Source organism: Macrotis lagotis, chromosome 5 (assembly GCF_037893015.1).
Source record: "Macrotis lagotis isolate mMagLag1 chromosome 5, bilby.v1.9.chrom.fasta, whole genome shotgun sequence".
Lineage (NCBI taxonomy): Eukaryota > Metazoa > Chordata > Mammalia > Peramelemorphia > Peramelidae > Macrotis > Macrotis lagotis.
In genome coordinates, this window is record NC_133662.1 from 132,482,659 (window position 1) to 132,626,837 (window position 144,179).

General features: G+C 35.8%; 2 protein-coding genes, 1 long non-coding RNA gene and 1 pseudogene across 4 annotated transcripts; 2 read left to right on the forward strand and 2 right to left on the reverse strand.

The window, feature by feature from the left end:
• Positions 1-14,976: 14,976 nt before the first annotated feature.
• On the reverse strand, positions 14,977-16,158 carry LOC141489880 (glyceraldehyde-3-phosphate dehydrogenase-like). Its single transcript, XM_074190245.1, has one exon. It carries the CDS (start codon positions 16,156-16,158, stop codon positions 15,157-15,159), a length of 1,002 nt encoding a protein of 333 aa, XP_074046346.1. The 3' UTR covers positions 14,977-15,156.
• A 15,721-nt stretch (positions 16,159-31,879) lies between these two features.
• LOC141489883 (uncharacterized) lies at positions 31,880-119,472 on the reverse strand. Its single transcript, XR_012469018.1, has 3 exons — positions 118,697-119,472; positions 94,695-94,901; positions 31,880-33,301 (listed from the first exon to the last, which is right to left on the reverse strand). It is a non-coding gene; the product is annotated as an uncharacterized LOC141489883 (long non-coding RNA).
• LOC141489882 (large ribosomal subunit protein eL27-like) lies at positions 39,929-40,321 on the forward strand (annotated as a pseudogene).
• A 2,270-nt stretch (positions 119,473-121,742) lies between the features above and the next one.
• HEY2 (hes related family bHLH transcription factor with YRPW motif 2) lies at positions 121,743-139,021 on the forward strand. Of its 2 annotated transcripts, none has more exons than XM_074187508.1 (5): positions 121,743-121,967; positions 124,171-124,249; positions 124,379-124,462; positions 127,055-127,136; positions 133,412-139,021. In XM_074187508.1, exons 1-5 carry the CDS (start codon positions 121,885-121,887, stop codon positions 134,104-134,106), a joined length of 1,023 nt encoding a protein of 340 aa, XP_074043609.1. In that variant the 5' UTR covers positions 121,743-121,884; the 3' UTR covers positions 134,107-139,021. The 2 variants fall into 2 exon arrangements, with proteins under 2 accessions (XP_074043609.1, XP_074043610.1); XM_074187509.1 differs by having other exon boundaries at positions 127,055-127,130.
• The last annotated feature ends 5,158 nt before the right edge of the window (positions 139,022-144,179 follow it).

Consider the following 144,179-nt stretch of genomic DNA (forward strand, 5'->3'; position numbering starts at 1 on the left):
GCATTTTTTCATATGGCTATGGATTGCTTTGATCTCCTCCTCTGTAAATTGCCTTTGCATATCCTTTGACCATTTGTCAATTGGGGAATGGCTTTTTGTTTTAAAAATATGACTTCAGTTCTCTGTATATTTTAGAAATGAGTCCTTTGTCAGAATCTTTAGTTGTAAAGATTGTTTCCCAATTTACTACATTTCTTTTGATCTTGGTTACATTGGTTTTATCTGTGCAAAAGCTTTTTAATTTAATGTAATCAAAATCATCTAATTGGTTTTTAGTGATGTTCTCCAACTCTTCCTTAGTCATAAACTGCTCCCCGTTCCATAGATCTGACAGGTAGGTTAGTCTTTGATCTTCTAATTTGCTTATAGTATTGTTTTTTTATGTCTATGTCCTGTAACCATTTGGATCTTATCTTGGTAAAGGGTGTGAGGTGTTGATCTAATCTAAGTTTCTTCCATACTAACTTCCAATTATCCTAGCAATTTTTATCAAAGAGGGAGTTTTTATCCCAATGGCTGGACTCTTTGGGTTTATCAGACAGCAGATTACTATAATCATCTCCTGCTTTTACACCTAGTCTATTTCACTGGTCCACCACTATATTTCTTAGCCAATACCAAACAGTTTTGATGTCTGATGCTTTATAATATAATTTTATATCAGGCAGGGCTAAGCCACCTTCTTTTGCACTTTTTTTCATTAAGCTCCTGGCAATTCTTGACTTTTTATTTCTCCATATGAATTTACTTACAATTTTTTCTAACTCATTAAAGTAATTTTTTGGAATTTTGATTGGTAGGGCACTAAACAGATAGTTTAGTTTTTGTAGAATTGTCATTTTTATTATATTAGCTCTACCTATCCATGAGCAGTTGATATTTGCCCAGTTATTTAAATCTTATTTAATTTCTGTGAGAAGTGTTTTATAATTGTTTTCAAAAAGATTCTGAGTCTGTCTTGGCAAATAGACTCCCAAATATTTTATATTGTCTGAGGTTACTTTGAATGGGATTTCTCTTTCTAGCTCTTCCTGCTGTATCTTGCTAGACATATATAGAAAAGTTGAGGATTTATGAGGGTTTATTTTATAACCTGCAAATTTGCTAAAATTGCTAATTGTTTCCAGTAGTTTTTTTGGATGATTTCTTGAGATTCTCTAGGTAGACTCATGTCATCTGCAAAGAGTGAGAGTTTTGTCTCTTCCTTCCCAATTCTAATTCCTTCAATTTCTTTTTCTTCTCTAATTGGTGATGCTAACATTTCTAATACAATATTGAATAGTAGTGGTGATAATGGGCACCCTTGTTTCACCCCTGATCTTAATGGGAATGCCTCTAGCCTCTCCCCATTGAATATAATGTTTGTTGATGGTTTCAAATAGATACTGCTAATTATTTTAAGGAAAAGTCTATTTATTCCTACATTCTCTAGTGTTTTTAATAGGAATGGATGCTGTATTTTGTCAAAAGCTTTTTCAGCATCTATTGATATGATCATATGATTTCTGATCGGTTTGTTGTTGATATAATTGAGTATACTAACAGTTTTCCTAATATTGAACCAACCCTGCATTCCTGGAATAAATCCTATTTGATCATAATGTATTATCCTAGCGATGACTTGTGATCGTTTTGCTAAGATTTTATTTAGGATTTTTGCATCTATATTCATCAGGGAGATAGGTCTATAATTTTCTTTCTCTGTTTTAACTCGTCCTGGTTTAGGTAACTGCACCATATTGGTTTCATAGAAAGAGTTAGGCAGAGTTCCATCTTTCCCTATTTTTCCAAAGAGTTTATATAGAATTGGAACCAATTGTTCCTTAAATGTTTGGTAGAATTCACTTGTGAATCCATCAGGCCCTGGAGATTTTTTTTTTTAGGGAGTTCAATAATGGTTTGTTGAATTTCTTTTTTCTGAGATAGGATTGTTTAGGTATTTAATCTCTTCTTCATTAAACCTGGGCAACTTATATTTTTGTAAATATTCATCCATTTCACTTAGATTATCAAATTTAATGGCATAGAGTTGGGCAAAATAATTTACTTTAATTTCCTCCTCATTTCATTTATGATACTAGCAATTTGGTTTTCTTCTTTCTTTTTTTAATCAAATTGACCAGAGGTTTATCAATTTTATTGGTTTTTTTATAATACCAACTTTTGGTTTTATTTATTAATTCAATAGTTTTTTTGCTTTTGATTTTATTAATTTCTCCTTTAATTTTTAGAATTTCAAATTTGGTATTTAATTGGGGATTTTTGATTTGTTCTTTCTCTAATTTTTTTAGTTGCATGTTTAGTTCATTGATTTCCTCTTTCACCAATTTATTCATATAAGCATTTACAACTATAATATATCCCCTGAGAGTCGCTTTGAATGAATCCCATAGGTTTTGGTATGTTGTTTCATTTTTATCATTATCTAGGATAAAATGGTTAATTCTTTCTATAATTTGTTTTTTGGTCCAATCATTTTTTAAAATGAGGTTATTCAGTTTCCAATTTGTTCTGGGTCTAATATGACTTTTATTGCATTGTGATCTGAGAAAGATGTATTCACTATTTCTGCCTTTCTGCAGTTGATCATTAGGTTTTTATATCCTAGTACATGGTCAATTTTTGTATAAGTTCTATGTACTGCAGAGAATAAGGTATATTCCTTTCTATCCCTGTTCAGTTTCCTCCATAAGTCAACCATATTTAATTTTTCTAACAATCTATTTACCTCTTTAACTTCTTTCTTGTTTATTTTATGATTCAATTTATCTATATCTGATAGCGGGAGGTTGAGGTCTCCCACTAGTAGAGTTTTCTTGTCTATGTCTTTCTGTAGTTCTTTCAGCTTCTCCTCTAAGAATTTGGATGCTGTCCCACTGGGTGCATATATATTCAATATTGAAATGACTATTGTTTTTGGTACCTTTTAGGAGGATGAAGTTTCCTTCCTTATCTCTTTTAATGGTATCTATTTTTGCTGCTGCTTTGTCTGAGATAAGGATTGCTTTTTTTACTTCAGTTGAAGCAAAATATATTTTGCTCCAACCTTTTACCTTTACTCTATATGTATCTCTCTGCTTCAAATGAGTTTCTTGTATGCAGCATATTGTCGGATTCTGGTTTTTAATCCACTCTGCTATTTGTTTATGTTTTAAGGGAGAGTTCATCCCATTCACATTCAAAGTTATGATTACTAATTCTTTATTGCCCTCCATGCTATCTTCCCTCTGTTGGTATTTTTCCCCCTTTCCCCCCTTTATCCATATTCCCCAGTATTTTGTTTGTGAATACCACCCCCTTCAATGTGTTTGCCCTCCTATATCACACCCTCCCCTTTCTTTCCCCTTTCCCTTTTTCCCCTTCACTTCCTTTTGTTATTTCCCCCTTTTTTCCCCTCCACTCCCCTTCCCTTTCTATGTCCCCCCCATTTCCCCTTTTAATATTTGAAAGGTTAGATGTTTTATAAGTTAACTGAGTATGTGTAGGTTGACTTTAAACCAAGTCTGATGAGAAGAAGATTCAGGTGTTTCTCTTCTGCTCCCTTCTTCACCTCTATTACCATAGGGTTTTTTTTTTTTACCTCTTAGTGTAATGAGATTTACCCATTCAATCCCCCTCCCTCCTCCAGTCTCTTTCCTGTCCCCCCCCCTTTTAAGGAGGTAGTGTTTTTTAGATCATTCTATCTAAGTCATAGAAAAATCTGAGTGTCTGTCCCTTCTAGTTCAGTATATTCTATCAAATAGAGTCAAAGTTCCTGAGAGTTATTAGAGTCTTTCTCCCAAGTGGGGTTAAAGCCAGTTACTTCCCATTAGATAACAGTCTCATGGATAGGTCATGAATGTCCATCATTTCTGGCTAGGTGTATTCTCTCTGTTAGAGTTACAATTCTCAAGATTTATGAAAATCTTTTTCCCCCATGCTGGGATATAGCCAGTTTCAACTTACTGGATTGCATTTTTTTCCTTTTGCCACCCCCTCCTTTTTTTTTTTTTTACCTTTTCATGTGTCTTTTGAACCTCCTGTTTGATGTCCAGATTTTCTGTTTAACTCCGGTCTTTTCATCAGAAATTTTTGGAATTCTTCCATTTCATTAAATGTCCATCTTTTTTCCCTGGAAGAGAAGGCTCAGCTTTGTGGGAAAGTAGATTCTTGGCTGCATTCCAAGCTCCCTTGCTCTTCAAAATATCTTGTTCCAGATCCTTCAATCCCTTAATGTTGATGCAGCCAGGTCCTGCGTGATACTTACTGTGGCTCCTTGATATTTAAATTGTTTCTTTCTGGCTGTTTGCAGGATTTTTTGTTTTATCTGATAGTTCTGGAGTTTGGCCACAACATTCCTTGGTGTTTTCATTTTAGGATCTTTTTCTGGTGGGGATCAATGTACTCTTTCAATAACTACTTTGCCCTCCAATTCCATGATATCAGGGCAGTTTTCCATCACTAGATCCTGTAATACTAACTCCAGGCTTTTTTTCTCTTCAATGTTTTCAGGAAGTCCTATAATTTTCAGGTTGCCCCTCCTCGATCTATTCTCAAGGTCAGTGGTTTTGTTGATGAGGTATTTTACATTTGCTTCTATTTTTTCTATTTTTTGATTTTGTTTAACTGACTCTTGCTGTCTCATGGAGTCATTAGTTTCTGTAGACTCCATTCTTTTTTTGGGGGGGAGGAGTTTTCTTCATTAACCTTTTGCAACTCCTTTTCCAATTGGTCAGTTCTACTTTTGAAAGAGCTTTCCATTTGACCAATTGAGGTTTTGAGAGAATTAATTTCTTTTTGCATTTGCTCATTTGAGGATCTGGGAGATTTATTCTCATTTTGTATTGGTCCAGTTGATGATGTGAGAGATTTATTCTCCTTTTGCATTTGTCCAATTGTACTTTCTAAGGTTTTGTTTTCTTGTTGTAAGGTATTAATTGTCTCTCCCAAATTTTTAAGCTCCTTCCTTATTTCTTCAAGGAAGTTTTTCTGTGCTGAAGACCAGATTGTATTTTCCTCAGAGGTTCCAGGTCTCTCTGAGTTGGGGTCTTTCCCTTCCAAGAATTTTTCTATGGATCCACCTTTCTGTTGACACTTCTTCATTTTGCTAAAACCTTGAGCTGGGGAGGGGCTGGTTCACAGGAGCTTGAGATTGCTAAAGGCTTTACTCACTGAGTGCAATTTCTCTGGCTGGCCAGTAGGAGGTGTTGGTTGCTTTCTCTGGAGTGTCTGTGACCTTGATTGAGGCCTTCTCCCTTTGCTTGAAGGGAGGGGTTGGAGCTATTGAATTCTTTTGCCTTCAATCAATGGTGGGCTTTACCCTGGCCTGAGGTCATTCCTCAACTGGGCTGGTTCTTCTGCTCACACACCTGGGCCTGAGGCAGAAGTAGTTTGCATTTGTTTGTTTAGGAGGAGGTCTGAGTTGTAATGGGACCAGAGGAGCCCAAGGATGGTGTCCCCAGCTCTCCTGCTCTGGAACTCTCCCCCACAGCCCTGTCCGCAAGCTCCCGGGGGGACAGCAGCAACACCAGCGCCTCTGCTCCCTAGTTGACTCAAGCCCCTGCTGTCTAGCCCTACTGCTGATCCAGCAGGTCCTGCTCTGGGGCCCTCAGACTCCCAGTTCAAATTCAGCTGTTAATCTGGTTGATACGGGGCTGATCCTTCCTCTGAGCCCAGACTCACCCACCCAAATTTGGCCAAAGCTGCTGCAGGAGACAAATCTTGAGTTAGATGTTCTTTCTCTTGGGTTTTCTTTCTGGGTTTTGTGGGTCGGATTTCTTTTAAGAGGTTTGTTTCATATGATAGGTGGGGAAGAGATCAGGAGACTTTAGAACTGTGCCTGTCTTCTCTCCGCCATCTTGACCGGAAATCCTGAAGACTTGTCTTTTGCAAGATATCATCCTCTCATTTTATCTTGTTTCATATTGGATATCTTCCACTAGACTATTGTCTACACAATCTCCTGAAGACAAGTTTCAGCCCTGATACATCTTTTGAAATATCTTCAATACCTGGTATGCTTAGTACAAAGCACTTTTTAATAATTATTTGTTGATATACTGAGGTCTCACTGGAAGACTGATAGAGTCATCAAGAAATATTTCTCTAGGATTGAATGAGCAAAGTATTTAAAGTTAGAGGGGTCTTTGAGATCATCACATACAACCCTTCAAGTTTTAATGAGGAAAACAAAACCTTGAGAAGTTTAAGCGATTTGTCCAGTGGTAGAACTAGGATTTAAACCTAAATCTTCTGTCTCATGATTCCACTTGTTACTACATAACTTTTGGATTTAGTTTCTCAAATGAATGGGTATTCAAATCATAAAATATAATCTTGGAAGGGATTTGAAGATGTCATTTTGTTCCAGGCAAACAGGCAAAATTGAGGTTCATAATTAAAAAAAAATGGATGCTGATATGTAAATAGCTTTATTTAATGTTTTGTACTTCATTTTCAAAGAACACAATATATAGATTTGGATAAATTCCTAATCTATGAAACAGCACAAAAGTATGTAACTTATTTACTTAACAAAATAGCTCTAGTTTTTTGGTTTGGTTTGGTTTTTTTGAGTAACAGTCATTTTAGTCAGTTTGTGTTGGTACCAAAATGTAAAACCTGTCTGGGAGGAAGATCACATGGTCCTTGCTTATATCTAGGTTGTAGTTTAAAACTTCAAATGAGGCTTGGTTTTTACAAAATATTCAAATGATTGGGAAAAGTTGTTGTTTATCCTTCATTTTTGAATTCTTAGGGGTTTGTTTTTCAGCAAGGTCATGGGGTTAAGTGATTTGCCCAAGGTCACACAGCTAGGTAGTTATTAAATGTCTGAGACCAGATTTGAACTCAGGTCCTCTTGACTCCAGGGCTGGTGCTCTTTCCACTACCCCAGTAAAATAGTGGGTAATGGGTGTTTCTTGTGTATGAATTAGATTTAAGTGACAAAGTTGCACAAAGCCATCAGCCTCACTCTTTCTTCCAGAATCACTAAAATCTAGTGGTAAGGGAAAAGGCAATGGCCCAAGATGCAGTAGATGATGGTGATATTTTTGATGTCTGGCCAAGATCCAAGTTCTCCTCAATGTCTCCCTCAGGAATCTTCATGATCATTAGAGCAAATTTTTGTCATCTGGTCATTTTGCCAGGGGAAGTCTTCTTCTGCCTACAGTAGATGTCCAATTTACCAACAGGTTGGAAGTCTGTTGGTTACCCACAACCTGTTTTAACCCTTTGGCCGAGATAATTTTGCCAAGACGTGGCCATTGTACATGTTACAGCTTCTTGAAGCCACATGTGAGAGTTGGGTGACAGGTAGACACCAAAGATCATTCAACAACCCTGAAAAGGGTTCAGGAAAACCTCACCCCAAAAGTTCTAGTCCTTCCTGAACACCCCTAAACCCCTTGAGAAGAGAAATGACATTGTGGAGACAGAGTCAATTTAGATTAAATTGTGAATTCCTCGAAGGCAAGAATTTTACTTGAAAAAAATCCTACAGAGTTTGGTACAAAGTAGGCAATTAATAAATGTTTATTGACTAACATCACAAACAAGGTTCAAATCCTGCCTCAGACATAAACTAGTAACCTCTTAGTAGCTCAGGTAACTGGCTTATATTGTAAAGTGCAGGATCTGGGTAGAGAGGATGTTTCTTCACTAGGAACTTCCTTAACAAAGCAGTGAAATTATAGACTCAGACTTTTAAAAATAAAGAATGCAGTCACTAGTAATGAATTATGAAATTACAGTTAAACAACTTTGTGTCTTTTAAGATCAGAAGAGTGACATTTCATTTTAAGCTTTTTTCCATGCTCCATTGCATTTTTACATGTGTAGTGGTACAGAATTTAAATTTTACAATGTTAATAAAATACTAGAAATCAAAACTCTTTGTATTTATATACTTCTTTCCTCTACCAATGGACAAAGAAATATGATCTTTAATAGTGAGATTATCAAAAAGGAAAAAAAATCAGTCTGAAATACTATTCCTTAAAAAAAAATAGTTCTAAAAGCAGGTTAGTTTCAAAACCTATAGGATCTCTTTAAAAGTAAAATATTTGCTGATTTCATTTGCTTTCTTGAAGTTTGCTAATTGAAAAAAGATGTTTGTTGTACAATGACATTTTGCAGTTGATTAGTCCATGATGGGAGTTAATTACTTTCTTAAAGATCATGTCTTACATGCTATAGTTTAAAAAGCATGGAGAAATTGGTATATGTGGACCAACTTCTCAGAACTGACTTATTGTTCCTGGTTAATCCATGAACCCTGGACACTACTTGAACTAATTAAATATACCTTTCCCATCTAACTAATGATTATTGAACATAATTTATAATATTTAGGAGTACTTTAATTGAATTAAATATCTGTTAATATTCATAATATCCTTGATTTCCTTTTTGGAAATAAAACCAAATAGATATGTAAAATCAAAAAAGAAAGTTCATAAAAACTTAGCACAGGTGACCAAAAAAAGGAATGAGTAGCAAGACAATGTGAGGAACTGTTGTATGGTAAACTTTACTTAAATCTAGCAGTGTTCTCGTTCTCCCATTCTGACAACTCATCCAAAGTCAAGAGTTGTTCTACAGTCTTGTCTTGGAAAATGAAGTCATTCCTCTTTGATCATGTAAATGCTTGGGTTAAGTAAGTGAGCAATATGCTCCTCAAAATGGATTTAATAAATACAGAGTATTAAGCATTATTTAACATTAAACACAATCATGAGGCAGAAGCTTGCAAATCTTAATGGGAATGGAAATGGTATGAAAAGACAATCTATGTACTCCCTATTATAAGTGTGTATGTATATGTATGTATGTGCATGTATATATGTACATGCATGTATATATGAGAATGCATGTAAGTACATATAAACATATACATATATTTTTTAAAACTACACAAAGCAGTTCACAGTTTCTTATCCAATCTCTTGATCTGGTTTTCATATTGAAATGTGTCCATAATAAGTTCATAATAAAAAAATTTTAAATCCATATATGAAAAATATGAAAACTAACAATCTAAACTCTTTACTGTACAAATTTCACTTTTAAACATATTAACATATAATTTCCAACTTCTAGCTTAAAACCAAAAGACATTCTTTCTTACCTAACAGGACTAATCTAGTGAAGAATACTTTATAGTTTTGCATCAAGCACTATTCAATACATTCCATTTTATAAAAGAAAAACTCAGACCACAGAAAATAATCAAAATCACAAAGTTTAGAAGTGGGGGGGGTCAGAATTGAAATTCTTCACATTATTCAACAAATTTCATAAAAATAGTATCCCAAATTAAAAGGTTTTTTTTATCTGCTTTCAATATACCTGTCCCATATTGCCACAACTAATTTAAACCTTGGGCTACCAATGTCATTTGAGCAACACTTGACTTCCTCCTGAAATCTCTCAGGCCAGATTTGATCCTTCCTAATGGACATCAGTATTCAAGTTGCATAATATGAAAATTCTTGCTCATTTTAGAATAATAACTAACCTTTGTCTCTGAAGTTCTGTGCCAAGTTTAATATTTATAGGATGAATATACTCTAATGTGCCATAGCTGTAACTTTCCATTCTCATGATTCATCCCTGTAGAAGTGGACTTTTTACTTCTCAGTTATTAGTTATCAGAGTGCCAGAAAACACCCGGACAAGTTTGAATTGTGTTTTTTAAAATAATTTTATAGTCTGTCAGATAGATGGAAGGGATCTCAAGGATCCATCTAATTCATTTATCCCCAAACTTTTTTCTTTCCACATTTCTATCCATGTGGATAGAAAATCTTTGGGCATGCAATCTTAATATATGTAAACTTAAAAATTATATGCTTGACTCTTTTTTGTATTGGCAAAGAATTGGAAATTGAGGGGATGCTCATCAACTGGGGAATGACTATAACAAAACATGAGTGGGAGACAGCTAAGTGGCTCAGTGAACAGAATGTCGTTCTTGGAGTCAGGAGGACCTGGGTCCAAATCTGGTCTCAGATTCTTGATACTTACTAGTTATGTGAGCCTGGGCACACCGCTTAACCCCAACTATCTACCCCAAAACAAAAACAAACAAAAAAGTCATGACTTAAAAAAAGTCTAGAAGGACTTGCCTAAACTAATCCTGAGTGAAGTAAACAGAATCAAAAGAACATTGTACACATTAACAGTAACATTGTGAGATGTTCAACTATGATGGATGCAATTCTTAATAGTTTAGTGGGTCAAGGACAATCCTGAGAGATCTGTTATGGAAAATTCCATACACATCTAGAGGAATAAACTATGGAGTCTGAATGCAAAGTATACTATGTTCACTTTAAAACTTCTTTTATATTTTTCTTTTTTTTTCTCATGTTCCCCACCACTACCCCTTAGTTCTAATTCTTCTTTTACAACATGACTAATACGGAAATATGTTAAACATGATTCTACATATACAACCTATTTCAAATTGATTGCTGCCATGGGGAGGGCATGGGAAGCGAGGGTGACAGAAAAATGTGGAATTCAAAAGTTTGCACATGGAAGATTTTTTAAAAATAATACTTGTCCAATATAAATTGAATTGAATAAAATAATTTAAAACTTTCAAGATTATCTAAAAACTATTTTTGCATGTAATTAAAAAAATAAAATTGAATAAATAAAAAATAATAAAACAATTAAAAAACTAAATTATATGTCTATACTCCTATATTGGATATATTATATACATTTTAAAATGCACACCAAACTACAAAATTTAAAGAGATAACTATAAAACAAACTATTTAAAATATTCTATTTTAATTGCACAAAAGCATTTTTGTCCTGATTCAAAATAGTATCAAAAAATGCACAGCATAATCGAATATGCTTTCATTTCAGAAAATCTTGTTTTATGATACTTTCTGATACAGGACTTTGAAAATCCAGTCTTAAGTTTATTTTGTAATTGGCTTACTAGCTATTTGACATTAGATAATTCATTTAGTTTTGTGCTACATACAACTTTCTAAGAAAATAAGTTGCAGAGAATGTGCTAGCTTAAATTAGTAGAGAGTTTCTTCATCCAGAGTTTCCTATATTTGTGAAATCACAAGTCCAGTTGTTATCATTATTCCCCACACTGAATAACATACTTCACAAAGGTCCAGATGAAAGACCTCTGTCACTGTATAATTAACTATGCTTACTTTTCAAACTCTTCAGCTAATTATGCAAAGGTTTTTACTGAAATTTAGCAATAAATTTCCATCTTCCTTGATGTCATTCAGTTATTCTTGAAAATTAAGTGGAAGGTGTTGTGTTTTTTTTACATTTTTTTTTTAAGATAAGTGTACTCAAAGTCCTTGTTTGGAATATTTTTTAAAAAGTTAGAAAATTGTTTCAAATTTTCAAGTATCTTGATATGTTTCTCTTTTTTAAAATACTTTGTTTCTTGTTTTTATAATAAAAAAATTTAACTTTAAAATGATTTGCTATATAATCACTGTTCATCAGTAAACTTCTATTAACTACCTACTGTGTGCTAGGCATTGTGCTAAGTAACTGGGGATGTAAATAAAAAAAAGATCAATCAGTCACTGTCTTCAAGAAGCTTACAATCTAATAGGGGAAGACAACACACAAAAGGAAACTGAAAAGATAGGGAGTATTATAATGCCTTTATATATATATCTTTTGTATTCCTAGTCTCAAAACCTTCTGGCATGGTACTCTCCCCTTATTGGTGGGGATGAATGCCTTGCCCTGTGTAAGGGGTAAGGAGGAGTAGTCAAGAACCAGAGAGGAGATCTCTTCAGTCTCATGATTCCTCTTCAAACTTCAAGTAGCTTTGGGTGCTTCTAGCTTCCAGCTTCAAAGAAAAAGATGGAAAAAACCAACCTTACTTTAGATTACTGAGTCTGGAAAGACAGTAGAGGGCACAGCAATCTCCATCATGTCCCTATCCCCAGCTTGCCACACTAGAAACTTAAAGAAACTTCTCTTTGGATGAGATCTAGTACTCTCTGTTGACTGAACTGAGTTACCTCACTTCTTTTGGGAGAACTCCTTTACTCTATATTATCTGCTATATATTTTCTTATGTATGTTTCCTCTGATTTCTGTTTTGCTACAGATGTAGATAAATAGACTTTCTTGGCTAAGTGCTTTGTGTGTTCATTGTGGAACTGGTATTTGGAGAAGGCAGGGGTCAAGCCATGGAAATAAGGCTTAGGGTCTGCCTCCCTCTCCTCCTCCTTTCCTCCTGTCCCTTCCTTCTTATTCTCCTGAATTGAACACTGATCAGAAGTAGCTTAAACTTGATTGTATCTCCTAGAATAACAATACTGAAGGAAGAATAGATATAATTCTAGCCTGGCACCCTCTCTCTCTGAGGAGAGCAGACTGGCCTCAGGCCCCAATTTCCTGCTTCTCCTCTTGGCAGAATTAAAGTCTCCTGTGGAGAAGGGTAGGAGGAGAAGAAGCTAGGGAGGTCTATTCTGAGGTCCTTTGAACAATACTACATCTTCTATGCTACAGGCAGGGACCTAGCTAGCTCTTATTATACATAGCCCCTCAGGACATGTGTGAGTCTCATGTATTATTCTGTATTTGCCATCTAATATATACCAAGGCTAAAATTTGTCACTGACAATAGTAAATGTAAATATATATTTCAGATAATCTTGTTGAAAGTTTTGGATTGTTTTATTCAACTTCTCAGAACTATTCAAATTAACATTGCTTTTTATCTTATAATGTGGGTGGTGAAGAATTCATCAACACTGACATCTTCATGTCACTTGCTTGAGCTTGAATTATAATTTTTAATGTTAATATTATTTTGTTAACAATTTAGTAATATTAATGTATTATCTTTGATCTGCAACTTTTTTGCAGGAAGTTTTTTGAGGTCTTTTTTTCCTTTGGGGGAATAATACTAGATAATATGATACTATGATTTCCAACAATAATCTTTCAGTTATAATTCAATTTATATTGGACAATTATTATTTTTAAAAAAGTCTTCCTTGTACAAGATATTATCTCAGGTACAGGAGATAGTAAGACAAAAATAAAACAGTTTACCAGGAACCTTACATTCTACTGTAGAGTTTCAATATATACACAGATAAGCAAAAACTAAGTAATTAAAAGCTTTGTTAATCACCAAATTTGTGCCAACTTTTAGAGCTATTACAAAAGTTTCTGTTTTCAAAGAGCTTACATTTCACTTGAAGGACACCATATATTCATAGATAGGTAAATACAGAACATATACAAAATAAAAACACTGCAATGAATAAGTGATACACCAACAACTGATTAAATTAGGAAAGGCTTCTTGAAGGAGGCAGAACTTGAGATGAATCTACATCCCTAAGGGTTTCTAAGACTTAGTAGTTAAGAGGGAAAACATTTCAGACCAGGAATGTCTGTGTAAAAGGAAGAAGATATAAGATGGAATGTAGTGCCCAAAGAATAGCAAGTGGGTCAGTTTGGCTATAGTGCAGAGTATGTGAAGAGAAAGAATGAGCTTAGAAAGAAAGTTTGGAGAGATTGTTAAAGACTTTAAGTGATTGTCAAATAAGTTTGTATTTTATTCAAAAGGCAACAAGGAGATACTGAAATAAAAAGAGCAGTGGCTAGATCACAATTTCACTTTAGGAACAACAATTTAGGAGCTGTGAAGTATGGAAAAGAGGTAAAACTGAAAACAGAAATAGGCCATTATTCTAATAGTTCAGGTAGCAGACAATGAAAATCTGAACTAGATAGGTATGCAAATGAATAGAGATAAGGGCTTGGATGGGGGAAGTGTTAAGGAGGTAGAATTGATAAGACCTGGCAACTGGTTAAAGTATAAGGGATGACTAAGAAAGAAAAATTGAAAATAACTCCAAGATGATTGGAAAACTAAGGGTCCCTTTAATTATATTAGGGAATGAAGAGATGATGAAAAAGGGTAAAAACATTAATTGTACAAAAATATTTATAGCAGCCCTGTTTGTGGTGGCAAAGAATTGGAAATCAAGTAAATGTCCTTCATTTGGGGAATGGCTTAGCAAACTGTGGTATATGTATGTCATGGAACACTATTGTTCTATTAGAAACCAGGAGGGATGGGATTTCAGGGAAGCCTGGAGGGATTTGCATGAACTGATGCTGAGTGAGATGAACAGAACCAGAAAAACACTGTACACCCTAACAGCAACATGGGAGTGATGTTCAACCTTGAAGGACTTGCTCATTCCATCAGTGCAACAATTGGGAACAATTTTGGGTTGTCTGCAAAGGAGAGTGCCATCTGTATCCAGATAAGGAGCTGTGGAGTTTGAACAAAGTTCAAGGACTATTCCCTTTAATTTAGAAAAAAACAGATATCTTATTGTCTGCTCTTGTTACCTCTTAGACTTCTCTTCTCTTCTTTAAGGATATGATTTCTCTCTCATCACACCCAATTTGCATCAAGGTACAATATGGAAACAAAGTAAAGACTGACAGATTGCTTTCCGTGGGGGGGTGGGGGGAGGGAAGCAAGATTGGGGGGGAAAATTGTAAAACTCAAATAATATCTTTAATAAAAATAAATTTAAGAAAAAAGTTTTAAAAAAATAATTATTATATTAGGGAAGTTAGGAAGCATATTTAGAGGGCAAGATACTGAGTACCATTTTAGCTATGTTTAGTATGAGGTACCTATGAGACTTCTAGGTGGGAGAATATTCAGCAGACAATTGATGATTCCAGATTGGAGCTCAGGAGAGAGCTGAGAAAAGGAAATGGAGATTTTGGAATCATCTGAATTAAAATGATCATTGAACCAATAGGAGATGAGGAAGCTGCCAAAGTAGAGAAAAGAGAGAGAGAAGGCCTAGGACAGATCTCTAGAGTATAGTCAGTCTGACTTAGTGAGAAGAGCACGCCTCAACTGGAAGATCACTTGAACATGATGAATTCACTACTTCCCAAGGTAGTCCATGCCATTTTTTTTTCACTGAATATGGTGACTTTATTGATGGTACACAATAAAGGACTCTAGACTTCTCCCCCCACAGGGGTGCTTTGGGACAAGGATGTGAATGGGGCACAGGATCCCTGAGAGAGGAACTGATGTTAGGGATGTGGGCTCCCCAGTGATGTAACTTTTTTTTTTTTTGCCTGGGGATGAAGATTCATCCATGGCTTCCCATTTTATTCTTTGGAGGCCATGAAGACCATGAGGTTGACTATACGGTTGCTATAACCATACTTGTTGTCATACCATGAAATAAGCTTGAAAAAGTAGTCATTGAGGGCAATGCCAGTGCCTGCATCAAAGGTAGAAGAGAGGGTGTCGCTGTTAAAGTCACAGGATACAACCTGGTCCTCTGTGTAGCCCAGGATGCCCTTCAAGGGTCCCTCTGATGCTTGCTTCACCACTTTCTTGATGTCATCATATTTGGCAGGTTTCTCCAAGAGGCAGGTCAGATCCACAACAGATACATTGGGAGTGGGAACATGGAAAGCCATGCCTGTGAGCTTTCCATTCAGCTCAGGGATGACCTTGCCTACAGCCTTAGCAGCTCCAGTGGAAGCAGGGATGATGTTTTGGGCAGCACCACACCCATCACTCCACAGCTTGCCAGAGGGACCATCCACAGTCTTCTGGGTAGCAGTAATACCATGCACTGTGGTCATGAGTCCTTCTACAATGCCAAAGTTGTCATGAATGACCTTGGCCAAGGGGGCCAAGCAGTTGGTGGTGCAGGAGGCATTACTGACAATCTTAAGGGAATTATCACATTTCTCATGGTTCACTCCCATCACGAACATTGGGGCATCAGCAGAAGGGGCAGAGATAATGACCCATTTGGCTCCACCCTTCAAGTGAGTCCCAGCCTTCTCCATGGTGGTAAAGACACCAGTGGACTCTACAACATACTCAGCTCCAGCATCTCCCCATTTAATATTGGTGGGATTCCACTCCTGGAAGATGGTAATAGCTTTTCCATTGATCACCAGCTTTCCATTCTCAGCTTTGACAGTGCCCTTGAACTTGCCATGGGTGGAATCATATTGAAACATATAAACCATGTAGTTGAGGTCAATGAAGGGGTCATTGATGGCCACAACATCTACTCTGCCAGAGATGAGTGCAGCCCCGGTCACCAGACGCCCAATGCGGCCAAATCCATTGATTCCAACCTTCACCATCTTGGCTCAGGAATGCGACTGACCAGAGCAGCAGATCCTTGCAGGGAGCTTGGAGAAGAGCTGAGAGCAGTCCATGCAATTTTTATGCAATTCTAATTATTTGGTAGCTTTCTTTATTCTGAAGGAAAAATCTCCCCCTCTTCTTTTTTTTTTCCAGGCACTTCCATCTCTGTTCTCTAGGGCCAAGCAGAACAAATCTATTCCTTCTTTCAAATGACTACCTTTCAAATGCTCAAAGATCCTAAGTCTCTTCTCCATGCTAAACTTTGACTTGTAGAGAAGTGTACAACAATGTAGACTTCCTTCTCTACTCTATCCTGTATACATGCAACTTCATTTCTCTCTGTCTCTCTCTCTTCCTCTCTCCGTCTCTATCTCTCTGTCTCTGTCTCTCTCCATCTCTGTCTCTTTATCTCTGTCTGTCTGTCTGTCTGTCTGTCTGCATGTGTGTGTCTCTCACGCATTATTCTCTACCTAACATCACCATGAAATGTAAGAAGAGAGGAACCACTGTCAATTCTTTGTCATCATTGACTGAATCTATACCATGTGAAATCCAAGGAACATCTTTCAAGACATTTGATTGCATTAAAGTCATCACTCTTCTGTTTTGCTATAAATTGAATTCCCTACATAAACAGCAAGCTGTTTGCCATAAATCCTTATCCTCCATCTGGCAAACTCAGCATTGTGCAAGGATCTCTACAATATAAATTAAGGGTATTATCAGCTTTGAACCTTCCCTGGAGAAATGGGAACAGTGTGTACAATTGAAGACATAAACTGCACACGCCAAACTATAGCAACATGATTGGCATTAGTTTTAAATAGATGACACATGAACTTCAAAGAACACTTTTACAATTCACTGTGTAGCAAAGCTAAAGGCAGGGCTGACTGGAAGGGATAAGAAATGAATATTTCTATTTGTTTAATAATGTTTTTGTTGTTTTTTCTTGAAGAGGACCATGCCATCAGGGAGATGAATTGGATTTGACTGAGGAGTGCTATGCTAAGTCACCAGCCTCACTTTATCCTCCAGAATCATCTGGATCTAATGACCAGATATGAATCAGGATGACTGGAGATGACTCTGGATGTGAAGTATTAAAGATTAAGTGACTTGCCCAAGGTCACACAGCTATTAAGTGTTAAGTGTCTGAGCCCAGATTTGAACTCCAATCCTTCCAGTTCCAAGGCCAGTGCTCTATCTGCTGTCCACCTAGATACCCATTCTATTTGCCAGGTAAGGAATAATTGAATTGCCTTGGCATGCACTTGTTGAGATAATGCCCAATACGTTAAGCTTATGATTGTTTCTCTTGGTAGAATGGACCCCCAAAATGCATTTCTGAGATGATTTTGTTAACATGATATATACTCTTAGAAAGGTAAAATAACTGCTCTCTAATCAGTATTTGATTAAAAGCAAATGATGGGGGCGGCTAGGTGGCACAGTGGATAAAGCACCGGCCTTGGAGTCAGGAGTACCTGGGTTCAAATCCGGTCTCAGACACTTAATAATTACCTAGCTGTATGGCCTTGGGCAAGCCACTTAACCCCATCTGCCTTGCAAAAAAACTAAAAAAATCAAATGATGAAGGATTTGGCACAACAATTTAACAATTCAAAAGCACTTTGTATTTTTAAAAATATCTTTAAAATATTTAATCTTTTACTATTTGGAAATAGGTAGTTCTATGACTCCATGGCATCTAGATGGAGCCCTGAAGGTCAGGAAGTCTCATCTTCCTAAATTCAAATCTGGCCTCAGACATTTATTAGACCCTGGGTAAGTCACTTAACCCTATCTGTCTCATCTATAAATGAAGTGGAGAAAGAAATGGCAAACTACTCCATTATCTTTGTCAAGAAAACTCTAAATGGAATTACAAAGTTAGATATGACTGAAATGACTGAACAAAAAAATTCTATTACTAAATCTATTACTAAAAAATTCTATTAGTAAATCACTGAAATTAGTTTCCAATACTGAAAAAAATCTCAGGAATGGACTTTGAGATACCAGACTCTTCCAATTACAGCTGACTAAATGAAGCAGTTAATGCAGTGGAAATTTGGAGTCAGAGAACCTGAGTTCAAGTTCTGGGTCTGCTGCTTGCTAACTGAATGAAGTTGGGCAAATTATTTAGCCTCTGTATCCCAACAAAAAAACAACATAGAATTAATGAATAAGACAAGAAACCATCCTCAGGGATGGGAAGCCCAGCATTCAAATATTACGTCTGATACATATTGGCAACGTGAGTTGTCACTTAACCTTAGTGCTCAAGGTAACTCTCTGAGACTCTAAGTTACAGAAAAAGTGCTCACCGGCATTGGTGAGAGAGTTTCCTCAATGAATTCCCTATGCCTATGAAACTGCAAGTCCAGTAGCTGACCCTCTAGACCTGATGAAATATTGGGGGGAATATAAACAATACTAGCTTCAGGAAAAAAAATGATAAACTGTCAGAAAAGAAAATTATATAGCATCCCAAAAGGCTTAGTACAACTTTAATATTAGATCTATAACTGCACTAAGAATGTTATGATACCCTGAAATATAGTAATTTTAAAAAATCAGGTCTAGAACCAGTAGTCTAGGGTCCAACAGGTCCAAATTATGGCAAACTTATGAGAGACCATGGACAAGAACCATTCAGGTTGGGTTATAAATTACTTCATTGGAAAAAACATCCATTTTGATGAGATCATGGATCCTCAGAATTATTAAATAATTGTAAATTCAATGGCATGAACTCCCTAGAGAGTAGAAGCATACAAATAAATATATACAAAGGATAAATAGAACATATCAAACATAGGTAAGGCACTAGAATTAAGAAGCATTGGGGAAGACTTCCAGTAAAAAAGTGGGATTTTTAGTTGGAACTTAAAAGAAGCAAGGTCAGTGGATGAAAAGTATTCTCTATTTGAGAAAAAGCCAGAGAAAAATGCTTGGAGCTTAGAGATAGAGTATCTTATTCACTTGAATAAAGAGAAGAGTTAGTCTTGGTAAGGTAGAAGATAATTTCAACATGTGAAACAGGGTTGAAGGAAGAGAGATCAAGACAGAAGGCATCTGAGTGACAGGGCATAAGGAAGAGAAGGAAAGAGGGATTTTTTCTGTAAAATATGAAACAAAAAAACAGAGGGGGGTTTGAGGAAGGATAAAAAATTTGGAAGAGTCAGTGTGATGAGAAGTATAGTGAGTTCTAATACATAAGGTATAATAGGATTGCCCAGCAGCATTGAGGGTCCAACGGAGGTTATTTAACATAAATTTGTATTGGATGCATAAATATGTATACACATGTATATTCACAGTCTTAGTGTAGTTATAGCATTAGTATTATATGCTTTTTGTACATTTATATCTATATATATATATATATACATACATTTATGTGTATGTATGTAACTGAATTCAGACTGTTGGGAAAATTCATTTAACTTTCTCATATGGACCTCTTAGATACAACTCCATGCTTGTTGATCTATAGCTTGATTCATGACTAGTTTTTTAATATATTTTTGAATCATTCCATATTGATTTGGGGGTAATGTGAACAATTTAGTACAATTTTGCAAAAATGTGTGTAAGGCACTGAACTAGATTCTAGGGATGCAAGAATCAATCACTTCCCCCTGACCTTATGATTCAACAAGGAGATGTGGCACATACATAAATAAGTATGGAAGAATGTAATATGAGGTCTCAAAGGGAACAAAAAAATATCATCCAAAAAAAAAAAAAAGTTGAGTCAGAGAGCCCATGAAGGATGGAGGTGGTCAGAAAATGGTTCATGGAAGATATAGTACCTAAGCAAACATTTGAAGGAATACAAAGAAGGATTTCAGTGGACAAAGAGTATAATCCCTTACAGCATAATCCAGAAAGGTGAGATTACCTGTGGGAAATGAAGCCAGGGAAAGAGTGTGGGATAAAGTTGGAAATAGTTGATACTAGTAAAGTTTGACTGGAACAAAGAAAGAGGGATTATGAGCTGAGTAGAGTAAAGCTGAAATAGTAGGTTGAAACAAGATTACGGCAGGCCTACCATGACAGGATATGAAATACTTATTTCATCCTTGGATGTGTGGGGCAAGCAGGAGAAAGCCAAAGGGACAGAGTCAATATGGCTAAATATAGACAGCAATCCAGTGAAACTCTCCCAACATTTCCTTCCAAACAACTTTAAAATAACTCCTCAAATGAAATTTTGGAGCAGCAGAGCCAGCAAAAGGTCAAATTGAGACATTTTTCCAGCCCAAGATAACCTAGGAAGTTGGCAGTCTGTGAACTAGGGTAGAGAACAGCCTGGAGCATATGCAATGTGGCAGCACCAACAGCAACAAGTTTTGTAAGTTGCTGTGACAGTGGCAACAGAAGCAGCAAAGCCTCCAAGAAAAAATGTTAATTTGACCCAAGTTCAACAGGAATTCCTGGAATAGTTAAAAAAAAGATTAGTGGTAGAGGAAAATTGGGGAAAGAAATGAAAGTGATGAAAGAAAATTATGAGAGAATTAATAGTCTGGTAAAAGAGGCAAAAAAATTATTGAAGAAAATAACACTTTAAAAAACAAAATTGGTCTAATGACAATTCACTGAAGAAAAAAATTACTTAAAAGCAGAATAAACCAAATGGAAAAGAAGGTACAAAATTGTTCCTTAAAAATTAAAATTGAACAAGAAAAAAGCTAATGATTCCACGAAACATCAAGAAATAACAAAACAAAGTCAAAAGAATGAAAAAAATAGAAGAAAAATGAAATATCTCATATGAAAAACAATTAACCTGGAAGAAAGATACTATAAGAATTATTGGTGGGGGTAGTGGACAGAAAACTGGAATCAGAAGAATCTGAGTTCAATCCATGCTCAGGCACTTACTACCTCTGTGACCCTGCAGCAATCATGACACAGCAAAAGCAAAATATAGACCTAATTAAAGGAGGTAATTAAGGAAATTACATTTAGATAAACTTCATAGATAATGAAGTAATATCAAAATTTTTATATAAAGTTTCTCTGACAAAGGCCTCATTTCTCAAATTATTGGAAATTCAAATTTTTTAAAATGAGTCATTCCTCAATTGATCAATCGTCAAAGGATATAAACAATCAAGTCAGAAGAAATCACAGCTCTCTATACTTGTATGCAAAAATGCTCTAAATTGCTACTGAAAGGTAAAATACAAATTAAAACAACTCTGAAGTACCTCCTCATACCTATCAAAAAAAGGAAAAATACTGGAAGGATGAGGGAAAATAGGTACACTAATGAACAATTGGTGAAGTTGTGAACCAGTCCAACCATTCTGGAGAAAAATTTTTGCCCAAAGGGCTAGAAAACTGTATACCTTTGGACAGAGAAATACTTCGTCTATACCTCAAAGAGATCAAATAAAATGGGAAAAGACCCATATGTAAAAAACACAGTCATAGCAAGTCTTTGAGGTTGTAAAAAATTGGAAATTGGGAAGATGTTCACAAGGTGAGAATGTCTAAACAAGTTGTGGTATATAATTATGATGGAATACTTTTATGTCTTAAGAAATGATGAGCTGGATACTCTCAGAAAACCCTGGACTTACATGATCTGATGCAAAGTTTGGAGGAAAAAGAACACTATATACAATTACATGAATATTGTAAGGAAGATAAACTGTGAAAAATATAGCTACACTGATCAATACAAAAGGACTCATGATGAAAACTCTTATGTATTTCCAGAAAGAAAACTGATAAACTCTGAGTGCAAATTGAAGTATAATTTTCTCACTTTCCTTACTTTTCTTGTGTTTTTGCTTTCTTTGTTTTTTGGTTAATACAGACATAGGTTTTCCAAGATTTCATATGCACAAATTCTATGTTATCAGTTGTTTCAGTGGGTTGGGAGGGAGAGAATTTAGAACTCAAAATTTTAAGGAATTTAAAAAAATTTAAACACAAAAAAACAGTGATTAATTGTTTTTATATAGATACCTTCTTATTCTTCTTGTTTGTATTTCATTCCCCCTTTTATGGATTTTTTTTTGGCAAAACAATGGGGTTAAGTGACTTGCCCAAGGTTTTACAACTAGGTTATTATTAAATTTGAACTCAGTTCCTCCTGATTTCAGGGCTGGTGCTCTATTCACTGTACCACCCAGCTGCCCTTACATTCTCAAAGAGGACCATGACATCAGGGTCATAATGCCATGACATGCAAGTGAATAGGACTTAAGTGAGGAGGACTGACCAAAGTTACTTTCTCATGTACAACCCAGGGGCAAAATATAGATCAGGACAACTGGAGATTGCCCTGCATATCACTTAGATACCAAATCTTCAAAGAAAATTTATACATTTTTTTTTTAATTCAACAACTTCCCTTCTTGTACTAATTTGTCTGTACAAAACCTTTTCAGTTTCATTTAATAAAGTTACTTTTTAGTTTTTTTTGGTAAATCCCTATATCTTTTGTTTTGTTAAAAAATAAATCATATGGGGTGATAGGTGGTGCAGTGGATAGAGCACTGGCCTTGGAGGCAGGAGTACCTGAGTTCAAATCCAGCCTCAGACACTTACTAATTACCTAGCTGTGTAGTCTTGGACAAGCCACTTAACTCCATTTGCCTTGCAAAAAACCTAAATAAACAAATAAATAAATAAACAAACAAACAGATAAATAAATAAATAAATCATTATTCAGAGTCATGAAAAGTATAATCTGTGTCTCTTTTAAACTTTTATACTATGATCTTTAAGGTCATAAATCCATTTAGAAGGTATTATGAAATGTGGTGTAAGGTGTAGTCTAAGCCTAATTTCTGTGAGACCATTTTTTTTTTCAGTTTCATCAGGAATTATCAGCTAGGAAGTTTTTCACTAGACAATTTATGTTTTCCATTTTACCAAACCCTGGGTTATTGAGTTCATCTCTCTATTTTCTAATCAATATTAAATGGTTTTGATGAGTGTTGCCTTATGTATTTGATTTCTTTATCTTATTGCTGTTGGTATTTCCAAAACTATATTAAATATTAGAATGGAGAGTGGGCACCTTTGATTACTCCTATATTTATTGGAAAAGGTTCTAATCCAGGGTATTCTCATTGCATATAATATTTGCTTTGGGTTTTTGAGAGAAACCTTTTATGGATTATAATATTTCCTCTATGCCTGTACATTGCAGAGTTTGTTGTTTCTTTTTTATTAATATAGAAGTGTTGTGCTTTGTCAAGGCTTTATCTGCATCTATTGAGATGATCATGTGGTTTTGAATATTTTTATTTTTAATATAGTTGATTATATTATAATTTTCCTAATGTTGAATCATCAAATAGATTTATTGAATCTTAATGAAATATTTCTTAGAAAAATAATGGAAGTCTGATTAACAAGATTTTGTTTAAAATTTCTGAGTCAATATTCATTAATGATAGTGGTCTTTGATTTTCTTTCTATATTTTTTTCCCAGATAATAGGACTGTATTTGTTTCATAAAAGAATTCTTGAGAATATTTGAGAGTAATTTGTGGAGTATGGATACTAATAGTTCTTTAAAAGTTTGATAGAATTCTCCTATGAATTCATTAGAAGCAGAATTCCCCCCCCCCTTGTTGGTTCCTTTTTAGCTAGCTTACTTCTTATTCTGAGATTAATTTATTTGAGATCTCTATCTATTTTTCTGATCATTTCAGTAGCTTATATTTTTTGAAGTTATTTCTCTATTTCTTCTGTGCTCTCAGTGCATAATATGTTCTGATTTTTTTTTTATTTCTTCTGGAAGTTTTGTTTTGATTTCTTCTTGTTCATTTTCAATTTTATTGATTTGATCAGATTAACTTAGTTTATCAATTTTCTTAGTCTTTTCAAAGAATAAGCTTCTATTTTGTTTTAATTTATTTCCTCTAATTTTTAATAGATTTTAAAATTTAATTTATATTATATTTTATTAATTTTAGTATACTAATTATTTTATTAATAATTAATTTAATTTGAGTTGCTTATTTTGGGACTTTCTAATTTTTTTAAATGTATATTCACTAATCCTCTCTTTTTTCTATTTTCTTATTGTTTAGTTGTAGGAATGTGATTTTTTACCTGAGAATTGCATTAGCTGCCTCCCAGAACTTTGGTATACTTTTTCAGTGTTATCAGTTTCTTATATATGATAATTATTTCATGATCTGTTCTTTGATCTACTTAAGTGATTCATTGTTGCTTCTATTTGGTCCTGCAACTTTCATTTTTGGTCCCTGAACCAATCATTATTTTTGAGATATGATCTTTAAAGAATATACTGAAATATGATCTGTAAGGGATAATTATTTCTGTCTTCTTACATTTGTTTGTAATAGCTCTGTGCCTTATTATATGGTCAATTTTTTAAAAGGTCCATATGGTGCTGAGAAATATATATATTCTTTTGCATTCTCCTTCAGGCTCTCCTTTTACTGAAATCAAAAATGTCATTTTTTTCCCCCTCATTGTTAGGCCTTGATTTGTCCAAAGTATTCTGTTCTCTATTCCTCTCTTCCTTTTAGGTACACTTCCTCAAAAAAGGCTAGCCCCCCTCCCCCCCAAAAAAAAGATTGATTTGTCTGTGTGCAAAATGTCTATAATGTCAAAGACCCCCCCCCTCTTTGTTGTTACTGCCCCTGGATATCCACCATCATCTCTGTCTCCTGTACCTTTAGAAAAAAAAAAATCTCTTACTGGTCTCTCTGCTATCATTTTGCTGCTATTGATGTCCTTGGCAACTGCTTTTATTCACTCCTCCTGTGTTTCTGTTTTCTGAGGTATACTAAAGTAAATAATCTCTTCAGATCTGGTTTCCTTTCTTAAAACATTTCAAATATCTCTTTATTATGAAATGTTCATCTTCATTCGTTTTTGTTAAACTCATATTTTCTGCATCCTGTGCTCCATTGCTCTTGTGAACACATATTCCATTCCCACCTATTATAGAATAATCTTAAATCATTTGAATTTCCTTTCTTTGTACATGGAGGTCTTTCTCCTGATTATTTGCAGAATTTTTTTCTCTGAATTGAATTGTTAAATTTAGCCATTACTTGTCTTGGAGTTGTTTTGTTTTGTTTTTCAAAAATGATTTATAAATTCTTTCAATTGATATTTCATGTTATGTTCAGAAGTCCAGGGAAGTTCTCTTCTATTATTTTCAGCTTGATACAGTTAAAGGGGTTTTTTTTGATCCTGTAATATTCTTCTTGAACCGCTATAATTCTTAGATTGTTTTTAGGCATCCTTTCTTTAGGATCAGTATGTTTTGATGACATAGTGACATTTTCTTGTAATGTTATTTTTTTGCTTTTCTTCTTCTAAATCATCATTTGTATATCTTCATTCACAATCTATAGTTCTCTCTTTTGCTTCTTTGATGAAGCCTGCTATTGTAGATTCTAGTTTTTCTACTCTACCCATTATTTTTGCTGGGAAGGTCATAAATTCTGCTCTTATAATTCTCATTTCTCTTTTGAATCACTCAGTAACAGCATAGCGTGGTTCCATGTTCTCCTCAAATCCCAGGGCTTTCTTTGTCATCAAGTGTTTGAGCATTTCTCTTAGTTTCGCTACATTTATTTGCAGATATCTGAACCTATTTACTTGATATGGAGGTCATATTTCTCTCCTGATAATGATTTCCTAATGGTTTATTTTGAAATTATTATTTATCTTATTATTATCTTATATTCAAGGTCTTTGAATTTCCTCCTTCCTGAGATCTTTGGTAATGTCAGTCCTCCACCTTTATTTTCTCCTATGACTTGCCCCCTGAGGCTCTGTTTCACTTCCTTGTCTTGGTGGTTTCCTTAAGGACTAAATCTCAGATTGATTTGACTTTATATTGCCTTTTACAAAATCAAACTATTTCTTTCCTAACTTCTTCAAAATGTATAGATTATATATAGTTGCTGATATGAACAAGAATGGAAATGTAGGTGCTGAAAAAAAAATTAAAGATTTTTATCTTTCTGCATTTAATTAGGCATCTATATGATGCCTATCTACATATATTTTTTAATTAAATTAAAATCTTCCCATCTTTGGCAATTCATACTATGTCTCTGCCTCAAGTGACTTTTGGGTGGATAGAACTGGTCCTAGCTGGGTACTAAGTACTTTCCCTCAGGTTTGGTGGAATGCTCCTACCCACACATACTGCGTCCTGTCCTGTTCCCTCTGAAGGTCCATTTTAAGCCCAGACTCATGTCCATCCCATTTCCCTCAGTTCCTGCCACTCTAACTATATCTTGTAGTAGAAAATACTGTCAGCCCCTGCCCTGGCTATGAGAGCCCAGTGAACTTCTATAGTCTGAAGTGTTGCAAGAATACATTGGCTATCTGGCCTGGTTGGACAGAGTTTCACATCCTGAAGCCAGGATCTATCTACCCAGCAGTGGAAGAAAGGAGGGGAGAAAAAGGTTGGGGTTGAGTTTTGTGTGAGTCCATGAGGATCTGCTAGAATGTAACCTTAATGTGCTTAGCATGGAGAGGATGGGGAGAAGTGCTCATTACCCTGAACTCAGTGTAGAAGTTAGTTTCATGGAGTTGTCTTGAGGGGTTCTGAGTCTCTTAAATCATGGAGACAACTTTGGCATATCATTTCTACTTTGGAGAGGTTTCAGAGGTCAAAGGGATCAGAGAAAATTTCTTGTCTTCCATTTTGTTTATCATGGCAGCTAGATGGTGCAGTGGATAGAGCATCACACCTGGAGTCAAGAGGACCTAAGTTCAAATTCCTCCTCAGACATATAATACTTACTAGCTGTGTGACATTGGGTGAATCACTTAACCCTGATTGCCTCTCATCCAGGGCCAAATCCAAGTTGACTTGATTCATATCTGGCCACTGGATCCAGATGACTCTAGAGGAGAAAGTGAGACTGGTGATTTAACACAATAACCCCTCACTCAAATCATGTCATCCCCTCCCTAATGTCATGATCATCTTCCAGAATAAAAGGCAGTATCATCATCATCATCATGTGATCACCAGTATCCTTTTAAAATCTGGTGATCCATACTGAGCACACTACAGATGTTACTAACCAGAACAGAGTAAAGGGAGGGGAGGGAAGAGAGTTATCATCATCTTATGACTGGAAATCATTTTTTTAACTTGCACATCACATTGCCAACTCATTGAAGGTACATAAGTCAATAAAAACCCCAGATTCTTTTTCAAACAAACTTCTACCTAACCATGCTTTACTCATGAAGTCTATTTTTTGAAGTCAACCTTAAGACAACTTTTATTACTATTGAATTCATTCTTATTATATTTAATCATGTATATACATATACATATGAGTTTGTGTTATTAAAGTACTCCCCCTTCCCCTAAGCAAGGGTTCTGAACTTGGGGTCAATTTAAAAAACATATTTTGATATCTTTATTTCAACATAATTGAATAAGACTATGTATATATTTTATACATTTAAAAACATTATTTGGGAAAGGGTTCCAAAGACTTTTCCAAACATCTACAAGAGTCTATAAAGCATAAAAAGTTTACAACTCTTGCCCTAGAGGAAGGTGGTTCATAAGATAGCCACCATTTTCTTTGGGGAGAAAAATAACTGCAAATGACTATAAAGAAATGTATGAATTGATGCAAAGTAAACAAAGTAGAACCAAGAGAACAACAGACAATATAATTCAATAATGTAAATAATAACAACATTCAAAGCAATCAAATTGTGATTTGTAGCAAACAATATCAGTCTCAGAAAAATTATAAGTAACCCTATGTTCTCTTTTCTCTGCTGAAATGTTAAGTATGAATATAGAATGCAATATACATTTTCAGATATGATTCTATGTTGTTAGGCTTGCTCATGTTCATTATTTGTTGGGGAGTGCTTTAAAGGAAAATGACTATAGTAAAAAAAGATAAAAGCTATTTTTAATTTTAAAAAGAAATAATTTTTCAAAACCTTTTATTTCTTTCTTAAATGCTCATCAAGATAATAGCTGCAGATTTGAAATGGGAATGGAAATGTAGGTGTTGATAGAAAATTATAGACTTTATCTTTTTACATTTTTAATTTGGCATCTCCTGGCATAACCCATCCACTGGCATAACCCATCCATATTTTAATTGAATTAAATTAATTCAAATTTTGAAAACTTTTCACTTTCAGTTCCAAATTTTCTCCCTCTTCCACACTTCTCCCCACTCGCTAAAAAGGCAAGTAGGATGGCCATTATAAATATGAAATTATGTAAAACATATCTCTATATCACATGATATTTTTTATCAAGAAAGGAAAACCTTATTCATACTAAATCTAGAACAAGTTTCTTCCACCCTAAAGTTCAACATAATTCTATGATTCAAGTCTAGTCAACAAGTATATAGAAAAGAATAAGGTGCAGGAACAGTTTTCAAAATATATATCAATTCCTTTCATATTTTTAAATGGCAAGGAAATACAATTCTCTACTTTTTTATAAATACAGACGTTGGGTACCAGAGAAAGGTAATTATCAATCATTCATTAAGTGGTAATTAATTTTGAATTTGAAGAACTGTTAGTGAAGTACATTGTTGGCAGAGAGGTAGAATATTACAAATATTCTCATGGTCTCAAATATTTTCAAAGCATTGTCTTATTTTGCTTAATTCTATTTCTTTTTTGTCTTTATTTTTTATTTATTTACACATTACTAAAATATTCTTCTTGTAAGAGTAAACATAATCCCCTCCCCCAAAAAATATAAAACCTCATAAGAAATAAAGTGAAAGAAAGAAAAAAAAATGTGCTTCAGTCTATGTTCTGATATCATTAGCTCTGTCTCTGGGGTGGACTGCATTATCATAAGTCTATCAGAGAAGTTACTACCATATTTTTCCACAGCTGCTGTTGCTGATTGTAATTCCCTCCATCCATTTCTCCCCAATACCATTTATTATATTTTCTCTGTCCTTTCAATCTGTCCCTCTTCAAAAAATGTGCTGTAGGGCAACTGACTGGTGCAGTGGACAGACTACTGGCCCTGGGGCCAGGAGGCCCCAAGCCTATATCCCACCCTCCAGCAACCACCCAACCCCTTGGTCCCAGACAGTTCACCCATTCCCACCATCCTACAAAAATTAAAAATTAAAATGTGTTATATCTGACTATCCTCTCTCATGATCCACCATCTCCTCTATCACCTACATCCCCCCTCCCCCATCCCCTTTCTCTCCTTTTCTTCTAGATTTCTATACCTTATTGAGTATGTATGTTGTTTCCTCTCTTGAGCCATTTACAATGAGAATGAGGGCTCCTTCATTCCCCCTCACCTTCTCCCCTTTGATACCATTGCAAAAACTTTTTCTTGACTCTTTTACATGAACTATCTTAGCCTATTCTACCTTTCTTTTCTCTTTCTACCAGTACATTTCCCTTTCACGCATTGACTCCATTTTTACAATATATTATACCTTCAAATTCATCTCTCTCCTAACTGCTCCAATAAATGAGAAGATTCTTATGATTATTATCTGTATCATCGACCCATACAGGAATAAATGTAGTTCATCATTGTTAAATCCCTCATAATTTACAATTCTCATCCACCCCTTCACCTGAAGTCTGTATTTGAAAATCAAACTTTCTGTTCAGCTCTGGTCATTTCAAAAGGAGCATTTGAAATTCTCCTATTTCACTGAAAGTCCGTCTTTTCCCCTGGAAGAAGATGTCCAGTTTTGCTGGGTAATTGATTCTCAGTTGTATTCCAAACTCTTTTGCCTTCCAGAATATTATATTCTAAGATCTATGAGCCCTTAATGTGGATGCTGCTAAGTACTGTGTGATATTGACTGTAGCTTCATGATATTTGAATTGTTTTGTTCTGACTACTTGTAATATTCTCTCTTTGAACTGGAAGTTCTGGAACTTAGCTATAATATTTCTGGGGGTTATTTTTTTGGAATCTCTTTCAGGAGGAGATAGGTGGATTCTCTGTTATATTTTACCCTCTGCTTCTAGGATATCAGGGCAATTTTTCTTTAAAAAATTCTTTAAAAATGAAGTCAAGCTTCTTTTTTTTTGACCATGACTTTCAGGTAGTCCAATCATTTTTAAAATTGTCTCTCCTGCATTTGTTTTCCAGATCATTTTTCCAATTAGATATTTCACATTTTGTTCTAGTTTTTCATTCTTTTGGTCTTGTTTTATTGTGTCTTGATTCCTCACAAAGTCATCAGCTTCCTTTAGCTCCATTCTACATTTGAAGGATTTGTTTTCCTCAGAGAGCTTTCTTATCTTCTTTTCTATCTGGCCAATTCTGCTTTTTTTAAAAACATTCTTCTCCTCATTAACTTTTTCACCTGTTTTATCCATTTGACCTAAACTAGTTTTCAGTATGGTATTTTCTTCAGAATTTTTTTGGATCTCCTTCACTAAGCTGCTGACTTGGTTTTCATGTTTTCCTGCATCTCTCTCATTTCTCTTCCCAATTTTTCCTCTACCTCCCTTACTTGATTTTCAAAATCTTTTTGAGCTCTGTCATAACCTGAGCCCAACTTCTATATTTCTTGGAGTCTTTAGATGCAGAAGCTTGGACTTTTTTCATCTTCTGGGTGTATATTTTGATCCTCCATGGGACCAAATAATTGTCTATGGTCAGGTTCTTTTTTTTCTGTTTACTTATTTCCCCAGCCTGTGTCCTGATTTTTGGTTGTTCCCTGAGTTTTTGAGTATTATTGGGATACCCCTGCAAGGACCTCAATTCCTTCAAGATCTTATGGGAGGCTCTGACTGCTCTCCTGACCTGTGCTCTAGTCTGTGGATGACCACCAGCACACACCTCTGACCTGGGGCTGTGAGGAGAGTTCTTGTTCTACGGCAATGGGGGGCCTAGATTGTGACCAGGGTCTGAATATGGACAAAGCCCCAGAGTCCTGTCCCAGAGACAGAGGAGAGATCTCAACAGTCTCCCCCATTCCCTCACCTTTTACAGGCTAAGCACTCTGGAAGCAGCTGCTGGGCAGCTTTGTGGGCCTGCTCCCATTTCCTGGGATCTGGGCTGCACCAAGGGCTGCATTCACACTGAGGAGGGTCAGGCTGGCCTGGGCTTTGCTGTCCTTGCTGTGCTTGCTCTGGCAGAAGGTTTCCCCACTGATCTTCCAAGTTGTGCTTAGTGCTCCCTGGGTTGGCAGGTCAGGGAACTGCTTCTGCTGCCAGGATCCAGTATTCCCAGGGACCCAGGTACCCTGCGGGCTATTCCCAGAAGGCTGGAACTCCTTTGCTCCAGCATTGCTGCCCCCTCAAACCATGTAGAACAGAGCCTTCCCATGATTTTCCAGGTTACCTTGGGCTGGAGAATTGCCTCACTGGATCTTTCTGTGGGTTCTGTCTCTTGAAAATTTAGTTAGTCATAATTTTATGGTTTTTGAAATATTTTGGAGAGGGCTCCTAGGAAAGGTTGCTCTCCTGCTGCCATCTTGGCTCTCCCCACCCCTCCTCACTTAATTCTATTTCTTTGGCACATTAGGAGGGTTCTATTGTTAAGAATTATCATTTGGAACTGATAATACAAAGCAAAAAATAGATGTTTAAACACACACATACACACATATGTGTATATACATATATAAATATATGCATATATACATGCATGTACATATGTATTATTTATATAATTATACTTATTGTTATCTCTCTATTGACTCTCAAGTGACCAAGCCCCCCCCTTCAAAAAAATCAGATGTTACTATCAGTTCCTTAAGAATACAGACTATATTGATTTCTATTTGTATACATAGAGTTTATCACAGTGCTTGGCACATTTTATCTATGAAATCCTTTTTTAATCATTCATTCATTTATTCATCATTCAAAGAAGTGCCTATCTAGGCACAGGAATTGAATTACACCAATTGCAAACACAATCACTTCAAATCAAGTATCTCAGGTGTGTTACTAGGTGAAGAATTTCATGAATTAAAAATAGAATCCAAAGGAAAGGGAATATGAAATTATGGCTATTTTGACTGGAGAAAAGAAAACTGAGTGGTGATTAAATAACCCACTCCTACTACATAATATATATGACAGATTGTTCTAAATCAGAGGCTGTTGCTCTAAATTCCCTGATTATAGAACAAGAAAAAGTTTTAAAAGTTAGACAAAAGAAAAGGTTTTTCTAACAGTGGACATGGTTATGAAGAAGAGTAGCAGAGTCCCAAAATTGTTACCAGAATTTCAAAGCTGAAAAGGATTCCAGAGTCATTTCCCACCTAGACAAAGAAGTTCTCAACTAGTTGTGATCAGATTGTTCTTAAAGCTCTCCAGTGGAGGGAAACCACTATACTCCCAGGGAGCTCATTCTACTTTTAGAGTATTAGCATTGCTAGGGAATTTTTTCTTCTATATAGAACTGAACTTTGCTTCTCTGCTACTTCTACCCACTGTTCCATATTTTACCACCAGAATCAAAGAGTTGAATCTCTCCTCTAGAGAACCACTTTTTAAATATTTAAAAATTATTATATTCCTTCATCACCCCCTTCTCTTTTCAAGGTTAAATGTCACCAACTCTTTCAGCTGACATTCATATGACATACTCAGTCCTCTAAACCTCCAGCATGCACTCCATTTTACCCATATACTTCTCAAAATTAGGTAACTATATCTAAAAATAATAATCAAGTCTTTTATTTCTACCTTCTGAGTATGTGGATGGTATAGGGTATAAGGATATGAAAAAGGTGTTCATGGAAAACTAGCATCCCTCATGTGATAGCTTGAAGAGTTCTTATCAGGACTGATGATCCACCTTTGGTGTCCATCTGATTCACCTAACTCTAACCTGTGACTCCAAAAAATATAGCATACTCAGCAGCCACATACCAGTAAACTTTCTCAGCAGATGGTTAAACCAGGCTGAGGATACCCAACAGACCTCAAGTCTGTCAGTGAGTTAGGGGAATATCAGTCCTAAGCATATGAAGACTTCCCTGAGCAGACTGGGTAGATGAGAACAATTTACACTAGGGCCATGAAAGTGACTAAAGCAGGTTCTGTGAAGTACTTAGAGTGTGGTCATATATCAAAGATGCCAAGGTCATCAACTACATCCCAGGTAATCACTGGTTGTCTTGATTTTTGTCTTGCCAGTGGACTTCAGTGATTCTGGAAGAGAGAATAATATTGACAACTTTGTGAAACTTTACCTCATTTAAATCCAGTTCACATGCATATCAAGACATCAACACATATTGGTCCTGGTCCCCTTTGAAAATGAGGAACAAGCAACACTAGGAAAAGTGTTAGCCATAAGGCAAAGGTGAGAAATGGCAAATGAACAAACAGAGTGCTCTGTTGGTACCCTCCTAATACCAGCAGAAGGCAAAAAAGGCCTCTAGTAAGCTGTTTGGATCCCTTGTATCCTCTGTGGTAAACCTATAGGAAGACATGGACAGGGTTGGATGACTTATGATCTCCATCACAGGAGAAAATATTCAAAAGAAGGAGGCCATAGATTTGGGGTTTCTGAGTTAAGATTTCTACTTCTACTTGTGCTTATATTACAAATACTCATCTTTAATAATGTGAGGCCATAAGTTTTATAATTTAATACTTTTCTTGAATATAATCTCCAGTTTATTTTGTCTCTTCACCATACGTATTTTTCTCCCTGTGGTCTATCTGTTTCTCTCTGTGGCAGATGTATATGGACGACTGACTTTTTTTCTTCCATTATCAAATTAAAATTTTCTCAGATTCTCAAATTTCCAGGCAATTATATTTTACCGACTCTCCTCGTACTTCATTCATATAAGGGGTCCCTCATTCTTATATTTCAAATAATGCTCCAGAAATGCAAATTCCATTCCTATTTGTTATCTTCTTACCCAGATTTCCATTTACCAATTCCTGCTGCTACTGCTGCTGCTCCTACCTTCTATCAGTAGCAGTGATTTATGAAATAAATATTCACTACCTATGCTACCATCAGCTTTATTTGTTTGCTCAAGATTTCATCTCTAGGAATGATTTCTAGGATCATTTTGTGGGAATTATTTGTCCTTGCATTAATTGCCTGTAACACAAAATAGTCCTCAAGTTAGACAAAGCACATGAAACCTGTTTTAGCTCCTATGTACACTCCAGGAGGATAATAGAGCTTGCTATAGTCATTGTCAAATAATAAGTTGGCAATAATGGTACTAATAAGCAGGAAGTGAACTACTTCACAATTTATTTCTTCTTTCTCTATCAGTACTAGATAACCTCTCTCCTGGTAACATTTATGGCTCCTTCTTATTATTCCTTTGATAATGGAATCAGTACAAGGATGACTCTTCAGAGGGTCTAGCTCTTCCTTCCATATCTATTTTAAAGCTTCCAAAAGTCAGTGAATTCTTCCTGCTTTCCTTCTTTGAATGATACTCTTTCCTTTTGTAGTTTCCTGACAATGATTTGGATTCCCTATTTACCATTTCAGTCTCCTTCCCCATTCTACATTCCCTTTGGGATATTTAATTCATTCATGGAATACTTCATTTTCCACAATAACATTAGGAAGGCAGAGAAATACCTCACTACTCAGTCCTTTTTATCTTCTTCTCTCATAGAGAGATCAACCTTGCATTTCAAGCATTGAAGCTGTGTCTTGGTATCAATAGAAAAGTAAAAGCAATAATGGTGCTTTTACAAATCCATTTTGTCCTCCACGCAGACTGGAAAGGAGTTCCTTAGCTCTTTATCACTCCAAGCTGAGACAATCTATACCAAACTTCCCCGTCTCTTTTCATGATGTATTTGACCCACAAACAGTGTTATTTGGCAAAACCTAATGCAAAACAAAATTGTCCCCAAGGACCCACAAGAAACTCTTACATAGAACTCTAGCTTGGAGTCATTTCTCACTTCTTCCTTTCTCCTATCTCCTTTCTTCTCACCAGTGATAAAATTACAAATATCTACCCAGTTTACCTTAAATCAGTGAAGATATAAAATACCTACCTCCTCTATGATTTAGAGCTATGGATTTAGATAAGGACTTCAGAAATCAGTTCAATACCTTCATATTACAGATAAGAAAATAAAAGGCCACAGGGATGAAGTAACTTATCCAGGGATAAGCAGAATTGAAACTCTAATCTAGGTTCTTTAACTGCAAACCTTGTATTCTTTTCACTCTCCTACACTTCCTCTCCAAGTGATAAACAGTCACCTCTTTCTAGTAATATCCTACTTGGAAACAGGGAAACAGGAAGGAACACAGGACTTGTTTATGGCCCTTGTAATTGCCTTGCATTAGAATTCACTGGGAAACTTTGAAACCCCATAGAAATGTAAGTTATCACACTGCCACTGCAAATAAAGACTTCAAGCTAAGTCTCAGTAGAGTGGCAGCTAGGTGGAGCAGTGGATAGAATGCCAAGCCTAGAATCAGGAAGATAACATCTTCCTGCATTCAAATCTGATCTCACACCTTTACTAGCTGGGCAAGTCAGTTAACTCTATTTGCCTCAGCTTTCTCCATCTGTAAAATGAGTTAGAGAAGGAAATGACTCCAGTATCTCTGTAAAAAAACAACCCCAAATGGGCTCTCAGAGTTGGACATAATTGCACAACAACAAGACTTAGAAGCAAGAAATTCTACCATTATTACATATGTTTTGACAGGTTGGTAGCAAACATGGAATCTGGACAATCATCTTTGCCTGTCATTCTCCTTTAATATTTGGGGAGGCTGTGTGGTCCAGGAGAATCTGAGGACTTGTGTTCAGATCCCTAGATCTACCACTAAACTGCCAATGTGGCATTGGGTCAGGCAGCTAAACACTCTGAGCTTCTGTTTTATCATATATAAAATGAGGTTGGACTAGATGACCATATAAAGTCCCTTCTAACTCTAAATCTATGATCTCGTGACCCCTAAGTATGATGACTACTTCATCTTATGTTTACCTAGTACTGCAAGATCCCAGAACCTTGTGATCCATCAAAAGCCCTCCAGATGAACTTGTGCTTCTCCACTGATAAGAAGGTAGCCTTGATTGCTTCTGTCCCACAAAATTCAAATCTGGGTCTTATAATCCTAGGCAAGTCACCCCTTCATCCTAATCATCAACAGATGACTAAAGAAATTAACATTTTTTGAGGAAGTCGTTGAAAAATAGTTATAAAAACATGCAAAATGTGGTCAACAGCAGGGACACAGCATGAGGCTTGAGCTAAACAGAGAAGCTTTTAGAAGAGTATTTAAACTCTTAAGATCAGGCTAGTGGACCCAAGGCATATTGGAGCACTTAGTCTCAGTGGGAATTTGAAATATTCATCCAGCTACCTTGGCATTGGCAAGGGAGTATAATGTTGTTAATAATAATAATAATAATAAAATTTTTAAGGGAAAAGAAATTATTTATATTAAGACATCCCAGTTGTTCATAGGGGCATATCAGTTTAGGCAGTCCAGGTATTAGAAAGTAACCCTTTGGCAAAATGAAGATGACTATTATGTCTCATCTGCAGATAAGGAGAAAAAAAGCCATCAGTACTAGTCAATACATTAAAAACTTACTATACTTGCCCCATGAAGGGCACCATGTTCCATTCTGAGAGACACAGATACGTGTCAAAGAGCTTATATGTGAAAGGCATGTGTGTGTGTGTGTGTGTGTGTGTGTGTGTGTGTAGTGGGGGGGAATATGTCACATACATAGCTATTATATCAAATAGACTTTGCTAAGTATTAGAAGTATACAAAAATTACTGTGCAAAGTTTAAGGAAGGGGAAAAATTCCAACCAAGGAAATAAGGGAAGGTCTCATGGAGAAAGAGATGGTTTCAGCAAGCAAAGATAGAGGGAGAGTGTAATTTAGGCATAAGAATCAGGGTGAACAAAATTACAGAGTTGGAAAAGTACAGTATGAAGAATAGTAAGAAATACAAGTGATTAATACAATTTGGTTGTAAAGAAGAGTACATAGCTGAACAAATAGAGAATTTGAACAAGACACAATATAGCTCTGGAAGGGTCTACCTATCATCTACCTGGAAGTTGTTATGAGTTGCCTTATCATTATTTTAAATTGTTTGGACACCCAGGTGTTGTTGGTTTGGGTCTTTTTTCCTGTCTTCTTTCTATTTGGCAGAATGCAAAGCCAAACAAGACAAAGCCTGAAAAAACACAAGAAGCAGCTTGACAACTTTTACTCATGAGAGGTAATTTGGCATCTGGTTTCACTTATAAAACCATCAGTACCTGTCAATTCTTTCACTTAAAAAGCATCTTTCATGATATGACACTGAACACAAAGCAGGAGAGTTGGATGAGGGGGCAGGGAGGGAATCCCTTTATTAAGGGCAGAAATTCCTTCTTCCTGAACTACAGATATCTTTCAATACAATCAGAAAGCACAGATCTAGAGCAGGAAGGTATCTTATGGATGATCTAATTCAAACTCCTCATTTTTTTTCATATAGAGAAATTAAGCCCCAAGAAAGTTAAATAACTTGCCTGAAGTCACACACTGACAAAAGTAGATTTGAACCCAAGTCCTCTGATTTCAAAACCAAAAGTGTTTCCTATTTGCCACACAGTAGTCTTCTTTTTTTTAATCAAACAGTAGTGATGAATTTGCTTCTCAATCTCTGCTTTCAGGTAAAAATTACAGTGACTATCTAAGTAAAGAGTAAGGCAGTATGCCATAATTTGATAGTGGGCCAGTCTTGAAATCAGGAAGACTTGGGTTCAAGTTTTGCTTTTGCCAGATGCCAACTGTGTGACTCTCACAATTTAACCTCTCTTAATTCCAGGTTAAGAAAGTTAAGTCAAAAAGATTGTAAGTCATAGATTTGTATTGGTAGGAGTTTCAACACCAGAACTTCCCTCTACACTGATAAAATCACAAATCTAAAGGGAAAAAAAAAGTATCACAACAGAGCTAGTAGACTAAAGGTAGAAAGGTAGGGAAGCATCTAATGTGTAACTTGCAGGACTGGGGTGAGATGGGGCAACAAAACTGCTAATAATATTTTTAATGACCAAAAATTCCATTTCCCAAGACACAAAGGACTGATCTTATGAGTAAATTAAGTCTCATATGCTGCAGTAATGTCACAAAGCTGCTAGAAAACACTGATACTTGGTGTGGGTTTTGTCAGCCTGGTTTTGTCAGAAAGAGAGAAGGGTGGAGGGAGGGAGATTTTATTTAAAGATAACTTCTTTAAAGAATTGTATATTCTGGAAAATACTCTAGGAAAACAAGGCTGATGATGTTACCTACTTAATTTAATTTGTGGTAGTATATTATAGCAAAACCAGGACTTTATTCCCTATTCATTAGTTTCCTAGTCCTTAGGATTCCATTCCCCCACCTCCATAAGAGGGAGGGAGAGAGAGGAAGGAAGAAGGAAGAAAGGAGGAAGGAAGAAAAAGGGAAAGAAGGAAGAAGGATGGATGGAAGGAAGGAAGGAAGGAAGGAAGGAAGGAAGGAAGGAAGGAAGGAAGGAAGGAAGGAGAAAAAGAAAGTAACAAATGAGTCATGCACTTACAATCCAGGTCACTCCTAATTATGGTCTTGTCTTGGACCTACCCTCCTACTCAGTTTCTCCATTGCAAATGAAATTTATAATTCTTCCTCCTAGCAACTTGCTATTAGTGAGATTTTATTTAAAGATAATCTCTTTAAAATATTGAATATTCTGGAAAATGTTCCAGGAAAACAAGACTGATGATGTTTCTTATTTAATTGTATTTGTGGTAGTATATTATAGCAAAGCCAGGACTTTATTCCCTATCCATTAGTTCCCTCATCCTTAAGATTCCATTCCCCACCTCCATAGTACAAAAGGGACTGAGTTTTTCTAGTACTTTCCACATCAGTTCTCTTGGGATGATTTTGTACCAAACAGACATGTCTGGAGCAACCCAAACAGGTCATGAGCCTAGAACCTGAAACTGTATGTGTGGAGCACTTCCCACAGACAAGTCACTAACCACTTAATATCCCAAGCAAATTGCTAAGGCTCTTGGGTACAGAAGGTTCCCCATCTATATTAGAAGAGGGAGTTTATAAAATTATAAGTCAAACCAAATGGTCCAGAAAGTTTCATTCTGTCATTGGATTAGAATGAAAAATATTGATGCATTTATTAAAAGGTCCCTGAACCCATTAAAAGGATTCAGTTATAGAAATCTACTCTGAGGGCATCATTTCACAATATTATTTTTCATAAAGACTTTTAGCAGTCCAATTTTGTGACAGCAGGAATTTCAGAGGGCCCTTCACTCCAGGTCTTCTAATCATTTAGTTCATTATCATCAGGTTTCTCACTAAGTCATCCTAATAGTCTTGTTACTAAGCTCACTAGGGAGTCTTAATAAGCCTTAATATTAATTTTTAAAAGATCATAAGAGTTCTGCAAATTGAGCAATAATAACATTATAAAACTGTCTGAAATATCATTAAAATCCATTCAGCATAGCAAACATTTATCAGGCACCTCCTTAGTTCAAGAACTATGTATTAGGTGTCAGATATACAATCAAAAGACAAAATGTTCTCTACCTTCAAGGAACTTCTAGTCTATTGAGGGAATTCAGCATGCATACAAGGAGTATCTTTTTGACCTTGGGCAAACCACCACTTCTCTGGACCTTGATTACCTTGTCTGTTGAATAAGGGGTTGGATTAGGTGGTCTCTTAATATTCCTCCTTGCTCTAAATCTATGGTCCTAAGTAAATACAAAGAAATTTCAAAAAAGAAGGGGATGACTCAAGGAGCGTCCCGATTTGTGTAGAAATGGGCAAGTTCATGAAAGCCAGGAAGGTGGTACTGGTCCTGGCCAGGTGGTACTCTGGGCACAAAGCTATCGAAGTGAAGAACATTGATGATGGGCCCTCGGACAGGCCCTACAGCCATGCCTTTATGGCAGGTATTGACCACTACCCGCACAAAGTGACTGCAGCAATGGGCAAAAAGAGATAAAAAATCAAGTCCTTTGTGAAGGTTTATAACTACAACTACCTCATGCCCACCAGATACTCTGTGGATATCCCATTGGACAAAACAGTTGTCAACAAAGATGTGTTCTGTGACCCTGCACTGAAATGTAAGGCCAGGAGGGAGGCCAAGATCAAGTTTGAGGAAAGATACAAGATGGGCAAAAACAAGTGGTTCTTCCAGAAGCTATAGTTTTAGAACTACTCTGTTGGTCAGTAACTAAAATGTTTATCAAAAATGAAAAAAAAGGGGGGCGGCTAGGTGGCACAATGGATAGAGCACCAGCCCTGGAGTCAGGAGTAACTGAGTTCAAATGCAGCCTCAAACACTTAATAATTACCTAGCTGTGTGGCCTTGGGCAAGCCACTTAACCCCATTACCTTGCAAAAACCTTGAAAAAATGAAAAAAAAAAAGAAAAGGAGTGGGCAGAGTAGGAAAAGGTCATAAGTAGAAGGGGGTATTAAGTTGTGCTTTGTAGGAAACTAGGAATGCTAAGCAAAGATGAGAAGGGAGTAGACTCCAGACAGGTAAGAGATCCTTTATGCAAAATAGATCATAAACTGCAAAGCATTATAAAATATTTAAGATCTTCTACATATGCAGAGTAATTAGTCCAAATGTATTTAGTACTTTTTCCTAAGACTATTGCCAGATAAGTTGCTGGCATTCTTCCAATTTACTTGAAGGCTATACAAACTGCTTTCTTGAGGTTCCTGGTTTTGATCATCATTTCTGGGGTATCCATTAAAAGCCCAAGTGATTTGGGGGTTCATGGAAGCAGACAGATGCAAACTATATACCAAACCCAAAGGGAAACTAAAGTAAAAGTTCAGAATCCAAGAACAGAGTGGATATAGGAGGAAGGTAAGGGGGTTGGGGATAGGAGAGGCTGTGAAGAGTTAAAAATGTGTAAAGAAGGATGGAATAAAAAAGCCTCCAAGTATCAAAGGGGAGAAGAACCTTGCAACTCAGGACAAAAGCTCTAACTAGAAGTAATGGGATACAATTGAAGGAGGGAAAACTCAAGATGACTATCAGGGAAGACTTCCTGATGATGAGAACTACTGAATTAGAGGATAACCTCCCATGGGATATGGTGGAAGCTTCCCTCACTCAAGTCACCAAAAAAAACGAGACAGAGGGAAATACTAGAGGATCCATTGAAAGGAGAAATCCTGCACTAACAAGGGTTGAACCGGATAACCTGTAAGGTCTTTACTATCTAGACTTGCTTTCATTACAGTAATGTAATCCTTTTGGGGGCTTAGAGGAAATGTTGGAGGGGCTGAGTTTCTTTAATTTTTTTAGAGAATTTAATTCTGATAGAAGGTGCTGCACTGACATCATATAAGACAATAGCCCTCTATTCACCCATACAATGGATACAAGTAGGAATAAGTTTCCCCACCAGGCTCAATCTACAGAGTGTATTTGAAGTCCTGGTATGAGAGGAGGGGGAGAATTCTTGCTCCTCTACCATCAACAACAAAGAAGTTACTCAATACAACAGCTTCAGTTATACACAACAGCAGGAATATAGGCTATTCTTTGGAGGGAGGAAGGAGCTTAAATGTACCATTTTGAAATCACCAAGTTAGTAAAGAAGAGCTTTAAAAAAGGAACTGAGAAATAGTTAAAACAACCTAACCTCCTTTTAAAGCGGACAATAAATGAGCCTTGGTTTTCTTATTCCCTCTCAAGAAGATCCATAGGTTCAGATCTGATCTCTTGACACACTTGAATTCAGTTGAAAGGCATAAAGACACTTGAAAAGGCACAAAATTAGAATTCAGAAACCTTAAATTCAATTCTCTGTTCAGTTGATAACTGATTAAGTCATTTTTAAGCCCTCAGTTTTCTTCATTTCTAAAAGAAAGAGATTGGACAACATATTTGATCTCTGAGATCTCAGTTCTAATAATCTATTAAATCTTTGATGTGAATTCATTTTTCCTTTCCTCATCTCCTAACCCACCTCCAAGTCCCTTCATCTCCCCTCTCAAGAAATTAACCTTTTCTCTTTTTTTTTGAACTTGGTTTGGGGTGAGAGATATTTGGTTATAATTGGCCCAGAATAATGTTTCTCACCCCCTATGGCACCATGCCAGATATATCCACTTCCTTGAACTCCCTGGTGCTCATTTCCTGTATTGCTTGTTTCTGCCCTTTTTTCTTTTTTTTTCTTTTCTTTTTTTTTTAAAGGGATCTGTGCACTTAACCTCAAAGTGCTAGCAGAGCTCTCCACATAATCCTGACAGCTGAATTCAACCCAGATCCAGTCCTTTGATTTTTCTAGGGGAATGTGTACAAATCTGGTTTTGGGTTGGGTTTTCATTTGCCAGATCCATCTTCTGACAAACAAAATCAATATGTCAATCAGCCTTTTTGGTTGTCCATCATTTAGTAAGAAATATGATAAGAAATGAATTACATTTCTATAACCATATTACATAATTTTTTATTTACACAACTCCAAAACTATTCACAAGAAGATTACCAAGAATCATAGGTTGAGAACTGGAAAGTGCCATAGGGTCCATCTAACCCAATCCCCTTACATCACAGATCCCAACAAGGTTAAATGGCTTGCCTGAGTTCACACAGGTAGCAAACATAAAAAAAACAGGAATTTGAAACCAAGCCAACTCCTTCCACTGGGTAACACTACCTACTAATTGCCACCATTTTGTGCAGATTTGGCCTACAATGCCAGGTTAGTTCTTCCAATTGCTGGCTTCATTCACATTCAAGGTGTGAGTCTCAGAACATTAAATCCTTTAGTTCAGAGAATGGGACATAAGAATGGTGAATTAAATGTGCCAAGCCCCAGGCTTCTGGCTCTGACCATGAATGAGTGGAAAATTCAACTTTGACTCCATCTCAGGTTCAACTTGCAAATTGTACACAAGATTCCCAGCAAGTATTGGCTGTGAAGGATTACAGATTCAATTACTAATCTCCTGTTGACCCTATTTCATACACTGCAATAGGCTTTAATGGGAAACAGGGTTTCTCTAAGGAGTCCCACAAGAATTGAAAGGTATCACGGCTAATGCATGTCTACAAAGGTCAGAACTTGTTTCTCCCCTCCCACCCCCAAACTGGAAGTAAGCAGGCTTAACTACCGAGTGAGAGGGATGAATTTCTCAGGGAGTTTGAAAAGGTTGTTTGCCTTTGTTTCCCCGCTTCATAAGCCCAGACAAAGACTCCTATATAGTTACCACCAATTAGGGGGTAGTGTACCTGCCAGACTATAATGTAAATGAGCAATCAATTCTATGTGAATCTCAGTGACCTGTCACAAGACCAGATTTACTATGGGTCAGACAATATGGAGCCTCCCAGACATTGTTTTTAACCTATGGAAAAGCAACTAAAAAAAAAAAAAAAGACTCAAATTAAAATAAACAGATCACCTAAAAAGCCATGATGCTTCTCATTGTTCACTGGAGGGGAAATCAAGGGAAGGAATAAAATGATAAAATGATCTCAAGCATACAAATTCTTAGACAGCTGACAAGAACGACTATAAGAAATAAGCCATAGTCTTTGCTTCCTTACCAAGTATCCCCTTTCTCCTCAAAGGTATTCTGTTTTAAGACTCATGAATCTCCATGTCTAAAGCAGCAAGCCAGCGAGAGCTTCCTTGACAAAGTGTCTGATGTAAACTTGTAATATAGTACAGGAGTGATAACCCCCTGGCGACCTCAGGAATAAATGTATCGCACTATCTACAGGAGCGTCTGTTTCAACTCAGCACCAGTCCATTGACTCCTTGTACTTCCAACATTGCAGCAGTTATCGCTCTGTTTGCCCTCCCAGCCTTAAATGGGAGCCACACTTGAGTCCAGTGTGGGTAGCATCCCATAGGAACGCTCTGGACCTATAGATATTACCCTGCTTCAAATCTAAAGTAATAAGTTTCTATATTTGTAGATACATATACAAACTCTTGTGAAACTTCTTTGAGAATAGAGCTATTCATTGCAGAGGGGAGGAGGAAAATTCATTTTCCTGAGTTCAGATCTGGCCTTAGACATTTAATGGCTGTGTGTCCCTGGAAAAGTCATTTAATCCTTGTTTGCCTCAGTTTCTTCATCTGTACAATGAACTGGATAAGAAAATAGCAAACCACTTCAATATCTCTGCCAAGAAAAATCCGAATGGGTTCATGAAAACTACTGAATAATAACATGGAGAGGGGAGCATGTGCCCAGAGAAGCTTACATCTTTGTGAAGGAGTCCCTTGGCAATGATATGAGTTACCCTATTGCACTTTTTTCCAATGACTCCTCTGAAGGAATTGATATTTTTCTTTATTCTCAAATATTTAAGTTTGGGTATGAATTTATTTTTAAGTCTTCAGAGAACTTTGTGGCAATTTTGAAAAATTGAAATGAATAAAGCTAATTTTGAGTTGATTATTTATACTATCTCCCCCATAACTTTTCTTCTTTTCTTTTTTTTGATCTTACTAGAGTGAAAATACATTTTATTTCTCATGAATTCTACTGTAAACTCTGTAGACCAAGATCATCTTGAGAGACAAATGATTATTTGTTGACGTTCAGTCATGTCTGACTCTTTGTGACCCCATTTGGGGTTTTCCTTGGAGAGATACTGAAGTGATTTCAGGAAACTGAGCAAACATGGTTAAGTAACTCACTAAATATAGCCTAAATAAAGGGTTATTTTGTTGTTGTTGAATCATTTTTTTAATCATGTTCGATGATTTAATCATGTTCAATTCCCTTTTGGGAATTTCTTAGCAGAGATACTGGACTGATTTGCCATTTCCTTCTTTAGTTCATTTTTTTGTTTGATTTTTTTTTCCAAGACAATGGAGTTAAGTGACTTGCCCACTTCACACAGCTAAGTAATTAAGTGTCTGAGTCAAATTTGAACTCGGGTCCTCCTGATTCCAGGGCCAGTGCTCTATCCACTGTGCCACCTAGCTGCCCCTTCTCTAGCTCATTTTACAGATGAGGATACTGAGGTAAAGAGGGACAAGTGCCTTGCCTAGGATCACATAACTGGTACCTGAGGTCATTTTTGAACTCAGATCTTCCTAACTCCAGGTCCAGTCTTCTATCCACTGTGCCACCCAAGCTTATTCCAAGGCTACCCCAACATGTAGGTGAAGTAGAAAGAATTGGACTATAGATCTAGGATGTAAGGGACTTCAAAGACCAACTAGTCAAATTCCTTCATTTTATCAATGAGGAATATGACCTGCTAGGTGGGGCACAGGTAGTATGTACCAGAGGTGAAATTTGAACTCAAGTCCTCTGAATCCAGTGTATAGACTATTTCTCAAACCTCAGACCTCTATACTTCAAAATATGTGCTTGGCATAGTCATTTCATGAATGCCTATTTGTGGACTTGTTGCTCCACCAGTCTGGCCTATCCTCATATTTATTCTGCTATATTTCTATCTTTAGAGTCATTTGCAAGATTAGACAACAGAGTAGAGTCACTGTCTCTGGATGGCAATGTTTAAAATAAACAGATATAACCTAGGAATAGTCTTCTAACCCTCTGCCACTTTGTACTCTATCAGTCAAGGTATATTTGAGAGAGTTATAGATTTCAGAAGGAACCTTAAACATCATCTTGGTAACTGAATCTCCTCAAAATGTCAATCAATCAAAGTCTTTTTTCACTGGAGATACATAGTTCTAACCCTCAAAAAGTTTATATTTTTCTAGAAGATATAGTCATCCAGCCTTTATTTAAACATTTCCAGGGACAGGAAACTACCTCACAAGGCAGCCCATTCCACTTCAGACAGTTGTTAGAAGTTCTTTCTTCTGTTGTAACAAAATTAGCATTCTTCTGCTCATTAGTACCTTCCAGAGCCACAGCAAATAAATCCAATCCCTCCTTCGCACTCCTTTCCAATGCTTGAAAATAGCTAGCACGTGCCCCCTAAGACTTTTATCTTCTGCAGGCAATTCCTTCAACTGTTCTTACTTGACATATTTTCAAATCCCTCCACACAATTGCAATTCAATTCCATCAAGTGTGCTGGTAGATGTTTAACAAATAACTCTCCAAATATCTAAATATAAATAACATAAGTTAAATTTTTAAATGTGGCCAGAATACACACACACACACACACACACACACATATATATATATAGAGAGAGAGATAGTATTATATTATATAATACATTGTATTATATATGTTATAATACTAATAATACAAGATAATGGCATGTTCTGATAATTATATTATTAGTATAATATTCTAAATATATATAAATATATATGATATACTTTTAAATGCATGCATTATTAACATTTTCTCCATCACATTCTTAAGCTTAGACAATCAGCAAAATGAGAAATTGAGCCTGTTTTATGGTATTTGCTGATTTCCAAGATATAAATGCTCACCTTAAATATTTAGCAATCTTCTCTCAACCCAATTTGGGGTTGAGAATAGCCCTGCCCTCCACTGATTGCATAATCAATGACTTGTTCTCTGAGGAGCAAGATACAGAATAAGTACTTTAGGCTGAGGGAGAATAACAGTACCATGTTCTCTGACTAGAAAGGGCAACACGAGAAGGGAGTGGGCTGTCCACTCTTGCCCGCAAGTGCCTAGTGTTATCACTTGGTACTGGCATGGGGTAGGAACATCCAAAAGGGAGCACTTTCTAAGCAAATGAGAACTAACTTTAAACACTCACAATTTTACCCTCAGCCAGTCATAATTTTGTTAAGTGCAAATACTGTGTTGGGCGACTTGCTGTTGTGGAAAGATTAAAGGAGAAAAAAATAAGAACCTGATTTAGACAGTATTTGGTTGTCCTTCTGGCCTGCTCTAACCTCTTCTTAATCCCCAACATCCTGTTCTCTCAGTAAGAGAATGCAGAATTCCATTTCACCCTGTTCCTTGAATCTCCCAACAGGACGTCATTGCTGTGTATCAGTTACTAGGTGTGGGTTTCCTTTTGCACCAACTTGTCAGCCTTTAGAGTGTTGAAATGAAGATTTCTCCAAGGAGGGAACCCAACATCTTTGACTTTTGACTGGTCAGCTTCCACTGAGAACCCACAGCAGCCTTTGCTTGCAGCAACAACACATTGCGTATCCATAACAAAGGCAGCAGGGAGGCTGTGATCTGGCAGTCTTCAGCTTTGAGATTTGAGCCAAGATGGTTTCCAGAGCCTTGCCCCAAAGCCCTCAGCATCTGGTATAGAGCCTGGTAGCCACGCTGACCAACTTATGCTTAGGTACCAGAAAGTGAGGTAAACCTGGCTTCCCTTCCTCCTGACTTGCCTTGGCTAAGGGAGATTGTCTTTCTAGAAGAAAAGATGCTGTCCTCAAAAAGTCAGCCAGTGGAAATCTACTGCCAAGAAGACAAGGAAACTTGGACTGCAAACACATCAATCACATTTTGGGCCGAATTTTTAAATCTTGGGCAGGACTGTGGCATTTTCCATACCAGCCTGGAACAAGAAGGCATGACAGTTTTCCTTTCAAAAATGTAATGGAAGCATTCAAATTCTAAAATGAAATTTTAAAATTTGAGGTTTGGGATAAAAAGACAGCATAGCATGTAGAACCCATATCAGATTACTCCCTGTCAAGGGGAGAAGGAAGGGAAGGGAGAGAGGGAGAAAAATGTGAAATTCAAAATCTTACAAAAAATAAATGTTGAAAACTATCTTTACATGTAATTGGAAAAAAAATTTAAAGGACAGTATGGACATATAACTTGGAAGAATTTTTAGTTTTCTCACAGGAAATATACTCAAGAGGATCTGTAAAAAATATTTATATAAAGCACAATAGGAGTGATGACTGCTGAAATTTAATAAAAGTAGACATCACAATTGTATTTTTCCTGTTGATTACTATCCTGCAGGACAGGAAGGACAAAAGAACTGACAGTGCTAAACAGTTAACAAACACGTACATACTATACATACATACATACACACACATATAAAAATCTTATTTGTTCTTCATTAATAGCCCTTTGAGATAGGCAATGAAGTGGTTGGTATTCCCATTTTACAACAGGGAGTCCAACAGGATCACAGATTTAGAGTGAGAATGGATTTTAGAGGTCATCATGTCCAATTCCCTTTTATAACAACTGAGGAAATTGAGACCCAGAGAGGGTAAACATTTTGTCCTTAGGTCACATAGGCAAATAAGTGCCAGGGTTGAAATTGAAACTCAGATACTCTGGCACCAAATCCAGGGTCCTTTCTTCTTTCTTTGAGGTAGCTAGATGGCATTGCAGATAGAGAAAGCCCTGGGTCTGGAATCAGGAAAACCAGCTTTAGATAGCAACTAGATGAGTGACCTGGGGAAATCATTTAACTTGTCTCCCTCAGTTTCTTCAACTGTAAAAGAAAGATAAAAATGATACTTGTCTTCCAGAGCTGTTGTAAGACTAAAATAAAATATTTGTAATCTTTTAACACAGTGCCTAGTGTATATTACATATTTAAAAGATGCTCACTTTCCCTCTCCCCTTTTCTACTATGCAATGAAGTCTTCTGAAGTTGAAGCTAGCATTTTCTCAACCTCACCACACCACCCTCTCAGTACTACAACCAGATCAGATTTTAATAATTTCACTTTATAGCATCAGTTGCAAATGAAACATTTGAAACAACCATGAAATCCCTTTACCCACTCATATCAAGGCCTGAAGGAATGACCAATTCATTAGGTGATTAAAAATTTTATTCAGCATTACCAAATTTAAGTGCAAAGACTAAAATTCCATACGCTGGTATCACATTTCCCTTCTACTTCCTGCCATTGATGCCCCATAGCTATGGCAATGCCCAGAGACATTTAGGCACAGAAGTTGATTCGTTTAGCCTCTCTGCAAATTTGTTTTTAGGTATGCCATCACCATCATTCACCATGGACTTTAAAATCACAGGAATCTTAAATTACATTAGTTTACCCTAATTTCTAGATAAGACCTATCATCATCATTGATTATAATAAACATTTTATTCCATATTTCCTGCATATATGGCAAAGCCTGGTGCTGCCTTTGAGCAGTGGGTTCACACCCATGATTTGTACTGGAGAAAACAACCTCTCATGAAGAACTACAGCTTAAGCCTAGGAAAGAGAAAACTGGAGCCATGAAAACTATACCTAGGGTTCATCTGCAAATACATGTATGATCCTTTCATATGCATGTGACTAAAATAATATTTATCACACCACCTGGACCAAACTTAAAACAATGATTCCTAACTGTCTACTTTTGCTACTTGGCAAGTGACATGTACCTGCTTAAGATCATCTAATGCACATACATGTATATGTACACTCACACCTACATTTCTTCTCACCAAATTGAGCCTAATCAGAATGTTTTCCAAGCGTCAGGAAACGACCTTTCAGGTTGACAGATAAAGAGAAAGTCAATTTGGAAAAAAAAAAACTGATAAAGTCCCTTTATAATTTGTGGTACCAGAAACACAATTGCTGACTCAAGAACCCAGAGAAGCAATGTTTTAAATGGATGCATTTCAAATGGATAGAATTTTTTTTTAAAAAAGCATGAAAGGGAAAAAACTGCCAGTATCTCTGCCAAGAGAACCTCAAACGAAGAGTTGAATATGACTGAAACAAATAGCAGCAGCAACAGCAGTGGGAACAAAGAGGTAGTACAGAATAGCAGAAAGTGGGCCTTGAAATCAGAAAGCCATAGATTTAGACCTTACTGTTGAAATATACTGCTTATATGACTCCAAAAAAAATCATCTAACCTCTCAGTGTTGCATACAACTCTTTAAAATTATCTGCATTGATAGAAGGAATTTCCTGACTTGGGAGTTCCTGATATCAAAGAAATCACAGGTCCAATTCATATTCCCATCTCTTCTCTACCAAAGCCTTAGAAAGATAAAACTAAATAGTTAATGGGGAATTGAAGTGAAAGATAAGTGAAATGCTAAGAGATCACAAAATGGTCTCAGTGGGTTCAAGCTTTCAAGCCCAGGGGCTAGATAAACTACATTCCAGAGTTCTGAAAGAATTTAAGGTTGTTTCTTGGATAAATGGTCACTTAGAAATTGTTTAGAAGAAGAGAGGTAGTACAAGAGTGAAAAATGGTCAAAAGGGGTATTAGTATTAGAAAGGAGAAGAAGATGAAATTTTGAACTGTAGACCAATGAACTTGACTTTGATATTTTAAAAAATTCTAGATTACCTGTAATAAATATCCATGAGAACTTAGAAATATAGATGATGATCACTGTAAGGTAGATTGTCTTTGGGGCAGCTGGGTGGAGGAGGGGATAGAGCACTGGCCTGGAGTCAGGACCTGAGTCCAAATCTGACCTCAGACTCTTAATAATTGCCTAGCTGTGTGACCTTGGGTAAGTCACTTAACCCCATTCATTGCCTTGCAAAAACAAAAACAAAAAAAGATAGTCTTCATTTTCTTTTTTTTTTTGACATAGTTGTGGGGCTGGTCATTCAGGAGAATTCTTTAGACAGATATTATATTCAGAATTCAGTCAAAGTTCCTTACAATATCTTTGTGGATAGTTGAGAACAAGATCTATTCCTGTATTTATTTTACATTGGGGCATAATAAATGTTGAGTGGATGAATTATATTCATTCCTTAAAATATATCAGTAGTCTAGTCAAACTAGACTGCAACCAGAAAAGTCAAAAGCATACTATTCAAAAACATACTAAAAGAAATGAAGATTTTTTTAGACTGGAAAAAAAAAAGATGATTTTACAGGACATAGAATTGTCTCCAATTAACTGAAAAATTAGTCATATGGAAGAGAGATTAAACTTCTTTTGATTGGTTCCAGAAAAATATTAGGAAAAATGAAGGTAGATTTTTAAGTTGATAAAAGGAAAAAACTTCATTACAGATCTGATCAAAAGTGGAAGTCATTCCAATTGACAGTGAATTCTTCATTGAAAGGTTTTTTTGTTTAGGTTTTTTTTGCAAGGCAAATTGGGTTAAGTGGCTTGCCCAAGGCCACACAGCTAGGTAATTATTAAGTGTCTGAGATCGGATTTGAACTCAGGTACTCCTGACTCCAGGGCAGGTTCTTTATCCACTGCACCACCTAGCCACCCCCATTGAAAGTTTTTAAATGGAGGCTGGATAAGCACTTGATGAAAATGTGAAAGAAGGATTTCTAGTATGGGTTTACTTGATGACTTCAGTGATACAAATCTGAAATTTTATGAGTCCATTAAAATTCCAAATAATTAGAATTCTGGAGATAAGGTCTAACCATGCTTACTTTCTGTTTTTTATTTTTGTAAATCAACATTATTTTGCAATAGGTGCTAAGATAATACCTAAACTTAGATCCCAATAAATGATAATAGGGAGTTGGTCAAGGAAAAAGCTAGTATCAAGAACTAATATAAACCAATATTCCAATTCCATCCTACCTATGTTCCCAGCACCAGTCATGAAATACCTATACATCTGCCATAAAATTAGCCTGCTAGAGCAAGAAGCAATTGTGTACACATGAGTGTGCTCTTCAATTGATTCATTCAATGTGGAACAATATATTATTTTCTTGATGTGGTGAGAATTTTAATAAATACGAACTTTTTTCAAATTAATGAATTTAAAAGTTTAATGAATTTTAAAAATCTTATCTATATAGATGTAGTGGAAGAGAGAGTTTAAATTTCATTTACTACATTTTTTCTTCAGTAACCTTAGTTATCACAGTTCCAAGAAAATCTAACACATTTCGAATATAGTTTGCTTCTCTAGCAGAACTTGATTGCTTCTTTCTGTTCTAAAAATCAAAGAAGTAAGCATTTAAATGACCTAGTTATTTTCCCATTTATACAATGGGCATAGGTACTATAGTCATATTACATGAAGATCTGAGGTCAAGAAAGAAATAACTCTTGGAAACCTTGATAATTTCTAACTTGTTCAACAATAATATCTAACAAACATAACCTGACCTCATCTGGGTGAAACAATCATTAATAGAAAGATGACCAGATTATCGGCCCTGCTAACAAATGGATACCCCCACCAAGTCCTAAGTAGATGAAGCATAACAAAGATCATTTAGATACTCAAGTCCTTCTGGGGTTAAAAACTTTCTCTACTTGGGGAAAGAAATAGCAAGAATGCCTTTATCATAGACAAATTTGCTCAGAATTATAGAATTTCAGAGGTGAAATTACTTCCCATCTACTCTGCATATATGTTATGAATATGTAGTTATCTGCAAATTGATTCCTTCCCTAGAATATAAACTCTTTGAAGGCAGGGATTATTGTTAGCTTTCTTTAGATTTCGAGCACTTAGCATAGTGAATGACAAATAGTAAGAGCTCATTGCTTTTAAGTGATTGTTTAAGATGGAAGAATTCTCAAAAACCAACCAGTTTATTCCATTATGGAAGAAAAATCCTCTCAACAAGATAACTGGCAAATGGTGATCTAAACTTTTCTGAAGACCTCTATTTTCAAGGAACACAGCACCTTAAATAACCCATTTCATTTATCCAAAAATCTATTAGGAAATTTTTTTTTACAACATCACTTCTTTACAATTTTCATTTATTTCTCCTAGTTCATTAGGGACTCAGTTATATAAGCCCAATTCTTCCTTCTCAAGCTACATGTCAAATACCTGAAGTCATCACTCATATCCCACTCTTGTCCACACCACTCAAAAAATCTTTTCTCTAAGTTAATATCTTCATTTCTTTCCACCAAACCCCATATAGCATGAACTCAAAGATCCTTCACCAACATAGCTGCCCTTCTCTAAGTGCCATATAACACTCTCCTAATCTCCACATGTGCTCTGCTTTTCCTCAAACTTGGCAAAGCACAAAGAAGCCTAACATGAAGCAATGAAGCTTCCAATAGAATTCTAGAAAATGTAAAGAATCATATATGGTGACTTCACTGATCCCAAAGGCAAAAATATTTTTTTCTTTTTGTTTTGTATTTCTGATTTCATTGACATAGACAAATTCTTCCACTGATACAGACCAATAATTCAGTGACTTATACAGAGTTATACATAATATGTTCTCAGGGAACTAGACTTAAAGCCACATCTTCCGGACCCAAGGTCAGCTCTTTATCCACCATGCCACATGTTACTAATAGGAATATACCCTGTGGGGTGGCTACGTGGCGTAGTGGGTAAAGCACCCACCCTGGAGTCAGGAGTACCTGGGTTCAAATCCAGTCTCAGACACTTAATAATTACCTAGCTGTGTGGCCTTGGGCAAGCTACTTAACCCCGTTTGCCTTGCAAAAACTTAAAAAAAAAAAAAAGGAATATACCCTGAAAATAGGGCTGAAAATTTGCAGCAAGTAATAGCTATAAAAGTGCACTTGTATTTTACATGTAAATGTAAAATATGAAAATTTGATGTATAGAAGTATATAACTGATAAGCAGCTTTGCAATGGAATAGTAACATGCCTCAATACTGTCAAAAGATGTACCTCATTAAATTAGCTTGAGGCGAAAATATATTGGGAAAATTTTAAAAGAACAAAGGTGAGGCATAATAATGGAAAATTATATACTTTTATAATGAATCAAAATCATACTTTAAAATATAAAACTCTTCTTGGAATGTTTATGTTAAACTACACATTGATTATCTATGGATTAATCTATACTAGGGAATAATTGAGTTTAATTTTAATGCTAAATAACGGTTGTCTGGTACTCAAAATAGGGAATCTAAGACATTTTGTGAAAAAACACATCAGTTCACTTTTCCATAAATGTAAATGTAGAAACTATTTTTAAACCTTTCCTCAATGGCCATGACTGTTCATGTGAGTGTCCAACACACTACCTTTTTAATTTTAAACATATATATATATATATTTGCTCTATATACTTAAATATATTAAATATATACATTTGTCAAACTTTAAAAATTCTAGTTTTTTGCATATCCTTCAACTGCTGACTCATGTTCATCAGTTCTTTCTATTTCTGTACCTGTTTTATCTCTAGAATGTTTTCCAGATCTGTCATCTTCACCATTTGGTTCTATTTAGTTTTACCATTTCAAATCTGGACTTTTTAAGTATCTTAACATTTTGAACAAATCTAGCATGGAGAAAGTAAATGGAATGATGTTTTTTTTTATTGTTTCCAATATTGCCTAGAATCAGTTTGCTAACAATTTCTTTCAAGTCATTTTTCTGTATAACCTGGGTGATGATTTCTATCATTTTCTTGCAAATTTGAAAAACCTGTTGATGCTAGGCAAAAAAGGATCTTAGAAAGCTATTTTGATTCTTTTAAAACCAACACAAGAGGCATGGACTTTGATCATTATCTGCCAGCTTTTGGCTATGGACCACATGAACAACCTCATCCTTCTGCATATCAGTAAGACTTGCTTCAAAAACATGACCCTTAAGACCATGGGAGGTAATTTTAATTCTTTAGTCTTTGTGACAAATGTCTTGCCCATTTCATTATACATGTGTATGTATGTATGTACATGGATGTAAATATATATATATATACACATATGTGTGTGTGCTTGTATGTGTTTGGAGAGAGAGAGAGAGAGAGAGATTAGGTAGTACCTTGATGTCATAGCAATCTTTCATTAAAAATGTGTCAGCCATTTTCTTCTTTGCCCCTTTTTTTAAACCACCTTTTCTGAAGCATTTATGGTTGCCAATTATCACAATCACTCTCAGAAAGCCAAAAGGTCACATTGCCTTTCTTGATTATTTCAATTGTTAATGCTTTCCTCCTTCCCCAAAATTGTTTTGTGTGTCTGAAGATACATATATATGTGTGTGTGTATAAATATGTGGTATGTATGGGGAGAAGAGTTGTATTATTGGTAATATTAGTCTCAAAGTAAGGAAAACCTAAATTCATATTTAGACTTTGATATTTACTGACTGTATGTGATCTTGGTCACTTCATTTAACTTACAAAAAATTCAGCAAAGCTATAAATCCCAGAGAAGGTGCTACTCCAGAATGATAGAAAACATCTTCTCACCTAAGAGTTCCCTGTAACAGTGAAACATAGGTCTAATTCCTGACCCTATCGTTTGTATTCATTTGTCAATATTTATGTTATTCTTCACCTCTTCCTTCCCCTTCACCCTGCCTCATAAAAAGCTTCTCAAGATCAGGGACTGTTTCATTTTTGCCTTTGTAATCCCAATACCAAAACTGAGCCTGACTCATAACAGACACTTAGTAAATGCTTATGGAATTGAAATGTCTATTTTTTAGACTCTTAGATTATCTTTTATGACTTTTAGATTGTCTTTTTAATGACACTTTCTCTTGAGAAATATAAACATTTTCCTTTGGGACAACTGCTGTTTCAGATAACCTGACTCCCATAAGATAGCGTGATCTTATATTTGTCAGGGCTGTTCATACCTTCACTCAGTAAGTTCAAATATAGAAATATAATATCAATTGTACATGAGTACATGCACCTAAGCTGTAGCACAGGACCTGGCATCACAGATGGAATGAACAGAACCTGGCTTCCTGATTTGGCATTTCATCTCAGAAAAAAGGAACTTTTGAAGGTTTTTATTTAAGGGAACAGAGTATGTTATCCCCTCTGCCTAGAACTCAATCCTCAGCTCTGCTTTCTAGGTTCCTTCAAATCTCCTCTAAAGTCCTACGTTCTCCAGGAAGCCTTTCCAGATTCCCATGATACTAATGGCTTCCCTCTGTGATTACCTCCAGTTTATCCTGTATATAACTAGAGTCTGTGTATATCGTTGTTTGTTTGCTTCCTTCCCTTAGACTGGGAGTTCCTTTAGACTAAGGAATGGTCTGTTACCTTTCTTTGTATCCCCAGTACTTAGCATAATGCCTATCATAGAGAAAACAATAAATGCAAGTTGACAGACAGCACAGTATTCCTACAAGTTAAGCTGGAAACAGAATGGGGTAGCATTTTTATGCTAAAATCTTTTTAAGAAAAACATGAAATTATCATAAATGATTATAACTACTAGTCACCAGAAACCAATATTTTCTTAAATATCATAGCAGCCCCACCTCAAATTGTTTTCTCTAGGGAGGGGCAATGCAAGCAGAAAACAGGAAAGTCAACCTTGAACTTTTTTTAGGTGTTTTTTTTTTTTGCAAGGCAGTGGAATTAAGTGGCTTGCCCAAGGCCACACAGCTAGGTAATTATTAAGTGGCTGAGGCTGGATTTGAACTCAGGGACTCCTGACTCCAGGGCCAGTGCTCTATCCACTGTGCACCTAGTCACCCCAACCTTGAACTTTTTTTAATATTTTATTTTACTTTTCCCGATTACATGTTAGGAACATTTTTCAACATTCATCTATTTGCACACACACACACACACACACACACACACACACACACACATATTACACATTTTTCTACCACCCTTCCTTCCCACCCCCCTCCCCTCAAGAGCAAATTGTTTAGTAAAAGTTGTATATGTGAATTTGTGTTTAAAATTTTTACATATTAGTCACTTTGTGTATGAGGAATTAGAACTAAGGGAAAAGAAAACCATGGGATAGGAAGAAAAAACATGAGAAGTTTTAAAAGAGTGATCATAATATACATTCAGATTCTGTGGGGTCTTTGTTGTTGTTGTTTTTCCGTCTGTATGTCCATGATGTTGTCCATAATAGGTCTTTCAGGGTTGTCCTAGATCTCTGAACAGCTGAGAGGAACTGCATTCATCATAGCTGATCAACTCACAACGTTGTTGTTAATGTGTACAATGTTCTCTTGTTTCAGCTCCCTTCACGCAGCATCAGAGCATATAATTCTTTCCACAGTTCTCTAAAGTCTGACCATTCATGATTTCTTATAAAACAATAATACTCCACAACATTCATATACCATAACTTATTCAATCATTCCACAATTGATGGGAAATCCCCTCAGTTTTCAATTCTTTGCCACTACAAAAAGAGCTGCTATAAATATTTTTAAACATGTAGTCTCTATCCCTTTTTTTGTGATTTCTTTTGGATATAGTCCTAGTGTTGGTAATGCCAGATCAAAGAGAAAGATCAATTTTATTGCTCTTTGGTAAAAGTTCAGAGTGCTCTCTAGAATGACTGGATTACTTCACAATTCTACCAAAAGTGCATTAATGTCCCAATCCTCCCACAACCTCTCTGACATTGATCACTTTCCCTTTTGGTCATCTTAGCAATCTGATAGATATGAGGTACTATCTCATATTGTTTAAATTTTCATTTCTCTAGGGACAGCTAGGTGATGCAGTGGATAAAGCACCGGCCCTGGAGTCAGGAGTACCTGAGTTCAAATCCAGTCTCAGACACTTAATAATTACCTAGCTGTGTGGCCTTGGGCAAGCCACTTAACCCCATTGCCTAGCAAAAACCTAAAAAATAAATTTTCATTTCTCTAATAAATAATGATTTGGAGCATTTTTGCATATGATTATGTATAGCTTTAATTTCTTCATTTGAAAACTATCTATTCATATCCTTTGACCATTTATCAATTGGAGAATGATTTGTAACCTTATAAATTTGATTCAGTTCTCTATATATTTTAGAAATGAGACCTTTATCAGAGCTCCTAACTGTGAAAATTGTTTCCCAGCTTTCTGTTTTCCTTCTAATCTTGGCTGCATCAGTTTCATTAGTGGAAAAAGTTTTTATTTTAATATAGCCAAAATCATCCACTTTGCATTTTGTAATGTTTTCTATTTCTTGTTTTGTCATACAAATTTCCCCTTTCCATAGATCTGACTGATAGAGTATTTTTTTGATATGTTAATTGGTCTAAGGTATCGCCCTTTATGGCTAAATCCTAAACTCATTTTGATCTTATTCTAGTATATGGAGTATCTTAATATAAGATGTCTATATGGGTCTATGCTTAGTTTTTGTCATACAGTTTTTCAGTTTTCCTAGAAGTTTTTGGTCAAATAGTGAGTTCTTATCCCAGAAATTATTGTTTTGGGGTTTGTCAAACAACAGATTTCTTTAGTCATTTCCTGCTGAATCTTTTGTACCTATTCTAAGCAGTACCAGGAAGGTTTGATGATTGTTGCTTTACAGTATAGTTTTAGATCTGGTACAGCTAGGCCACCTTCCTTTGAATTATTTTTCATCAGTTCCCTTGATATTCTTGACCTTTTGTTGCCTTAGATGAATTTTATTACTATTTTTTCTAATTCTAAAATAGTTTTTTTGGAAATTTGATTGGTATGGAACTGAAAAAGTAATTTAATATGGGTAGAATTGTCATTTTTATTATATAGGCTAGACCTAACCATGAACAACTCACATTTTTCCAATTGTTTATGCATGTCTGACTTTGTGTGATAAGTATTTTGTAATTGTGTTCATACAGTTCATACAGAGGTAGATTCCCAATTATTTTATGTTGTCTACAGGTACTTTGGAATTTCTCTTTCTAATTCTTTCCCTTGGGCTTTGTTGTTCACAAATAGAAATGCTGATGATTTATTTGAGTTTATTTTATATCCTGCTACTTTGCTAAAGTTGTTAATTGTTTAAAGTAATTTTTTACTTGATTTTCTAGGATTCTCTAAGAATATCATCCTATCATCTGAAAAAAGTGAAAGTTTTGCTTCCTCATTGCTAATTCCAATTCCTTCAATTTCTTTTTCTTCTCTTATTAAGTTAATATTTCTAATACTATATTGAATAGTAGTGGTGATAATGGCCATCTTTGTTTCACCCCTGATTTTACTGGAAATGCTCTGAGTTTATCTCCACTACATGGATATGTTTGTTAATAGTTTTATATAGATACTCTTATTATTTTAAAGAAAACTCCATCTATTCCTTTATTCTAGTGTTTTTAATAGGAATGAATGTTGCATTTTGCTAAAGACTTTTTCAGCATCTATTGAGATAATCATATGATTTCTGTTGGTTTTGTTATTGATATGTTCAATTATGTAGAGTGATTTTCTAATACTGAATCATCTCTCCCTAGTTGGTATAAATTCTACCTGATTGTGGTATATTATCCTAGTAATAACTTGTATAACTTGTAGTAATCTCTTTGTTAAAATTTTATTCAAGATTTTTGCATCAATGTTCATTAGGAAGATTGATCTATAATTTTCTATGTCTGTTTTGGCTCTTCCTGATTTAAGCATCAGCATGATATTGCTGTCATAAAAGGAAATTGGCAGAAATTCCTCTTTTATTTTTTAAATAGTTTATGTAGAATTAAAATAAATTGTTTCTTAAATGTTTGGTAGAATTCACTTGTAAATCCAACTGGGCATGGAGAATTTTTCCTAGGGTGTTTATTGATGGTTTCTTCATTTCTGAAATGGTGTTAAGTACTTTATTTCCTCTTCTATTAATCTGGGTAGTTTATATTTTTGTAAATATTGATTCATTTCACTCAGGTCATCAAATTTATTGATCTACAGTTGGGTAAAATATTTCCAACTTATCTCTTTAATTTTCTCCTCATTGATGGTGAGTTCACCCTTTTCATTTTTGGTATTGTTAATTTGTTATTCATCTTTCTTTTTTTAATAACAGATTAACTAAAGGTTTATCTATTTTATTGCTTTTTTCATAAAACCAATTCTTCATTTTGTTTATTAGCTCATTAGTTTTCTTGTTTTCAATTTTTTTAATCTCTCCTTTGATTTCAGAATTTCTTATTTGGTATTTAATTGGGAATCTTTAATTTGTTCTTTTTCTAACATTTTTAGTTGCATGCCCAATTCTTTCATCTCCTCTTTATTTTATTCATATAGGCATTTAGAGATATAAAATTTCCCCTAAAAACTGCTTTGACTGCATGCCATAAATTTTGGTATCATGTCTTGTCATTTTCTTGACTGAAATAGTTGATTATTTCTATGACTTGTTGTTTGATTCACTCATTCTTTAAAATTAGATTATTTCATTTCCAATTAATTTTTTGGTTTATCTTTCCATAGCCCTTTATTACAAGTAAATTTTATTGCATCATGTTCTGAAAAGCATACATTTATTATTTGTTGTTCTGCATTTGATTATAAGGTTTTTATGCTCTTGTATATAGTCAATGTTGGTATTAGATGCCATATATTGCAGAGAAAAAGTTATATCCTTTTCTATCTCCATTCAGTTTTCTCCAGAGGTTTATCATATCTAAGTTTTCTAAGATGTTATTCACTTTCTTAACTTCCTTCTCGTTTATTTTTTATTATATTCATCTAAATCCGAAAGAGGAAAGTTGAGGTTCCCCACTATTATAATTTTGCTATGTCTCCGTGTAATTCATTCAGTTTCTCCTCTGAGACCTCTAACACTTTGTGTATATATGTTTAATAGTCATATAACTTCATTGTCTATGGTGCCCCTTTAATAAGATATTTTTGCATTTGCTTTATCTGAGATCAGAATTGCTACCCCTGATTTTTTTTTACTTCCACCGAAGTATAATATATTTTGCTCCAGTTTTTTACATTTACCCCTTTTACCTTATCTCACTGCTTCAAATGTGTTTCTTTCATGCAGCATTTTGTAGAATTCTAGTCTTTAATTCATTTTGCTAATGGCTTCTCTCTTATGGGAGAATTCATACCATTCACATTTACAGTTAAGGTTACTAATTCTATATTTCCCTCCATGCTTTCTTTTATTATTTATTCTTTCCTTTATTCTCATTCTTCCTCATCAATGTTTTGCTCCCTTTGCCCCCCAACTTCCCTGTAGGGTAGGATAGAATTTTAAATCCATTTGGGAATGTATGTTATTCCCTCTCTGGGCCAAATCTATTGAGAGTAGGATGAACTCAGTACACACACCCTCCCTCTAGCATCATAGGTCTTTGTGCCTCTTCATCTATTTTATCTACTAATGCCTAGGCTTCTCCTAGTATAGTCTTTCTTTATGTATCCTTATTGTTTTAATCCTGTCTTATACCAACAATCCCTTGTCCTGATAGAAGTACTCTCAAACAAGAATATTTTAGTAATGTATAAAAAAAACCCATCACTTGTACAAAAATATTCATAGCAGCTCTGTTTGTGGTGGCAAAGAATTGGAAATTAATGTAAATGTCCTTCAATTAGGGAATGGTGTAACAAAATGTGATATATATGTGTGTGTGTGTGTGTGTGTGTGTGTGTGTGTGTGTGTGTGTGTGTGTATGGGATAGAACACTACTGTTCTATTAGAAGCCAGAAAGAATGGGAATTCAGGGAAGCCCAGAAAAATATGCATGGACTGATGCTGAGAGAAATAAGCAAAGCCAGAGGAACATTGTGCTCCCTGGCAGCAACATGGGGGTGATGACCAACCTTGATGGATTTGCCCATTCCATTAGTGCAACAAACAATACTTTATTTTTCTTCCTTAGGGGTATGATTTCTCTCTCATCACATTCACATTAGATCAATGTATACCATGGAAACAATGTAAAGACTAGTAGACTGCCTTCTGTGGGGGTGGGGGAGGGAAGCAAGATTGGGGGGGAATCATAAAAAATTCAAGATAAAAATAAATTTTTTTAAAAAGTATGATTCTCAAACTTTGATTGATTGATTACTTGACTGATTGATAACTAGCATTGCCTCATAATCATTACTTTCCTCTCTTCTGTTCCATTAGAAATACACTTCTCAAGTCATAAATCACATCAGTTTATAATTGATTTATACCACTCCCTCTTTTCAAGTACCTTCCAAACAATAAACCAAATCATTTCATGAACTATTTATACCACCCCCACCCTAAAACTTACTCCTTTCAATTTTAGCTAATGCATCAAACAAAGCAAAGTCATTTCATGATTTTCAAAGCAAAGTCATTTCATGATCTTTTTATGTCCAGTTCCTCTAAGTACACTCTCTCCCTCTATCACTCTAGTACTCCAATCATAGTCCTACAGCACTACCCAATCAAAGTCTCAGGCACATTCTTTCCCTCTGTCCCTCTAGCACTCCAACCATAGAACTATAACCTCTACAACTAAAGTTTGGATTAAGGCAAGATCACTTCCTGCTCTATTTATGTCCAACCCTTCTATGTACACCTCCATCCTCAAATCCTATTGTATGACAAACCTCCTTAACTTAAATATCTAGTAAAATATGGTTATTTCATGATTTAATTATATATAGAATGTGTGTATATATATATATATTTTTTTTCTATATATACTCTTCCTCCCTCTGTCTGAGACTGAACTATCACCCTCATAATCAACATCATTCCATGTCTCATTTATACCCAAATCCTCTAAGTACAATCCCTTCAACTATATTCAGCCATTCAACTATCCTAAGAGAAATACAATTCTCAAGAGTTACAAGAGAGATATTGCCTGTATAGGTTAATGTTCTTGACTAATATTATTTTCCCCCCTTTCCATATATATATATATCTTGAATCTGTGTTTTAAGATTGAATTTTCTGTTTAGTTCTGGCCTTTTTATCAGAAAATTTTAGAAGTTCTATATTTCATTGAAAAATCCATCTTTTCATCATGAAAAAGGGTAAAAACATCACTTGTACAAAAATATTCATAGCAGCCCTGCTTGTGGTGGCAAAGAATTGGAAATTGAGTGGATATCTATCAAGTGGAGAATAACTGAACAAATTGTGGTTTATGTATGTTATGGGATGCTATTGTTCAATTAGAAACCAGAAGGGATGGGAATTCAGGGAAACCTGAAGTATTTGCATGAATCAATGTTGAATAAGATGAGCAGAACAAGAAGAATCTTGTATATCCTTATAGCAACATGGGAGTGATGATCAACCTTAATGGATTCGTTCATTCCATCAGTGCAATAATCAGGCAGAATTTGGGGGTATCTGTGAAGGAGAATGCCATCTGTATCCTGAGAAATAATCGTGGAGTTTGAACAAAGACAAAAGACTATTACCTTCAGTTTAAAAAAAAAAAACACTGTTATCTTATTATGTAATTTTACTATCTCTTATACTTTATTTTTTTCCCTTAAGGATATGATTTCTCTCTCATCACATTCAACTTAGATCAATGTATACCAATGTTAAAGACTAACAGAGTGCCCCCGAGGGGGGGGGGAAGTGAAATTAGGGGGAAAATTGTACATTTCAAAATAAATAAATAAATTTTTTAAAAATCCATCTTTTCCCCCTGCCAGAATATGCTGAATTGTGCAAGGTAGTTAATTCTTGGTTGTAATCCAGGGTCCTTTGCCCTCTGAAATATCATATTCCAGGCCCAATCCTTTAATGTTGATGATGCTGATAACACCTGTGTAATTCTGATTGTATTTAAATTTGACTACTTGCAGCATTTTCTCCTTTAGTTGAGAATTCTGGAATGTGGCAATGATAGTTATTGGAGTTTTTATTCTAGAAGTGCTCTGTGTATTCTTTCAAGGACTATTTTGTCTTCTTGATCTTGTATACTTGGACAGTTTTCCATGATAATTTCCTGAAAGATATAGTCCAGGCTCTTTTTGTGATCTAGGCTTTTGGGTAGACCTATAATTCTCAGATTATCTTCCCTGGATCTATTTTCCAGGAACTTTGTTTTTCTTCATTTTTTCAGTCTTATGATTTTGTTTGATGTAATCTTAGTGTCTCATAGAGTTATTAGTTTCTATTTGTTCAATTCTAATTTTTAGGGTTTTATTTTCTTCAGTAACTTTTGTGTTTCCTTTTCCAGTCAGCTAATTTTACTTTTATTTATTTTTTATTTTTACAAGGCAGTGGGGTCAAGTGGTTCACCCAAGGGCACACAGCTAGATAATTATTAAGTGTCTGAGGCCTATTTTGAACTCAGGTACTCCTGATTCCAGGGCTGGTGCTCTATCCACTGCGCCACCTAGCCTCCCCTAATTTTACTTTTAAATGAGTTGCATTCTTTTTCCAGTTGAGTGATTTTATTTTTTGATGAATTACATTCTTTTTTTCCATTTGGCCATTTTTATTGTTAAAGTTGATTTCTTTAGTCAATTTTTCAAAATTCTCCTGCACAGTTGTCATTTCTTTTTTCCATTTTTCTTCTTCCTCTCTTTTTTCATTTTTAAAATCTTTTCTAAGTCTTTTATGAGATTTTGGATTTGAGTATGATTCATAAATTCCTATGAGACTTCCCATGTAAGTAATTTGTCCCTGCTTTCTTCTCCTGAGATGGTATTTTTATTTTCTCTATCTGAATAGTAGCTTTCTATGGTTAGTACTCTTTTTGGTTATTTTGATAGCTGAGCCCTGCTTCTAGGGTATAGTCCCAAGTTTTTTGTTCTGGAGCTGGAGTCTGGTTGCTAATTTATTGCTAGCCAAGGTGTTGCCTTTGCAGAAATTTATTTCCTCCTTTATGTTCGGACTTTGCCTATGCAATAGTTTGTTCCCTACTCAATTCTATCTCTTGTCCCAGTGTTCTCAGGGTTCAGACTTTTTCTGAGATTGGAACCCTCTCTGCTGACCTGCTATCTAGATGACCTGAGACCTGACTGCAATCTAGTTGTCAGGACCTGGGCTGAATTGTGACTCGAAGCCTCCCAGTGACTTTCCTGCTCTCCTGGTTAGCTTAATTCTACTTCCTCTTTTCTCCCAAAGAGACAGACTTCACTGAAGATACTCTATGATGTCTAAAGTTGAGAATTTGTTTTGTTCTTTTTTTGTTGGACTTCATTTAACATTGTATAGTGAAAAGTTCCAGGAGCATGCCACCATCTTGGCTTTGACCCAGAAGTCATATAATTTTTGTTTTTATAAATAGCCATATGATGCTGGAAAAAATGCATAGGGTCCTTGGAATAACTCTGTATCATGGACCTACAGTTGACCCTTTGTGGAGTGGACCATAACTTACCTATAATTTCTTCATAGACCCTTGTCACATAATCACCATTCCAGTTCTGGACTATTTCAATAGCCTTCTAATTGGCCACCCTGTTTCATTTCTTTAATTCTTACTTCACAAATTGCCACTGAAAAGGGGGCCTGGAAACACTTGCTCAGGATTGGTACTCCTAAAGCAATAGAAACTTCCATCTCCCACAGTACTTATTGTCTGACCTTGGGCAAGTTATTCCACAACTCTGAAATCTGGTCTTTGTTGAACTCTTGGGTGTGTGCTAAATCTTATTTAATTCACAACATCACCATGAAAACAAGTTTAAATCTATAGAAATATGAATTGTGACCATTAAAATTTGAATGGGGAAGAGGCTACCAAAATATTTTTTAAAAAATAATCATAATGTGACACATTAGTTAAGTGTCCCCATGCCACACCATACCATCTCTAATCATTTCTATTCCATCCAACACATTATTTGAATGATAAAGTACCCCAAATATAACTTCACTTCAATATACTTATAGAATCATAAATCTAGAGCTGGAAAGAGACTCAGACGTTATCTAATCCAATCTCCTCATTCTATAGATAAGGAAACTAAGACCAAATGAGTTAAGTGAGTACCTAAGATCACATAGCCTATAAGGACCAGCATTCAAACCCAGGCTGTAACTCTTGCACTCTTTTCTTTCCTTTCTTTTTTTTTTTTTTCTTTTTGCAAGGCAATGGGGTTAAGTGGCCACACAGCTAGGTAATTATTAAGTGTCTGAGGTCAAATTTGAACTCAGTTACTCCTGACTTCTGGGTTGTTGCTCTATCCACTGGGCCACTTAGCCACCCTCTTGCACTCTTTTCTATAATTTCCCATGAGTAACAAGTCTCTATGATAAATTGTCAGTCAAATCAGTCAACTCCTGGACTTTTAGTACCCGAGAAGACAATTTCAGACAGATTTTGAGCCCCTCTAACAAGGAGACAAAATATCATTAAGTATGGAGTCTAGTAAGGTTTTGGGCAATCAGTCAAATAAGTTGATATGACACATCTGATAGGAAAAATTTCTGAAAGAAAATATTAAAATTATTAGCTATGTATCCTGGTCAAATCATTTACCTTCTCTCAGACTCAAATTACTCATCTGTTAAATGGGGCCAAAAAAAAGTCACTTTGTAGAGGTGTTGTGAGGATCAAATTGGATAAAATATATAAAGTAATCGTGAAGTGTTAAATGCATGTTATCATGTTGTTGCTGTTGCTGATGTTGATGATATAATATATTACTGTTGCTGTTGCTGTTGTTCTCCTTTCCTGGCATTCCATGACAGGAAAAACTTTAAGAAACTCCTAGCAAATATCATTTGGTTCCTGAGAAATGCAGATTTTGCCAAAATATAGGGTTTTGTGATTTAAAAATACTTGGAAAATGTAAGCTTTTAAAATAATCAGTTCTCTAAGTTACTCTACTTTTAATGGGTTGTGCAAACATCAATTTAAAAAAAATTCCTATTTTTCTTGCCACACAAAAAGATAATCATTATGGTTAATTCATTTCATGATTGTGTCAGGTCCATTCAAGGGACATATATTGAAAGAAGTTTTGATGGTTCTATGAATGCCTTATTGTGCCTTTTCCCTTGTAACTTTAAACAAAGAAATTCCATTTTTTTTAGCTTAGCCTCTTTTTATCCTGATCCAAATTAGTGCTTTCTCCCTTTGTGAATTTCTAAAGAGTTCAAAATATTTTATCATTTCCAGGGTGTAAGAAAAAAAATTTGAGTGTCATCTAGTGAGTAAAATATTGAATGTATGTTGTGTATAAGTTTTATGGAATCCCTTCAATAAAAAATGAATATCTACTGTCTCTTTAGGCAATTTTTTGTCTTAATTTGCTGAGTATTAGTAAACAAACCAATAAAGAAAAGTTAGCCACTTGACTATCCTGAAAAGGTCCAAGCAGCCATTTACTGGGTCTTAAGAGTTATAATTATCTGGAATCAAGATTGAAATACCATAATGAGCTTGGGACTAAATGAGATGGGGTAAGTTGGTTTCATCAGTTTAAGTAACATATTATTGTCCTAACTTGAGAGTGAACTCAGTTGAAAATAGAGTTTCTTGAATATTTCATCTACATTTTATATAGGCCAAATAATAGTAGGTTTAGTATAGCATTTTGGACAGAATTATTTTCCTTTTCACAAAAATTTCTCCGGTTTTATCAATTCAACATTTTCTAAGTCTGTTACATATTAATTGCATTTTGCTGAATGGTTTTTTCCTCTTCTTTCTTTTGTTCTTTCTTAAAAATTCTTTGTGGGAAGGGAGGGGGGAGAGAAATTTCAAGTGTAGAAACAAGATATCAAAAAATGTAAGAATATTATGTGCCAGGCACTATGTTAGATATGGATTGTTATTGTTTATTATTTGTCCTTAATTTTCAAAGAGGATCAGTGATAGGTGGTCTTGATTCATAAGTGAATTGGATATAAGTGAGGCAGAGTTGCACAAAGTCATCAGCCTCACTCACTCTTCCAGAGTCAAGAAAGTTCACTGGCAAGATAAAAGGCAGGATAACCGGCAATGACCTGGATTGCAGCGAATGATCTTGGTGACTTCAATATCTAACCAAGCTCTAAGCACTCCATAGCACCTGCTTTAGCTGCTTTCATGGCCATTGGAATAAATTGTTCTCATCCAACCATTATGCCAAGGAAAGTCTTCACATGTTTAGGCACCCTCTAATTCACCAAGAAGCTTGAGGCCCATCAGTTACCATCAACCTGGTTTAGCCTGTCAAAATGATTTAGCAGGGGGTGGCTAGGTGGCATAGTGAATAAAGCACCAGCCCTGGAGTCAGGAGTACCTGGGTTCAAATCCAGTCTCAGACATTTAATAATTACCTAGCCGTGTGGCCTTGGGCAAGCCACTTAACCCCGTTTGCCTTGCTAAAAAAAAAAATGATTTAGCAGGATGTGACCACTTCACGTGTTACAGTTTCTTAGAGCTACAGGTGAGAGTTGAATGTCAGATGGATACCAAAGGTAGATAAGCCCTTGAAAGTATATTCATTTGGCAAGCCCTCACATAAAAAGTACCTGAATCCATACAACCTATAATTCAGGTAATATAAAGACAAAATGTAAGGAAGAGTAGCAGGTGAAGAAGGGATTAGATATGTTCTTAACCTCAAAGCAGGATAGAGTATAACATATTTATTTTATGCTTGAAAAGAAAAAAAACTAGGATTGACTCCAATATTATACTGATTGATGGCTGAGATTATCAGTTTTTTTCATTGAATATGCCTATTACTTACAAATATCATATTAACTTTTCAAGTGATATTTTTTATTGCTGACTCCTATTCAAAGGGTAATCCATAGAATCTCAGAACCTAAGAATCAGAAGTGATCTCAAAGATTAAATTGATCATTCCATTTTTTGAATTCCCTCTATATCATAACCAACAAATGATTATCCAGCCTTTGCTTGAACAATTCTAATGTAGGAAATCCATTTTTCCTCAAGATTACTAGTTCTACTTTGGGAAAACTTTAATTGTTAAAAAGTTTTCCCCTTACCTTCTATCTTTGATACTTCTACTCACTGATCCTAGATCTGCCCCTGGGGACAAAGGAGAACAAGTCTAACCTCTCCTTCACCTGTTACATTCCTTACATCACCTCTTCTCCAGGCTCATTGACTCTAGTTCCTTCCATCAAACCTCCTTTTGTAGGAACTCCAGATCCTTCACCATGCTGGTGGCACTCTTCTGAACATCCAAATGCAGTGACCAATTGTGGTCACTGAGCAAGAACAAATCTCAATACCTATTTCCTTACACTCAATAGTGAGATTGGGGAGGGGTTCTAGATGCTGCCTTGCATATACTGCCATTTTTTATATATGCATTTGCATATACTTGTCATTTTATCAATAAGATTTGGTTTTGTTGTTTGTCTTTGTTACAAAGAAGGGTTCCATCTTAAGATCACAACTGCAGAGTTGAAAGGGTCCCTAGATATATAATTTCTTTTCTTTAAGATGAGGAAACTGAGAAGTTAAATGTCTTGTCCAAGGCCACACAGGCAATACAAAGTAGCAGAGGAGGAGTTTGAACTCAGGTCCTCCTATTCTGTACTATCATGCTTTGTGGGGAAAGGAAGTAGAAAGCAGAATTGGGAAATCACTGCAAGTAAGAAACAAAAAAGGAATATTAGACCTTTTTTAATTCATGCAATTGAATATACTTTTTAGAATTTTATTTTATTATATTTTATTTTTTCAATTATATGCAAAGATAGTTTCCAAATTCATCTTTTTTTATAAGCTTTTGAGTTTCACATTTTTCTACCTCCCTCCCTTTCCTCCCTTTCCCCAAGGGATAGCAAGTTTATATGATCAATCATGTTTAACATATTTCCATATTAGTCATATTATGAAAGAAGAATTAAAACTAAGGGGAAAGATAGCCATGAGAAAGAAAGAAAAAACATAAAAGAAGTTTAAAAAAGAGAAGATATTATGCTTTGCTCTGCATTCAGACTCTATGATTTTTCCTCTGGATGTGAATGCCATTTTTTTTTAGATTTGTACCTGATCACTGAACTGCTGTTCATCATAGTTGATCATCACACAATGTTCTTGTTAATGTATATAATATTCTCCTGCCTCTGTTTACCTCACTCAGCATCAGTTTATATAAGTCTTTCCAGGTTTTCTGAAATCCATCCACTCAAGATTTCTTACAGAACAACAGTACTCCATCACATTCATAAACCACAATTTGTTCAGTCATTCCTTAAATTCTCTCATTTTCCAATTCTTTTCCATTACAAAGAGAGTTGCTATAAATATTTTTGTGGGTCTTTTCCCTTTTTTATGATCTCTTTGAGATACACACCTAGTAGTGGTATTGCTAGAACAAAGGGAATGCACAGTTTCATTGTCCTTTGGGCAGAGTTCCAAATTGCTCTCCAGAATGGTTAGATCAGTCCACAGTTCCACCAATAATGTATTAGTGTCCCAGTTTTCCTACATGCTCTCCAATATTGATCATTTTCCCTTTTTGTCATTTTACCCAATCTTATAGAGTTGTTTTAATTTGATTTTCTCTAAGTTAATAATGAATTAGAACATTTTTTTTTCATATGACCAGAGATAGCTTTAATTTCTTCTTCTTCTGAAAACTGTTTGTTCATATCCTTTGGCCATTTATCAGTTGGGGAATGAAAGTTGACAAGTTTTTTTAATGGATGAAATTTTAAGATCCTCAGATTATTTTCTTTAATTACTATGTCTAATTACTCTCTAACATGTTTATATTTGGGGATTTTTTTGAATCAATACACTAAGAAGTCTTATTCATATGGAAATTTATCCTTTTTTCGTTGACAAATCAGAAGCAAGTAATTATAGCACCCTCACAGATCTCCTATATTCAATACCCATTCAAAATCATAACTCATGATTGCCTGCAGATGTATATCCTTTAAAACAAAATAAGTTTAATCAAAAAGCATAGTAAATAAATTGACAAGAAAAGATCATTCCTATGTACAAGAGGTATATACTCTCTCATACCATCCTTTATAATACGTGCAAAGGAACATATATGAAGGACCATTATATGGAAAATACCAGAAGTAAGCCAGAGTAAATGAACCAACATGACTATTCAAATTGAGAAACTATTAATATTTACTGATCATATTGCTGTGCTATCTAAGTTAAAATACATCCTCAGACATCTGCTTTGTGTAACACTGGGTAAGTCACTTAAATATATATGCTTTAGTTCTCTCAACTATAAAATGGAATAATAGTAGCACTTATCTCATAGCATTATAATAAAATCAAATGAGATAATATTTGTCCTGGGGTCTGTTTTTCTCTGCATGCTTTCAAGGACTATTTTTTTCTTCTTGATCTAGTATTTTTGGAGAATTTCCCTGATAATTTCCTGAAAGATATTTTCCAGGTTCCTTTATTTTTGACTTAGGTTTTTAGGTAGACCAATACTTCACAGATTATCTCTTATAGATCTATTTTCCAGTTTGTTTTTCCTAAAAATTACTTTATATTTTTTCAATTTTTTTCAGCCTTCTGACTTTGATGGAATTGTGATGCCTCATAGATTCATTGGTTTCTGATTGTCCAATTAAAATTTTGGGAGTTTTATTTTCTTTAGTTGACTTTTGTGCTTCCTTTTCAAGTTGATTAATTTTACTTTTTTGCTATGTTGCATTCTTCTTTCAATAGATCAATTTAAATTTTAGATGAGTTTCATTCCTTTTCCAGTTGGTTAATTTTACTTTTTGAAGAGTTACATTATTTTTCCACTTGGATATTTTTACTTTTAAAGGAGTTAATTTCTTTGGTCAATTTTTCATAATTTTCCTACCTACATGGTTCTCATTCCTATTTTTCTTCTTCCTCTATTCTTTGGTTTTTAAATTCTTTTTTAAGCTCTTCTATGAAGTTTTAAATTTGAATACAATTTATAGACTCCTTTGAGATTTCCCATATAGGTAATTTGTCACTGATTTCTTCTTCTGAGATGGCATCAAATGAGATAATATTTGTAAAGCAATTAGTATAGTGCCTGGCACATAGAAAGATACTTAACAAATAGTTGTTTGCTTCCTTCCTTCATCCTTCTTTCCATCCTTCCTTTTAACCTTCCTTTTTTACATCATTCCATCCTCCATTTGTTCCTTTTTTCTTTCCTTCCATTCTTCCTTCCTACCTATATATTATCTGATAATCATCATATCTCTACTTTCTGCTGAAGACATCATCTTTGTCAAGTACATTCTAGCCATTTTCTGGATATAAAATTTCAATTCTCCATAGGACTTTGTCTTGTTTCTTCCAATCATCTCTGTTGTCCTCTTAGCTGTCAATCTTTTCTATGCTACATTTTTCAGAGTTTCTATTCTTCATGACTACCTGATAGACTTTTTTCTCTTGTTTACTAAGATACAGTAACTAAAAAAATTCTCCCTTTCAAGGGCAGATTAAAAGCTCTTTCAGTTACTAGAGTTTTGAGTCACCACTTCCTTGACTATGAGTAGCCAATAAAATCCAACCAGGATCCCTCAGGTAAAGTTAACTCTGTGTCTGTTTCTGATTTGAAGTCTATACTTGCAAAGAACTATCTTACTTAAGAGTTAGAGAATTCATTGTAACTTCCCTTCAACTTTTTTTTTCTTTTTTCTTATGCAAGGCAATGGGGTTGAGTGACTTGCCCAAGGTCACACAACTAGATAATTATTATTAAGTGTCTGAGGTCAGATTTGAACTCAGGTAGTTCTGACTCCAGGACTAGTGCTCTATACACTGTGCCACCTAGCCAGCCCTTCCCTTCAACTCTTGATGGAGTTGAAATCCATTTCAGGGACTAAAACAACACACACAGACACACACACACACCTGCACCCACATGAGCTATATAGAAAAGAGTAAAACCATCACCCTCCTTGGTCCTATTTCTTCCCTTATTTTTTATATCTGCTCAAAAAAAAAGATGTTTCCTCCACAGTATCCTTTCCAACCTAAAACCTCCCATTTTCTACATGTGGGGAATTTTAGAGTTTCCAATTTAGTAAGACAACTTGTATTCTCTAGATGATTTAATTCATCAATACTATGCTAAGGGTCTATTGTATTCCAGTCTGTATGAGGTGCTATTGGGCATACAAGAATTAATAAAACAGAATACCTATCTTCAACAAGTTTGCCATCTTATGGAGGAGGTGAGATATGTGCACAAATAAATATGCAAAGTATCATTGAATATGAGGCATCATAAGTGAGGTGCTATATACTGTGGGAATTCAGACAAAAGAAAGAATATGGGTAGTGTGGTGCTATGGAAATAATCATTCATTTGGTATAAGAACATCTATGTTATCCAGACTCTATTACTTGCTACCTGTGTAACTGTAGGCAAGTTTTTTAACTTCTGTGAGCCTCAGCTTCCTCATCTGTAAAATGAAGGCAGAGTTTGATTAAATGACCCATGATATCCCTTTCGGCTATAAATTTATGTTACTGTGATCCCTCTGTGGCATCAAATAGTATGTTTCCCAGTTTTCTAATGATTATTGAAAAAAATGTTAACACCTAGTGTTTATATAATGCTTTTAATCATACAAGGAATTTTCCTTCTATCTTCCTTTATCTTATAGCACTTCTATGAAGTAGGGAGAAAAGGTAGATGATGTGAACTTCATTTTAGAGACAAGTAATCTAAGGCAAAGAGAAGCTAAGTCTATTTGGCTAGTTAACCACAGAATCACTTCAAAGTTATGTTTAGTCTGGCAAAGAAAAGACAGGGAGAGCATGAGAGTTGTCTTCAAGTTTTTGAGGAAATATAACCTTGATGATCAATGAAATTTGTATCCTAACCCTAGAGGGCCAAGCTAGAAGCAATAAGTTTCAAAGAGATCTATTTAGAATTGAATAAATGAATAAATGAGAGCTATCCAAAAGTGATGTGAACTGTCTTGGGATTCTCTCTCAATGCAAATCTTTAGTCAAAGGCTGAATCAACTAGAAGCAGAAAATTGCAAAGGAAAGCATTCTGGATTTGGAGTCAGAGTCTTGTAATGCCAACCTTGGCTCTGTTGCTATCTTTGTGACTTTGAGTAAACCATTTACCCTCTGCAGCATTTAGTATAATATCTGGCAGATAGTAAGTGCTTAAAACAATGTTTGTTGTCTTGACACTCAGAGTCTGTTACTTATGACTTCAAACAACTTTTACAACTCTGAATTTATGATTCTCCAATATTTAAGATATTAAGCACCTACTATGCTTTCCAGCCCATGACCAGTCTATGTGTGATTATGTAGCAAAATAGAGGACTAGATGAAGAACCTGGGTTCTTCATCCAACCTTTCTGGAGAGAAATTTGCCCAAAGGGCAACAAAAATGTACATACCTTTTGATCTAGCAATACCACTACTGGGTCTGTGCCCTGAAGAGATGATGAAAAAGGGTAAAAACATCATTTGTACAAAAATATTCATAGCAGCCCTGTTTGTGGTAGCAAAGAATTGGAAATCAAGTAAATGTCCTTCAATTGGAGAATGGCTTAGCAAACTATGGTATATGTGTGTCATGGAACACTATTGTTCTATTAGAAATCAGGAGGGATGGGAATTCAGGGAAGCCTGGAGGTATTTGCATGAACTGATGCTGAGTGAGATGAGCAGAACCAGTAAAACACTGTACACCCTAACAGCAACATGGGGACAATGATCAACCTTGATGGACTCACTCATTCCATTAGTGCAACAATCAGGGACAATTTGGGACTGTCTGCAATGGAGAATACCATCTTGTATCCAGAGAAACAACTGTGGGGTTTAAACAAAGACCAAGAACTATTACCTTAAATTTAGAAAAAACGATATCTTATTGTCTGATCCTGCTATCACTTATACTTTATGTTTCTTCCTTAAGGATATGATTTCTCTCTCTCATCACACTCAATTTGGATCAATGTATTCCATGGAAACAATGTAAAGACTGACAAATTGCCTTCTCTGGGAGGTGGAGGTAGGGAAGTAAGATTAGGGGAAAAATTGTAAAACTCAAAATAAATAAAATCTTTAAAAAAAAAGAACCTGGGTTCTTCTAATCCCGATAGCCAAGGTTCTTCCATTTTCTAACTAGATGACCTGGGACAAATCACTTAAACTCTCTGAACATCAGCTTCCTCTTCCATAAAAAAGTAAATAGATTTAATAATCATTAAAATTCACCATAAATCCAACATTTTGTGTTTCTACAAACTTAGATTTCTGAATTGCAGTAAAGCACTCTTCCTAGGAGGCGATTCTGTCTCAGAGGGAGATTACAGTCTTATTAGATATTTAATTGCATAGCCTCAGTCATTGTCCTTTAAGGGAATATTTTTTCTTTTGATTTTTTTTCAACAAGTTACATTAGACTCAGGGGTTGGACTGGGTTATGATTTATCTCCAATTTGAGGAGTGACCTTGGATTAATACTTTACCCTCCTTATGCCTATGAATTAAAGCTAATTAAAAGATCACTTACAGGAATATTATGAGAAATAATGTCTGCAGTCCCTAAGTTCCTTGAAAGAAAATGATGCTAGACCAAGAATCATTTCAGAAGAAAAGTAAATTTTTTCATCTTAAACTTTCTCAGAGAAATTTTTAGCAAAGCCTCTAGGAAGTGCAGTGATGGCATCAAGGGATGAGATGATTCTGTCATCAAATGAAGTATTTTTGCCCATCCAACTTCTGAAGTCATTGATAAAGGGAACTATCAACATAGAAATCCTTTCTATCAATGCATATTGGCAACTTAAGAGAGTCTTAGAGAACTCTGTAGAGTACTGAGAGCTTAAGTAATTTACTCAGTCCTTCAGCCAATGTGTCAGAAATAGGACTTGAATAAGGGAAGCCCTGACACGAATGTCCGCACCCTATCTGTTATACTACACTACCTCTAACACTATATTTACACACTGATTCATCAAATGCTTCTCCATCTAACATAATCTGGTCTATGAAGACTTCCAATGAAAGAAAACCCATTGTTTTTTAGAGTTTTTAAGAGGCAATCAATTACACTTAGTAGTCAATCAATTTTCCTTAAAATCAACTGAAATTTGTTCCTTTGCAATTTGTGATTACAGGCAAAGGTGCTGAAATACCCTATATGATTTCCATAGATTAGAAATTCACAGGGTCTTTACTCAATTCTTTCTACTTAATGTCTTTGACACAAAGCACTTCAACTGAAAACTTCTACAGAACCTAAATCAGAGCAGATTTGTCCCCCAGATTTCTATTCATCCCTACAATGTGTTTCTACCAAATTCTCCAGCACAAAATGGGGAAACTGATCAGATACATTCCCTGCATGCCACCCATCCCACAGCCTCCAGGTCCCAGCTGTATCACTAACCTAACACATTCACAGTCAAATCAGCTCCACTTTGCAAATCCAACAGCTTTCTTGACTGGAAAGGGGCTCCTCTCGACTTCTCCATCAGCCCCCTTCTCCACCTCCACCCCCACCTTTCCTTTACTTAACAAACTGGCAGTTTCAGACATGTCATCCCCTGTAACCTTGTGCCAACTAATCAGACACTATTGGGAAAAATGAACTTCCCCCTCCCCATACCACCCTTCATCCCCTTCCCCCATCACCACCACCCTTTCTCCATAGGGATTGCGACAAATGCCTTCCCTCCACTAATTTCCCTGTCAAAGTTCTGGCAGGGCTGAGAGGCCAGGACAAAGCCAAGTTTTCGGGGTGGTGGGGGGGGAACTGGACTTGTGGAGTCTGCATGCTGAAAACCTTGGCAGATGAGAATTTGGAAATGTAGCCAGTGAGGCAAGGGTTTAATCTGGGAGAAAGCCCCCTCATATGCAGGAATTTAGCACAAAGGAAAGGAAACCACAAAAACAACAAGGCACTAACATTAAAAGCTGGGTTTACACACACCAAAAGAAAAGGAAATTCAGAGCTAACTTCTTTATCCTGTCTTATAACTCACCACAACAAGATGAATTTTGCAGATGAAGTTTCCTCTTTGGGATTGGGAAAGGCTGAAAGATGCAAACACAGTAAGTCTACCTTACTCACCATTTTAATTATAGCAGAATGTCTCTAATTCTTTTCAGTAATTTCAAAGATAGCTTCTTCTTAAGGATTTTTAAATGCTTTATCAGCAGTTCCCATTTTATACTTGGGAAAACTGAGCTTCAAATAAGTGAAACAATCCAAAATCATCTAGAAAATGAGATGGTGCTGAAACAAGGGATAGAATAGAGCAAAAATACAATCTTCTTTATCAATGACTAAATCATATTTCCTCTCTAAATATAAAACTTTTTATGAAAATACTTTATGATGAAAATCATTTCTACAAATCTCTAGATTGCCTAAAAGTAATTTAGATTCTAATGGAAAGTCTGCTGTTGATTTTATTTTATTTTTGCAAGGCAATGGGGATAAGTGGCTTACCCAAGGCCACACAGTTAGGTAATTATTAAGTGTCTGAGGTCACATTTGAACTCAGGTACTCCTGACTCCAGGGCCAGTGCTCTATCCACTGCACCACCTAGCCGCCCCCTGCTGTTGATTTTAAAAGAAATTTGGAGTTATTGTCTAGGATTGAGTTAAGCACACAGTTGTGAGATTAGCCAATGGAATTTCGTTTCCCTTATCAATACTGCCAATGAACGCATTTAGCAGTATTTAGCAATATTTAGATCTCTGATGCTTCTGAAAACTATTCAATGCTATGGTAAACTTGTTTTGGTCAGACATAAAATTTATAAAATCTTCCTTCTACAATTTTAAACACGTACAACTCAATAGAGGCAGAAATAACTCTGCCTACCTCTTTTACTTCTTTGGGGTGAAAATTATACCTTTATAAGCACGTATTAGTGGTGATTTAAGCAGTAGTGAATAAAAAATTGGTCTTGGCATCAAGCAGACCTAAGGTTTAAATGCTATCTTCAGTCTATGTAATCATGGACAAATCACTTAACCTCCCACTACTCCAGATCATTACTGAAGACTAAATTAGGAATAGGGAGCAGTTGTCAATTTAAATCAGTGGAAATCTCTTTTCACTGACAAAAATCATATATTTAAAAATATTATCATATCTCTATTTAATATGCTGTAATTATTCTTATTACCTATGTGTATTTAATCTTATAAAGATTACAACTCCAAAATTATTATTATTATTATTATTAATTCTATTAAGAAAGTAATGATTTTCATTCTTATTAGAATTTCAAATGTTTCTTCTATATTTATTTTTTAATAAACTTTTTTTAGTTTGAGTCACAAAATAAGTTTAAGAACAGGTTCAACAATAAATTCTTGCAATATTAGAATTTCATGAACAGCAGAATTTGGAATTTAGATGGAATACCAGCAAAGGTATGAAAAATAATTCATACAAGTTGAAATTTGGATGAAATTCCATAATAGATTGATTACTCACTGTGGTTTATATGAGTTTTGGGGAATTCCTATTTGTCTCCTCAATCTGGCAATACAACTTCATATTCAATCCACTTGATATGACAGGATGTCTGAGAGTGTGACCTTAACTCTCATACTTTCCCATTTCTAGCATATATGTTGACTTTGCAGTGGTTTATATAAAGAATGACCCCAACAGTCTCCCTTTATTGCAGTGCATAGGATTGATGTATAATTTCTCCTGAGACCATAGAACATGACAATTTGCCACAATAAATTTTAAAAGGTGATATGCTTTGTGAAATCCTCCATTACACCAATACCTATCTTATCCATTAATCACTTTTAAAACATCTTTATTTGCAGTCCATTGCATTTAAAAACTGTTTGTCCATTAGATAATATTCTAAGAAAGATTCCCTATGTCTCCATTTTCCTAGAGCAAAAATTTCTAGTAAGAATGTAAACTTTGCCCTGGAGTCAGGAGTACCTGGGTTCAAATCCTGTCTCAGACACTTAATAATGACCTAGCTGTGTGGCCTTGGGCAAACCACTTAACCCCATTTGCCTTGCAAAAAAAAAAAAAAGACTAAAAAAAGAACACCTTTAAACCACTAAATCATTTTGATTATTATCAATACCCAAATTAATTACAAAGGAACTATGAAGGAAGATGTTATCTGCATCCAGAAAAAGAACTGATAATTATAAGTATATATTTATTACATATTTAAAAGAATGATTTTATATATATGCATATATGTATACATACATGTTTGTATTTAATTATAGCTATCTCTTGGGTAGAGGGGAAGGGAAGAAAAATTTTTAAAAAAGAAAGTTGCATATCTTTATTTTATATATATATATATATATATATATATATATATATATATATATATATATATATATTTAAAAGGAACAGTAAATCGCAAACAAGAGATTTTCAGTTTCATATGCAATTATCCTTTTTTTCCATTGTACTATGTTATGGAAGTACTTTTTTATTTCTTCAGTTCAAAATAAAATAAATAATTTTTTAAAATAATCATTTTAGGGGCAGGTAGGTAACACAGTGGATAGAGCACCGGGCCTGGAGTCAGGAGTACCTGAGTTCAAATCTGGCCTCAGACACTTAATAATTACCAATCTCTGTGGCCTTAGGCAAGCCACTTAACCCCATTTGCCTTGTAAAAACTGAAAAAAATATAAAAATGTATAAAATAATCATTTTAGTACCTAGTAATCCACTCTTTCCTTTGCCAAAGAAGTTCTTGCAACCCAAGTACTCACCATCTTTTAAAACTGGAATGACAAGGGGCAGCTAGGTGGTGCAGTGCATAAAGCACTGGCCCTGGGGTCAGGAGTACCTGGGTTCAAATCCAGTCTCAGACACTTAATAATTACCTAGCTGTGTGGCCTTGGGCAAGCCACTTAACCCCGTTTGCCTTGCAAAAAAAAAAAAAACTGGAATGACCAAAGCCATGGAATTTAATATTTATGTTGAAAATTCTTCTAACTCAGAAGACTCAGTTGGTCTTCTAGTCTAAAAAGTACCTCAATCAATCAATCTATGTTTTAAATACCCTCTATGTGCCAAGCATTTTACTAGCCACCTGAGTTACAAAGATAAAAATGAAATATTCCCTGGAAGAGTATAAAAAAAGGAAAGACAAGAAATAAGGATAGAGCTTTACTATCAGCACAAGGGCATGGAATATGGTTCATGAGGATGATTATGATAATGGTAGTGATGATGATGGTGGTGATCTCAGATAAGAGAATGAGAATCAGAATGAGCTTTTAGATAGACAGAACAAGAACTAAGAGTAAGCAGCAGTTTCACCAAAATGTTAGAGAAAGAGGGGGAGAGAGAATATGGGAAATGAAGTTGGCTGAGAGAAAGTAGCTGAATTGGGAATTCCTTCTAAAATATCCCTGACAAATGACCATCTCACTGGAAGATGTCTGCTAGTAGCCCATTAACTTCCAAGAAAGTACTATTACATTTATGAACAACTCTAATTTTTAGAAATGATTTCCCAAATCAAATTAAAATCTGCCCTTCACTCCTAATTCTAATTTCTAGGACTAGACAAAACATGTTTCATCCTCTTCCATTTGAGATTCAAGAATCACATTAATAAGGCTCAGCTCGTCTATATGTATATACTTTCAGTACCAGTTTATAATACATCAGTTTTTGGATTCACTGTTTGCCTCTTTTGATCCATATTCTTACTTCAAATTTCACCTTTCTGAAATGTTGGAGATCTCTCTTACATTTAGGGAAAGAAGGAAAAGGGAAATCTATAAAGAATTTTCTCTTCCCTACTCACCACTCCAACAGTCAGGAAAATTGAAGCAAAGTTCTCCTCTTTCCATGAATTGGACTACCTGCCTAACCTCTGGGGAAATTCTGGCAGCTCTCCCAATGTCTACCTCAGCCTTTGCCAGTGCCAACTGTACATCATAAATAGCCATACATCTTGGTACAACAATAACAACAACAAAACCCTGATTTTGAAATCGACTTTGCCACTTCCTAATTCTTTTATTTTAGACAAGTCATTTTTACATTTCATTTCCTATAAAATGGAGATAAATAAAAATTATAGAACTTCTTTCTTTCCTCACAAAACTGTTGTATCAAATAAGTCAATGCACCTTAAGTTCTTTGTCATTCTAAAATACAGTACAAAGGTATCCAAATGTACTCTACTCTTCTCATTTGCATATTTCTTCTAGTGGCACTATCATTCATTAAATTATCACTGCTCTAAACCTTGCTATTATCTTCAACTTTTCCTTTTTCCCTTATCTGGGCAGTCAATTTCTGCAAATTCTACTTCCTGAATCTATTTCTTCCTCTTTATACTAATCATGGATGTTCTACTACAAGCTCTCATTTTCACCAGCATGCACAATTGAAATAGTCTCATAGCAAATCTCCCTATCTTTACTCTCTTCCCTATCCAATTCTTTATTCATGCTTCTGATGCTTGCTTATGTACATAGTTGATTATACTATTCCTCTGCTCATAACCCTGTACTGACTTCTTATTTTTCCAATAGGATTCATAATCCTTAGTTTAACGTTCAAGGCCCTCCCTAATCTTGAAAAGCTCTAATCTTTACATTCTTTCTCACATCATCCCTCTCATCTGTATTATGGTCCAGCCAAACTTGAATATTTATCATTCTCCATAGTCCTCTCTTCATGTACCAACCTTGTACTCCATGCCTTTCCTTCTACCTAGAATTATCTCCTCCCCATCTTTGCCTGTTGAAATTCCACTCACCTTTTAATGTCTAATGTCATCTCATCCATGAAGCATTCCAGAACCCCTCTCCCTTTCCCACTCTCAGGCCAACATCTTTGTGCGCTTCATTTTCAAAAATATGATATGCCCAGCATGTATCATTTTATATTCTGTTTATATAGCATGCTAAATTGTGAGCTCCATAATGGCAAAGTTTCAACTTCAAAAATTATATTAAATGCCTGTGATGTGCCAGGCACTATGGGGGTCCTAGAAGTACAAGGGCAACAATTAAACCAGTCCCTGCCTTTGAAGAACTTATATTCTACTTGACTAAAGTAACATATACATAGAGAAGTAACTATTAAATTAGTAAGACAAAGGGGGGGGGTATGAAGTATCAATAAATAGGATAAGGAAAAACTTTATTGGGAGGGAAGGGTTAGGGAAGTGGGAGGACTTTTGGGGGGCGGTGAGGCAATCTGGGCTAAGCAATTTGCCCAGGGACACATAGCTAGTAAGTGTCTGATGCTAGATTTGAACTCAAGTCCTCCTGATTCCAGGGCTGGTGCTCTATACAAAGGAAATGCTTTGGAGATGGCATTTAAAGATGATCCTTGGATCATATTAGGAACTGATAGCACCATAGAAGAAGCATTCCAGCATGGAGAACTTTTATAAATATCACATATGGGGAAAGGCTAGTAGACCAGTTTAGTTAGAACATAGAGGCCACAAGGGATAGAAATGGGAAATAATTCTAGAAAGATAAGTTTAACTAAGGTCAAAACTACCCTATGTTTATTTAACTTTTATATCTCTCCCAATTCCCAATAAATGTTTAATAAATGTTTGTGGAAATAATTAATACTATCTGTACAATGGGAACATTGTTGTTGTTATTGTTTGTTCCAGTCTGGTAGGGGCTTGAATCTCTGTCACTCAACCTGAGTCACCAACTCTGGTTTTCACTGCAATCCTTCTCATCTGATCAGTGGATCAGTTTGGGGATTCCCATGCACAAAACAGGCTGAATCAAGTACCCCACATTTGTGAAAGTGGCGGTAGGCCCCTGCCTTAGGGTTTTCCCAGAGACTAATAACAGTGATCTCCTCAGGTCCCAAATAACCCCTATCCAAAGCAGCTGCATTGGCAGCCCTCAGGCTTCCAGTGCGTGACTGACTTTGATTTAAATCCATGCTTTCAAAGTCAAAAACCCACACAGTTCATAGAAATAAGGAAGGTCTAATCCTACTCCCAGTCATACGCAGAACATACCTACATTCCAGTGATTTTGAATAGACACAGAGGTTCTGTATTTGAGGACGGGGTCAGTCTGAATGTTCAAAACACTTAAATGGAAGCCTTGTTTTGGAGGAACAATAAACACAATTTTAAGTAAGGGAAAAATACACACCTTCTTTTACATGGCTGTAACCCATGAGAAGCCAAGTAACTCAAAGGCAAGCTAATATTCCTTCTCCTCCAATTTTTCTGCCATATCTGATTTTCTTTTTATCAGAGTTTTCCTTTCTCTTTAGTAGCAGCTTATCCCTAATCTTTTTTTATTATGTTAGTTTTTCTTAGCTCCTCTCCCAGCAACTTTATTTTTCAAGTACAGTAAAAATCAGACCTTTGGCTCAGTGAATACTGTGATTTGAATAAAAACTTTCAGTAGATCAAAGTAATTCAGTATTATATAGAATTGAACAGCTTTGGTTAGTTAATGCTTCCCTTCCTTTCTGTTAGATCCCATCATTTACATTGTAATGGGATGAGCAAAAACTAACAATTATAGTGGTCCAAAAGTAGAATGCCTTCCTCCAGAGATTAAGATTTCCCCTATGCCTTCATGTGGGGATAGTCACACACAGATCCTGCCATTACTCACAATTGTACTTGCCTAAGTAGAAACTTTAAATTTCCCCATATCTGTCTACAGACTATAAGCATACCTCTTCCCATACTCCATCCTTGCCACACATATTCTCTACTTTCACTGAAACCTCTACTCCCTCCCCCGCTTAGTACTTTGCCAGATTCTGACTTCACTTTCTCCCCTCTTCAATCTCAACCCAACAGATAGGCATTTCAACTCTCTACCATCTTTTGCTCTTTAGTGTTCTGCTCCTATTCTCATTTTTCCCTCATCAAATCCAAGATTTGGTGGGATTACTCCCACCATCTACCTCTTTGATCCTACTCACAAGCTGAGGAAGGGAGATAGAGAAAATTCCATAACTATGATGACTAGGTAGATATTATATATTCATTTTTCTCCAATACTAGTTAGGCCCTCACTTTAGCAAGACAGTCCTGTCTTCCTTAATTATCTTTGAATTAGCTTCCTAAAGAAATGATTCCAAACCACCTCCTTCTCAGCTTGTCTTTCACTTTCCTTTAAAAAAAATTGAGGCAATTTTACATAAATTCCCTGTTCTCTCACCACCTTCATCTCAAAACCCCTTGATATCATCTCCTACTCTCCCTTCTCTCAGTATCTAAAGTAGACCTTCTCTCTTCCTTCTCCTCCAAGGCAAGTCCTGCTACATATACACTTGATCCTATCCTCTTCCATCTTCTCCAGAAAATAGTATGCTTAATTATTCCTATTTTCTCTCTCTCTCTCTCTCTCTCTCTCTCTCTCTCTCTCTCTCTCTCTCTCTCTCTCCCTTTCTCTCTGTCTCTGTCTCTGTCTCTATGCATCTTCCTGTGTGTCTCTCTGTGTATCTCTCTATATATCCTTATCTCTGACCATCAATCACTCTTTTGTTCTTCGGATCAGGAAGATCTAGGCTCAAATCTCACCTCTGACACATAACCTTGTGATTCTGGGCAAGTAACTAACTCCCCATTGTTCCAGGCAAACTCCTAAGGGTATAAATTGAAGACAAGGTGCCAACTCTATTGTCTTCATCCAAAAGTTCCCTATATCAAGGGAACCATAGGTGCAGTGCAGTCCCTCTCTGGATCCAAAAGCAAAATGGAGACTATATCTTATAAGAGCCTCTTCCAACCATGTGTTAGAACAAAAATTCTAAGATATGATGGAAAAAACTTCAAGTCCTTGAATGACTCAATCAGTCAGCAAACATTTCTTGAATCACTACTATGTGTGGTAGACACTATGATGTCTCAAATATTCATGATATATTATACTAAGATAACTCATTCACTTTTATCGATTAATAACAATCATGATGTGAATATTTTATGAGCTCTTCCCTAAACACTCAAAGGCAGCCTGTGTGGGGAAAACATGGACTCTGAAGTAAGAGTACCTGAATCTAAAATCTGCATTTGCAACTTAATATCTGCACAATCTTGGGCAAGTCCCTTGTCCTCTCTGGGTCTCAATTAAGGATTTTGATCTGAAAAATTAAGGGTTTTGATGAATGACCTCTGAAGTCCCTTCCAACCATTGATGTGCTGGTAAATGTCCAATAGTTGGTTCTCTAGGAAGGAAAGATATGCACATAAGACACTTTTAAATTTAGTCTGCCTTATTACTATTTCCTCATCACTTTCATGCCTCTAAACATCAGTAAAACAATAACTCAAAAACTGATTTGAAGCATTTGCTAATTTCCAAGATGCAAATGCTCATATTGAAAATTTGATAATCACCTCGTCATCCAGTTTGAGCTAGTTCTAGCACATCCCATCTTCCAACTCTATGATTCTATCTTAAAGCCAGTGGTAAAATTAAATAAGATTGATTCAAGTCATTAAACTAATCGAATAGAAAAGGGAACATAATATCTTCAGCTATGAATGAAAGCTGAATTAAAATATTATTGTTCTTGTGAAATGCTAACTTTATAAAGATATCACATAATGGCAACCTTTTATTCCTAAACTAGTTTCATTCCAATCTGCTTAAAAGTTCAGAAGATGTGCTCACTTCCCAGTGTGGAGCAGTGGTCTCCATTTTTTTTTCCAAGATAGAAAATTGAATGACAAATTAAACTTTCAGCAAGTCTTGATATCTTTTAGAAATGTAGCATATGTTTTCCAAATCAGTCAACTACTTATAAAGTGAATGTGAAGAAACAGACAGCTTAGACAAACCCAAAATGTCATGCTGCTGAGTTGGAAAAAGAAAGCTTACTTTATTCCGTCAAAAGGGAGGAATTTTCTATATTTTGAGTAATAACTTAGCTTGCTTTTAGAATTCATTATGCTAACTCAAGATTCTCAATGATTTGATTCACCAGACATGGATTATTCCAGATATGAAACAAATAGGCACAACTTGGGTAACTCTGGTAAATAAAAAGAAAAACTCTATAGTCAAACAGAATTGAATAGTAAGCTTAAAAAACTCCTTGTCTTTGAAAGCAGATCTAAAAACCTGCTTATTGATACTGTTCTGTCAGACTCTTTAGGACAAGGCATGTTTCAGAAGCATGATTTGACCAAATCCATCAACTAAGTCAAATTTTTATAAAGTGAGGGAAGTAGAAAGAACAGACAATGAACAGATGCATTATGTGCATGGAGCTACAGCTAAAAGAAACTTCAGAGTATTATCGTTTAATGCCCTCATTTCACATAAAAGGAAATAGAGACCCACAGGGATTAAAATGTCTTTTTTTCAAGATTATACAGGCAATAAGCATCTGAGGCAGGATTTGAACCCAAGCTTTCTCCTTCTAGAGCTGATACTCATTCTAGTTTTCTACATACTGGAAGTAAATCAGACAAAATCCTTTCTTTAAATTCAGGCAATAGATACTGTTATTTGACCACAGCAGGGAGGTGATTGTTTTCAAGCCTGATGTAGTCCATGTAGAATGTAGTGTCAACTTGAATCATTTGTGGTTTTAAGACCAAAAAATGTAAGGTATCCAAAGTTCCCAGATCACATTTTTATTTTAGGGTAACATATGTGTATGTTATGTTTAAAATATCCCATAAGACTCATGAGTAGAAGGCTGTTATGTGCTATTTCTCCCTGGATCCTATCTGGCATAGTCTATTGGGGTAGTAGCAAGAAGAGCACCACAAAATAGAGAGAAAAAAGGAGACATTCTTTATGTGAAAAAATACTTGCTTAACTTTTAAGATATCTTTTAAGAAATATTTTATAATTTGAATTAATGGTATGCATTTGTAATTGTAATGACATTTCCTCAATGTTAAGAAAGTTTTTGGCTGCACCTTTTTTCATATGTTTTGTGTTATATGCCAGTGTTCCTTCTTTTAGTTATTAATAACCCTATGGATCACAGCTTTATTTGGGCAGAAAGAAAACCCTTAAAGGTGTTTTTCATGTGACAAGTGTTAGGAAAAAAACAAAATCACTCACTCACACTCACTTGCCTCTCTCTTGACAGTTTAGCAAATGCTTCAAGATCAGGTGGAAAATGTATCTTTGGCTCTGCCCACACAGTCTCAAGTAAAGCCAAGATTGGCAATGATTTCTTCAGTTTGATCAATGCAGAATGCAAGGCCAGAGACCTCTGTTCCTGACGTGAATTTCTGTTATTTCTGGATGTTCTGTTTAGGGGATGTGTGCTATCTGTTTCTTTGGGTAAAAACAACTTGAAAATTGTTCATTCTCTGCTTCCCATGGCTTCTTCTTGTGGCTATTCAGTCTTAATGAAACTATAAGTTCTATGAGCCTCCATGAGCAATGGGAATATTTTTTTTTTACCATATTGGTTGAAATTCCATGCAATTGCTAAGATCCAGAAAGCACTTGAAATGCTTTGGTTTTCCACGCCCCTGTAACCACATTCATGTGTGTGTGTATAATCTTTAGCCCCTAAAGTGTGCAAAGAGAAACCATTCTAACCATGTGCATTTTCCATGATCAAACCAATGGCTTCAGTTCTGCTCAATTAAAATGGTCTGCCCAGGACTCTCAACAGCATGGTGATTGATGTCAAGAAATTACCCCTAATGAGACCTACTGGCTGCTTTATAAAGAAAACGGGAAAGGCTCACATGGATCTCCTGTCTTCAGTGGTGTTTGGACTAGGGAAATGGAGTGCCATAAAGACAACCAGCAGAGAATTCCAAAAAAGTAATAGTATTGTTTAATAAAGATCAGTTGCTCAGGAGACACCTATCCAAGATCTGTCTGTCCTAAGGGCACCGTCTGCTGGTTGCAGCCTTCTCAGGCAGCAAAAATATAAATGAAAAACACAATAGAAAATGTCCAGCCAAGATATCCAAGGAGACTTGTACCTTAAGGTGGGAATGTATGAGAATTACAATGCCATGGATTCCACCCTTCTTGTATTCTGTGAGATACCAGATATTTAGGAACACAGGAGGTAATGCTAGAGTCCAGCCAAGAGATACAGAGCTTTGCCATTTAAATGAGGCTGCAAGAAAGGGCCAAGGAGGCTAAACAGACTCCTGTGTGTCTCTGTTGCTCCTTATTTAGTCTACCCTTTAATATCTCATCAAGGATGAGAACAGCTTTGGTGGCTCCTTCTTAAGATAGAGATTTGCAGTCAAGCAGCAGGTCGGGTCTCCCCCACAAAGGCATTTTCATGAACCTCCTGACCCTGATCTTGACCCCTCTCTTCCACCACTACCACCCTTCTTCAGATGCTGTGTTAACTATATAAAATGGCTTTGTGCAAATAGAAGATATCTCTCATTCTTCATTATTTTGCTCAGGCTAGAGGTCACAGAAAGAACTGAGACAGCTCTCTTCTCAAGGGTTGAAACCCTGCATCTGAGTGGTTATTTGGTTAATACTGCCAAAGACCCCATCTTTCAGAGCACTTTGCTAAGTGGAATATACAACCAGTGGCCTGACTTTGAAGACTCACTTCTTTCTTTTGAGACATCCTTATTTCTAAGAACCCAAATCCAGGAACTTACTTTGTCAGAACACACACACACACAAAGAAAATTATGCTAAACAGACAGATTTAATGCCACTGAGAATCACTACATATATTAATGTGACCTGTATTAGAGGTTTATATCTAAGATACAAAAATAAAATAATAATAATAACAGCACTCTGGTAAAAAGTTGTATCAAAATGCACAGAGGATTATAAAAAACAAAAAAAATTGTTTTCTGGTGTATGAGTAGCCATCCATAGTACTGTAAATACATATGTGGCATAACTCAACTCTCACTTTTAGGTTCTTGGCTCTCTCTACCATATGGAATAGAGCCCACAATTCAGAAAACAATGCCATAGTGTCGAATGATCTCAGAAAATTGGGCCTCCAATTTTGGGGGTTGCATCCAAAGATATTTGCTCAGTATAGAATTGAGGACTCCATGTGGTTGTGATATTTCCAGAAGAATGAAGGACTCAGTCAACCATGATGAAATTTTGAAGGATTCCACAGAGTCTAAGCATTTCAAAGCTGACACTTCAACTGCTAAACCATTCCCTCTGGTTTAAAGGAGTGATTATTTGGTTGGGGGAGAGGGAGAAATGAGGGAGGTGTAGGGAAGGAGATCTTTCCTTAGTAATGCATATGGGAACATCCCTGTATGATTACATATGAAAGAGGATGGAATCTGAGGAAAACCTACTGATTCATTCAGACACACAAATCATCCAAAGGGGGGAGAAAATCCCATTTTCTCTTGAACTCTAGTAGGAAATTTCCCATGCCATAATTGTATTTGTTATAGTGCAATGATCAAAGGCAATAAATTCCTCCATCTATCCCCATTCAGGGAAAACATATGGCATTACTAGGAGAATCACATGTAATGCTGATTTTGTAGGCTACATGATTAAATACCCATGTGGAAAAGGGTACATTGGGGAGAGAGCAAAAGCACTTAAAAGAAAAGGATAAAAGCATGAGTGCTATGATGTGAAATCTACTTTTATGAAATCTAATTTGATTGGTTGGTATGGAAACAACACTGTCCGTGGAGTCTGCAAGGAAGAGAGCAAAATAATAACTCACATTTATAAAACACTCTACTTTCCAACCAATGCCTCATGAGGTAGATAGTGCAAGTGTTCCTCTCCCCATTTAAAAGATGAGACTGAGACTAAGAGTAAAGTGATTTGCATGAATCTTATGGCAAAAAAGTGATGGAGTCAAAATTTGAAGCCTGGTCTTCCTATACCATATTCTACACAGTCTTAGAGAGCCAGTGTGCTTAGCACAAAATATTTGCTCATTAATTGATTATACCATGCTGCCTTCACAGGATACAAATAATACATAGATTAGCATCTTAATCAGAAGACAGAGGTGGCATCTGGGAAATTAGAATCTGGCTAAAGGTAACTCCTCTCTCCTTACACTTCTCATAATATTATGGCAGGGCATTTATCGCTATCTTCATGAACACTTGTAACTGATTTTCCTTTTCCACTGTAAAATATTTAAGGTAAAGATTATGAGTCATGAAGGTCTAGAAAAATGAACTGAGATTTTTCTTTCTAGCTATTGTGTTCCCAGCACATCAAGAATACAACCCTTAGGGCTGCTTTCTTTTGACTATTTTCTTTTGATTGAAAATATGGAAATAGCCATAGTAGCCTCTGGTCAATGCTCATCATCTTTAAACTGATAGTTTCAGGTGCAAAATTATGAAGTAGATGAAGTTTGATTTCAAACTGCTACCAGGTTTCTTTTCTCCTTGATTGATTCCTCCATATTTTCAGTTATCCAACGCTTTCAGGACCTCCCTACCCATCCCCTTTTAAAGTTGACTCCCACAAAGTGGTTTATAAAAGTTACTCATACTAATAAGGCTTAAAAATTAGACTAATGAAATCATTTTACTTGAGTCTTTTTTTTAGGTTTTTGCAAGGCAAATGGGGTTAAGTGGCTTGCCCAAGGCCACACAGCTAGGTAATTATTAAGTGTCTGAGACCGGATTTGAACCCAGGTACTCCTGACTCCAAGGCTGGTGCTTTATCCACTATGCCACCTAGACACCCCTGAAATCATTTTTAAAAACTGTCCCATAAGGTTTATAATATTATACTCCTCTTCCTACTCCAAGGAATTTTAAGTGGTTAAATTTTTAAGCCATGTGCATAAAAATTGAAGGGAAATTTCAGAAATTATCAGACAGAGGAAGATGTTTAAGATGGAATTTGAAGTCATTCCATGTAAACTGCTTCATACTCCACTTTAAAGACTGAAAGCTAAGTTTAGTTGGATTATAGATGGTTTTTTTCCTTTGTTTTGTGTTTGTTTTGAAGAAAGACTAACTAACAAGGACAATATCACTGGATCACAGAGTACATGAAAGTAAGGTATAAGAATATTGGAAGGGTAGGAAGGTCCCAGATTATAAAGAACTATAAAACTCAAAGAATCTTATATCTAAACTTGGAGATAATAGGGAATCACAGGAGTTTATTAATAGAGGAAAGATGAATAGCAATATGATCAGAACTGTGCTTTTAAGAAGATAACTGATAATTGCATCAAGGATGGCTTAGAATTGAAAGAGAATTAGATCAGGGAGAGGAACCAGAAGTTTACCAGCCTAGGTATATGATGATGAAGGCCTGCACCAGGATAATGGCAGTGTTAGATGAAAGAAAGAGATATATTTAAGAGATGTTGCAAAGGTAAATACTCCAAACCTTGACTACAAAATGGTTGTGAGACAGTGAGGGAGTAAAGAGACAAGGAAGGAACCAAGGCTGCAAATATGGCTGACAGGGAAGGTGGGAGACAATGATGACCTTTCTCTCTCTTGTTTCTCACCGTACTTTGTCCAGGTCCCTCTTTGTCTTAGGAGGATAGTACTGTAAGTCCAGGATTTGGGGAGAAAATTTTCGACATGTTAAGTTTAAGCTGTCTACTGAATATCCAATTCAAAATGTTGAATAGGCAGTTCAAGATGTAAGTCAGGAGAGAGGTTAGATATGAATAAATAGATCTGAAAAGCATCTGTACAGAGTCAAAAACTGAATACATAGGAGCTGATGAGATCATCAAGCTAAAAACTTTAGAGGGAGAAAGGAACAGGGAACAGAATAGCGTTCTGGGGGGATAAAACCAAAGGAGAGGATGAAGATTAAAGAGAGATAATGATTGAGGATGCATTCTGCTGGAAAAGATGAAAGGATATAGGATCAAGTGTACATACAGAGGAAGTGACCTTGGCAAGAAAAAAGGTCACCTCATTGTCAGAGACTGGATGAAAGGACTAGAGAGAAGAAGATTATGTCAAAGGGTTTGAGATAAAGGGAATGGGAGAAAAGGGAACTCATATCTAATGCTTGCAATTTTATTTTATCATTGAATTAAGAGGCAAGGTTCTCAGCTAGGGAGAACTGGAAAGTTTGAGAAGGGAGTAGAAGTTTGGAATAGCTTCTGTGGGAAATGAGATAGAAAATCAATTAGGGAGAAATAAAAGGACTATACTGCTGCTTTTAGGGCTCAATTAAATATAACAAATTTGTAATACACCTACTAGAAATAGTTGTGAGACTTTCTCTAGATGCTTTCAGTTCCTTTTGAGTAGGAGTAGAAGAGGAAGAGTAATGGAAGTAATCCAGAGTTAAAGTTTGGGTGGAGAAGGAAAGATCAAAGGGCCCAGAAATTTAAAACGATAGTAACAGAGTTGAAGTGGCTAAGAATTGGACTGAGAATGGAGAAGAAAGAAAATGAAGTCATTTTAGGGGTAATAGTCTGGTAAAGTACTGAGAGGTGGACTGAGTAAAATTCTCAATGAGGATGAAAACCAGGTATAGGAGGGTTAAATCATAATGAAATGTAGCTTGTGATCAGAGAGAGAGAGGGGAATACCAAAATATTTCTAAATCAGGCAAATAGAACCCTTTTGAGTAATAGCAAATCATAGAACATCCCTATGGATGGCTGAGGTAGATGCCTTCATAGTTGGATCATGGAAAAATCACTATTTACAAGAAAGTTTGCAAGGGAGGCCATAGGAGTTAAGGGGAGTGGAAAAGGCTTTATTCAGAAAGTGTGCCTCAGCCATGTCTTAAAGGTAGAGAGGTATTCTGTGAGAAAAATAGGGAGAGCATATTCTAAGCATTGGAAATAGAATGTTTTGTGTGAGTAACAGAAAGAATTATAGTTTGAATTTCAGAGAGCAAGAAGTCAAACACAATGATAATGGAAAGAATGGGTGGGGCAAAGTTGTGAAAATCTTTAAAAACTAAAAGAGGAAATTATATTTGGTCATAGATATGACAAGGAATCACTGGAATTTACTGAATACAGGAATCACATGGTTAGATCTGTACTTAAGAAAAAATATTTTGGTATTAATTTAGAGGATGGACTCACATGGACAGAGACTTGAAGCAGGGAGACCAATTAGGAGACTGACACAATAATCTAGGTGAGAGAGGGTAGTGACTGTTTAAATAGATCAAATTTGAGAAATGTTGCAGGGATACAAATATCAAGACATGGCACTTGATTGGATTGTAGAATGAGGTAGAGTAAGTAGTAAAATATAATATCAAGATTAGGAACCTAGAGACTGGAAAAATGGTTGCACCTTTGACTGAAATAGCGAAGTCTGAAAAAGAGCTAGGTTGGGGAGGAGGGTAAGATAATTTAGGCAAATTAAATTTGAAATGCCAAAATAGCCAGTTTGAAATGTCAATAAATATGACTGTTTAGAACTGTTGATAAAGGATGAAAGGTCAAGAGAGAGAAAGAGACTGGGGCTGGAGATATAGAATCAGTGCTTAGCACAAAACCTAATACATGGTAGGTGCTTAATAAATTCATGTTGATTTGACTTGAGCTAGGAGTCATCAGCATAGAGAGGGAGAGAGAATTGCTAAACCTTTGAGGTACCTTTCTAGTTCTAGAATTCTGATCTTAATATAAAATCCAAAGCTTCATTAGAAGGTCTATCTGATTAGTAATTTTATCAATTTCCACTTGTCTCAAGAGTTTATGATATAAACTGGGTAATCTGAGGTTAACTAGTAGCAAACTGAAAGAGATTCCTTCCCCCCACCCCACCCAGGGGAAAGGAGGACCAGGGCAAGGAATGATATCTTCAAGTCTAATCATGAGTATATATTTCCCTCTGTGAAACTCTGACTTTCCCTCTACTCTTCCACACACATTAAGAAGTATGTTAACTCTCTGTCTTAAACTCAAAGCTAAATTCCAGTGCCTTCAACTAAGGTCTCTCTTTACTTTACTGCTCAGGTCTAGGATTTTGAATTCTTCTTTTAGCCACCTACCCTGGACTTTACTCATAGCCTGCCTAGACCTAATCAATGTGCCTTCCTGAACCATCCAAATGTGTTTGCCCTCTCTAGATTTTCTTCAAGACATTTTTTTGGCACCTCCAAGCCAGCTCTGCCTGTATGCTAACCTACTAAGATTCACATTTTTCAGAACAATTTGACTTAAAATAATGGAACCTTCTTAACCTGGTTTAAACTGATTTCCCGCCCTGCCCATTTTAAATGAACTCTCCAGTCCCACTTCATAAATCCAAATTGTCCAGACATTTCTCAGGTCAAACTCTGGTCCAGTAAAGTGTGCTAGCAGCTCTGGAATGCTTGGAAACGAATGACACAATCTTTCCTTGCTTCACACTCACAATCTAAAAACAGAGTTTTTGATTACTTGGGGCTTTTTGCAGATGATAATGCAATAAAACTTTTATAAGGAGACTCTTTCTTTTGACCCCTGAACTGAAAATTTACAAAATTGGTCAGAGGAACACAGAGGTTAGTAATCATTTTAAGCTTAACATGCAATACCAAATAATAACAACATGATGATTAATAATAATAATGATTTGTGTCAACAATGCTTTTACAAAGTGTGTTACATGGATTATCATGTTTTGGTCCCTCAGTGATCCTATGAAGTAGAGAAAGTATTATTATACCTCTTTGACAAATGAGGTTCTGAGGTTGAGAAAGGTTAAGTAGTTTGCCTAAGGTACACAAAAGTAATTCACAAAACCAAGTCTTAAGACCAATTTTTTTTACCACTTTACCACTTTGAAATTTACCTCTAAAATTTTTCAACAGAAATGGCAATGAAATGACAGCTCTATGCACCTGTCAGGACCTCCTGAAATTAAAATAAATTCAACCATTCTTTTTGTGTTAGAGAGAATTCCTCACCTCCCCCCAGTCCCCCAGTTGCCAAGGATTAGAAATTCTACTGCCTCATCTCCTCCCCAATATCCTAGATAATCTTCTCAGGATCAGAACTGCCTAATCAACATCCAAATTTGCAGCCTTTTGGATTACTTTTGTAGGTTCCCTCTTGATTGTACTCTGTTACTTCATTTTCTGGTTACTGTCTGTCTAGATCACTTTGATCAACTATGCATTGACTACTATATCTGATTTGATACAATATTCATAACCATAAGGATAATATGCCTCATTACAATTGAGGTACATGCAGCAATTTTGAAATTTCCTGCACTTGTTTCCCTTTTAGCATGTATCCTAGTCAGTGAGAATTTATGTCTAATACAAATATATGAAGCTAGGATAATGTTTCCTCTCATTACACTAGTAATTGATTGTCTTAGGAGTAATAGAAAAGACCTGCTAAGCCATCTGGACTCTTCTCTTACCAGTGTTAGGTGGTAATTTGTTCAATATTCACCCATGCTTTTGTCATTCTGGTTTTAAATGATGGTAAGTATTTGGGTTGCAAGAACTTCTTTGCACATAGGGTTCCATAGTTCAATAGATGCCATCAATTGACATTCAGTTTGGTCTCTTTCTTGAATTTTTCATGATTCTTCTTTAGATGATCACATTTGGTATCCACAGTGATCCTGTGAAGTAGGGAGTGAAAGTAATATTATGTCTTTGACAAATGAGGAAATGGGAAGACTTAAAATCCAAATATTCTTTTTTTTTCTTCTTTTTGTTGGTGAAAAATGCCCTCTCTTCTCCAAAATTCAAAGCTGGACTTCTATCGACTAATTTTAAATGTAGTGCACAAACTGAAAAATAAAGAGTATGTAAGAAAAGAAGGTATTTATATATGTACATGTGTACGTGTGTATGCATGTGTATTGTGTATGTTGGTATATATGTGTGTGTGTGTGTGTGTGCATATATCTGTATGTATTTTGTGCATATGTGTATATATATGCATGGGCATTGTGTCTGTGTTAGGTTCCTTACTGTGATGATCAAATTAGAAACAATCTGTCAAGCACTTTCTAACTTGAAAGTGTAGGTCTCTCTCTCAGAGACATTTCAGGAGATCTGTGAACTTCAATGGGGGGAGAAAATCATTTATTCCTACTATCATCACTGAAATTTGACTTGTCCTTCAATTAAGAATTTTTAAAAAAATATTCTGAGTACATAAGGCATTGTGGTATCAAAAAAGTTATGAATCCAAACTATTAAATATAATATATGACTAAAGAAGGTAAGCTAGGGAGTTAGAAGGGAATAAGAGTGAGGTTATTCAGGGTAGGCTACATAGAACTTCAAGTGTGTGTGTGTGTGTGTGTGTGTAATGTGATCTGACAATATCTCCTGGCACTTGGAAAATTGATATATGTTTTGCATGTAATTATGTTTATCAATTGGCTAAACTATTTGGGTACATCATGGTCCTTATTTAGAGATAAGGTACTAGTGAGGGTAAGGAAGCTAATGAAATTATGAAAACCTATGACTTTGAAAACATAAGGATTATTGACTTAACAAATGAAGTTCTAATTATATGCACAGGGAAACCAAAAAAAATGGATCTGGTCTCCATTAAAAAAACAGAAAATCCTGTGCTTGATCTATTTATTGGTGGTCTCCAAAGACTAAAGCATATGAAAGCTCTCCTCTCCCCAACAACAACAATATCATAGGAATTATTCCTCATCTGCAGATTATGAAATTCATTGTGTTTCTCTGGGGGAAAAAAAACCATATAAGCTTGAACAATATTGTTTAGAAAACAGCCAGAATTACTTGTGGTTCCTCACTTTTGTGTCTTTGGGCTACAGCTGCTGACTTGGAGATAACCTTTCCAAAGGCTGAGAGCCTTTCATATGCCTTTTGGTAATTAATCAATATAGTATCCTTCAGTTTCTCCAGACCCTCTCCTTCTCTGAAAATCCCACAGAGGCTCCAGTAGAGAAAGCAAGAATGCAAAGGAGGTCTGTGGTTTGGAGCAAGCCCAAACTAAGCTGAACTACTCTTGATGTGTATTAAATTGTCAGCAAGGAATACTGTGACCCAAGAGGGGAGGGAAGGCAGAACTCCTCAAAGTCTGCCCTCCAGCCTTTTGAAGTGATAGCTTTAGTAGGTCATCTCATAGAGAGGAATGATAAGAGGATGGGGATCCCACCGCTATAATTTTATTACTCTGGACCTCTTTAAACCTCAGCACTTTGCAGAAAACCAATCTCCATCTGAAAGCTATCAATGTTAAGTTGAGCAACTTCTTGTCCTTGTATATTGCTGGTAGAAACTAGTTATATCCTCAAAGTCCTTTCCCTACAGCAGAAGTTCTTAACCTGGAATCCATGAACCCCCAAAAGATCAGCAGTTAGATTTCAAGGGATTCTGGAAATTTGAATGGGAAAAAAATTGCATCTTTGTTTTCATTAACCTCTACCCTAAATTTAGCATTGTTTCAATTATGAATATAGGCAACAAACATTATTTTGCAAAGGAGTCCATATATCTATGATTCACTCAAAAATGTAAGAACCCTACCTTGATATCAACCTAAAGTTTCATGCTGAAATCCTGCTGTAAATCTTTGAAAAGATCACTTAATCGCTCAGAGTCTTGGTTTCCTCCTCTTGAAAATGAGGATAATGATGATAAGTGTCCAACCTACCTTGAAAACGTATAGCAATTAAATTAAAGGAAATCTGTCAAGTCCTTTCCAATTTAAGAGCCACAGATAAGTAATTGTTAAGTTTGACTCCTAAATATAGCTTTTAGTGGATCTGTGAACTTAGATTGGGGGGAGGGATTGCACATTTATTTTCACTAAATTCTCACAGAAAGTTGAAATTTTCTTCAATTACTATTTTTTAAAATATTCTGAAAGTGGTTGCCTAGGCTTTACCAGACTGCCAAAATACTTTCATGGCTTCCCCCCAAAAAGTTAAGAACCTTTATCATAGATAAGTATATTATTAAAGAAAATGGGCTAGGGAGGCATGAGGAGAGAGTTAAAGTGAGCTTAATCTGGATAGTTTACTAATAAGCTTCAGAGTATATGGTCAAATTGAGGGGGGAAAGGAAGGAGACATGGAAAGAGAGAGTTCAGAAAGAAAACTTCAGATGAAAAAAATGATACAATTGTGAGAATAAAGATTAATCTGGAGGATAAAAAACAAAAGGATACTAAAGATTGCATAATTTGAAAACCTTGCTTAAATATACTAACTCCACTACTCACTGCCTAGTCACTTACCTCCTCTAGCACTGTTTTCTCATCTCTAAAATGAAAAAGTAGACCTAGTTAGCCTCTAGAGTCTCTACAAATAAACAGTTATTAAACACTTATTGTGAACCAGACATTGTGCTAGATAATGGAATTACAAAAAGAGGTTATAGATGGTCCCTGCTCTGAAGGAACTTACAGTCTAATGAGGAAGACAGCATGCAAACAAGTATGTGCAGAGCAAACCTATAATTATAAGAGAGACAAAAGTGATAACAAACCAAAGATCTGAACCACTTATGGGCAAAGCTTACAGCAAACACAATTTCTTAAATAATTTCCACAGTTGCAGAGAAGAAAGAGAAGTAGGCAGGAAAGTATATTTGAGTTCAAATGACAACAGAGGATCTCTGAATCAGAAAATTACTGTTGTTATTGTTTTTAATGGAGTCCTTTTTTTCCTAATAAGCACTAGAAAAAGGAAAAAAATACACAGAAAAAGAGACAGGTTTAGGGATTTGTTGAGACTCTGGGACCTCAATTCAATTCAGAAAACATTTCTTAAACTCCTACTCTGAGTTTGTTTGGGTGAAAGCTAGGGGGCTCAGGGGTTTGAGTAGCTGGGTCTGTAGTCAGGAAGACCTGATTTCAAACCTGACCTCAAAACTTACAAGCTGTGTGATCCAGGACTAATAATTGTTTACCTTAATCCACTGGAGAAGGAAAAGGCAAACCATTTCTAGAATCTTTGCCAAATAAACCTCATGGGAAGTATGATCCCAAAGAGTTGGACACAACCAAGTAAGTAAACAAAAATAAGTTAGTACCTGTGTTACATATTAAAGATATAAAAAGGAAAACCAATACAATTCCTACCCTCAAGTTACTGATAATCTGATAGAAATGATACAGGGAGAAAATTAGATGTACATAAGGAGCATGCTGCAAAGTTGGTTTTTATAAAAGGAAATGAAAGAATTAAACAAAGGGATATGAGAACTGTGAAAAGGCAGGTTACTTTTAGTTAGGAGATCAGAAAGGGCTTCATACAGAAAGTATCACTTGATCTGGGCACTGAAGATATCAATAGGTGAAGAAGGGAGTGCCTTCCAGTTACAATTTATGATTGGAAGCAAAGCAAAAGATAATGAATTCAGGAAGAGGCTGGATTTGCTGGGGATGTGATATAAAATACTTGTATTATATAAAATTTAGGTGCAGACTGGAGTAGATTGTCTCTAAGGATCATCTCAACTCCAAAAGTTTGTAATTTTGTATAGGTAGATGTTAAGAATGGCCCAGGGTTAGAAACTGGTAGGGTGGAAACAAAAGAAGAAAAAATGGATGGAGCATAGTTCCTTATTAAAATGACTTAAACTGGGTCAATAGTCTGAAAAAGAGGAAATAAATCCAAAAGCAGTGATGACCTATTTAATATAACCAGAGAGCATAAATTTTGGACTAGAAGTAAATATAGGAGGACAACAAAAGTTTGGAACTTGTGAAAAGTTATTACCACCTACCTAAGGTTTCCATAAAGAGATTATAATGAGGCAGAAACTATTTAACTTCTCTGCTCTTTTTAGCTCTTTCAGTGGATGAAAAAAGAAATTTTTCCTTTCAACCTAGTGCTGAATATTTGGGCCAAAATATGAATTTCACAAGGGATCAATTATAGCTGCAGTTTCTTCCTAAGTTAGTTCTCCCTAATGTACCCTTTAAACTAACCTAAAACAACTAAATAGCAAATAAAACTTGCAGAAAAACATGTATTTTTTTCAACATAATATGCTTCTGCACCAAAAGAATTAGAGAATCTATGAATGATTAGGGATGGGGAAAACACAACATAATCCCAAGCCAAGTTAGAGACCCCTATATTGAGGGAGCCAACCAGAGTTGAACAACCCCTACAAATTTCAAGAATGCAAGGATATTCAGCTAGATTTTCAGAGACAGTTAAGTAGACAACAGTCATTTGCCAGTCATTTTCCTAGAAAAAATAGAAGCCACTACATTACACCAAAACTAAAAATAAGCAGATTTCTAAGGAAAATGAGAGAAGAAGGCAGAGTAGCAAGGATGATATAATCTAGTCCCATGACTATAGGACAACAGAGTAGGCGTGATGTGATAACTTTTCATTTTCAAAGGGCTTTCATACATATTTTCTAATTTAATACTCAAAATAACCTTGTGATGCAGAGAAGCAGAAATGGTTGTTGCCATTTTGCAGATGCAGAAACTTGAGCATATATTGGATTGCAAGGAAGACTGAAATATGAATATTGTCACTAGACTACTGTGTGACCTTGAGAAAATCATTTACCTTCTCTAGTCCACAGTTACTCATGATTTACTATGATTCAGAAAAGCAGAGCTCACATTCTATAAGACACTTTGAAGATGTCCAAATACCTCTGGAGCTTTAGGGGAAAGAGCAAGGATTGGAATTCTCATGAAGATATCTTTCCTCAATTAGGACTCTTCCTGAATTCTTTAACATCACTAGATATTTTTTCCATATTTCTGGTGGAGATGGCTTTTGGATAAGGGAAATGAACTAAAGAATGATATACAGATATAAATATATATATATATATATATATTCAAACATATGTATAGTTACATACAGCGAGAGAGAGAGAGAGAGAGAGAGAGAGAGAGAGAGAGAGAGAGAGAGAGAGAGAGATAGCAAGAAAAGAAGCATTAAGAATATAGGGTACATGGCCCATGGTAATCATGTTGGTGGTGGTTACTCTATCTTCTGCTGCCTCAGCCATTCAGCAGTTGAACAAACTAAAACACAAAGGGGTTAGGCAAACACTCCAAATGGCAAGGGAATGAGGGAGGTCATCTAAAGGTGAACATGATTTCTTCATTTCTTTGACCATGGTGCTGCTAACACATCAATTTTCACCTTGAGATTTTTCTCACCCCTGCCGTGAGACAAAGATTGAGTTGTACCAGGAACCTGGGAGTTTAAACATTCCAGTGAGTCTTTATAATATATATATATATACATATATATGTATATATATATATATATATATTAGAGAATATCATATAGCCACTTTGATTCACCATAGTGCAGTGTCTCTGATTGCTTCAATATTTAGACTGATTTCCCTGTTTTATATCATCATTTGTGGTCAATTTGATTAAGATGGTGCAGCACTTTCATTTATAAATAACTTGTCTGAGATCATCTGGGCTGCCTTAGGAGGTAGTGAGCACCTCATCAGTGGAGGTCTTCAAGCAAAAGCTGGATAACCATTTGACAGGTATATTGCAATAGTTCTGGGGTACCTTCCAATTCTGATACTCTGTGATTCTATTTCTCTCTTAAAACAAAATCACATCACTGGGCTGAAGTTGTTTAAAATCAATTCTTTCACTTACCCTAATGCTTCTTCCATCTCCCTGAATATCTCTTCCAAAGACTCAAATTTAGAAGCTAGTTGAAAACAAACTTAAAGATGGGTGTATGCAACCCCAAGTTTTAAAAAATTCAAATCATTATTTTTCTATAATCTGTAGTGGTCAGAGTTACCATACTGAAAGTCACAACCTCTGTAGGCTTCATTTTCCTCATCTATAAAATGAGGGAATTCAATTAGCTGAATGGTCCCTCCTATGGTCCCTTCTAGGTCTGTATTTTTGATTCTATTAAGCAATGAGGAAGAAATACTTTGTCAGCTTTTATTCATTCAATTCAATGAATATTTGTTAAGTATTTACTGCGTGAAAACCACTGATCTAGTTTGTGGCAAAACAATAAAAACAAAGCCTCCAAAAAGCAGTCTTTGTCTTCAGAAAGCTTGCAATCTATTTGACGGTGCACAACATATAAACAAATAAGTAAATTATCAGTTAATTTATGAAAGTTGAAAGCACTAATAATTGGGACTTGACAAAGGATTTTCCAGAGGAAAAGCCATATTAACTAGGTCTGCAAGAAAGATTCTGAGACATAGAGGAGGCAAAGGTGTTGCCAGACATGGGGGGGACAGCCTGTGCAAAGGCAATTATATTTTTTTCTGACTGTCCCCCATACTTAGAATGCTCTGCCTCCTCATCTCCACATCCCGATTAACCTAGCTTTTTTTTAAGCTGAAATTTTGTCTTCAACAGGAAGTTCCCAGTCCCTCTTCCCTACACTACCTCCAATTTGTCCTGTACAGAGCTTGTTTGTACATAGAGATTTACATGTTGCCTCCCTCATTAAACTATGAGTTCCTTGAAAGCAGATACTGGTTTATTCCTTTCTTGTTCTTTCTTCCTCAAGCTTTAGCACAATGTCACAGTACATAGGCAATAAATGTTTGTTGACTGATTGACAGGAGATAAAATGCTGAGTTTGGGAAATAACTTAAAAGGCTACTCTGTCTGGATAAGAACCCATGATGGGAAGCAATAAGAAATAAAAATGAAAAGCTAAGTTGGAGCCAGATTACAGATGACTTTGTATACCAAATAGAGGAGGTTGCTTTATATCCTCAAGGCAAAAGGGAACCACTTAAGATTTTTGAGCAAAGGCATGTGGTCAGATTTGGACCTTAGGATTATTCTTTTGGCATCTGTGTGGAGAATGGATTAGAGAAGGGAGAGACTTGGAAGGAAGGAGATCACTTACAGGACTATTGCTGTAATTCAGGGGAGTGGATGACCCAAAACAGAGTCATGGCCATGTGAGTGCAGCAGAGGCAAATCTAAGAGACACAGAGGAGGTAAAATCAGAAGACATAGCAACAGATTGAAAAAGGAGAGGAGAGGAGAGGAAAGAGTCAAGATTGACTCTGAAGTTATAAACTTGGATGATAATAAATATGATGGTACCCTCAACAGTAATTGGGAAGTTTGGAGGGGGATTTGGTTTAGATGTTGATTTTGCATGTAGTTGGAAAAACAAAAAAAAAGTTTGGTAGAAAGCAAAAAAACAAAAAGCATCATATTCTTGTTTTCCAAAAGTCACTTTTGCATTTGTATAGAGCTGGACATTTCCCCAAAAGTCCATGTACTTCAAAATTTTCAATAAATCTCTCTCTCTCTCTCTCTCTCTCTCTCTCTCTCTCTCTCTCTCTCTCTCTCTCTCTCCATCTTTAGCAAAGCTGATCACTTCTTCAATAGTGTTCACTCAGATTGGTATCTGTTTTTAAAGGATGCTAAAGGCCACTGGTAAGAAAAGAGAAGCCAGTTGCACCCCCAAACCCTTCTAAAGACAGCATTGATAATGTTGAAATATATATTACACACTTCTCTACCTTTTTGCCTACTGAAATCTTTCTTTTCCTTCAAGGGCCCTCTCAGGTGTCATCTCCTCTATGAGACCTCTGCTCTCTTTAGCCACTCCCAAAGTAATTCCCCATCACAACTGAAAGATCTCTCCATCCTCAAATTTCTGATATCTCTTTTCACTTATGAAAGTCACTTTCTATAATTCTTATTTTAGTTCATGTCTTATTCCTCTAGTAGATCATAAATTCCTAAAGAATAAGGACTGTCTTATTTTCTAACTTTCCATTTCTAGTATCAAGGGATGTCTGGAACCAGCTCTAGCAAGAGACTTAAATTTTCTGTGGGAGCATTTACACCTCAGCAAACACTGCATTTCAGAGTTGGATTTATTGGGTTTTCCTAAATTCACTAGACCTAAGAAAGAAAAGATGTTAATAATGCAGATTTGACTTAAAAATACATCACTTGGGGTCAGTTAAGTGATATAGTGGATAGAGCACCGGCCCTGGAGTCAGGAGGACCTGAGTTCAAATTCAACCTCAGACACTTAATAATTACCTAGTTATGTGACCTTGGACAAGTCACTTAACCCCACTGCCTTGTTTAAAAAAATGCATCACATGCATATTGCTTTTTTCCCAAAAGACAGCTTTTAAACATTTACTAACACACTCATGCAGTAACTAGCACAGCTTGTTGAATTGAAGGATGAAAGGATGGGTGAAATGGGTGACCTCAGCAATTGTTTTAATGCTCAGATGTGAAAAGCAGATGTATTTCCATTTTAGTTTAATATTTATCAATCCTATCTTCATAAGCTATGGAGGTTGTTACAGATACATATGTTGACTTCATTATCTCATGTACTAAAGGTATTTGAAGGAATATGATGTGTTATATTTGGGAAAGTTCCAGATTCTTTCTTTTCCCCAAATATAAAGAAAGAGAACTCCAATCATTCAGAGCCTGGAATTCTCATAGAACTAATTACTTAAATAAAGTTTAGAAGATACCAATGGAGGTTTCTCACTTTGAAGTATTAAAAAAAAAAAACCTTTTGGGAACCAAAAAAAACCTGTACAGAATATTTAACACATTTTTAAAAATTGGGTATCTTTTAAAGTATCAATTCATAGAATCAGTATTTGGAAGGATTTTATGAATACACCAGGGCAAAACCTTGTCTCCAACATCCTTTAATTGAATTCAACAAAAAAAGTTATTAAGGATGAAACTGGCCCTCAAAGAGCTTTTGTGTTTATCTTGGCCTTTATTATTTAAAATGTCATTGCTATCTTTCTGTGTTGGTTTCAAAATTGGGTTCAAACTTATGAATTTTCCCTCTTAAAGAAGCTTTAACTAGATTGTTCACTGGTGTTTTGAGGGTGTGTGTGTCTGGTTGTTGCAAAAGTTAAATTGCCCTTACAAACTAGTTCAATTTATTTGAATTATGACATTCAACGTCAATATTAGGAGTCAAATTATTAACTCATATTATTATTATATTAAACATAAAATCATTTACTTAGCTTTAGATGATTTCCATATTAATGGGGCTAAGAAGTTCTGGAATTATATTCTTGTTCCACCAACTTTTTTTTCTTTAATGTGGCTTTCCTTACTTTTTATATAACCATCAAGTTGACAAAAAATATGACTTACATCATTACTGGGAGACCTTCCTGTCTGGTTCACCAGGAACTAACTGGGTTACTAGTGCCAATAGAAACTCTAGGCTGACTTTTTGCAAACTTTATGTATAATTATGTAAAAACATTTGAAAAATATGAAGTGATATATATATATATATATATATATATATATATATATATATATATGGTTTGATTTTTTTTTTCTAATATTGTAGGAAAACAATGAAATCAGATACATGAGATTTTAGACCTAAGTGAACATTTGGACCAATAACCTCATTTTTCAGATAAGGAAACTGAGACTGAAAGAAGTTAAGGAATTTACATGAGATCACATAAACAGTTTTCATTCACCATATTACCTCCTTCTTTCAGTCCATTTCACTTTATGGTTAATTCTCACCTTGTGTACATCAATGATGTATTAAAATATAATGGAAAGAATTCTAAAGACCTGAGTTCTAATTCCAACTGACTAGAGGTTTAGACAAATTAATCAATTAAATTGTTGACTAGATACATAAATTAATACTTCTTTTACAACATGACTAATATGGAAATATGTTAAATATGACTGTATATGTTCAACCTATATATAAGATTACTCACTGTCATGGGGGGGAGGAAACAGAAGATGGTACAAAAATGTGGAACTCAAAAGCTTCAAAAGAATGAAGGTTGAAAGCTATCTTCACATTTAATTAGAAAAGATAAAGTAAAAAAATAACAAAAAAGACATTAATAATAAATTAACCACTAAAATAAAGCACTTAACTTCTATCATCTTTAATTTCTAAGTCTGCCAAATTAATAAATTAATAATTATGTTGTTGAACAGAATTATAGTAAAAAAAAGAATTTAGTAAATTTCAAGGGAACATATAAATGTTCTGATCACTATTATTATTAGGAAGGCTTCTCTCTATCTCTCTCTCTCTCTCTCTCTCTCTACATATATATATGTGTATATATATATGAAATTCATCTTCTGTTATATTCTAATACAGATATCTTCTATATTAGTTATAAACACCCCAAGTTAACATACATCTCCCCTGCTAAATTTCATTTTATATTGATAAAAGTTATCAAGAAAATTCTTTTATGGTTGCATTTTACATGAAATCTTATTTGATCTTAACACAATCATGGGAGACACCTTGATTATAAGATTAAATATTGATTCACATGGTTTCTTAAAAGTCAGCAACAACTAAATAACACAAAAACTTAGATCTTATATGCCCTATATGACTTAGTAGATGGACAAAAAGTGTTGGGATTTAAAAATCCAACACCATGAGGCCAACATGGTGACATACACTTGGTTAGGTTTATCTTCAGAAAAGAGACATACATACATACATTTGATCCTTCATCAGGAAAAAATTTGAAGCCTCTCCATCTTAGGAATACCAGCCAGATCTTACATTCTGCTGACAAAAGTCATACCCCATAATATTGCGGGGGAAGGAAGAAGAGGAATTTTAATAGAAGATCAAAAATTTAAATGTAGAAAAATCAGAGTACAGAAAAAAATTCTAAATAAGTGAAGACCCTAATTTGATTTGTCTCCAAGAGAAAGCACTAAGAACATTGGATGGGTAGAAGTTTCAGTGAGGCAGATTTAAGCTTGAGATCAGAAAGAACTTCCCAATAATTAGAACTATCTCAAAGTGGAAGGATCCGTCTTGAGATCTTTTAGACTTCCTTTCACTGGAGATCTTCAAGCAAAGTCTAGAGAGTCACTTGTTGGGCAGAGTATAAAGAAAATTCTTTTTCAGTCATTGGTTGAACTGAATGACCCATGACCTCCCTTCCAAACTCTGAGTTTCTGTGTTTCTGCTGATGTAAGTTGTATCCTATCCATATATTATTAACCAGTCTTAATAAACACTCCTCACTTGGTGGTCATCCTCTGGCAGTAAACCTCTCTGATTGTAGCTAGACTTGTCCTTAAACTAAAAACACAGAATTCCTAGCTAGCTAGAACTTCACTCAAAACCTGTCAATCTTAATAAGATATGATGGACCTTGTGAAACCAGAAATGAATATTAGTATGGCACTAGAACCAAGATATGAGACTACTATGTTTAATGTACTATATGGTATTTTATTTTCATTAGGATATAAAGAACACCCTATTCTCCTACCAGACCTACATATCTTAGAAATGATTTTCCAATTTTTTTCTGCAGAAATATTCTGTGCTTTATAGGTCTTCAAATAACTTGTTGAGACTACTGAAGAAAACAGTAGAAAGCATTCTTATTCAGGTAAAAAGACTAAGGGGGGGGGTGGCAACTAGGTGGCTTAGTGCATAAAGCACCGGCCCTGGAATCAGGAGTACCTGGGTTCAAATCCGGTTTCAGACACTTAATAATTACCTAGCTGTGTGGCCTTGAGCAAGCCACTTAACCCTGTTTGCCTTGCAAAAAAAAAAAACTAAAAAAAAAAGACTAAGTGGTCTCTAAATTCTGTTCTGAGTCTGATATTCTGTCATCTGTTTCATTTAATCAGAGTATTACTGTAACTGGTGAATAACAAAGGGAATCTTCTCTGTTCATTTTATATCTTAATGATAATGACTGACATATATAAATCACATTAAGGTTTTTAATAGGCTACATTATCTGATCTTCACAACAATGTTGTGAACCTTGGACTATTGTTATCTTCATTTTACAGAAGAAGAAACTGAGGCTCAGAAAATTTAATTATATTATTTGTCTAGAACCACAGGGCTAGTAAGTATTTGAGGCAGAATTCAAACTCAAGTCTTCTAAACTCTGTCCAATGCTCTATCAACTTCATCAGGTGACTTTTGATCAATGACCTAATAGCATTAGGCCATATACTTTCTTTAAAGAAAGGTTATATATTTTCTTTCTTTTGTTAACAGGCTATGAATAAAAGAAGAAATCATCCTAACCAAGTAATGAAAGATTGATCTTTATAAAACTAAATATGGAGAGAGAAATTCTCTCTGACTGACAAAATAATATAGAAGATACACACATCAAAAAAGTATAGCTTTAAGCTATTCATAATATTGAAAACGTCACTCCTTTAACCTAACCTTGTCAAGCTATACTTTGTTGTTTCGTGGGATTTTTAAAAATTATAATGCCAACTTGCTACTTCCCTGTATTTAGTTCTAAGCACAATTCAAAAATTAAAAATTTGCCCTAGTTATGAAATGATTGACTATAAAAGCAAAACAAACATTTTTAATCCCTCTTGGGATATAGCTCAGTCATGAGATGAAGGTGGAGAATTCCAAATGTTGCTCTCATTATGGGATGACTGACTATGGAAAATCTGATTTGAGGAATTTTTGAAATGAATAAATATAAACCCTATGGCAAAAGGTGAACCAAAAGAAGATTCAACAGTATGAAAACCATCTATATCCTACTGTTGGCTAAGTGGACCGAATTTTTGTCAACAAGATTATGCAAAAGATCCTCCATCATAAAAGTGTTTCTTCAAGCACAGAAAGTGCCAGAGACTCTGGTGATAAGCACTGATCAGATAAAAAGATAGATGAATTCCCAGAGAAAAACCATAGAAAGCTGAGATCCCTGTTAAAATTAAAAAACAAACAAATCTTTACTTGTAAAAAAGGAACAAATCTTTACTCCAAATCTTGTTTTCTGAGCAGCCATGGTATGTCAGATGTGCAGAATGCATGGATAGTCATCTGGTAACATGAACAACAATTCTGGCCTGTTTTCAAGAAACACAAAAACTAGAAGGGGGAAATTTATAACTTTACCTTTAAGAAGCCAGGAACAGTGAATCTGTTTGGCCCTTTAAAAACAAAAAAGGAACCTTTATCTGTTTAGTGAATCATGAAGAATTCTTTGGGCACTCATGTGATAAATGACAAGTGTCTTGAGATGAGGTACATTCTGTTAACCCTGACAGAATTTCTTGCAGTTTTAGGGTAAAGTGAATCTGTAAGAAAAGATTTATATCTGAAAAACTTTCTATCCTAAATTTTTGCAAAAACATATATATGTCCTTCAATGAAAAATAAGGAGCCGAATAGGAAAAAAATACAGTAAAGAAAAATGATTTAAAGAATAGCCAAAAAAGTCAGTCCAAAATGTGATAAGGTCAAGTAAGTGGAATCATTTAGGCATTGGGAGCACTATAGAGATCCCTTTGCAATTACTTGCCTAAAATCATATGGTTACCTAAAGGATTAGTGTTCTAAATTATATCTTTCTTACTCTTGCCAGGTACTAAATAACTTTCTAATAACTTGAACACTTTAAAACAATTCCCTCAGACTAAGTTTCCTACCAAGAGGTGACTAACAGAGTGCACTCTGTATATAATAGGTGCTTAATATATTATAAACAAGTTTAATAAATATCTAATATCTCAGAAGGCTAAAGAAATGAATGCCCAGCTGAGCTGGATTTGAGTTTGGAAAGAACTCTCTTGGATTCATATCTGAATCCACTGTAACTCAAAGCATTCACAAATTTATATTCATAAGTTGGTGTCTAGCATGAGCATCTGTATTTGTACTTCATTAAAAATAGGCACAGGATTTACATGTCTTGCCAAGAATATGGGTAAACTCAGCTGACTTTGTATCCAAAATTAATATTTACTAAGCCCCCTGAAATAATAAGGAATGAACACTTCCCACTTTCTGCATTTTTCAAGCTGCCGCACACACAAAATCCCTTTTTCCTCAGATTATCATTTTTATCAAAACCCTTCACCTCCCACAAAGTGATAGGGCCTAAGATTAATTTAATTAATGTTTGTGAGGGGTTCTTCGATCCTTGTCTGAAAGATGCCTTTGAAGAGCAAAGGACTGTTGATACTAAAATCTAGATCCCTTCTCCTTATCAAGATGGTTTCCACAAGGAAAATCATCAGAGCTGATGGATGGGCCCACTTTTATTCAGCAGAACTACAGGTGGCAAAACACAACTACAGGGCTTAAGCAAGAATGTGTCCCTGGCTAACATCAATTGCATCAACACATTGACTATCCTTCTGCAAACACAAGATTTGATAGCAAGTATCCTAAATGTTCTTTATTAAGTACATTCAACTCACTTTGGAAAAGTTCGAAGTATCACACATTCTAACTATAACAACTCAATAACAAATAAAAACAATAGATGGGAAAACTTGAACTTTGAGGGTGAAATCAGAACAGCAATAGGTTGCCCAAGGTCAGTCACCAAACTCATGGTGGTGTCTAAACAGAGGGCTGCCAATTCTCTTCATTGACCAAATCATAGCTGTTATCATGGAATAACAGCATCTACCATGATAGACTAAACAGCATTCATCTGGTTACATTTTCTGATCACTAGTAGCTTATTTTCTAAGTCAAAAAACTTATTCTCCATACATTGTTTTGAACATAATTGGTCTCTCTCAGAGTTTATTTATCTCTTCAAGATTTCTCTTATGTAAATTTCGATGCCTGACCTAATAAAGCAACTCTAAGGTTCCATTTCATATTCCTTGGATTGACAAAGTTAACCCTCCATCCAAAAATGAAAACGACAAATGTTGGAACAATTGCAGGCACACAGATATATTAATGCATTGTGGTAAAGCTGTGAATTGGTCCAGCCAGTCTGGAAAACAATTTGGAATTGTGCCCCTCAAGTTACTAAATTTATTGACATAAAATTAACCCAAGTTTATATCACTAAAAAAAACAAAGTAGAAAAGATCAATGTTTTTATCTATCTATTGATCTATATGTATATACATTATATATATGCCTATGTGTATATCAGCTTTTTTGTTGGGAAAAATAACTGGAAATTTGAGGAGTACTCATCAACTTGGAAATGGCTAAACAAATTATGATATAGAGAAGTAATGAAATACCATAAGAAAGGATAAAAGGGAAGGCTTGAGACAAACCTCAGAAGACTTATATGAGCAATACATAGTGAATTAAAAGGAACTAGGGAGGACAATTTTTGCAATAGTAACATTATAAAGAAAAACGATGAAAGACTTAAGAATTCTAATAGAGCAGTGACCAGACACAATTCCAATATTAAAGCAAGCTATCCTACATCCTGACAGAGTTGCAATGGACTCAAAGCCAGAATGAGACATGAGACATTTGAACATGACCAGTAGATTAATTTATTTTGCTTTCATATATGAATCTATATCCATATATCTACATATATATATATATATATATATATATTAGTTACAACAATTTTAGTTTTTTTCTTTTTTCCTGGTTGAGTGGTAAGAGTGTGAGACAGAAGAGATGGGAGCAAGAGAAATTTTTTTTCAACTAACCAAAAAAAAAAAAGTCAAAGCTATGAAAAAAAAGAATAGCTTGTAAATGATGAACTTAGGGCAAAGATTCTAAACCTTTTGTACCTCTATCCACTGGTTCAAAAATATCTTCTCCAAATTGTCTGAAAGTTTTCATTTCATTTTTCTGTATTGTCTGCAGATATAACAGCAACTCATATGGCTTAAAAACATTATGTTCTAAAAAATCAAATAGGGGTGGCTAGGTGGTGAAGTGGAAAGAGCACGAACCCTGGAGTCAGGAGTACCTGAGTTCAAATACAGCCTCAGACACTTAATAATTACCTAGCTGTATGGACTTGGGCAAGTCACTTAACCCCACTGCCTTGCAAAAACCTAAAAAAAATAATAAATTACAAATAAAAAAATACAAATATTCCCTAGAAGGTTTATGGAGCTACTCCTCTAAATATTAAATCTGAACTATTTCAGTCTAATTATTTGCCTTCTAATATGTGAGTGAGGCCCTGGGCACCAAGGGAAATTGAGTTTTATAAGCTAGGAGAAGGGAAGCAAATAATTTTGGAGCATGAAACAATTTGAGAGTATGAAAGACCTGATTAAGGGCAGATAGATGGTGCAGCAGATAGAGTACTGGATCTGGAATCAGGAAGACCTGAGTTCACATTTGGTCTCAGACACTTAATAGCTTTGTGAAGATATGTAATTTAGTAACATTAGTAAATTGTTTTCCAGACTCACTGGACCAATTCACAGCTTTACCACAGTGAATTAATATATCTGTGTGCCTGCAATTGCTCCAACATTTGTCATTTTCATTTTTGGGGAGAGGGTTAACTTTGTCAATTCAAGGAATATGAAATGGAACCTTAAAGTTGCTTTATTAGGTCAGGCATCAAAATTTACATAATAGCAAGTCACTTAATCCTGTTTGCCTCAGTTTTCTCATCTGTAAAATGAACTGGAGAAGGAAATGAGAAACCACTTCAATATCTTTGCCAAGAAAACCTCAATTGGGATCATTGAGTCAAACACGACTGAAAATGACTGAACAACAACAAAGATTGAGTAAATCCAATGTATAGAAAGGAACTTGAGGCAATATGGTGAAAGGTGCTCAAAATACTAAAAACAGTACAGTATGAGAATGTTCAAACAAGCCACCTAGTTAGAAAATGTTGTCTAGAGACAACCCAAGAAAAAGAAATGCTCTTTCTTTTCTTCCTTCTATCCCATTCACTGTATGGAGTCCTGCCCCCAAGAGTCACATTACCCTTAACTTTAAGTTCAGGTACATGACAGTGCTTGGCACAGTACTAAGCCTATAGTAGGTGTTTCATAAATATTTATTGGATTGCATTGTAATTTCAATGGGCATCTATGGCAAAGATACTGGAGTGGTTTGCCATTTTCTTCTCCAGCTCATTTTACAGATGAGGAAACTGAGGCAATCAAGGTTAAGGGACTAGCCCAGGTCATACAGCTAACAAGTGTCTGAAGCTGGATTTGAACTGAGAAAGTCTTCTGAACTCCAGAATTCATACTCTATCCACTGGATTACCTCATTAGTCCCTCTTATTAAACAAATCAGTGACTAAGAAAAATCTAACTTTACACCTAACCAACAATGAAGAGACACGATAAAGTTTGCTATATTTAGGACAGTGTTTTTAACCACTGCTTACTGCTAATTGATTTTCATATAGATTATTATTTTCATTCATGTTTTTTTATTGCAATTATGACCTGATTCTACTTCAGGGACTGATGGCATTTTAATATTTCTAGATCTTTGTGGATAGACATTATTTCATTCACTTTATTTATATTCCTAGAACCCAACATACTGTTTGGTATATAATAGGTACTTAATAAAAAGCTGTTCATGGATTAATATCCTTAAAATAATTCCAAGTCACACTAGTGTTAAACCTTCATTTAATGGGTCCCTGAGGAAAAGTACCTCAAATGTGCTTCAGTCTTTCAGAGGGAAAAACAGTGGTAGAAAATCATAACTTGATCTTTCATTGAGAACACGTAATCTGGATAAGTACTGAGATAACTGACAAGTGTTACTGTACTATGAATTTCTTTGAAGTCAATGAGACTGAAAATCTCACTCTAAAAAGTTCTCTTAAGCAGAGAGGGTAACTTTCTTATAATTTGAATTTCTGACATGGCATATTTTTAAACAATTCTCTAAATATTAGTCTGCAAGTCTTGACATAACTTTGAATACCCAGAGAAGAAATACAAATGTGTGCTTGTATATAAGCATGGGTCATGCTAAACTAAACTTAAGGAACCTAAAAGAAAAGAAAGAGATTCCCAAGGGCTAAACTGAATCCCCATTCAACATTTCTATAAGATTAGATTTTTTAATCATCCAATGGCTGTATTCACAACAAAACCCAAAGTTCTACTTTTATGTATATATTGAAATACTGTATATATTTATTTGAAGAATCTTTTGTAGCTGAAAAAAATTTAGCATTAGTGACTAGATTACTTGGACCCAGAGTCTAAGAGTCTCCCTGAGACTTGTTAGATTGACATTTTTTCTCTGTCCAGAGTGCTTTAATTCCAAATGAAAACTGTTACCAGTTATAAATACACAAACTAAAAATCTGATTTGATGGGATACAATCATCAGGAAAACCTCTCTACTTCAGAAGAATTATGGGAAAACCTATCTAAACTTAAGAAGAGTTTAGATAAATTATTTTTAAAAGAAACATCATTTTGTCACTTTTAATTGCATTTTATCATTGGAATCAGCTGAATATAGAGAGCTTCTCAAATGTTTTGGTCTCAGGATATCTTTACATACTCTTAAAAACTGATGAAGCTGAGAAGAGATTTTGTTTATGTGAAATTTATTGAACAATGATTACCATAAAAATCTATTTTATTTTGATTTTTTTATTAAGAAAAAAGTTTCAACCTCTCATTTTACTTTCCAGTTCTGTTTGACTCTTCATGACCCTCTTTGGGGTTTCTTGGCAAAGATAATGGAGAGGTTTGTCATTTCCTTCTCCAGGTCGTTTTACAAATGAGGAAAACTTGCCCAAGATCACATAGCTAATACATATCTGAAGCCAGATTAGACTGCAGAGCAGCACTCTATCCATTGGGTCATCACACTTTGAGAACTGCTAATATAAAGGAAAAGCTAGACATGGAGTCAAAGTACCTAGTTTGATGTTGTTACTGTTTATCCTTTGTTTTCCAAAAGGACCATCAGGGAGGTGATACCATGACAAGCAAGAGAATTAGATTTGGATTGGAGTGAGGGTGTGCTGTGCTAAGTCATCAACCTCACTTTCTCCTCTGGAACCATCTGAGTCCAGCAACCAGATATGAATCAGGATAACTGGAAATGGCCCTGGATGACTTGCCCAAGGTCACACAGCTAGCAAGTGTCAAATGTCTGAGTGGGATTTGAACTCAGATCCTCCTGAATCCAGGGCTAATGCTCTAGCCTCTGGTTTGAAATACAGTATCTCTACTCTTCTTTGTATTTAGGTGAATGCCACACGTGGGACCTTGAGCAAATCATACCTACCTTGACTTCATTTTCCTCATCTATAAAATAAGGGGAGGGGGGTGGCTAGGTTTCAGCCAGGTGGTGCAGTGGATAGAGCACCGGCCCAGGAGTCAGGAGTACCTGAGTTCAAATCCAGCCCCAGACACTTAATAATTACCTAGCTGTGTGGCCTTGGGAAAAGCCATTTAACCCTATTTGCCTTGTAAAAACCTAAAAAAATTAAAATGAAAGAATAGATAACTTTTACTTACAGTCACTTCCCAACTCCAAATCCTGTAATCTATGAATGGAGTAACGAAATGTTGCCTAGTAAACTCTTTGAAGAACCTGTTTTAAGAATGGATCAGTATTTATTAAGCACAAGTTGCTGTGCTAAGCCCTGGGGGACAAATAGAAAAAAAGACAGACAGTGCCTGCCCTAGAGGAGTTTATTATCTAATGAGAGGATAACAAGAAAAGGAAGCTAAAATCTGGGTGGGAAAGGAGGCATGATGGAGAAGTTACCAGAAAAGTCTCCAGAATGCTGCAGTCAGGTTAGAAGTGATGCCCAGAAAGGCTGAGTTGGTTGTCAAAGATCAGAGTAATAAGCAAGAGAAATGAAATTTGAATTCAAGTGTTCTTGCTTCTAATACAGTCAACATTTCCACTGTCATGATAATATGACCACCCTTCCTTAGTACAAGGATCTGAACATTCAGATCTCTGAAAATTTATCAGTCCAATAGTTATTTTATTCTTTCAAGATTCATATTTGTCAATTCATATTGATCTTTTATTTTCAGTCTTTATTAATAGTTTCTAAAGGTACAAAGGTAAAAATCATTATTTCATTAACATTCCATTAGCAATCTTTGTAAATACAGATCCTGTTATGAGCTTCCTGTGTTTTTTTAGAATTCTTGGATAATGGGTTATTGGAGAAATATATAGTATAATAATGAATTCATTCATTCTAAGAACTCTTCTTACAAACTACATTTTAGTATTACCCTAGACTCCCAAAGCACCTATTTAACAAGACCAAGGAAGACATTTGTCAACATCTTCTAAAAATGTACTCAGCTCATCAAAGATAGAATGGACTGTATAAATTTAAAATATTAGCCCCAGATCTGTGTCCAAATTTTTATAAAGTACATCCACTTACAATCATAGGGAATGAAGATTGGTAAAAAAAATACAAAGCTTATCAAATATGATCAAATTCCCATAGGAAACATAAATCCATCTTTTAAAGGTCTGTCAAACAGCAGATAGTGAGCCTTCTCCATATCCTTACCACCTAATCAAATACAGCCCTGTAGATAAAAAAAAAAAACATGTTTATATCTATAAAGTAATTACCTTCAAAAGTTTAAGAAACATGAGGGTCAGTGAATAGCCTGAATTTTTTTTCATAGCAAATCTAAATTTAGGTCTTTAGTTCAATTAATGCTCAAAAAACAAGAACTAAGGAGAGGAAATATGATCATGACTAACTGCTTTAATAAAAGAAACACAGAATATAGAATTTCTTCTAGTGGAAATTGTTAAACTATACTATTTCTACAGTCCATCTGAAGATGGACATTTTCTTTAATCTCAGACTAAGATCAGCAAGTAGAAGACAAGCAGATATAGATATCACTACTACGCATCCCTGAAACCCAAAACAGACTGCTTTCTTTGGAGATCCTACATCTTTGGAAGTCCATACCTGTCCTGGTCATATGGTATTCCATTTAAATCATCTGGAGAGCACAAGTCATGCACAGTGCCTTTTTTAGCTGGATTATTCAGAGGCAATGAGATCATGCTTATTTTGGGGGAAGAAGTGTTTCTCATAATTACTATTGATTGCTATTTAAATATTTTAATAATCTTGACTTAGATTTCCCTGAAGGTAATTTTAAGCAAGGGGCATATTTTTGTAAGCTATTAAAGTAAACAACTAAACAAACTACAAATTACTGCAAAATAGAGCACTATAATTTTGAATGAAAAATATATGTCTTCTCCAGTGGGATAGAGGTAGGAAGCTACCTCTTCAATTGAGGATAGAAAAATGTGAATTTTAAAGAATTTCCTTAACATCCAGGGCTACATGGTGAAGGGGTGGCAGGTGAGGCAGAGCTGAGCCTTACCTCTGATAGAGCCATGCCAGATCTACACTCTCAACCCTTTGCAGGTCCCTGAAAACATTCACCACCATCTTCATATTTCAAAACAAGTCCACCTTCGTTCTTAGAGATTATTATAACTTTGTGATTATTGTTTGCTAATCAAGGGAAAGTACTCAGTTATCTTATTCCATTTCCTATCAAACAGATGTTCCCACCCTAGCTAAGAATTCATCCATAGGCATATACAGGTATAAATAATATCTTGTAACAAAAGCTTTTGAGTACATTGTTATAAGATTAAACTTTAAATTTCTAACTCCCAGGAAAAAAGTATTTAATATCTTAGATTTCTCTCACATTAGGACTGAGAATACAGAAAATAAATTGCACATATTAGTGTAAGACAAGAAATAGGATATACTTTCTGTGGTTAACAAAAAAATCATCATGATTTTTAATTCTTGAAGCAGCCCCCTTCAAGGAACAACATCAAGGTTGGTGGGCCTAAAATGATCCCTGCAGCTGGTCTGCAACGTGTGTCATAATCTGACCTTCTCTGCAGAGTCTGCCTCAGAAATGCTTGTGAGTCAAGGTATTGAAATTTATAAGGATCTTGCCCTTAGCACTGGGCTCCTGGGGTGAAGCATTCTTATAAATTTCAAGGGGCTGCCAGCTCACAATACCCAGCTCGTCAGGCCAGGCAGTAGAACAAGGCTGCACACAGATCTACACGTGCATGTCCTTGTCACCTGCACCAGGCAATCGCAAATAGATCCAACACTTTCTAGGGGCAACCAGCTTGTTCTCACTTTGGCCCCCAAAACTGTTTAAATAGTAATGATGTTCAGAATGGGTTGAATTTTGGACCTGTCAATCAGATCTCCATCCATCTAGGCTTCCTGGAAAGATACAAACATCTTTTAAATGAGGGGGTTGTTTTGTTTAACTGAGAAGCTATGTAAATACATTCTTTTAAAGTGGTGTTTTGCCTTGGTGACTTTCTAAGCCAATCCAAACACTGGAGTAGCAGGCTGTGGAAGTAACTGTAAATAAGACCTCAAAAGATTGAGAGTAGCAGCAAATAATGAACTATAACAAAGTATCCTAGGAAAATGAGGCACATAGCTAACAAAAGTAGTAGAAGAAAAGGGAAGTTTAAATCTCAAGATCATTCCAAATTTCCTGAAAAGATTTTAATACAGTAAAGAAATCATTTTAGGGAAAATATATGTTGCAAACCATAGAATTTTCCTCTATAATTGAAATGAGTTTAGAATCAATACCTGAAAATCACTGCCAATACAGGCATGAAAATAACTGAAAATTAACATTTAATAGGAAGAACACTTCCATATATATATATGTGTGTGTATATATATATATATATATATATATACCTCCATACGGACATACACAGAAAGACACAAAGAGACACATATATTCCCTCAGGGATGTAATTATGAGGAAATAAGCAGCCTGGACCTGTTTTTAAGACATTTGTTTCAAATTATTGAATATGAAATCAATTATTAGGAGGATAAAGGTTCGGAATTTCAGAGGTCTAAATCAGCTCTATCTCTATCTAATCTCCTATGTTCAGTTCAGGACAATTTCTTAGCTTTACCTTCCTACCACAATTTTCTTTACATGAATGGCCTTGCACCTTTTTAATCTATTTTTAAGACAATCTCATTTTAGGGGAATACTTTAAGAACAAAAATCAAACCAAACCAACTAAATAACAACAATAAAAAAAAAACAGCTCCTTCAAAATGAAGCTTGCCTTTCTCATGCATCGAAATCTCTTCTACTTTGCAAGTTTGCTCTGTAGCAAACTTTTTCAGACTTTGGCTGAAAAGGATGTCCCAGCAGGGCAAAGGGGTTTGAAATTCCGTAGCTGTCCCCCGCCTCCCCTCCCCCATGCCTTCTTCACACAATCGCAACATTCCCAGGAAAAGACAGCCCTGCGAGCCTGCTCTAAAAACCCCAGGACACATTAGGTACGAGTTTGTCCTCTGACTCTTCCCTCACCGACCCGTGTGCAGAGACATGCACGACTTAATTGAGAAATATTGCGGCGCATGACCGAGATTAGGGATTGGCAATTAAATATCCCATTCTTCGAACATAGCTCAAAATATCCGGGGCTTCTTTTTCCTTCCAATAAACTGACGCTTCTCCCTAAGAAGAAACGTAAAAAAGGGGAACTCCTTGGACGTTTTCGGATTTCCCTTTTCTCGGACTTGGGACTTTCTTTATAATGCTCAAGACTTAAAGGACGACCCTGGGAGAGGGTTTTAATAGTCGCTGTTTTCATGCGAGTTCATTGCCCCGGTGTTTGCATGTATTATCTCTAGAGTAGAGCGCAGTGGAGACGTTACTTACCGATTCATTGTTATTTAAAGAGATCCCCCTTTTGTCGTTTTAGAAAAGACTCGCTCCTAGTTACGGTGAACACTAGCACCAGTTTGCACCCTACTTTCTCTCCCACTGGGTATGAGTTGGGGTTTGTGTGTGTGATTTCTTTTTTAGAAAAAGTGGAACAGTCTTCTGGGCTTCCAACAGGTGGGCCCCGTGGGCAGCGAGACAAAGCAGGTAATTCCCCAAAGGGAACGCGTCAGACCCTTCCCGATCCTCCGAGGCAGGCGCCGCCGCCGCCGCCGCCGCCGCCGCCGCCTAAGGCAGCAAAGGGCAGGCGAGTCTAGCTCGCGGACACTCTCCGGGCAGCGGGAGCATGTCACTTGGGCGCCTGGAGCCTCGTGGCAGTACTTCCTAGGGGTGGGGAAGAGGAGGGGAGGCTCCCGGGGGCTGGCAGTGGGGGGTGAGGGAGCAGATCACCTGACTGGATGTGGAGGGAAGGGAGACCAGGACAGCGCAGCCTAGGTTCGTCCACTGTGCCCTCAGAGGAGCCGTACCCACTTGAGCAAGTGGAGAAGAGCAGGGCGCTGGGGGAGTGAAAGCTCAAGGCCGCCTCAAGTTCCTGGGCATCGCTAATCCCACGCAATTAGACGGTTGTACCAAAGCTTAGTTGCTGAACGAAACAACAGGCCATGCAAGAATAAAGGCGGAGTCCTTGACTTCTGGAGACATGCACTCTGGTGTCCCAGTCCCTACAGGTCTAGGGTCCTTTGTGCCTCCCTCGTCCGCTTCCCACTCCCGCCTCGGACCTCTTCTCCTCCCCCCTTAACCCCCAGTCAGTTCCCTCCTTCGCCTTCCAGTCCGCCCCACCCACCCTCCCAGACTCTTTTTCTGGGCAGGTTACATTTCAAAAGTCAGGATGAAAAGGGTCATATTTCTATTCACACGGTTAAAGGAGGCTCCACTGAGGGGCTGACACTAAAGAGAGGAGGGCGGTGTGGTAAGAAAGACATTTTTGGTTTTGATTAGAGGGCTTTTTTATTTTTGTTCTTGTTTGTTTTTAAAGCAGCCTTATCCTAAGTCTGTGGACCTTCTCTGCACTCGGCTAGAATCAGCTACCGGTATCTTCCCAGTAGGGACAAGCCCTCCGGGTGCTCACTTCGTATCTCCTCCCCCACCCTTCCCCAGCTGAAGCTTTTTGCAGATTTGTTTTGGCCTCGGAGTCTTCTCCCCCCCCCCCCCCCCCCCCCCCCCCCCCCCCCGGCTTTTCCCAGTTCCTCTACCCTTCTCCTTTCAAGTTTAGCTGGTGGTGGCCTGGGACTAAGTGGCTCAAGGAAACACCTGAGGCTTCCTGTTAACCTAGGAGGAAGAGGGCTGAGAGGGGAAAATTGCAGGTCTCCAGAGATCTAGGAGTGTATCTTCGGGGCGGACTAGGGCTTTGTTTGGTTGGTTAGCTTTTAAGGGCTCTGCACCAGCCTACGTACAAAAGGCAAAACTTTAGTTGGGGGCGGTAACGCCGCGGCTCTGAAATGAACTTGGCAAGGGGGGAACCGAATTCTAATTTTCGGTCAGCTCGCTCTCTTCACCCTTCTATACGCAAAGGTATCCAGCCGGCTTACATAGTATTTTCAGTGCTTGAAGAGCGCAGTTTGGAATTTTTTCCAAAAATAGAAAGTTTAGAAAACGTGGAAGAAATTAGTCTAGAGCCTTAGAAAGTAATTTTTAAAAATTGTTTGCCAAAAAAAAAATCACTTCAAATCCTAAATTCCCCCAGTTTCCATTGCTCGATTCTCCCAACTAAATCCTTTACTCTGTGACTGGCTGAGCGCAGTTACGGAAAACCGAGACAACGATGTGGATATACAAGGAAAATAAAATTTTAAAAAAATGTCTAGCTCCAACTAAGTTGAATTTTTCAGGCTACACGTAAATTCTGATTTCCTCAGTTCTCTATATCATCAAGTGCAGACGCATCACTTCGATTTACCTCCAGTTGACGAATATCTTTGCCCCCACGGCGGGAAAAATGAAAATGCACCCCCCCAAAAAAAAGTATATGAACCGCTCATAACTAGGAGCTTTTTGAAATGTGGAAATACAGTTAAAGCAAGAAATCTAGGTATTATATATATATATATATATATTATATGTGTGTGTGTACATATGTAAAATGTAGCTTTTCCAATCCTTCAATAAATCTGGATTCCAGTATTTTTGAGCGAATCATATGCTCCCAAATATTCTGCCCTAGAGAAGCAATGGAAATTTAGGGAGAGGAAAAACGCATCTCTGCTAGGAAAGTTTTAAGAGAAGAGCAGGATAAAGTCTACAATACGTGATAAAAAAAAATGATCCTTGGGATCCGGGGAGGGGGAAAGCCTTTTTACTAGGAGACTCCTGCCTGAGGCGCGCGCGCACACACACACACACACACACACACACACACACACACACACACACACACACACACACACAGCCACGCGTTTGAGGTTATTCTTTACACACAACCCAGAAACTTTGTTTGGGGCTGAGCGTGGCCGGGGTGGGGTTGGGAGGGAGGAGGGTTGCCGAAACCAAAAGTCTTGCCCTCCACACCTGATCCTCAGGCTCGGCGTCAGCACCACTTCCCTACAGCGAACTGAGAGCCGCGGTCACCCTCGCCACGGGGTGGACCCGATTGCGCCTTTCCCCGCCCGCAGCTCCCAGGGACCGGAGGTGCAGCGGCTGCTTTCCCACGCTTGGAAACTACCCACTGGCTCTAGGCTTCCGCAAAAGTCACCCCTCCTCCCTGTGTCCCCCTCCTCTCCACCTCCCGCCCCGATCGCCCCGCAGCTGCCAGCCAATCCCAAGCACCCCCGACTCTATGAGGGGGCGGACTGATGCTGCCCATCAGGAACTTTGGGGTCCAATAGGCGGTGCCTGCGGGGGAGCCAGCCGCGGGGGAGGGGGGAGGATGGGGTTACACCCGGGACAGATCGCGGAGGGGAGGGGGAGAAAGGGGGCGTGCCTGGGGACTGGGCACTTGCGCTCGCTGGAGGTAGGGACTGCAGCGTGGGAAAGAGCAAAGAGGACAGACCGCTGCTGCCGCCGCCGCCGCCGTGCCGCGCTCGCCAGGCTCCGCGCTGCGCAGACCGCGAAGGGGAGGGGTGGGGGGCAGGGAAGAAAAAGGAAGGCACCCGGGTGGGCACTTATCCCCCACCCTCCGGCTCGCCGAGATGAAGCGACCTTGTGAGGAAACTACCTCAGACAGCGACATGGATGAGACCATAGACGTGGGAAGCGAAAACAATTATTCTGGGTGAGTGTGAGTAGCTCAGGGAGTGGGGAGTCGAGAAGGGGGTTTCTCCCCATTGGTAGTTGCTCGGGGTGGGGGGGGGGGGGGAGACTGCAGCGGGCCGAAGAGAGACCCAGGTGGTCCCCTAACCCTCCAGCGTGGCAAAGGCTTTGTGGGAAACTCCTAGTGTGGGTGAGCATCTCTTGCGAAATCTCGGGGACTATCTACCTCCCTTCTATCTTGGAGGAAACTAGAAAACTTTGCTTGTGAAGTCATCCATATTTAATTAAGAAGTGGTATTAGGGGATTATTTCGGGCATTGTATTGTTTTTGAGAACTTGGTGTAGTTTTTTTTTTAATCATTTAGGGGTGGGGTGGAATCCGAGGAAGGTGAGACGTGCTGAAATGCACCAGTGGTAGTGAGAGATTTTAATGAACCTTTGACTTCCGAGGCTATGGATCCCCTATAGCAGTCAGCTGTCATAGCCCACCAGTGGCTTTGCAGAGGACTAGGTCAACTTCAGGTGACCCAGCTCCTGAAATCCCTTTTCGATAATGGGAATGGAAGGAACAGGAAATACAGAATGATTTCTCTCTTTTTTTCCCTTTTCATTGAAGACTTAAGAAATGTTCACTGGAATTTTTGAGATGTCCAGACTGGCTAGGTGGCGCTTTGGGGAATGAACATATGTGACTTTGGCAATCCAGAAATAAAATGACCTTCTGTTATAAGAGTGCTTTCAGGCATCTTCATTTTGACTCTGGTATCAGCATGATTACTAGAACTGAAAAAGAATTGGATCATGTTAGTAGAAAACAAATCACCACTTCACATGACAGTTACCTGGCATTTTAGTGCCCATGCAGGTCAAGTTATAATTGCTTCTAAATAGCATTCCCAGGAGCTGTTAAATTATTTACCTTCAACTAAGTGTCATTCAGAGGTCAGGATTCTTGCCTTTTGGAAATTACTTTTCTTTAGCATCATCACAGCAATCCAAACACCAAAATACCAAAGATAGGTGAAAAAGTTTCAAAAGTCTTCTATCCCAGGGATCTTTGAAATCAAAACTTCTTTCATAATAATTCTAGATAAACATGAGTAGATAACCCCTGAAAATTAAAGCTTTTTAGGAGTCCTCAAAATTTTTGAGAGTAAAAGCGTCCTGAGACTAAAAAGTTTGAAAACTACTATTCTATCTTATCTGGTTGTATTTCTCAAAGTACAGTATGTCATAAATCAAAAATGAGACTGAAGTTGCTGAAGACATTGAAGAAAAAGAGTAATGTATAAGGAAGGGATGAAAAGGAGGAAGGAGGGCTAGTTACAATGGAAATCTGCAGTTCTGACCATAATTTCTAAAAGGAAACAGCATAAATGATAAAAAACAGTAAATTCATGAGCATAAGATGTGTAATCCTTGTATATTATGAAAAAAGAAGAAATGGGTGAAAACTAAAAGTGACTACAAAATTGAGACTGTGAACTCAAGGATGTAGTTCCTAGACATTATAGGTGGGTTTAAACCTTAAACTTGAAGTTTGGAAGGTTTTTCAACTACAGAACTCATTTTCTACAGATTCAATTTCAAAGTAAATCAGATTTATCTGACCATGTCCCTTTAGTTTGATGCATGAATGTTAGTAACTTATTTGCTTCAAAGTATTCTGGGAGTTAGGTACATATAAAAGTTTATTTTTTTCTTTAGAAATAAAATAAATTAGCTTTTGTTTATTTTAAAAATTGGATCTAGGGAGAAGACCAGTGACACATGACCAGACTGTATCTGTTTGATAGCAAGACTAATGTGACCTTTATTTTAAAATAGCTTTGCTTTATCCAATGCCAGGAAGGGGAAAGCTGTCAGAGGTTAATTATGTTTGAAAAAAAAAAAATCTAAGTAGAACTATGAAGTATCTAAACATAGTTACTTTTCACCAAATTTTTCCATAATTGTTTCAATACATTATAGGTAGAGACTCAGACCAGTATTCTTTTAAGGCCTTGATGCCAAGACTCTCCAATAAAAGATGTAATTCAAACCTAGAGAGACCAGAAGGCCTAAAAAAAGCAAAATGTGGTAGAAGTGAAGGAAGAGTTAAGAATAAAGGACCAAACACTTAGAGGAATAGTGTAATCGCTGAATATTTAATAGGTAGCATCAGGTACCCACAAGGAACAATCATTGTGTTATGTAGCACCTGACACATTCTTACTGTTTCATAGGCAAAGTACGGGCTCTGTGATTCGATCAAATTCTCCGACAACAACGTCTCAGATTATGGCCAGAAAGAAAAGAAGAGGGGTATGTGTACTGTTTTTTTCCCCCCTTTCTTTGATTTCACGAAATGAGTGTAACATTGTATCTTTCCACTACATGTAATTTCACTATTCATGCATTCATAAACTTTCTTTTTTTTCCCCTTTGGAATAGATTATAGAGAAAAGGCGTCGTGATCGGATAAATAACAGTCTGTCTGAATTGAGAAGACTTGTGCCAACTGCTTTTGAAAAACAAGTAAGTTGCTTCCCCCCCCCTTAAAATGTGTGTATGTGCATTCTCACACATACAGATTCTCTCATCTGGTTATGTGGGTTCTTGTTAAAGCTCATTAAAATAATAGTGTATGTGTCCTGATCTGGCATAAAGCAGCCATTTCAATAAAATGCTTTGTTGTGGCAAAACTATTAAAAACATAATCCATCATGAAGCTGAAAAACATTTCCATTCTTTTGCTTCTTTTTCCCTTAAGGGTAGGAGTGTTCATGCTTTCTCTGTTCTTTCTATGAATACCAGTAGTGGTTTTGTTTAAAAATATGCTGCATGCAGTATGCTTCAAAAAAGAATGAAATGAAAATTATATTTCTATCTCAAATTGTTTTTTTAATTTAAACACTTTTTTCTTCTTAAAAAAGACAGCAGTCCCAGAAATAGCATATCTAACCTACAATCTCAAAGTATAAACTGATTTACCACACCATTTACTTTCATTTTAATGCCTTATTAGCCTATTTGATGTGAAGCATCCTTTTTAAAGTCTGTTATGGTCAAACCTGACCCTGTAATTAATTATGTTCAGAATAAAAATTTAAAAAAAACCTTTTGCACAAGTAAGAAAAATAGAGAAACTGGTCAGTTACTTGCTTCATGGTTCAAGAAAAGTAATATTTAAATTACTTCTACAAGTCTGCTTGGCTGCATAGACAATGGAGAGCATCTTTCAAAGAATACAGAAACATATGAAGGAAATATTTTCAGTTTAGTTCAAACAGGGTATGAGACAACAGTTATTTGTTCCATTTTATTGTTTACTTCATGAACACCACAAACATTATAATACAACCCCTCCAAAGCCCTTGGAAAATACCCAGAAACTGCAGTTTTGAGTTATTAGTCACTCTCAGTGAAACTACTTGTACCATCTCTATGGAAAAGATTAACACTGAGAAAAAGTACAACGTGTAATACACTATTAATTAGAAATTCTTAATGGGGGAAAAGTTACCAAGAGGACACTCATTCTATATCCTGAGTCCTTCTTTAAAGGGAAAAGTAATGTAAAAAATGTAATTTTGATGAGGAATGCTTTGAATCCCTCTATGCTGTTATTAAAATATCAATTATCAATGCTTTTTTAAAAATGTTCTGATTACTGAAAGTCTGTCCACAGTTATTAGGATCACTTGGTTTAGGAATTTTTTTGGTTTGTTAGATTTTTCTTAAATATTGACTTAAAACAACTTAAGCTTTAAAAAACAAACCTCTGTTCTCTGGCAGTAAAGTTATTATAAACACATGGGTCTCACATTTGCAGAGTTTGGTTACCAAGAACAGAGAGTTAGAACTTGTCATAGTATGATTAGAAGAGTATTCTTTCATGGAAATAAGTAAGTTGGGGACCCACACTATGGACTGAGTTCTGGTATTATCCATTTAAAACAAGTAATGCTTAGAAATCGAAACCAAATCTTAGCCTCTGTTTTGACAATATAAGAATTTAATATGTTATACATTATCCATCCAGCTTTTGTTGGCATATCAAGCAGCCCTAAGATAGATCTATATGTTCCAGTTGCTTTTCATAGGTATCTTTACAAGGAAATAATTTCAACATTTTTAAATGTCTAAGGTTCTGCTCTGAAGGAGCTCAGTGAAATCGAGATGACACATATACAAATAAAGAACCAATCCAAGCAAAAGGGGAAGGGGGGAGGTATTACCAATTCAATGATAGAGAAAATATTACAACTTTTAAAAAATGATTCAAAAATCTTTAAGAATTTAAAATATCCAGATTAAAACTAAATTTTCCTCTCATCTTTTGAATATTGATACACAGAGTGACCTCTGCTGGTCAAAACTGGAAAGGGTTTTGTTATGGCTTTTTTTTTATTTTGGTTTTTGGCCTTTTTTGGTTTGGAGATGTTGTTATTGTTTTATATAGGGAGGGACTTTTGCGAATGAGCTAGTGTATTACTTTAAGAGTAAAAAATCATTTTCCCCAAGAGCTTTTTTTTAGATCAGTTTTTAGGGCAAAGTCTTTAAATTGGGTATGCTTTGTGTCATATGATAATTGAAAAACCGACATCCCATAATACTATTTTTAACATCCAAGGTAAGGCAAAAGACATTTTTTTCCCAAGATAAAAAATATATGTACAAACTTCTTTCATCTGTACAACTGTAAAGTGTTAAACTAAGTATTTTAATATACAGAAAATTCATCATACTGTCAGTATACTTGAATGTCTAGAAAGGGTCAGTTATTTTGTTAGACTTCCAGTCAATCTTTAAAGAAAAAAAAAGAAAGTTTATGAATGCATGGAGGGTGAAATTACATAGTGGACAGATACAATGTTATAAAGTAGTAAAATCTTTTTAAAATTTACTAACAATGGCATGGTATGAATAATAAGAGCTATTCAGTGATGTGCATTATGAAGTCTGATAGACATCTGAGATATATTCTGGAAATAAATAAGAAATATATAGAGAAATATAAAAGAATGCTCCAATCAATAAAAATCAAAACATAACACTAAGTTTAGTGAAGGGTACACTAAATTAGAACCTAAGTAATTGTAAGAATTTATTATTTTATTTTTCCAGGGATCTGCAAAATTGGAAAAAGCAGAAATACTACAAATGACAGTAGATCATTTGAAGATGCTTCAAGCAACTGGAGGTAAAAGTAAGCCACTTTCTCTCTGTACTTTCTTTCCTTTTTTTTTTTTCAATATCATAAACCCAGAGCTAAACAGTTCTTTAACATACTGGGAAAGGCGGGCCCAGATTAAAGCAGTGGAAATCAATGCTAATGGCAGGATTAAACTCGTGGGAAAGGACTGCTGGAACAAAAGAAGCACTTGACCCTGGGCTTGTGTTTGCTTTCATAACACTGTGGGAGTAAAGCCTTCATTCACGGGCAGCCCAGTCAGAGATTTGTTTAGGGCTTGAGAAGAGCACTGAAATCTGCACTGGGAGACAAAACAAACACACAAACATCCAAACATAAACAGGAGGTTGGCGACTAATCATTAGGGTGCACCAAAACCAAAGCTAGAATTTGATATAATATAGATATCTGTAAGGAAGTGAAAATTCTTTGTGGTTTTGGATATCTTTTGTTTGGTGTAGGGTGGACTGGAGTAGAAAGATATTTTAAATAACCTATAATAACTCTATATTTCACACAATTAATGGAAATAACTCCAGGCCCCAGACTGAGGTGTTCTAGGGAATGGGCTGGACAGTGGTTTGTTGGAGATAGTGGGAAAATGAGAAGGAAATAATTCTATCAGTTAGGGAACATTTTTATTTATCATTTTTTTTAAAAGACAGTGACTATAAGTCCTCTGATTCAACTCATAAGTCTTTAAGACAATATAACATACAAATATGTAGCCACCACTTATTTGAATACTGCTAGTGAGAGGAAACTGAGGAATCTCTTTTAAAAAGACCTAAAATTCACAAATTAAGGGACAGAGGGCCTATAGACTCTCCGATTCTCTTACATACACATCCCTCAGGTTTTATTATAGCCTTTGTATGACTTCATTTCCTTTTAAAGGATGTCCTTAAGGTTTATTTTAACCACCTTATAAAGATGTTTAGGGAATACCCCTACAATATGATGTCCCTCAAACCTTACTCTCCCAGGAACAGATTGGTGTAACTATAAAGGACAATGCATGGTTTAGTCAAGACTGCTGACTAAATTCTAATCCTGTTATACCACTTGCTGTGTAACTAGAATAACTCACTTAAAACAACAATAAAAGCAACTATACTACTCACCTCCCTGAATTGTAGGAGATCAGCTACTAAATGCCTTTATAAATTATAAAGGCTGGATAATCAAAAAAGCTTATAAGCCCTGACCTTAGATACTAGTTAGTGACCCTGGGCAAGTCATTTAACTTCTTATTTAAATAGATCAAATTAAAACCTCTGACCTTAATAGGGCTGGACTAAGTTAGAGGGGATCTCAGAAGTCCTTAGTCTAACCCCCCCCCCCCTTTTTTTAGGGTTTTTTGCAAGGCAAATGGGGGTTAAGTGGCTTACCCAAGGCCACACAGCTAGGTAATTATTAAGTGTCTGAGGCTGAATTTGAACTCAAGTACTTCCTGACTCTAGGGCTGGTGCTCTATCCACTGCACCACCTAGCCACCCCTCTAACCTTTTTTTCCAAAGCATGACTCCTCCCTATAACATTTCCTGATAAGCCATTGTCTAGCCTCTGCTTGACATCTCTTGTAGAACCCAAATTCTGTCTGAATTTGGCATTGGGTTTAGTGGAAAAGAGCTAGAAACTAGAACAGTAGTTGAACATGAATCCTGGTTCTGTCACTTGTGTGACCTTGGGCAAGTCACTTTCTTGGCCTCAGTTTTTTTTTAATCAGTAAAATGAAGGGGTTGATTACATGACCTCAAAGGCTCTTGCCAAACTTAGATCTAAGATCCTGTGAACTTAGATTATAAAAGAGTTTCTTTCCTTATTTCATGCATATTTTAAGATTAGAAATGTTGAGTACAAAAGTAAATATTATTAGAGATTTCTTGTACCTCCATTTCTTTTGTTAGGTAAAGGATTAAAAAATTAGTGTCTTTATTCTCTTTTCAGCTCATTAAAATGCTTACTGTATATAGTACACTGTACTAGATACCAGGAAAAATGTAGGATTTAGTTAAAATGGAACTTAGTTTTCAAGGAGTTTACAGTCTAGTCGGAAGACAAGGTAGGAACACAGGTAACCACAGTCCAAAAGTAAATACCAGTTGCACTTCCTTAAAATTTACTAGCATTATATTTGAATTGTGCTCATTTTGAGCCCTAGCACAGGTGCTATTCTTGGCTATTCAGACCAGTTCTGAAGTTTACCTCAAAAGAACTTTTTTTAAAGTTCATACTGTCTGTTCCTAGTAGGTAATTTAAAAATAATTAGACAGGTGATGCATAAAGGTTTGGGGAAGAACTATGCAGTTATCAAGTCTCTTAGTCAATAGAACATCTTTTGTCAAAGGCTTTCAGCCTTGGGCTGTGGTTAGATTCTCATTCTTTTAAAATAACTTTTTTTTAATTTATGTCTTGAACTTGGCATTGGTATTATTTTTTAGTTAACATTAAGAAATGACAAACTACTCAGACCTGTGTGAGTTATATAAGCAGTTTTGGAATGTGTTCGGTTTATGTCTACAAAGGAAAATTTCTTGGGAGTTTCTGGAATAAATTTTGTTGGCCTACCTTCTATTTACTTTGTAGGTATGAATGAACTGAGTAATGTCAGTTTCTAAAGCCATTTGGGCTCTGTCTCATGAGAACAATACTTTATTCCTTTGCCTCTGGTTATAGTACCTTTGGAGTTTTCACTTTCTGACCGTTAGTCAGAGAACTTAGAAGATAATGCACTTTCTAGTGAGGGCTCTTCTTTCTCAGAAATATCTTTGCTTTCTGATCTAAAATATAATTTGTTAATAGCATTGTTAATATGTTGCAGGTCATTATAGTTCCTTTTTGTAATTATTTAACTCTTCAGTTTGCCTTATTTATTGGACATGCATTCTTTTTTGGTAGTCTATTTTTACCTCTAAATATATTTCCAAGACTTCCAGCTTTATAATTCTAAGTATAGAATTTTTAATACCTGGGACAACTGTTTTCCAAAATATTTTGGCTATAGAATAGTATGATGGTCACAGAATCTCAGAGTCAGAACGGACCTAGTCAAACAAACCTGTACCTGGACAAGAATTTCTTTGACTCCTCAGTGGAAAATGGTCATCAAGGAACTTTCTAGTAATTGACATATATAACAGCTGTCACAAAAATTTCTTCTCTGTCAATTAATTATAAAAGATGATAATTATGTGGGATTATGTTAAATTTACATACATATACATATGTATATCCATATATACATGGATTCATGGAAAAATTTCATCCTAAGAGTGAAAAAAATAACTGGAAATAGCAATTATCAAGTTAGAGAGAGAGGAAACAACTACATATTAGGATCAAAATACTAGAGCGGAAAAGGACTATTCTTATCCCTTATTTTTTTCATGAAGATATTGAAGTAGATTAAGTACTGATGATGAGATTGGAACCTAGTTCCTCTAGCTCCAGAGCCCATGTTCTTTCCACCAACTCCTAACTAAAGATAACTCTTTGAAACATAGTGAAGAGAGCACTGGCCCTGGAGTCAGGAGTTACCTGAGTTCAAATCCAACCTCAGACACTTAATAATTACCTAGCTGTGTGGCTTTGGGCAAGCCACTTAACCCCATTTGCCTTGCAAAAACCTTAAACAAAGTTTTTTAAAAAGAAAAACAAAGTGGTGAACTTTTACCCATTTTTATCAATCCTTGCCCACTAATTTTGTTTTTCCTACATGTACATATATGTAAAGGATATATGATTTTCATTTGTGGGTAAAACTCCCACTGTGGGTACCCCCTTCACCAACTCTGATCACAATTTATCTATAACCTTAAGTTCTAGGAATGTGTTTAAGATTCACTGAAGTTAAATGATTTGCTCAGGGTAACACAACTAGAAAGTATCATTGAAGGTCTTTCTAACTCCTTACTCTATCTACTGCTTCACTTTGCCTCTGTTTCCCCATATGTGTAATCTATTCTAATTAACATATTTTATGATAAAGGGGTAATTTTACATTAATTGTTACATAGTAGGAAGAACCATGACTTTTACACCATGGGATCATAGCTTTTAGAGTTGAGTCTTTAGAGGTTATTGCATCCATCCCTTCTCATTTTTTAAGAGGTAAAGAAACTGATTCATTATTGGTGGAATTGTGAACTGATGCATCCATTTTGAAGAAGAATCTGGAATTATGCCCAAAGAGTTATTAAATTACCTATACCCTTTGATCCAGCAAAAACACTACTTGGTCTATATCTTAAGATAATTAGAAAAAAAAGGTAAAAAAAATGTTCTCTATGTTCTCAAATGTCCATAGCACCTCTTTGTGGTGACAAAGTACTGGATATTTCAGGGATGTTCATCAATTGAGGAATGGCCGAACAAGTTCTGGTATGCTTGTGAAGGAATACTATTGTACTATAAGAAATAAGAGCTCAATGATCTTAGAAAGGCATGGAAAGACTTGCACAAAATAATGAATAGAGAATTGAACAAAACCAAGAGAACATTTTATACAATAATAGCAATATTGTTTTAAAAACAACTTTGAACTAATTAGTTATTTTGACTACTATGAATACTCAAAATAACCATAAATGACATAAAAATAAAGTTGCTATCTGCATCCAGAAAAAGAACTGATAAAGTATGTATAGAATTTTTATATCTATTTTGCATATATATATGTTATATAGGCATATATATATATATAAACTATATGTGTCTAATGGTAGCCATCTCTATGGCAGGGTCAGGGGGAGGGAAGAAAAAAGAAAAAAAAGAAAAAAGAAATTTTATATATTTAAAAGAAATAACAAATTATATATAAGAGGTTTGCAGTTTCATGTACAATAATATTTTTTATTGTATTATGTTAAGGAAATGTTTTTTATTCAATAAATTAAAAATAATTTTTAAAAAGTAAAACTGTAGCACAGAGAATTTCAGTATGTTACCCAGAGTTATATATCTAGTAAGTTTCTAAGACAGTATTTGAGCCCCCTCTCTGCCTAACTTCAGTTTCAAGGCTCTATTCACTATCCTATATTTCTTCCTCCCATGATTAGAAAAATTTGAGTTTCTATAGTGCCTTCAATAGCAGCCTAAGGAATCTTAGGCTTTATTCCTAAGGAATTGGGGAATCATTGAAAATTTAAGGAGTGGAACAGCATTCGAGGAGACCTGATCAAGAAGTGCATCAAAGGTCACTTGTAGAGGAGAGAAACTGGAGGCAAAGTGACTCAGGCATCTGAACCACATTTCAGGCATGATGACATTATCAAGATTAAGAAAACTTATATAGCATAAGTCATTAAAACAAAATATCATTAAAAAAAGAAACTAGCCTAGTTCAACTTACTACCTATGTGAACATTGGCAAATCAATTAACCTCTTTTGGCTTCAGTTTTCTCATCTATAAAATAAGGGAACGAGAATGAATTGTATACAAGTATGTACACACTCATTAGATTATTCTTGGAAGTGTCATATAAGCATGTATCTAAGAATGAGCAACATTTATAATGATATTCAGTAAAGTTAAGAATTCTGCAAGGTATCTTTTTTATCATTAAGCAGCCACGAATTGGTTGACAAAAAAAACCTCATTAATATAGCTTTTCAGTAACTGAATTTCATTTAAAAACAAACAAACCTCATTTTGTTTCTACTGAGACTTTTTTCTTCATGACAAGATGTTTTCAGTTTACCGTTAGGAACACAACATTTCAAGTTGCACTTAGTATTCTACTAAGCAGACGATATCCTACTAAAATTGCTAAAGAAAGTCCCCAGATTTTCAAAATGTATAGAGTGTTTAGTATCTAGGTTATAAAGGCCAACACCAGAGAAATAGACAGACCCTTTCATCTTCAATCCATATAGTGTGTGAAGGAGACAGAGAGACTATAGATCTCTATTACCATGAAAAGACCTGCCATAGAATTCTACTCTTCCACAGTACAAGAAAAGAGCAACAGCATGTTTTTTGAAGAGTCTGAACCACGAATGTTTTCAATTTCTTTTCCAACTGTGCTATTTGGTTTCAGGAATTGTTGCATACTGTATTGCTAAGAGTTTGTCAGATATAAATTACCAAATATACTATTTTAAAACTTATAAAACTAAAAATACAATTAGCTGTCTTAAGTGTTGAGAAGGAATAACTTGTAACTAAATCTGAGCAAGGATAAAATGGAACATTAGCTGATATTTGCTCACACTATTATTTTTCTTGTTTCTCACTCTTCTCCCCCCCCCCCCCATTTTCTTTATCTTCCCCAATTCTATCTTTCAGGTTATTTTGATGCTCATGCTCTCGCCATGGATTTCATGAGCATTGGATTCCGAGAATGCTTAACTGAAGTTGCAAGGTACCTGAGCTCAGTGGAAGGTCTGGACACTTCGGATCCCCTGAGAGTTCGACTTGTTTCTCATCTCAGTACCTGTGCCTCTCAGAGGGAAGCAGCTGCCATGACTAGTTCCATGGCCCATCACCACCATCACCCCTTACATCCACATCATTGGACAGCTGCTTTTCACCATCTCCCTACAGCCTTACTTCAACAAAATGGACTCCACGCCTCAGAAACCACTCCTTGTCGGCTGTCCACAGCATCTGAAGTGCCTCCCCCTTCCCATGGCTCAGCTCTTCTCACAGCCACTTTTGCTCATGCCGACTCTGCACTTCGAATGCCTTCCACGGGTAGCGTGGCTCCTTGTGTTCCACCTCTCTCTACTTCTCTCCTGTCCCTCTCTGCTACCGTCCATGCCGCAGCTGCAGCAGCCACAGCAGCTGCTCACAGCTTCCCCCTTTCCTTTGCCGGAGCGTTCCCCATGCTCCCACCGAATGCAGCAGCAGCAGCAGTGGCAGCTGCAACAGCCATCAGCCCACCTTTATCTGTGTCAGCAACTTCCAGTCCCCAGCAGACAGGCAACGGAACAAACAGTAAACCTTACCGACCCTGGGGGACAGAAGTTGGAGCTTTTTAATATTCCCTGGAAGCCTTCTACTAGACTTTTGGCAGTAGTAACTAAATGAATGTCCTTCATTTCAGAGTCAGCTTAAAGGCCTGCACCCTGAAGGTTAGCAGCCTTGACAGATGCCTGAAAATCCACTAAGGAACAAAAAAACAGTTTTTAAACACAGATCTCACAAGAAGAAATATTACTTTTTCTTCGATGTTTTTGCTTTAGGCATCTTGTTAGGCATCATCATCATCATCAATGAGCTTTTGAAAAATGTCACACTCTTTTTTACCGTTTATAAGGGAAATATACAGATTCTAGAGATAGATAATCTTCTAGCTACACATCTTCATGTTTGTGGGTTAGGAAAGAAAATACTCCATGGAATTCTCCTGAGGCTGGATAAAAAAAAATCAATTTAAATTTTCATAAGTGCCTGAGCTATTAAATATTTTCTTCATAAAGGAATTATATTGCACAAGAAAAGAAAGTGAAGAGTTATGGGTTAAGAAATAGGGAAGGGAGGCTATAGACATTTGATACATTTCCAGAGAAGAGTGCACTGTCAAAACCAACAGATCTATTTAATTTAAAGGGGTTGCTGAGAAATAATTTTCAGGTTGAAAGGCCTAGTTTTATCTTACCTAGTTTACTTTCTTTGTACAGACTTGCCAAGTGGTGACATCTAGCATAGCATTGGTATAAGCAATTATCCTATCAGTGCTTGGATTAACAAACAGTTCAGCACCGCTTGCAAGCCTTCAGGCGCTTTAAAAAAAATTGGCTTAAAATATGGTGCTTCTTTATTATTAGTGCACCTGTATGTATTTAATTGCCTACTGAGTGCCCACTGGAGGATATTTGATTCATGCCAATACAAAAAACTTCTTTGTAAGATGTTAAATTAACTTATTTAGTTGCATTTGGACTATTTTTATATATATATATATATATTATATATACTTTTCATTGCCTCCTGATAACATGCAAAATCTTTCTGTCACCTGTGAGGGAGATTGTAATTTCTGGGGACAGCAGATGATGAGATGGGTAGGAAGCATTAGGAAAAGAAAAGGCACTATTTTTTTAAGTTGTTCTTTCCCAAATTCACAAATTTCATTTGATCCCAAACCAAGATGAATGTATTCAATGTGATGCCAGTAAATTATTTTATGTCCATACCCAGACAAATAGTGCTAAACAATGGTGTTTTGGTTTGTTTTTTTGCTTTTGTTTTATGACATAAAATAATCTCTTAATACATTGAATCAAGCACGTGAGATTTTTGTTTTGGAAAATAAAGACACAGCATGTATTATGCACTTGATTTCTCTGCTGTGTGGAGAAAGCAATAAACATTATGAGAATGTTAAACATTATGCAAAAATATACTTTAAAATATTTGTTTTAAAAATACTGTACCTAGTCTTGGTTTTTGCATTACTTTGTAACTTTTTTCTATGCAAAAGTCTTTACATATCACTAATTAAATGAATTCCTTTTTTGACTGTTGTTATGAATAAATTGTAATTGTTTGCCACTACAGAATGGAAAACCAAGGTAGATTGAAAATTAAGTCTACTTTCCCTAACAATCTAAACTGAGATTTTTTTCTCTTCCTTAAATATTTATGTTCATTTCTGTTGTAATTTGCTTGAATGTAAGACCAACAAGCCTACCTGACTTCAGGAGCATTTGTTTCCTAGGCTTCTAAATTTAGCATCACTGATAGGACCCTATTTCTTCTTAGAAATTACTTAAATTGCAGAAAGAGAAATAACCAATTAGAAATAACCTAAATATGCAATACTACAAAGAGAATATAACCTAAAAATCATGTATCTTAAAAGTCATTTGTAGAGTGTTTTTTTAATATATACACATACACAGAAGATACTTTTGTTTCCCCTTTGTGCTTTTCTGAAAAGACATAGTAGAACCATAAAAACATAATCATGGATTTCCTTTTTCTTTTGCTGCATTGAAGCTTCAAAAACTATATTATTGATTTCAGGGAAATAGCAATTTAAGGGATGATGTAAAATGACTAGAATGAGATTTTTTTATTTCTATCTTTTCTAGCATTCACACATTATCAGTATTTCATCTTTATTTAGTCTTTCATATTCAATCTTGGATTGCTAAAATTTCCAAATGTCTAAACCTGGATCTGTCCATTTCCAGAATCAGTCTCAAATTTATGTTTAGTTCAGTAGTGGATATGTGCTCATGTTGATTCACGTCAACAAGCATTTCTCAAAGGTTAAAAGAAAGGGAGTAAGATCTGTTTCAGTCAAGGAATTTAATTTAATTGGGGAGAAAACATGCAACCAAGTCTGTACAAATAAGGCATATACAGAATAAGTTGAAGACTCTCAAAGGGGGAAGGCACTAACATAAGGGAGACTGAAAATGGTCTCTTGCAAAAAAGAACTTTAGCTAGGAGTTGAAGGAATCCAGGAGGTGAAAATGGAGAGAATCCCAGGCATGAAGGACAGCTGGTGAAAACAGGAGATGTTAATCTTGTACAAGGACTAGCAAAGAGACTGAAGGAAAGTTAAGAAGACTGGAAAGGTAGGAGGAGAGTCAAGTTAAAAATCAAAGATTTTATATGTGACCCTCTGCTAGAATTATTTCAAATTAATCCTATACATAATTTATACTTAGTAGTTTTCATGTTGTGTCTCCCATCAGACTATCAGCTCCTTGAAAGTAGGGATCTTGTATGCCCAACACTTAGTATAGTACCTGACCCTTTGACAATTAATAAATGTTAATTGACTGATCTTGGAGGTAATAGGGCATCAATAGTGTTAACTGAATATAAGGGAGCAACATAGGAAGGTCAATTAGATAATAATACAAAATGGACTGAAATATGGAAAGACAAGGTAGGAGGGATCAACCAAATGTTGGAGGAACATGAATATTATATAGCCTGACTATTCACATTGTTTCAGTTTTTGAAAAATAAGGAATTCACAGGTTTATCCTCAGTTTATTCTGATTTATGGATGATGCCAAGCCTTGAAGTAAGATTGAGTTGCATCCCCTGGTGTTGTTATCGTTAATACAATCTTCTGATAGTGTTAATGAAGGGGATGGCGAAGAAGTGAGGGTACTCTAAATTTCAAATCATAAAATGAATTTGATACCAGGTCTGAGTTTTACTTTTTAAAAACCCAAATCACAACTTTCAAAAATTAAAAAATTTTATAAGGCCTCTAAGTACCACCTCTACATCTTCCTTAAATACAGAAGCCAATAATAGATCTGACTAGTTACTTAAGAGAGTTCCTATTGGCAGAGACATGAGATTCATGTTCACTTCATGATACCAGGGTCTATCATCACTTCAGTGGCAACTAAGCTACTTAAGATTGTAGTTACAGTCTAGTACTGACCAGTCACAACATAATTAGAAATGCCTTAACTGACTCCCAAACCAGGGACTACTTTGAGAAATAAATTGTCTGCAAATTACTTACCCAGGGAATTATTTTCATCAAACTCAGACACAGATTCACCTTATTTAAACTCAAGTCAGTATTATCAATATTAGTAGATCTGATCATGAGCTTTTTTTTGGTCCACTTACTTATAGTAATAACCAATAAGAACACACATGCCTTACTACTTAAAATCCCTTAGCATTTGTTGATGCTATCAAGTCAAGATACCAACTATTAAGAGGTGCAGCTATTTCTGACACTCTTGGAAGGTATAGTATACCAATTATAAAGATAATTAAAGAGATCATTGTTTTAGTTCATCAATCAACAGCATGAAAAGTATTTCAAGACAGTGGATTTAATTTACTTTTCCCACTGACTTTGGTTTTGAAACAAGGCAAATGAGTTTATGAAATGTTTTACCCTCTTTGTTTATTTCCATGCTCCTTACCTTAGCAATCTTGCTCTTCATTACAATACTGAATTTCTTGAGTTGCTTTTGCTCATAGGCTATTTTCCCCCTTAGAGATCAACATGACATCTGCAACTCAGCAACAATTTAGATTCTTCTAAACTTTAGAAGAATCCATCTCAGGTAGTTCCAGAAGCAACTATGTTTTGCATTCATTAAGTATTTCTTGTTAAAGCTTGAAAAATGACTGCTCCTGAACTTCTCATCTACCCTAATACATATGCTGTGACTTTCAAGAAGCTGAGATTTTGATTTTTTTTAAAAAAACTGGATTTAGAACCAGATTTCAATGAGATTGTGACCAAGACCATTAGTATATTGCCACCAAGACAGGACAGTCAAATGCAATTCTGCAGAAGTTGGGAAAAGATATGCGCTATCCAGGCAAAAGTGGAAGTCACTTTGTCAAAGCATTGATAGGGAGAAAACTAAATAATAATAGCAATAGCTAACATTATATAGTACTTATGTCCCAGGCATGTGATAAGTGCTTTACAGATCTTATTTGATCCTCATGCCAACCTTGGGAAGAAGATTCTATTATTATTGTCATGATACAGTCAAGGAAATAAGGTAGACAGAGGTTGAAAGTAAATTGTGTAAGATCACACAATTAGCAAGTATCTGAGGCCATATTTAAATTGTAGTGCTGGAATTTTGAGAGTCCCTTGGAGAACAAATCATTCAGTTCTTAAAGAAATTAATTTAAACTATTCACTGAAAGATCAAATACTAGAGCTAAAGTTTAAATACTTTGGCCACATAATGAGACCACAAAATTCATTGGAAAAGACCCTGAAGATGGGAAAGATTGAGGATCAAGAGGAAAAGGGGATAGCAGAGGATGAGATGGACAGAGAGTTGTCTTGCAAACAATGAACATGTCCTTGGATAGACTCAGGGAGATAGTAAAGGATAAAAAGACTTGGAATGCTATGGACCAAGGGATCACAAAGAATTCAAACCACTTGAATGACTGGACAACAATAATAACAATTTCCTGATTCTGGGCTAGCACTCTACCCACTGCCACCCAGTTGCTCCTAAATATAATAAAAATTTATTTATGACTTTACCTATCTAGATCCTGGGTCCCAAAAATCTAATTAAAGGACTAATTTATTTTTTTCTTTTTGGTTTTTGCAAGACAATGAGGTTAAGTGACCTCCCCAGGGTCACAAAGCTAGGTAATTATTAAATGTTTGAGGCTGGATTTGAACTCAGGTCCTCCTGACTCCAGGACTGGTGCTCTATTTACTGTGTCACCTAGCTGCCCCTAAAGGCCTAATTTCTGTAAGACAGGAAACTTAAAGGAAAGATGTTTCTCAAAACAATTCCTTTGTATATAAATTTATCAAATAATATGTGAAGCTGCCATGTTAATGAAGCATTATGTTATTCCCTTACCTGAATGTGTACTGGATGATAATGAATGTAGCTACTGTTAATTGCCTTCCGGATATGATGTCAGTGTCAGTGTCAAGGTTATGTTCCTTTGTGTTCAACTTGGAATATTCATCATAGTGTAATGCTTTTCATCTAGAACTTAAATATCTCCTCTGTCATGAGCTTGATAAAATGTTTCAGTCACATCACTCTTTCCATACTGGCATTTCATAATTATAATTATAATAATGGTTATAATATAATTATAAATTTACCCAATTTGTAATTTAAAACTGATTTATCTCACTGAAACAACTAAATTACTTGCCCCTAATATATCACATTGTATATTAAAGAAGCAGAGATAACAGGGGAGGTAATGAAGAAAACCTTCGGACACTATTGTCATCTTTCTGTAAGATCTTGGTGCCCTCAGAAGGTGACATCATATTGGTATGGAATGATAATCAGACTATTTTGATTAAGTGTTCATGAGATGAGAACAGAAAATCAGCCTTTGCTACAACAATTATCTACAAAGAACTGCAATTCCTGCAGGGCATGACCTCAGGCTTGAAGAATTCTGGGCCTCTGACTACTTGTATGAATACAGCAAGAAAAAGTCTCTTAAAAGAGCATGTTGTACCTAGTGTCTGGAACAGATACCTGTCAGATGCCTGCCTGATGCAATAGATGGGATACTAAGGTGCTGAGCAGAATCAGTAGGGATAGCTAGGTGGCACAGTGGATAGAGTGTTGGGTCTAGACACAGACCTGTATTCAAATCCAACTTCAGATGTTTACTAGGTGTGTAACCCTGGACAAGTCATTTAACTCAGTTTCCTCATAAAACGAGCTAGAAAAGAAAATGGCAAACAATTCCAGTATCTTTTAAAAAAATTAAATGAAGACATAAAGAGTCAGACAAAAGAATCAGTAGTGCTCAAAGTACAAGTACCAGCTAATCTATTAGACCAAATCTTGGCCCTTGCTTTAAAGATGCACTTCTACTATGCGGAACTTTTTTTTGAAATTACCAGAGAGATGATGGAAGAACACCATAGTAAGTGAGCTGCCTTTACCTACTTTAGTTCCAAGTATGTATTTCCAAGGAATATCATATCCATTTACACACACAGATTAGCGATCCTTCAAATTATATTTTACTTATTTCAGAAAGCAAGCCAAAATTCACCACATGTGCATATTAGGAATCAGAGACCTGTTGTTAAGAGAATAAGACTAAGAACCACACAAGGTCTACATCTCAATCCATACCTTCAGATGACCTGAACAATCATGTATAAATTCAAACTTATTTGTACCCAATAGACCACATGTCACAATGCCCTTTAGAGCTGAGCAATTCTTTGTCCTAGCAAACTTCTACTCTAGTAGGTTTATACTAATCCTATACCAACTCAGTTTTATTTTGTTTTGCTGAACCTTTAGTGCACTGAAGTTTGAATGAAATTTGTATCAGAGGGCCATATCTAGACCCTCTATCTTTGATATCACACAATCATAATCATAATAGCAATTATAAGAGCTGACATTTATAGAATGTTTTAAGGTTTTCAAAGACCTCTATCTTGACTCTGGCTTCTATCATTCCCTATTTTACAAATGAGGAGAACTGTGGCACTAAAAAAGTTAAGGGACTTACCCAGGGTCACATAGCTAGCAAGCATCTGAGGTCAAATTTGAACTTGTCTTCCTAACTGCAGGGCCAACAATATATCTAATGTGCTACCTAGCTTTCTCTATCATCAAAAACAAGTTATGACATACAATATTGGTTCTATGGGATTGGTATTGAGACTAAGTAGGGGTTTTTTAACCTGGTATCCATGAAATTTTTTTAAAAAATATTTTGATAACTGTATTCAAATGTAATTTGTTTACTTTTTAAATATATGTATTTGATTTTATACATTTAGAAATATTATTCTAAGAGGGGTTCATAGACTTCATCAGACTGCCATAGGAGCCCACAATACAGAAAAAGATTAAGAACCCAGTCTTACAGGTTTAGTGGATATGAAATTCAGGAACCCTTTTCAATGAAGGTAATTTGAGAAAGAAGTTGGGCATACAAGGTCCAGTGAGTAAGGAGAGATCTTGACAGTTGCCAACAATCCAGGGACAACTCAAAGTCACAGAAGATTGGCATGTAAAAATTAACTTTAAAATAGGCCACATACAAATCTACTCAGAATCATCAGAAGATTACTCTATTTCCAATATGCTTTCATTTCTAAATGGGTGTTTACTTATTTCTGATTGCCTCACATCCAAGGCTATCTCCAGTCATCCTTATTCATCTCTGGCTAGTGGACCCAGATAGGTTATATGGGAGACCGTGAGGGTGATGACTTAGCACAGCACTCCCTCACTCAAATCCAATTAATGTTCAAGTCATGGTATCTCCTTCTTTGAGAACGAAGGAAAAACAACAGCATCTTTGTGTGTGTGTGTGTGTGTGTGTCTTGTATTCTTCTGGCAGTTTTAAATTCTATAATAATGTAGATAGGATTGCAAAGGAAATTAATTACATTGGAATACATTTATCAAAATATTCTAAAAAGAAATTCATGGGCTCCCCTATCCCAAATTTGTTCAAAGACCTTGGGGGAGGTCTTCTTGTTTCAAAAATCACCCTTGCATTATTGGGTGATATCTTGTGTATCAATTGGATTTCTACACTAGGCTGAGAATTATAGCTGGATAATTTTCGTTTTTTGCTTTGTACACAGAATGTTTCCAACTCATAACATTTGAAGTTTTTTTGATTCTTCCACACATAGGCCTGAATATTCTAAAGCACTCTGGCTCTTAAAAAACTAACCAATAGATAAGGTAAGTCAGAAGGCTAAACGCAGTTGGTGTGGGATCCATTTATCAAAGTTGCCTTGGCATTTGACTATGAAGTCTCTTAATCATCTCTGATTGAATCTCATGTTTTCCACAGCATGAAGAACCTCAAGCCACCCTGGAGAGTCGTTCTGTATTTGACTTATCCTTACTTACTAAGGAAATAGAGACTGAAGGTATTTGGTAAACAAAACTGTCTCTACATCCTATTTGGCAAAAAATAAGTACTTATAGAGTACTTATCTAGTCATTGAATAACCAGGCACTCTTAGTTCTTTTGAAACTATTAGTAAGATCCCTTGATTGGGCAAGCATTTATCCTCTTATTGAATGCCCTTCATATTTTATATGACCCATATGGAAACAAAGCAAGTTCTATTTTCAGGGATTACCTTATTGAATTACCAATCCATAGACGCCAAAGTCTAACTTTCTCATTTTCTTTGATCTACCTAAACTTGGTCTTGGCATGGCAGCTTAACTACAAGTTGTATTAAATAGGTACAAATGACTTTGTGAAGTATAGGAGCCCTCATCCTGGAGATGTCTTTTTTTAAACACACTATCCCAGATCATTCTTAACTACAGTTAAAAATCTGGACATATCAACTATTTATGTTGTTCTTGATAATGAAATGATTGTGCTGAACATTGTTCATATGCAAAATATTACTGTTATACATATTATTTAGTGACACAGTCCCTTATGATCAATGCTTAGATTTGGATTGCTGCCTACTTGCCAATGTCAGGATTGATCTCACTCATCATTGATGGCAAATCAAGCCAATGTTGTTAACTATTGCTTTTTTTTAAAGACATATCAAAATGCCCATTAAAGTTAATCTACTAGCAGATTATTATGATGATTTATGCAATTTTTTCACCTTCTTATTGACTCTATTGATGAAAGGGAATTAGATCAAGCAAACATAATTTGCAATGCATCTGATTCCTCTTTCTTAACTCTGTTTATTAGTATATTGAGGTACTGAGGTCTTCCTTGGTTGGGATCCTTATATAATCTTATAGCCATAGGAAAATGTAATACATTGTTCACTAAGGTTATATTTTCATTTGACCATGAATCTTATCAAAGTAAAAGTATTTTGGATATTAACATCAGGGAGTCTGGAGTTATAAATAGGAGAAAGATGAAGAAAGCAATTACCAAATTAGGTATTATCAACATCCCAACATGACTTGTGCTCTTAGAATTATTTGGGGTTATCCTCTCTCTCTCTCTCTCTCTCTCTCTCTCTCTCTCTCTCTCTCTCTCTCTCTCTCTCTCTCTCCATGTATATATATATATATATATATCCCCTATAAGAATGAGTGTGATCTTTAGTTTATTAAAGAAAAAACAAAGAGCAAAATAATCTAACAATAAAATTACTCAAATGAAAAAGTAAAAAAAAAAGATCAAGATACATATTTCTGACCAAGCATCAATCAGCACTCAGCATCACATCACATATCCACATCACATCAATCAGCATGAAATTTCTTTTACCTTTTAAATAGATTTAAATATATGATAAATGCATATAATAAGAGCTAGCATTTAAATGGCACTTTTAGGTCTTGTAAAGCACTTTACATATGAAATCTCATTTGATTCTCTTAACAACCCTGGTAGACAAAGGCTATTAGTATCCCCATTTAAGAGATGAGGAAATTGAAGTAAACTGAGGTTAAGTGACTACACCAGGGCACACAGCTAGGAAGTGATTGAAGTAGGATTCAAACTCAAGTTTTCCTTACTCCAAATCCAGCATTCTAGGTGTTGTGCCCTTGCTGTCTGCATATAAATTTAAACATATATATGAATTTTTGCCTGCATAAATTCAAGCAGATATTATATATATATATATACATATATATATATATATTATTCGTTTGTGCTCATTTTT

Excerpts from the sequence above, each read along its gene's own strand:
- LOC141489880 (XM_074190245.1), bottom strand. The coding sequence starts at position 16,158 with ATGGTGAAGGTTGGAATCAATGGATTTGGCCGCATTGGGCGTCTGGTG.
- HEY2 (XM_074187508.1), top strand. The coding sequence starts at position 121,885 with ATGAAGCGACCTTGTGAGGAAACTACCTCAGACAGCGACATGGATGAG. Across the intron at positions 124,250-124,378 it reads CCAGAAAGAAAAGAAGAGGG|ATTATAGAGAAAAGGCGTCG; the intron begins GTATGTGTACTG and ends CCTTTGGAATAG. Across the intron at positions 124,463-127,054 it reads CAACTGCTTTTGAAAAACAA|GGATCTGCAAAATTGGAAAA; the intron begins GTAAGTTGCTTC and ends TTATTTTTCCAG.